This window comes from Corylus avellana, chromosome 8 (genome assembly GCF_965113065.1).
Source record: "Corylus avellana chromosome 8, dhCorAvel1.hap1.2, whole genome shotgun sequence".
NCBI lineage: Eukaryota > Viridiplantae > Streptophyta > Magnoliopsida > Fagales > Betulaceae > Corylus > Corylus avellana.
This window is the reverse complement of record NC_142497.1, coordinates 17,356,868-17,498,768: the sequence shown is the minus strand read 5'-3', so window position 1 is coordinate 17,498,768 and position 141,901 is coordinate 17,356,868. Positions and strand designations below refer to the sequence as shown.

General features: G+C 35.0%; 14 protein-coding genes and 2 pseudogenes across 23 annotated transcripts; 8 read left to right on the top strand and 8 right to left on the bottom strand.

The window, feature by feature from the left end:
• The first annotated feature begins 7,938 nt into the window (after positions 1-7,938).
• LOC132163494 (uncharacterized) lies at positions 7,939-13,953 on the top strand. Its single transcript, XM_059573802.2, has 6 exons — positions 7,939-8,475; positions 9,757-9,951; positions 10,105-10,344; positions 11,332-11,549; positions 12,337-12,591; positions 13,352-13,953. The coding sequence occupies exons 1-6, from the start codon at positions 8,151-8,153 to the stop codon at positions 13,655-13,657; spliced, it is 1,539 nt and encodes a 512-aa protein (XP_059429785.2). The 5' UTR covers positions 7,939-8,150; the 3' UTR covers positions 13,658-13,953.
• A 504-nt stretch (positions 13,954-14,457) lies between these two features.
• On the bottom strand, positions 14,458-17,007 carry LOC132163495 (Pentatricopeptide repeat (PPR) superfamily protein). Of its 2 annotated transcripts, none has more exons than XM_059573804.2 (2): positions 15,196-17,007; positions 14,458-14,989 (listed from the first exon to the last, which is right to left on the bottom strand). In XM_059573804.2, the coding sequence occupies exon 1, from the start codon at positions 16,925-16,927 to the stop codon at positions 15,539-15,541; it is 1,389 nt and encodes a 462-aa protein (XP_059429787.2). In that variant the 5' UTR covers positions 16,928-17,007; the 3' UTR covers positions 14,458-14,989; positions 15,196-15,538. The 2 variants fall into 2 exon arrangements, with proteins under 2 accessions (XP_059429787.2, XP_059429786.2); XM_059573803.2 differs by having other exon boundaries at positions 15,210-17,007.
• An 11,450-nt stretch (positions 17,008-28,457) lies between these two features.
• On the top strand, positions 28,458-53,321 carry RNL (RNAligase). 3 transcript variants are annotated; one of them, XM_059573725.2, is made up of 27 exons: positions 28,458-28,694; positions 31,017-31,403; positions 31,766-31,816; positions 32,087-32,169; positions 32,778-32,877; positions 33,217-33,295; positions 34,802-34,925; positions 35,330-35,436; positions 38,687-38,815; positions 40,118-40,182; positions 40,315-40,479; positions 40,766-40,926; positions 41,108-41,139; positions 42,101-42,267; positions 43,205-43,284; positions 43,875-43,940; positions 44,058-44,347; positions 46,141-46,248; positions 47,569-47,666; positions 49,055-49,115; positions 49,644-49,720; positions 49,827-49,898; positions 50,050-50,126; positions 50,677-50,757; positions 51,747-51,849; positions 51,983-52,141; positions 52,794-53,321. In XM_059573725.2, the coding sequence occupies exons 2-27, from the start codon at positions 31,068-31,070 to the stop codon at positions 53,184-53,186; spliced, it is 3,264 nt and encodes a 1,087-aa protein (XP_059429708.2). In that variant the 5' UTR covers positions 28,458-28,694; positions 31,017-31,067; the 3' UTR covers positions 53,187-53,321. The 3 variants fall into 3 exon arrangements, with proteins under 3 accessions (XP_059429708.2, XP_059429707.2, XP_088375054.1); XM_059573724.2 differs by lacking the exon at positions 28,458-28,694 and adding an exon at positions 29,745-30,221; XM_088518928.1 differs by lacking the exons at positions 28,458-28,694; positions 31,017-31,403; positions 32,087-32,169.
• A 722-nt stretch (positions 53,322-54,043) lies between these two features.
• Positions 54,044-56,726, bottom strand: LOC132164384 (hydroxyacyl-thioester dehydratase type-like protein). Of its 4 annotated transcripts, none has more exons than XM_059574890.2 (4): positions 56,629-56,726; positions 55,172-55,664; positions 54,485-54,600; positions 54,044-54,395 (listed from the first exon to the last, which is right to left on the bottom strand). In XM_059574890.2, the coding sequence occupies exons 2-4, from the start codon at positions 55,436-55,438 to the stop codon at positions 54,284-54,286; spliced, it is 495 nt and encodes a 164-aa protein (XP_059430873.2). In that variant the 5' UTR covers positions 55,439-55,664; positions 56,629-56,726; the 3' UTR covers positions 54,044-54,283. The 4 variants fall into 4 exon arrangements, with proteins under 4 accessions (XP_059430873.2, XP_059430872.2, XP_059430875.2 ...); XM_059574889.2 differs by having other exon boundaries at positions 55,172-55,629; XM_059574892.2 differs by having other exon boundaries at positions 55,172-55,498.
• A 3,235-nt stretch (positions 56,727-59,961) lies between these two features.
• On the top strand, positions 59,962-60,429 carry LOC148584212 (self-incompatibility protein S1-like). The gene has a single exon (XM_088518799.1). It carries the CDS (start codon positions 59,962-59,964, stop codon positions 60,427-60,429), a length of 468 nt encoding a protein of 155 aa, XP_088374925.1.
• A 4,627-nt stretch (positions 60,430-65,056) lies between these two features.
• On the top strand, positions 65,057-65,524 carry LOC132163021 (S-protein homolog 2-like). The gene has a single exon (XM_059573221.2). It carries the CDS (start codon positions 65,057-65,059, stop codon positions 65,522-65,524), a length of 468 nt encoding a protein of 155 aa, XP_059429204.2.
• Positions 65,525-66,843: 1,319 nt separating this feature from the next.
• LOC132162738 (adenylate kinase isoenzyme 6 homolog) lies at positions 66,844-68,663 on the bottom strand (annotated as a pseudogene).
• Positions 68,664-70,188: 1,525 nt separating this feature from the next.
• Positions 70,189-73,440, bottom strand: LOC148584211 (uncharacterized; annotated as a pseudogene).
• A 42-nt stretch (positions 73,441-73,482) lies between these two features.
• Positions 73,483-73,995, bottom strand: LOC148584210 (uncharacterized). Its single transcript, XM_088518798.1, has one exon. The coding sequence runs from the start codon at positions 73,993-73,995 to the stop codon at positions 73,483-73,485; it is 513 nt and encodes a 170-aa protein (XP_088374924.1).
• A 2,076-nt stretch (positions 73,996-76,071) lies between these two features.
• LOC132164596 (exonuclease V, chloroplastic-like) lies at positions 76,072-81,581 on the bottom strand. Its single transcript, XM_088519265.1, has 7 exons — positions 81,138-81,581; positions 80,208-80,309; positions 79,927-80,048; positions 78,761-78,910; positions 78,504-78,657; positions 77,493-77,569; positions 76,072-76,503 (listed from the first exon to the last, which is right to left on the bottom strand). The coding sequence occupies exons 1-7, from the start codon at positions 81,516-81,518 to the stop codon at positions 76,272-76,274; spliced, it is 1,218 nt and encodes a 405-aa protein (XP_088375391.1). The 5' UTR covers positions 81,519-81,581; the 3' UTR covers positions 76,072-76,271.
• Positions 81,582-84,507: 2,926 nt separating this feature from the next.
• On the bottom strand, positions 84,508-88,984 carry LOC132163976 (exonuclease V, chloroplastic). The gene is made up of 7 exons (XM_059574368.2): positions 88,562-88,984; positions 87,804-87,908; positions 87,184-87,305; positions 86,033-86,182; positions 85,808-85,961; positions 85,395-85,471; positions 84,508-85,060 (listed from the first exon to the last, which is right to left on the bottom strand). The coding sequence occupies exons 1-7, from the start codon at positions 88,898-88,900 to the stop codon at positions 84,835-84,837; spliced, it is 1,173 nt and encodes a 390-aa protein (XP_059430351.2). The 5' UTR covers positions 88,901-88,984; the 3' UTR covers positions 84,508-84,834.
• An 11,748-nt stretch (positions 88,985-100,732) lies between these two features.
• On the top strand, positions 100,733-120,039 carry LOC132164796 (uncharacterized). 3 transcript variants are annotated; one of them, XM_059575360.2, is made up of 2 exons: positions 100,733-103,306; positions 119,572-120,039. In XM_059575360.2, the coding sequence occupies exons 1-2, from the start codon at positions 100,744-100,746 to the stop codon at positions 119,934-119,936; spliced, it is 2,928 nt and encodes a 975-aa protein (XP_059431343.2). In that variant the 5' UTR covers positions 100,733-100,743; the 3' UTR covers positions 119,937-120,039. The 3 variants fall into 3 exon arrangements, with proteins under 3 accessions (XP_059431343.2, XP_059431344.2, XP_059431342.2); XM_059575361.2 differs by lacking the exon at positions 119,572-120,039 and adding an exon at positions 104,998-105,373; XM_059575359.2 differs by lacking the exon at positions 119,572-120,039 and adding an exon at positions 104,890-105,373.
• Positions 109,660-111,916, top strand: LOC148584209 (vicilin-like seed storage protein At2g28490). Its single transcript, XM_088519252.1, is given in 6 exon segments — positions 109,660-110,065; positions 110,187-110,368; positions 110,446-110,526; positions 110,599-110,917; positions 110,920-111,002; positions 111,395-111,916. Coding segments are annotated over 6 exon segments (1,512 nt in total). The 5' UTR covers positions 109,660-109,686; the 3' UTR covers positions 111,863-111,916.
• Positions 120,040-123,244: 3,205 nt separating the features above from the next.
• LOC132164451 (vicilin-like seed storage protein At2g28490) lies at positions 123,245-125,894 on the top strand. The gene is made up of 5 exons (XM_059574967.2): positions 123,245-123,743; positions 123,864-124,045; positions 124,123-124,203; positions 124,275-124,682; positions 125,227-125,894. Exons 1-5 carry the CDS (start codon positions 123,245-123,247, stop codon positions 125,692-125,694), a joined length of 1,638 nt encoding a protein of 545 aa, XP_059430950.2. The 3' UTR covers positions 125,695-125,894.
• Positions 125,895-129,873: 3,979 nt separating this feature from the next.
• On the top strand, positions 129,874-133,663 carry PDIL5-1 (PDI-like 5-1). 2 transcript variants are annotated; one of them, XM_059574033.2, is made up of 5 exons: positions 129,874-130,094; positions 130,389-130,447; positions 130,569-130,744; positions 133,130-133,230; positions 133,402-133,663. In XM_059574033.2, exons 1-4 carry the CDS (start codon positions 129,975-129,977, stop codon positions 133,222-133,224), a joined length of 450 nt encoding a protein of 149 aa, XP_059430016.2. In that variant the 5' UTR covers positions 129,874-129,974; the 3' UTR covers positions 133,225-133,230; positions 133,402-133,663. The 2 variants fall into 2 exon arrangements, with proteins under 2 accessions (XP_059430016.2, XP_059430015.2); XM_059574032.2 differs by having other exon boundaries at positions 133,130-133,235.
• Positions 133,664-138,289: 4,626 nt separating this feature from the next.
• On the bottom strand, positions 138,290-141,085 carry LOC132164665 (elongation factor 1-alpha). Its single transcript, XM_059575207.2, has 3 exons — positions 140,990-141,085; positions 139,558-140,037; positions 138,290-139,451 (listed from the first exon to the last, which is right to left on the bottom strand). Exons 2-3 carry the CDS (start codon positions 140,017-140,019, stop codon positions 138,570-138,572), a joined length of 1,344 nt encoding a protein of 447 aa, XP_059431190.1. The 5' UTR covers positions 140,020-140,037; positions 140,990-141,085; the 3' UTR covers positions 138,290-138,569.
• Positions 141,086-141,901: the final 816 nt, after the last annotated feature.

Genomic DNA, 141,901 nt, shown 5'->3' with positions numbered 1-141,901 from the left:
CAGATGATACCTCAATAATGGCAAAAAACGAAAATGATACTTCCGTTCAAAATTTTACGAAAAGCCACATCAGAACCATTAAAAAATTGACATGTGTCCATGTAATAATTAAAAATTAAAAATATTAAAAAGTTAGAAGAAAAAAAATAGGGTTAAATACCTTATTCAAAATTTCTTTTTTGTCCTCTTGTTTTACTTTGTATCACAGATGATACCTCAATAATGGCAAAAAACGAAAATGATACTTCCGTTCAAAATTTTACGAAAAGCCACATCAGAACCATTAAAAAATTGGCATGTGTCCATGTAATAATTAAAAATTAAAAATATTAAAAAGTTAGAAGAAAAAAAATAGGGTTAAATACCTTATTCACCCCTGTGGTCTAACTTCTTTATTTTTTTACTCTTAGGGTTTACTTTTTATCACAAGAGATCCCTCTGGTTTGCTTAAAGACAGAGATGGTCATTCCATCCAAAATCTGACGGAACGACACATTAACACCAATCACGGTTTGACATGTGTCCATATAATTAATTAAAAAAAAATAGATTTAATTTATAATAAAATAAAAAATAAAATAAAAATTGGGGGTGGCTTTTGGCCATTTGGGCCATGGGGATGGTTCGGCCACTTCCAAGGCCAATTGAAAAAAAAAAAAAAAAAAAAATTGCCAAAAGGCCCTTGGGAGTGGCCGAACCACCCCCATGGCCCTTGGGGGTGGTTCGGCCAACCACCCCCATGGCCCAAATGGCCAAAGAGCCACCCCCTTTTTTTAAAAAAAAAAAAAAAATTAATTAATTAATTAAATATAATTTTTAATATTTTTTATTTTTTAAAAAAATATTTTTTAATTAATTAATTATATGAAACACGTGTCAAACCGTGATTGGTGCTGATGTGGCGTTCCGTCAAATTTTGGACGAAGGGACTGTCTCTGTCTTTAACCAAAACAAAGGAACCTCTTATAATAAAAAAGTAAACTCTAGAGATCAAAAAATAAAGAAGTAAAACCACATGGGTGAATAGAGTACTTAACCAAAAAAAATAATACAGTGGAAAGGGGTGGCTCGATTTGGACAACATTGGGGTGGTGGTTTTACTTCTTTATTTTTTAACTGCCATTTTGCCCCCATCGAAATGGCTGGAGCCACCCCTTGCCAGTTTGGGGGTGGCCAAACCACCCCCAGGGGCCCTTGGGGTGGTTCGGCCAACCCCAAGGGCAAGTTAAAAATAAATAAAATAAAAAAATTTAGGGTTGTCCCCTAAGGGTGACGGGTCTACGGTGGCCGAAACCAAACCCAATAGACCACCCCCAACAGCATTGGGGGGGTGGTTTTGGCCACCCCCATTTTGCAAATTGAGGCTAAGAGTGGTTCAGCTGCCTCCAAACTAGGAAAGGGTGGCTTTAGCCACCCCATGGGGGCAAAATGGGGGTGGCCAACTACCCCCATGTTGTCCAAAGGGGTGGCTGGCCCGAGCCACCCCTTTCCCTTGTTTGTTTATTTTTTATTTTTTTATTTTTTTAATTTTAAAAATATTATTTTATATTTTTAATTAATATATGGACACATATCAGTTCTGACGTGGCTTTTAGTCAAATTTTGTATGGAATTTAGACGGAGGTACTATCTCCATTTTTTCCTATTATTGAGGTACCATTTTTGATACAAAATAAAACCAAAGGAGCAAAAAATAAAGTCGTTAAACCACTGAGGGCAAAAAAGTATTTAACCCTAAAATAAAATTGAAAACCAATGACATATCTTTATATATTATAAATTATTCAAACTTACTGGCTTTATCTATTATGGATATGAAATAATTTTTTATAAAGATTGTTTACATTTTAATTACAATTATGTTTTAGATGAAATTAAAGCAAAGGTAGATCTATTTTTTTTTTCTTTTTCTTTTTTTTACGATGCCTTAACCTTTAAGCAAAGATCTTAACTACTGTCTACCCAATGAAGCAGTTGAACTCTTGCTTGGTTTTTTTGAACTCTTGATTGTTGCATCGCTCAATAACTCCTTCGTAATAAAAGGAAATAAATGGCATCGCAATTTAGATGTTTATGACTACAAGTCTACAAAACCTTTTACTGAATATTTTAGGTAAAGGTTGAAAATAATTATTTTCAGTGTATAATTGTATTTTCAGAAGCATTTCTTTTTATCTATTTGAGATAATGGTCTTAAACTTAGAATGGGTTTAAAACTCATGTTTTAAATCTATTAATTAAATTGAAAACTAGGGTCGTATAAAGCCCCCCCTCCCCTCCCCTCCAGAGCCCTGTAAAACCCTAAGCCCCCCACCCTCTAGAGCGCCGCCGCCTCCTCAAGGGAGGAGGGATGCCCGTTGCCTGCATCCCTCCTCCCCTCAACCTCTCCGCTCCAGGTGCTAGTATTTTACTTGATGTCCCTAGTCCGGTGCCCCCTCTCTTCCCCCACATCCCACCTTTTGCAAGGGTTCCGTCGATCGGGCTGGGCTTGTTTCTGTCTTTGGTGTTTTATGTTCTGTTGTGCTTGTGTTCTCTCTCGGTGGGTACTGCTTTTGGGGGTTTTCACTCAAACTCTCCCCCTCCCTGTTTGTTTGTGTGTGCCGCCGATCTTCTCCGCGCCGGCTTCGCCGCTCACCGCTCGCTGTCGGGTCTTTTCACGCGCCCCTCCCGCGCCAAGCTTTTTGTGCCACCTTCCACGGCGGTTTCCAGCCAGCTCGCAATCGGCCTCCTTCAACTGCCGTGAACTACTTTGTGTGTTTTTCGCATTTATTTTCCTGTATTGTTTTTTTTTCTGTAATTTCTTTTTCTGCATTTGTTTTACTGTTCCTTTTATTTCTCTGTATAGTTTTTTCTTTTTGCTTGTAATAAGGCTCTCCCCTCCTACTTTGTTGCGCCCGGTTGCTGTCCGTTATTACTGGTCCAAACCCTTGGGTTGTAGATGTGAACTTTATCCTGGCCTTCGGGTCGAGGAGGATGAGTATCGGCTTAGGGGTTTTGCTCTCAAGGCCGAGGAATAAGTATCGGCATGGGGGTTTTGCTCTCAAAGCCAAGGAATAAGCGCTACCTATGCATTAGATGGTGTCTGTTTGATGCAGATCTGATTTTTAAACCTGATGATTAGTCATAGGTTAGTGGATGATGTGTTATGGTTGATTTGGTCTGTTGTTGATAACTGTATCTTTAACTTTAGCTATGATTTACTTCAGAACTTTTTGTTCTGTTTGTAAGAGCTTTAGGCTCGCGATTTTTATCAATGAATGAGTATGGTACGTTTCAACCAAAAAAAAAAAAAAAAAAAAAAACACAAGATCTTGAACTAATTTGCCTTTAAATTTTGAGAAAAAAAAAATGCAAAATCAATCAATGCGCATGGTTTACCTTATTTAAAATTTGCTTCTTATGTTATCAAAATAAACTCAAATATCCCTGAGATATGTAAAAAAAAAATACTTCATATAGTCAAATTTCGTCAATTGACTTAATAAATTTTATTAGTATAACACTGACTTAAATAGAATAAGTGTCACAAATTTATTGGTTTTGATGTGTCACACTATCGGAATCGGCTAAGTCAATTTGACTGTAAGGAATTTATTTTGGTACCACATGAAGCTAATTGTAAACCAAATAAACCATGTCGACTAAGTTTGCATTTTTCCGTTAAAGTTTAGTAAGTCACATGTTCTCTTCCAAAATATACAATCATAATTATAATTTTTAAGTTATAAATTTTACAAATGTGGTAAAAAAAAGAAAATGCTTGATTGTTGGATTCTAACTTTTTGCATTTGCCTAAATTAAATTGCTTTTTGGCCATGGAGTCTCTGGCTAGTACCTACCCATGTGGCTCGCAACCACAAATACTTTATCTTTTTTTCCTTTTTTTTTTTTTTTTTTTTTTTTTAATATCTATATGGGGAATAAACCCTATTGGAAACCAATTAGTTGAAGAAATCGTTAGGTGTGTGATTCTTCCAACTGCTGTTAAAAGGACCACTCAAATCATTGAGGCCTGCCAGGGAGTCATGTGCTAACTAGGATTGGGGTTCCTCTGTCTCTGTGGCTCCCTTTTGTTGTAATGTGAGATTACGGGTCTTTTTGAGATAGTAGTTTTAATAAGTCCAATTTTAAAAATTGTGTTTTTAAAATTACAAAGACGTTTGATAAAATATGTTAAAAAATACCTTTTATCGAATATTTATTATGCAAAATCGTAATTTTAGTTTAAATTCGCACTTTTTCAAATAAGCATTTCCTAGCTTGCTTATAGAAATCACAGGATTTTTTTTTAAAAAAAATTAAATTAAATTAAGTGATTTTTAAATTGCAATTCCACACGTCCTATGTTTTGTGATATCTTTTAAAAACGCAAATTATTCTTGTAAAATTGCAATCTTAAACACATCCTAAAACATTGAAAATAGAAAATGAGTCATAAAATGACCCAGTTTTCTTTATAAGGCCGCTAAAAGCAGTTTAAACACCACAATAGAATAAGCAAGTAAGGGCATGACCATCTCGAGACTCTTCAACCCTACCCAAATTTCCAAAACAGACGACTATCAAAATACCCTTCAACCCTACCAAAACACCTACAAGGTAAAAGCAACCCTAATAAAAAGTCTGCTAAATTAAAAATCCCGTTCACATTCTCAAGTACACACTTATCATTTTTGTGACAATCACAGTTGCATTTTAAATGAATTGTCATTGAATTTTAGATTTAACAGTAATTTTTACTTTCAAGTGAAAAATAAAAATAAAATTTATCCTAAAATAATGTTGGGACAACCCATGGGTTGTGGGTGATATTTCTTCCTCGCCAAAGAATTTGCTGGATCACTTTTAGTTATTTTTGGACCGTACAGTTGTTGGCTTTCCACGGCAACTTTTTCTTATCACCTTTTGCCTGCCTTTTCCTCGTAGAAATGCAGCCTTTGCTTTCTCTAATTTTATAATGGCCTCTTGGAAGAAAAAGTTTACCACTTTCTAAGCAAGGAATATCCTGCTACGTTAATAATCACATTCACTTTAGTTGTCAAATTGCTTAATGCATAATAATTATTAGGAAATAGGAAATGCTAGAATTGTACCACAAACCCATTACAATTCCAAGTGGATGGGACATAATTCTTGGCTCTCTATCTTCTAGTAGGGTTAGGCGCAAACGCTCTATTGAGTCGATCATGACGACCCGCATATGCTATGGCCTCTCTTGTTTTGAAAAGTTTTGACTTATAATCTCCATCGGTTTATACCTCATACACGAACCTCTTTAAGTTACGCTCCAATAAGTATGAAGACCGTGATCTTATTATTTATCCAAATAGAAATTATCTAAATTTCTATTAGGACAACTTACTAAGGGAAAGGTCTTCAATTTCTTGCCTTGGTTAAGGCTTTTTTGCTTCTTCTTTTTTTTCATCATATGATGTATGGCTGTAATTATATTACGAAACAATTATTCTATGTTTTTTTTTTAAAAAAAAAAAAGAAAAAAAAACTTTTCTTAACACTAAATTGATGCTAATTTTATTTTCAATCTTAATACACTTCTCATTTATACTCTAGTCCCGTCAATAAGAATTTTTGATTATGTCGCTGACCCTGTTGCAAAGGGCTCTTCTAGCATCCGTCCCCGCCAAAGTCGAAAGCTGTCAACTCCACCTATAATGGAAGTGATTTTCAATCCGACTCCCGCCTTCAAAATATTGGAGTCGGAATCAAACATAAAAATCTAAAATAACTTTCTGGGCAAGAATGATGTATAAAAAAATAATAATAAATAAATAAATAAAAAACCTTAATTGCTATATTTATATAAAGAGAAAAAAAAGAAAAAGACCTTAATTGATACCTAAACCTCTATTCCACCCTAAATTAGCTAAAAGGAAAAGGTCTTAGAAAGGTGGAAGTGAGGTTTGGGAATAATCACCAAATCAACAACATGCTTTCTTGGGGTAGCTTGTGGCCCATGGTGTTCAAGCACGCCTCTCAAGGATAACTCTACCATCACCCAAGATAAGGCAAAATTCAAAAGATGAATTATCTCCTTAATATATCTCAAATTGTATAATGATTTTGTTTGATACATAGTGAAGCTCATATAAATTTCTTGTGTAATAATGATGCATGCATGATTGTGTATATATATATATGCAACAAAGTCCTCAAAAGGAAAACTTTTTCTTGTCTTACATCAAAAGAAAGCAAAATCATGTTCATCTAACCCATCTCTGATCTTTATTAAAAGTAAGATAAAATAAAAGCAACTCAAGGAGACTCTCTCCACGTATTATATTGTGTCATTTTCACTTGAGACAAATAGATGAGGTGGAGGGAACCAATGACATGGTATATGTCCAAAAATGTCAAAATAATAATAATAATAATATTATTATTATTATTGTCGGTGTATACAAGTTGCACTTTCGTTTTCGAATGTCCATTCCTTTGCATCTTTTGTCTATGTGAAATAACGAAATTAAAAGTTTAGTATCAACACTTGTCTTTTTTTATTTATTTATTATTTTTATAGTAAATTTAGAGAGTAAGGTTAGACTTCTTAGCATTTTACAACCCTCCTCCTTACTCAATGCTAAGGAAAACAAATATATACATGCTACTCATAGTTGATATCTATTAGGCAAGAGTTGTCGAACCACTCGATTTGACGGTTGTGGCTAGGGTTGGTAATTTTGACACGACCCACGAACCCGATACGAACACGAAACAAAATTACCGGGTTTAGGTTTACCCTTAACAGGTTTGGGTCATAAACGGATTGACCTGTTTATTTTGCCATACACGTTTTTTTTTTTTTTTTTTTTAAACTCTTAATGGGTTTGGGTCATAAACTGGTCAATTGACCAGTTTATGTTGATAAACTGGTCATTTGACCCATTTATAACCCGACTCATCACTTTCATTTAAAAAAATATATATATATTCTAAGCTAAACGGGTTAAGCGGGTCGTGTCAGGTGACCTGTGAAATTGTTGTGTTGTGTCCAAATTTAGTAGGATCGACCCTAAACAAGTCATGAGTCATTACAAATCATAATCAGGTCAACCCGCCAACCCATTTTGCTACTTCTAGTTGCAGCTACATAATATGAGCCATTTAGTGATTGCAGCCAAGGACCATCCAGACCACTTAAAAGGGTTCGAATGCAACCACCGCCATTTGTTTGATAAGGTCGGCCACTTATGATATGAACTGATGTGACTATCGCATCAATAATTATGGGATTTTTTTTTTTTTTTCTTCTAATTATGGGAGATTGATGTGGCAAAGAATTGATGAACCAATTCTTTTAATTTCTAATTGTTGCACAATTATACGTAGAATGTTAGAACTTCATATTTATTGGTTAGAAATTAGAAACATTTACCTTAATTAAAAAAATTAAAGCATTTTAATTTGGGTTAAATATTTATTCCACTATATATTTTGCCGCGACTCTTAACAAGGGCGCGAAGAGTTAATTATTTGAGAGGTTTTTATTAGGAAAATATTAAGTGTTCTTTTAATATTCTTCTAATATGTTCTTAACTGTGATATAAATTTTAAAATTGTCGTTGAATTTAAAATTATTATTATTGACTTTTAATCTATTGATGATTTTAAAAATCACATCACAATTAAGAGAACACTAGGAGAACATTTGAAGAAAACTTAACATTTTCTTTTTTATTAAATTATATATTTTGAAAATTCATGACGTGGCAAACGCACGCACCCGCAAGGCAACGAGATGACAGGACAGAAAATCCAGCCCTTTACGCCCAACGATAATAGTACCAGTCTCTCACTCACTGGCATAACCGCCTCCCCACGTGACAAATCCTCACCGTCCATCAACACCCACCAACCGCATCTCCCCACGTCCACTCCATTCTCTTTCCTCACATGCAGTCCGCTCAACTCCCTCTCAGCAATTTCCACATCCATCCCCATTATTTCTCACCAGCCTTTTCGCCCCTTCCTTTGTCAATCCCTTTTGGTCCCCCCTCCGATGAAAATTCTCTTTCCACCTTTGCGTCGGAGTCAAGCTTTTTCCCAACCTTTGCCTCCGATTCTTGCTACTCATAACTGTACGCACACATGATGCGCTGTGTGAATCTGTTCTAGAACCGCGCGGAAGAAAAATGTCCTCGGGCAGTTATCGGAACGATGCCGGATGGCAGAGTTCGGCGCCGGAGGGGTTGACGGATCATGTAACGGAGTTTGTGAAGGCGGCGGCGGAGATGGCGGTGGAGTTCGGGAAGGGGTGCAGGGATATAGTGCGTCAGAGTTTAGTGAGGGAGGACTCGTACATCGGGAGGACGTTGGGGAAGGGCTCGTCGTACGTTGGGAGGAAAGTGCGGTGGGCTTCTGAGAAGCTGGGAGTGTTCAATCAGTACCTGCCGGAGGATAAGGATCCCTTGCACGCCTTGGCGGTTATATTCTTTGTCTGCGCTTTTGCATTTGCAGGTATGTTTGGGGTTTTTGGAGAAGAAGTGGGGGGATTAAGGTCATTGACATCAGGCTAAGTCTCTGGTTGGTTACCGAGAAAATTGTAAGGAAATGAGAAAATAAGTATTTTTTGGAGTTTTAGAATTTATTTTTACAATTTGGGAAAAGAAAGTATGCTCTGTTTGGTAGTTGACCAAATGCGGGAAAGTGAAAGCAACTGAGTTTTGATTTCCGGCGATTTGGAGAAAAGAAGTTCGTCTTAGTTTGTTGTTTGTATAGAGAATTATTGGGTATTTTGTTGACGATTTGCTATTGGTTGAGATTTGATTTGATTTGCTTTGGAGAATGCCATTAAATGCTCACTTAATTTCTGCTTTCTATAAATTTTGTATGCACGAATTGTTTGGGAGGATTTGCTTCAAATCCTAGTGTTGGAGAATTTTGCTTCTTGTCATTACATAAAAACCATGTTGTAGTATTTAGTTTCACCCGTTGTTTTCACTTCTTAGTTTCATGTTGTTTCTTGAAGTAGTTTCCTAGTCATTTTCATTGATTTTTTTTTTTTTTTTTGTTCTTTATTTCCTGAGCATGTTGATATAATTTCAACTCAATTTCTTTCCATGTTCTCCTGGAGTGTAGAAAAGCTGCTATTAGAGATCCTTATGATGACTAAATTGACCATTTGGTTCTCGATTGGGAAATAAGCTCCTTGAATCAATTTGATGCCCCTTGAGAATTTTTTTCCTGGGCTCTCTCTCTCTCTCTCTCTCTCTCATATGAACCAAACTTGCTCTGATTAATTTTTGTAATTGCAAGTTCATGTATTCTATAGCTTTTCGGTTCTGCCTGCCATCCGTTGGGCCCTGGAGCTTAGAAAACAATATTTCATGCCTCATGTGCACTTCTTTACTCGAGTGATTTGCGGGAACGATTCTGTGATGTAATTGGGTCTTAATTGAGTAATATAACATAGATGGTATGCAAATAATCAATTACTTCATATAATTGTTCAATGCAAGTTTGTGGAACTTCTGTTGTTCCAAAGTTATTTTTAATCCATTCTCTAGCCGTGGTGTTTTGTTTTTCTCCTGCATCTTACACTGCATCATTCTCAAGCATTACCGTGGGTTCTTTTAGAATATTTTGTTTATTCTGAAGATGTTTGTTTGTATGGATGTGTATATCAGTGAATTTGGTATTTATGCTGCAAGATATTTAATGTATGCTTTTGTATATGTCTTCTAGTACTTCTATTATGTTATCCTTCAACCCGTGATAATGTGGTTAATTAATCTGCAGCCTTGAATCTGAGTACCGAAGATGATACCTCTTCCATCCCATTGCCGAAGAAAGTGTACCTGCATCCTCCTAGTGCAAACCTCCTAGTGCTTCCGGATGGTAGGTACTTGGCTTACAAGGAGCAAGGTGTTTCAGCTGAAAGAGCTAGATTTTCTATCCTCACTCCACATACCTTCCTTTCCTCGAGGCTTGCAGGTTGTACATTTACAGTGTTTAAAACACTTTTTTTTTTTTGATAAGTCAGTGTTGAAAACATACAGCTTGCCTGTTTGTATGAGTATATTTGTTGCCATGTATACTTCCACAAATTTTGATTTTTTTCAGTTTCTGTGTGGTCTTTTTAATTAGGAATACCCGGACTTAAGGCGTCACTGCTGGAAGAGTTTGGGATTTGCTTGCTAACATATGATCTTCCTGGTTTTGGCGAGAGTGATCCTCATCCCAACAGGAACCTTGAGTCGTCAGCAATGGACATGTTACTTTTAGCAAATGGTGTTGGCATCAATGACAAGTTCTGGGTTGTGGGATACTCGAGCGGAAGCATGCATGCTTGGGCTGCACTCAGATACATTCCTGATAGAGTTGCTGGTATTATGTCTGTTATTATTTCCACAAAAAATTTATTTGCATCAGCTTTGCTTGGCTAGATTGTGGAACCTCACAAACCAACAGCCCTCTCTTTGAATGAATAAGAATCTCATATAACTTATCCTTTAGTGGTTGGAATAGAGTAACTTTTGCATTTGCCTGTATTTCTCATTGATGATATATACTCTCTTTCCTCTTCCTTTAAAAATTTATTGCTTGGATTTTGAGTTTTCTGAACGCTGGATTTTTTTGGTGATGTTGTTCCCTTTGAAATGGAATAAGACAATGTAGTGGTAATGTGCTTTTCCTGGTGCAGGGTTAAGTGGTGGAAATAAGATCTTTTTTTTCTTCTTTCTTTTTTCGAAGTTCTCCTTGGTTACACCACAGAAAAGAATATGGTCAAAGATATCTTCTTAGAACCAAAAAAAGGGTAAAATATTTGCATGAGATATATTCCAGTTGCCATGAAGAAAACTTAAAATATAGTATTATCAATCCTCAAAAAAAAAAAAAAGGTCAGTAGAATTTTGATTAGTTGAAAGGTCTGTATGAATTGTGTGATACCCGGAAAAGATGATAAAAGAGTACGGTGGAGGACATGACAAGTACTTTTAGACCATAACTGTGATTAGCATGGTATGGTGAAAAGATTATTTGCACTGCTTATTCCAACGTCTTTTTTAACTGAGTTGACAATCTTGATATTGTTGACATGGTTCCAAAGTTTGCTGCTCTTGAAGGAAGTGGACTAATAACTGCATGAAATAGGGGCAAGGTGTTGGTAAAATTTGGTAACCTATGTTGACATGCAATAGTTTGACGTGGTAAATCGCTTTACTTTTAGAACTATGTTGATGATATGAATTTACAAAGCCAATTTTTTCTAAGTTGATCAATACAACAGAACATTTTACAACACATGACCATCATCATGCATTACTCATTCTTGTTGTCGAGGAAATGAAGATTTATTCTACATTCTACCAGGTGCAGCCATGTTTGCTCCAATGGTTAATCCATATGATCCATGCATGGCCAAAGTAGAGAAACGTGGAACCTGGGATAAATGGACACGAAGGAGGAAATTTATGTACTTTTTAGCTTTGAGGTTTCCTAGCTTTCTTTCTTACTTCTACCGTCAAAGCTTCTTGTCTGGAAAGCATGGTCAGATTGATAAGTGGCTGTCATTGTCACTGGGAAAGAGGGTGAGACATTTTTTTCACTCATGATTGCTTTCAGATGATGTATCTTCGAATTAGACCACAATATCATCTCTACTCTGTGTTGTCTTCTAATGGTTGCCGATGGATTCTCTCTCTCTCTCTTAATTTTTTTTCTTCTGTCCTGCTTCCTGTATCGTGCTTTTACAATTTCAGTTGAAACAAATTAGTTTCTAGATATTGGAAGGAAAGTTGCGAGAAATCTTAGCATGTTCTTCTAAGTCAGTTCAGCCTTTGTGCTGTTTGAATAGATAAGAAGGATGCCTTGGTATAGAGCTAGGGGAATGCCATCAAGGAGTGAGTGTTTTGTTTTTTTTTTTTTAAGTAATCGAGATATCATTAAAAGCGTAAGGTGTTTTCAGGTACACAAAAAATATACAAGTAATGAGTGCTTTTAGAGGTTGATGAAAAGAAATATCTTTATAAATAAATATAAAACAAAACAAAAAACAAAAAGATTGATGAAAAAAAGAAGAAGGGGTTGGTAGAAGAGGCCTGTATGGTGCTGGTGATTTATGTTGAAAATACACAATATCTTTGATGTGCTATGGTAAAAGAGCATTTGTACTGCTGCTTCCAATTAGTTGGAGAAAATGGTGCAACAACTCGGCATATGTACTTGAATTTATCAAGAGCTCGATCACTTTATCCGACTGTTCAGTAGATTGGCTCCCTTTTTAAATGTTGACATTTTCATATTTTTTGAGATGTCCCATTGAAATTTTTGTTTACTTGTATTACTCCTTATCAAGGATATTAATAATCTTTCTAGGATAGAGCTTTGTTAGAAGACCCACTCTATGAAGAATTCTGGCAAAGGGATGTGGAAGAATCAATTAGGCAGGGAAATACAAAACCCTTTGTCGAGGAAGCTGTGTTACAGGTCTCAAATTGGGGTTTCAGCCTTGCAGATCTTAAATTACAAAAGAAACAGCGAGGGAAAGGCATGCTTAATTGGCTCAAGGCTATGCTCACTGAACCTAAAGAGGAATACACAGGCTTCTTTGGCCCAATTCACATATGGCAGGTTAGTGATGTCTCCATTCTCTCCATCTTTGTTTCAGCTGGTTTATATTTTAATGCTTTAGCACTCTTAAGATAACTTGGACATGGTCGGCTTACAGTTTGCTTATTCATTGCTGTAGACTTTCTGTTTCTAGAGATAGTTGATGGATGTAGTTTACCTTCTTTAATAAGTTGAGGAGATTAGAACAAGTTCAGTTACTTGGAAATAACTATTGTAGTTGACTTGCTCTGATGCTGATGGAACACATAAAAACAACTTTTGCGAAAATTCTAAAAGAAGAAGGCTTCTGCTAGAAGGATGTATAATCAATTTTTTTTGGGTTGAGTAAAGCAAATTGTTACAATCGAATATATTGTTGTACAAAGAGGAAAGCTAGAGGATAAACTGGTTCTTGCGGGTGAGGTCAGTTACCCGTAGGAGTTTGATTAACGGTGAGGATTGTTGTATAGTATGCGTTTGCGACATGTAATTAATCTGAATAAAGTTCTCCTACGTTAAAAAAAAAAAAAAAAAAAAAAAAAAAAAGGAAAGCTAGACATCAGTAAAAACAATTCTAGTGATAGTTTACTTAAAGAGTTAGGAAACGATTCTAAAGCCAGGAAATGATTTCAATCTCTCTTTTTTTTTTCCTATAAAATCAAGCAGTTTCTTGAATATATGTATTGTTTTTTTATGTGGAGGTATCATGTATTTGCTAGCAACACATTTTTTTGAGATCCTTTCTTGTTAATCTGGAAAAAAAAAATCCATTGTTTTACAGGGGATGGATGATAGAGTGGTCCCGCCATCAATGACTGATTTTGTGCACCGGGTTCTACCAGGAGCTGCAGTACATAAGCTCCCATACGAGGGTCATTTTACTTACATCTACTTTTGTGATGAATGCCATAGACAGATATTGACGACACTTTTTGGAACCCCACAAGGCCCACTCACTACCAACATTGAAATAGATCCAACTCTTGTTGAAGGTGATTCAGGCCCACTCACTGCCAACGTTGAAATAGATCCAACACTTGTGGAAGGTGATTCCAAAGAGCGGGAAGAGACCGCAGATCAACAGTAAGAGAAAATACTTTGTGAGCCTTACATGAAGAGGTAATACTGATTACGTAATTCTCCTAGTTTACATTGGAAATATACGATGTATAGGTTTGCTCTGTTACTCGTGGAGTGAAAGGAAAAACAAAAAGTTAAAAGAGTATATAGGTTATTTTGTTTTTGGCTGCTGGTATCTGTGGGGGTCTTAGGTGGTATTGGTCTGGGAACTTTGGAGGTGTGTGACACTAGGGAAAAATATACATGAAATGAAAATGTTCTTATTCTCAGTAGGTAAAAATGTTGCTCTGATTTGCACTTCAATTCTTCTCAACAGTGGTTCTGCATTACAAATGCAAAGATGCTCGTGGTTAGTTTCAAATAGGCTGTCATTTTGCCTATGGAATAAGTAATCCAAACGAATAATGCTATGTTTCATACTCATTTATTACACCCATGTTATACTAGCTGACATACTTTTGGGTTTTTTTAAAGTGATTGTCATTATAAGTCACTTAAAACACGTCGTGTCAGTCAATGTTATATAGGTATGATAAATAAGCGTAAATAGTAGCATTATTCAACCCATTATGATATGTAATGCCACGAATTTGGAGGGTTGCAGAGCATTAACATTTAGATTCTCTACCTAAGTACTGATCAGGATTTAGGTCGGCTAAAGACAATGATTCAATACCTCATTATCCAGAAAAAAAGAAGCGTGAATGTCCTAATTGATCCCACTTATAATATAGGTCCTAATTATTGTTAATTGTTATTTTTCATCTAACATTATCTCGAGAAAAAAAAAAAAAACGCACAAAAAAGACGAACAAATATGATTGACAAAGCAGAGATATCTGATTATGAAAATATAAAAACGAGACAACGGAAAATCTGATATCACCAAGCAAAGCCTGGCATCGAAGGTCAAACCGTCATTTTCCGTTGTACTTTGTAGTATCCCCCATGCCCATAAACTTTTTCCAGGAGCAAGCTGCAATCCCATCCCTATATGGAGCTCCTCCACCTTGGTTAATATCTCCATCAGCCTCTCTCCGACAGCAGCAACCTTAAACCTCCGCAGATTTCACGAGCCATGTAAGATAACAAACCCCAGCTTTGTATAAAATGACTGTTCTCGCTGAAACAAGAATCTACGCAACCCGAGGAAAGGTGCCAACATGCTCGGCCATTGACCATCCTTTACAACTTACGACTTACGTTGCTTGTGAGATGGCCCTTTTAAAGTTGGTACATTAACACATCTTTTAATGTACTAACTTTAAATCTCAACCCTGAAATAAATATTATCCATTTTATTTAAACATCCTTTTCCTTGTGTAGTAGCTGTTCATCCCTGGAAACAACACGGTGTAAGAATTAAATGAACAAAATGGCAGGCCCAAAAACTCCATGCTCATTATTTAATTTAAGGGCAACAGTTATTATTATTATTTTTTCTTTAACACTTGTCCAAGTCTTTTGATCCCAATAAAATAGCTCAAGGTAAAGAAATAGTGTAAATAAATATTTTAGGACACTGTTATTCATTAAGACTAATACCATTATACTCTTACCCTATCCAGGGCAGATACTGCAACTCCCCAGAGGGATATGCTTCTAAAAAAATATCCTCTATTGCGCAGAGATGTCTATCTTCAGCACACCTCTACAGTCATCACACATTTCTTTCTAGTGCTTCATCTGACCTCCAGTCCTTTGACAAGCCTCAAAACTTAGTGAAGAGTTTTCTGTAACTGATCTCTCTAAAAATAAGAGTCCAGTCGAGCATAAAACCCTTGTCTGTCATCTCATCAAACCACTGAATGTTAGAACTCGTGCCCATTGCTCCATCCTCTGAAACAGACCTTTCCCTACCACCAGAACAAATATCTTCAATATCAATTCAATTAGTGAACCTCGCAATTTCTGGGGTTGCACCCCTTTTAACCATCAAGTTCAGTAGCCTCTTTGCTTCCTCGGCCCTATTCAACTTACATAATCCACTCACTATCTTCCCACACACAGTTAAATCAGCAATTAATCCTTTCTTCTCCATCAAAACTTGCAACTCAAAAGCTTGAACCACCATCCCTGTGTTGCAAAACTCATCAATCAACGTATTAAACATGATGTTGTGTAGTTCTATCCCTTTGGTCTGCATTTCATTCACGTATGCCTTTGCCAGCCCCATTTCTTCAGCCTTGCAAAGACCACTTATCAGGGCCCAGTACGTATCAGCATTACGAAAAGCACTTCTCTGGGTCATTTCATCGAACAGGGAAACCGCACTTTCCATAGCCCCCAATCTACAATACCCATTAATGATCATATTGTACAAATACGTGTCCACTTTGAAACCTTTATCATGCATCTCCAAAACCAACCTTTTGGCTTCGTCGACCTTGCCAAAACTCGTGAGCCCATCGATCAAAATCTTGTATGTGTGATCATTGAATGCCACCCCTTCCTTCTCCATCAAAAGCAAAACCATATCCAACTCCCCAAGATTCCATCTCTTCGCACAAGCATCCACCATTACATTGAACGTAACAGCATTGGGTTTAATTCCTCTACCAATCATCTCCTCCACCAACTCCCTGCCCCTCTTGACATTTCCACTCCTGCACAGCCCATCCACCACCGCTGTCAAAGAATACACAGAAACCTCAATGCCCGACTCCACCATTCGATAAAAGAAATCTAAACCCAATTGCACATGATCAGAACTTCTAAGGGCAAGTAAATGTACGGTACACGTCTTCTCATCGATTCCAATTCCATTGTTTTTCATATAATCGAAAACTTCCGAAACTACGTCGACCATTTTGCAATCAGAATAAACCTTAAGCATAGAGTTGAAAAACTTCGCCATAACTTTTGGATCACTGCAGCAATTCCCAACTCCAGGAGCAATAACAGAGAATGGGTACCTGGAATTTTCGCCAACCGAGACAAATTTAATGGTTTTCTCGGCATCCGAGAACCTTCTCTCCCTGAGAAGCCTGCAAGTTAGGGTCAAGTGGGCTTCAAGGTCAGGCTTGAAGGATATGAGAGATTGGTTCTGAAGGAGAAACTCGAAGAAACGCAAGCATTTCGAGGATTTAAGATCTGGGTCTGTGAGAACATGGAGAAGCGTGGTGGGGTTGAGATTGGAGAGGAAGGCGTTGGGAGCTGAGAGGTTTAGGGTTTTGGAGATTATTTCTGTTATTGCTTGCTTGGGTTTAGGGGCTAGGTTTGGAGGGTGACCTCTTTTAACGGTTTTCAGGGTTTTGAGGAAGTTTTGCAGACGCATGTTTTGGTTCTAAGATTTGGAATTCTTTCCAATGACACAGAAAAAAGGTCGATTTGAAGCTTCTATGGAATTTTTTATTACTTTTTCATTGCTTGGATTGAAAGAAAGTTTGAAATCTTTATTAAGCTATGCAAGAAGGATTGAAGGCTTTGGATTACGTGGTCCCACAAACGTTGGTAATTTCTTAGGTTAAATGCTACATTTAAAAAGAAAAAAAAAAAATTATCTACTATTTGGTTAAACAAATTTTTTTTTTTTTTTTTTTAAGAACAATTGCAATAAAAACAGACGCAAACAGAATAGAAGAAAAACCAAAAAACTAAGAAGGTGGATCATGTCCACTAAAAATAGGAGAAGAAGAAATGGGACTAAAGTAAGTGGAAATGCAGTCAAAGTGAGCTATGGCCGCGGCCCAATAAGCTATATGGTGAGCACATAAGTTTGCATTTTGGTGAATTTTTCGAGCCATCCAAGAAGAGGATGCTGGTATGAGGGAGAAGGAGGCTACGATGAGGTCCGCTATTTTTAGTCTTGAACAATTGAGGGGTGTTCAAAGGCCATGATGACCACTAGAGAGTCCCCTTCAAGGGTAAAATTCTGGAGCTTCAATTTGGATGCCAAGGAGGAAGTAAGATGAGCTGTCAGAGTCTCACCGTAATTTGGATCAGTGGGAGGGTTGATTTGTGAAACAGCCTTGATTATGATACCATTTGAATCTAACAGCAGCTTGTGCAAAGAGATAGTTTCTAATTGCAGTGTCAAAATTAATTGTGAAGGAACCAGCAATTGGAGGAGACCATTTTTCTTTGACTGGAAGGGTAATTGCACGCCAAGCATTGTGATGTTCCAAGGCTGTTTTTTTGATGGAGCACCAAAACATTTGGAATCAAACCATCATGAAAAGCTTTGTTTCTGTTAAACCAAATAAGATCACAAAGAACACTAACAAAAATTTGAAATAAGTGAGACTCGGCTAGAGGAATACCAAAAGAAGAATAAGGGGAGAGGATGCTTCAATCCATTGAGAAGGAGAGAGATTGTCCCAGAGAGGCCAAAAGAGGATCACCAAGCTACTCTAGAGAAAACACACCGAAAAAAAAAAAAAAAAAAAAAAAAAAAAAAAAAGGGAAATGAAATCTGCTTCAGACTTACAAAGAAGGCAGAGGAGGTCAGAGGGGGAAAGGTTAAGAAAATGATTTAGCCTGGATTTGGTTGGGATGATATCCCCAGCTATTTTCCAAAGAAAGAGCTTCAGTCTATCATTGAGTTGAAGCTTCCATAATTTTTTCCAAGCATAAGGGTTAAGAGGGGAGAAAGCTGAATTCACTCTAGAAAACTAATTTGATTGAAGGCAGACTGGGTAGAGAAGAGACCACTAGTAGAAGGAGACCAAATAAAATTTGGGACAGAAGGAGGGCCAACCTTCAATTTTAGGATTTCTCTAATGGAAGAGGATTCAAAAATAGAGAGCATGAAGGAGATGTTCCAATTGTTATTTGGAGAGAGAAGGTCACGGATGGAAAGAAATATGGCTAAGGTTGATAGGGGAAGGAGTAAAAACAGGTAAAGAAGGAATCCAAGAAGCTGTCCAAATAGAAAAGGAAGAAGAGGAATTGATTCTGTGACAAGCGCCTTGGGCAATAAGGCTCTAAGATTTTAGAATACATTTCCAAAGCCAAGAGGCTGAAGAATGGGAGGGGGGGAGAGAGAAAGGAACCAGTTTGGAGATACTTACCTAGCAGTTAGGACACCCATAAACAGTCTGAAGAAGAGTGTAGCTTCCATCCAAGTTTAGCAATGAGAGCTAGGTTGACCTCTTTCATTCTCCTCAGACCCAAACCTCCAACTGCTCTAGGCAAACAGATAGAATCCCAAGATTTTAGGGATAAATTTTTGGCTTTGCTTGTAGGAAAGCCCCACCAGAAGTTCTTAAAGGACTTGTCCAAGCTGCTGCAAACACTAGTAGGGAGCATGAAAGAGCTCATGGCATAAGAAGGGATGGCAGCAGTAACAGATTTAATGAGAACCAATCTGCCTGCTTAAGAAAGAGTTTTTGCTCTCTACCCTTCAATTTTGCTTTGAACCTTGTCCAGAATCCCTTGGACAGCTTCTTTCTTGGAGTTGCCCATTAAAATGGGAAGACCAAGATAGATAGAGTTCAAATGGTTTGTAGCATATGGCAGAATGTTGCAAATAGAAGTAACAGAGCTAGGAAAGATGTTCCTACTAAATCGGATTGAGGATTTACTACAATTTATGGACTATCCAGACCACTTGCAATACTTGTCCAAGCAAGATTTAATACTGCAAGCCTCCTTCAAAGAATCTTTCCCAAAAATCAAAAGGTCATCAGCAAATAGAAGAGGATGAATGGCAGGGCAATGTCTTGCAATTCGTAAACCTTTCAAATTCCCAACAGATTCTTTTCTGAACAACAACCATGAAAGAACTTTGGAGCCAAGAATGAAAAGGAAAGGGGAAAGAAGATCCCCTTGTCTTAAGCCTCTCTCAAGATAGAACAAACCAAAGGGGCTGCCATTTAGTAAAATGGAAAAATAAGAAGAGGAGATGCAAAGTCAGATCCAGCTGACCCAAGTAGCATGAAACCCAAGTTTTTCCATAATGGCTAGAAGAAAATTCCATTCCAAAAGCTCATGTGCAAGGATGGTATTATCTTGGATGTTCCTGCTAGGCACAAAGGCTAATTGGAATGGGGAGATAATTTTGGGAAGGAGAAGCTTCAACCTATAAGCCAAGATTTTGGAAATGAGTTTGTAAGCAATGCTACAAAGACTAATGGGCTGAAATTTGTGCACTGTATGGGAACCACTTTGTTTAGAGACAAGAGCAATGTGAGTATGATTTTGTTCTACTAGAAGGTGGCTATTTTGGAAAAAAATTCCAGACACAATCCAACACTTCCTTTTTGAAAATTGACCAATTCTTCTTATAAAAAAGGATTGTGAAGCCATCAAGCCCTGGAGCTTTTGTAGAACCTATGCTAGAGATGGCTTTGAATACCTCCAATTCAGAGGGAATAGAGCATAGAGAAAGGTTGTCCCTTTAGAGATGGTGGGCTGAAAAAGACTAAAGAAATCATCTTCTAATGGGGGAGAAGAAGAGGTGAACAGGGAGGAAAAGTGAGATACAAACGCAACTCCAATGGAAGGCCTATCTGAAATCCAAGCCTCATAATCCACCTTAAAAAAATCCACAGCATTAGACCTTCTTCGAATGAGAGTGGAGGTATGAAAGTATTTTGTGTTGAGATCCTTGCAAGTAAGCTAAGATTCTCTAAACTTGGAACGCTAAAGAATTTCCTCTTTCAGTAGAAGATCTTCCAAAACAGCTTTCAATTTAATCTCAAGAGAAAAAGAGGAATGAGAAGGAGGGGAACATTAAACCTGATCAATGCTTTTCATAGTGGATTTGATCTTATTTTGAATATTCCCAAAGTGGAGATGATTCCATCTTTTCAGAGCAATTGTAGCATGCTTGAGTTTGCTAATCACGCAAAGAGTCGGACTGCCAAAGACAATAAGCTTCCAGGTTGCTGCAATAACATGTTCACAAGTAGGGTCTTTAGTCCAAAACTCCTCAAACCTGAACGGTCTAGGAAGGAAAAGAGAGGAGCCTGAAGTATTGAGGGAGATGGGACAGTGATCCGAAGAGAAAGCTGGAATGTGGAGAAAAGAATATTCTGGATGCAGGTGAACCCAATGAGGAGAAGCCAGGCCTCTATCCAATCTTTCCTTTATAATAGCAAAGCCACTTCTATTATTACACCAAGTATAAGGATTTCTAGAAAACCCCTAGATCAACCATACCAAAAAGATCAATGAAGTTTTTAAAAGGGCAGTTAGATGAACTAGCAACCGGTCTACCACCCAACTTCTCAGATTGATCTAAAACGTGATTCAAATCACCAATACAAAGCCAAGGGCCATTAAAACTTTCACTAACAGAGGCAAAAGACTCCCAAAAAGCAGTTTTATCTCTTCTATTTGGAGGACCATAGGTACACGAGAGAAGCCAGGTGGAGTTATGGGGGGTCAAAAGTGCACCAAGCCGAAATACTGTTTTTATTAAAGGCAAAACAATCCAACACAACACCAGGTCTCCAGGCCAACACCAAACCTCCACTAGCACCAGAAGCAGCACATTGAAATAACAAGTAAAACCCAAGTCTGTTGAGGATAGAGGAGACTTGAGGGGGAGGGGATTTAGTTTCTGATAGAAAAATAATATCCAGACTAACATTCCGGATCAAAGCCCGTAAGCTGCGGATTGTAGAGGGACGAGACAGCCCCTTACAATTCCAGGACAATAGTTTCATGGACTTGGTGGGAGCATGGCAAAGCCCACCTCCTTAGCTAAGAGATGATCTGGAGAAATTGAGTCAGATAGAGAAAACTCCACAAGACAAAAACACTCTACAAAATGAGAGAGCTCCATAGAAAGAGCTAGAGGAACAATGTTTTTTCCTTTTCGAGCAGCTTTGAAAATGGAACGGGCTGGGAGTTTGTGCCGACTCTGGTTGGAACCTTCCTCTTGAATGATATCCTGGGTTGAGCATAAGAGTGGCTATCTTGGGAATTTTCCAGAGGGGGAACACCAGGACCTTTTTTGCATGGAGCCAAGGTGTTAGAAATGCATGAATGTTTTATGGGGGACAGAGTAGTAGGGGAGGGTGTTCATTTTCTGGTATATGGTCTAAGGAGGATTTTTGTAGAAGAGGTTTTTTTGGTGGACGTGTGGGATAAGGATCAATCCTTGAAAGTTTAGAAGGAGTTTTTCTTATTTTTCTGGCGGGAGGAAGTTGGATTTCTTGTGTAGTGGTTAAGAAAGAAGAAATGGTTTCAATATGAGGCCTTTTGGGTATTAGGCCACTAGAGTAAAGAGAAGATTGGTTAAATAAGTGGGCTGGGTCAAAAGGGATAAAAGGCCCATTTTCGGAATGGAAGGGGCCTATAAGGATGGAACAATAAATGATTTGGAAAATGTTTAAGTTTAGATTGCTTTGTGAGAATTGGTTAGGTTGGTTAGAAGGCTGGTTTGTGAAAGAGGAGATTTTTTTTTTTTTTTTTTGGGGGAGGGGGGGGGGGGGGTGTAACATCCCTGCTCCAAGTGATATGATATTGTCCGCTTTGGGCCAAGCTCGCACGGTTTTATTATTGGGTTTACCCCCAAAAGGCTTCATACCATTTAGAGAGAGTATATTTCATATAAACACATCATCTTTTCTATGCCCAGGCAATGTGGGACGTCACAATCACCCCCTCTTAGGACTAAGCGTCCTCGCTGGCGACCCTTATAGGCTTGTGCACGCTTCCCCCATCTCAGGCTAGGATATGGCTCTGATACCATATGTAACATCCCTGCTCCAAGTGGTATAATATTGTCCGCTTTGGGCCAAGCCCGCACGGTTTTATTATTGGGTTTACCCCCAAAAGGCCTCATACCAATTAGAGAGAGTATATTCCATATAAACACATCTTCTTTTCTACGCCCAGGCAATATGGGACGTCACAGGGGGGGTTCAAGAACGACAGTAGGAGAAGGGTGACATGTTGCATTTAAGGAGGAGATAAGGTGTTAGGAGATTGGGGATCTGACATAGAAGTGAGACAAGAGGAAAACATAGGATGTTTCGTCCGATTTTTTAGGGCTTCAAGAGGTGATGAGGTTTGGGGGGGGGGGGGGGGGGTGGTGGGCTTGCCTCGAGACTGCCAACAAAAGTCTAAGTCAACTCAGCACCATGCAGCAGAGAAGTAGTGGAGGAAGATTGTGAAGATTCTCCCTCTGTGAATCTATTCTCACCGGAATGCGCCGCCAGGAGATTGGAGAAGATAGTAACTTCTAGAGAGATCTTGTATCTATCAGGGCATTGGAGCTTAGGGGGAGAACGACAACCATATTTTTTATGACCAATCAGACCGCAAGAGGTGCAATACTCATCCAACCTCTCATATTTCAGAAAAATCTAGGTGGAATCTCCTCCTTCTCTTTTGAACAAAAAACCAGGCTTGAGCGAGGTACTCACATCAACCTCTACCATCAATCTAAGATAACTTTTGAAAATAGCTCCAGAAGCTCCAAAATCTTCAACTTTCAAGAAGTTTCCCAAGCCCTTTTCTATGGCAATGACATTTTTTATGGTCATGTTTTCTAAAGGCAAACCATGGACTTGAATCCAGAAAGGAGACCTTTTGAAAACAATTTCTCCATCGTGGCGATAGGAGACCATATTTGGAGGACTAAGAGAGCCATTGACATTCCATGTAACCTGCTTGAAGATTTTCTCAATATGTTCTTGGTTGGAGAATTTTAGCAGGTATTTATTCGGTCCTAGAACAACAAACAAGAAAGGGACAACAAATTCCCAAGCTTTAATGAGAGCAACATTCACTGACTGGTTATTATGGGTTCTTTGAGAGATGAGTTGGCCCACCAAGGGTAGATAATTAATTTGAAGGGGTTAATTGGTAGGGTTTCAAGTTGGGAAGAAGGGTCTTCCCATGGGAGTGCTTCAGTTTGATCTATGAGAGAGTCTAAATCTATAGATGAGAGGTCCATGGTGTAGAGAAGAGGGGAAATGGGTTAAGGAAGAGAGAATGTATAATATAGGTGAAAAGGTAAGGAAGAAGACGAAAATCTTTAAAAGTAGAACAAAATGTTCTAGGAGGAGCTCTGCGGGAGAGAGCGAGATTTTTACAAAATTATATTTTAGTTAAACACATTTTTAGTACTTATGGTTTAAAGATTTTATTATTTTTTCTAGCTTATATTTCAATTCGTATACTCGATGTTATATTATTTATGGTTAAAACCAAAAATGGTATTTCATCCAAAATTTGTCCACAAAATTGACAGGAGTCTACGTCAATCCAATAAAAAAAACTGACACGTGGTGATGTGTAATATTAAAATTTTAAAAAATATAAATAACTAATAACTAAAAAATTTAAAAATATTAAAATAAACGGGAAAAGTCCACATACCCATTTCAAACTTCCACTTAATTGACAATATCCCTCCCAAACTTTCAATTCTGACAATGTCTATTCCAAACTACAAAAATTTAGAAAAGGGAGTGGAACTTTTAGTAATTTTTTTTTCTCTAATTTATAGGGGTATTTTTGTCCTTTTGACAAAAATGTAGGGTCTTTTTTTTTTATTTTTTTATTTTTTAGCATGCCTTGGGGGATACATTAATAATGTTTTGGTAGTTTTGGAGGACATTATCCCAATTAAAAATTTGGGAAATATTGTCAATTGGATAGTAAATTAAGGAAAGTATCTGGACTTTTCCTAAAATAAAATAAAATATAAAAAAAATTGGTGGTCGAGCCACCCCATGACCACTCCCAAGGACCTTGGGGTGTTTCAACCACTCCAAAAAGCAAAATGGAATGATCGAGACTATCCTAAAAAACAAAATGAGAGTGGCCGAAGCTACCTTTAAACCCTAGAGATAGCTCGGTCACCCTTGTTTGGCATTTGGTGATCTGACCATCCTCAAGAGGTCAACCCTACCTGATACATGGAGTACCAAAATGCAAAACTATTGATCCATTCCCGTGGTAGGGACCATAAATCTTTGAGAGGAGCTAAGGTTGGCTCGAAGGATCATAATACACACCCAAGCAAAAATATTCTTATTTAGCAAAGCCTCTCATCCCTTTGGTACCGTATCTTTCATAAAAAAAAATAAACATCAAAATATTTTAATCCATTTCACTTTTTATATTACAATATTACATCAATTATTTTTTAATATTATTCAAATAAAAAAAATCATTACAAAACAAAATTTTTCACTTTTTCACACAGAAAAAAAAAAAAAATCAAAACTTAATATTACACCAATCATTTTCTACTACAATGATAATAAAAAAAATCAAAAAATAAAAACCTTTTTTTTTTTTTTAATGAATAAGCAATTTCATTAAAGCTCAAAATCAAAACATCAAGGCAGCACCAAATACAGGCCTTGACAACAGGCTTAAGACAGCCTCATAGAGGCCTAACCAACGTAACTAAACCAAACAAAGCTGCAGAAACAACAAACCTGCAGGAAAAAAACCCAACATACAACGAAACCAAAAGAACAACCTCCCAACCAGAAACAACCCACATAGAAAGCATCTCAGGCAACAAACAGCACAGTAGCACAACCTACAAAAACAACTTAAAACAATAATTCTGCAGGCAAATTCCACAAACTCACTAAGACAAGATTCTCCATAGTCTTAGGAAATTTACAGTTCCCAACTATTCTAGCCCTCATTTCCCATAGAATTTTGTTCAAGATCTGCTCTTCAATGTTCAGCTGGCTAAAGTGTTTAATCTCATTCCTTGTGCGTCAAAGATGATAAATTACAGAGCTTAACCCCATGCGGCAAAGGAAACTTTTAAGAGTTTTGTTCCCCCAGTTGTTGATACCTAGCTGCATAACCTCATCCCAAATTACAAGAGGATTGTCCATACTGCATCGAGACATTAAGAACTTCCAAATTCGATAACTAAAGCTGCATTCAAAAAACAAATGCTCTCTAGTTTCAATTTGATTATGGCAGAAACGGCACTTGACATCCCCTTTATATCCCAATTTAAGCAAACGATCCCTTGTAAGGAGTCTATTCTGCATAACAAGCCATAAAATGAAATCTTGTTTAGGAATAGCTAGAAGGAACCACACTAGTTTCCACCAAGCAGTCTCCACCTTTTTCTCTTTAAGAATCTGCCAAGTTTCTGAACTAACATAGCAACCTTTCCTAGAAACTGTGACGTCCCACATCGCCTGGGTATGGAGATGAGGATGTGCTTAAATGTATACTACACCTTTACTGACAACAACGCGTTTTAAAGCCGTGATGGTTATAATCCTATCAGAACTCCGCAGTTAAGCGTGCTTTTGCTGGAGTAGTACCAGGATGGGTGACCTCTTGGGAAGTTTGGTTCGAGGGGAGCCAAAAGCGGACAATATTGTGTGTCATTGGGGTGGGATGTTACAGAAGCAGTCCATACAGGCTTATCATTAATGCCTATACTAACTTCAGGAAGCCTAGATTGAATTTCAACTAAGGCTTCAGATCTAGCTAGTCTCCAAAACTAGTCCCCATTAAGGATCACAAAAGAAAGTTTAGCCTCCACATTTCTATGAGCATCATAAACCACCCTTTGACCAAAGGTCTCCAAAAGAACACCAGAAGGGTGTCATGAATCCAACCACATATGAATATTCTCTCTATTGCCAACCTCAAACTTTAAAAACCTCTTAGCAATATCCCTCAGTTTTAAGTTCTTTTTCCAGCTCCAAGATCAGGTTTGGGGTATGCCAACACTCCAGAAACTCTTAATTTTTAGCATGTTTTGACTCATGCCACCCCAAATAGAACCAAACCTAGCCAAGAGGCTTCAAACATGCCTAAGCATAGAGGTTTGGTTCTAAACTTCCAAGCTTTTCAACCCCAAGCCTCCTTCCTTCTTAGGAAAACACACATCCTTCCAAGAAACTTTTGCCTTAGCAGTCCCTTCAGGTTTCCCATTCCAAAGGAATCTATTAAATTTAAGTTCAATAGCCTTGATGATTGCCTTAGGGAGAATAAAAATTCCAGTCCAGTACACTTGCAAATTGTACAAAACAAAGGACAGAAGTTGGAGCCTACCTGCATAGGAAAGATTCCTAGAAAGCCAAGGATCAATGTGCCCTGTAATTCTATCCAACAAAGCTTCACAGTTTACTGCAGATAGCCTAGTAGAAATGAGAGGAACTCCCAGGTACCTAACTGGAAGATGCCCTTCAATCATCTTCAACTCCCCCATCAGTAAGGACTTCACCCTATCCGAAAGCCTAGAACAAAAAAAGGATCTTAGCAGGATTAGCTTTCAAACTAGAAAGTTCTTCAAATTCAAGCAAAGCAGCTTTAATGATATTAATGGACCTCAAATTAGTCATAGAAAAAAAAAAAAATGAGGAGATCATTTGCAAAACACAAGTGAGTAAGCTTAAGCTTCAAACATTTGGGATGAAACTTAAAACCTGGACCATCATTTGTATGATCAGCCATAATCCTAGCAAACACCTCTATAGCTAGTACAAAATGATAAGGAGATAGGGGATCCCTTGCCTCAACCCCTTCCTTCCCTCAAAGTAACCAACCATTTGCTTACAAGGATATTACAAGAAACCTTAAAACATTCCTAATCTACCTAAGGTCTCCATGCTAACAAAAGTTTCCCTTTAGAGCCTGAGGGGAACCTAAGACATAATAATAATAATAATAATAATAAACTTTAGGGTTAAATACTATTCCAGTACCTGTGGCTTGCACGAAAATCAAATAGCCACCTGTGTTTTCAAAAATATCACAAATGGTACTTATAGTAAACCAATAAACACACTTGGTACCTTTGTCAAGATTCTGTTAAGTTTTTTAACGGAATGCCACGTTACCCTTACACATGGGTGCCACGTGGCGCGGTACCTGAGTTTCTGGGTGTCACGTCATATTTTATTTAAAAAAAAAAAAAGAAAAACCAAAAAAACATATTTTATTTTATAAAAAAATCCAAAAAAAAAAAAAAACATTGGAGTGGCCGAACCACCCCCAGGCTAAATGGGGTGGTTTGGCCACCCCAGCGTTTTTTTTTTTTTTGGTTTTTTGTTTTTTGTTTTTTTTGTTTTTTTTTTTTTTAGATAAAATATGTTTTTTTGGTTTTATTTATTTATAAATAAAATATGACGTGACACCCAAAACCTAGGTACCACACCACGTGGCGCCCACGTGAAACTTAACGGAATCTTGACATAAGTACCATGTGGGTTTATTAGCTAACTACAGGTACCATTTGCGATATTTTTGAAAATCCAGGTGCCTATTTGATTTTGATGCAAACTACAAGTACTAAAATAGTATTTAACCCTAAACTTTATTTGCACATTTATTTACAATATTTATACACAGAAAAATGCTACATATCTCAAATTTTCTTCTTAAAAGTTAGTCCTCAAATGATGTGTCACCATCCCATAAGTTGGTGACACACTTTCTAAAATAATAAATCTTATGAAATTGTGATACATCATTTGGAAAAAAAATTTGGGATGTGTAACACGTCTCATATACATAAACTTTTGCAGTTAAGATTGATTTATTAGTAGGGCCGACTCTATGTATTGTGAGGGTTAAGGTGATTATTTTATGTGAAGCATTTTTTATATTTAAATATTAAATAAACATTTTCTTTTTTGTTAATTTTATCTAAAAATTAATTTTCGTACTTTTGAGATTGGACATTATATTGTTTGTATGAAATTTTGTTAGAAATTTTTTAAGATTCAGTTAATTTTTTTTTCTTTTATTTTAAAGTTTTTTCATTTCAAATGCATATTTTTAACATACATTTATAAATAAAAAATTATATAAAAGAATAATTGAACCCTAATTTATCAGCGGCCCTTCACTTTATAATAAAATCATCTAACACTTTTTTTTTTTTTTTTTTTGGAAATCGTCAAACACTCTTATTCGTAGTACATGCACAATTTCGATTGCACTGTTGCTCGCCAAAATCCCACCAATGAAACTCTTGTCTTCGCTGTGAACATCTTTAGACGCGTGGTCTGACGGCGACGCCGTTTTGGGAGTTGGCGGAGGCGGCAAAGAGGGATGGACGGTGGCCCTCTCTCTCTCTCAATTTCTAATATCACCGACTCATAGAGATTGAATTCGAAGTGCTAGAATTTCCATTAAAGAAAGGCGTAAGTATTCTCTACGAATTTTGATGGGTTGATCTGTCCAAATCCAAATATCGCGGTATTGAGCGATATTGGTAATTTACTGGACATATTGATCAAAGAGACTAGTGTTTTTTTTTTTTTTAATTTTTTTTTTTTTTTTAATTTTTTTAATTTTTTTGATTTTTTTAATTTTTAATTTTTTTATTCCGGTAAAGTCGTGCACTGCACTATAATTGGGCATTTTGTTTATTTATTTATTTTACAAACGTTTTTTTTTTAATCAGCGCAGTTGTGTGAGACTTTGATTTCGAAAGAAAGTAATTTTTATAAGTTACAACGTGTAATATATATATATATATATATATATATATATATATATGAGGGATGATGAGCATAAAGGTTTTTTGAAAATTATAGCCGAAGCTACAAGATTACAAGTCATAGATACATACATAACAATTTGACATTCAAGACCTATCTATGACATCAACATTTGCTAATCCATGACTAATCTTTGGTTGTAACAACAGATCTGTTCTAGACAGACTCAACTCAATGCATAAGTAACTCATATTTTTTTGACACTGAGAGCAGAAAACCCAATGCTGAAACTCATCTTTCTTAATCTAAAAGCCAGGAAATTAGCCTGTACAATCCTTATTCAAACAAGTTACAAAGAAACTGCAAAAACAAATTAAAATACAAAAAAAAACACAAAATCAGCAGACAACAGCATCAGTGGAAGCGAAGCAACATCTGCGCATGTTTCGCACGTGTAGGAGAGTGAAGCTCCCACGTCAGCATGTGTTGGCCTTGCACTGGTGCGTGGTGGCAGTGTTGTGACGAGGAGGGCTGCAATAGGTGGCGAAGAGGCTGGACAAGGTGGGGGAAAGACGCGTCGTTGGCTTTGCAAGCCCGAAAGGAACAGATCTAACTGATCTGTTCTAGCTTTTAGATTAGACCGGATCTAAAACCCACAAGTCAACCAAAACAAATGAAAATGCGATGACCGAATGAGGTGGCGAGCCAACAAGGTGGAGGGACTGGCGTGATTGAAAGTTGAAACCGGTGATGGGACCAAAAACTAGGAGCCCACGAAGAGCTAGGCAACAGTGTCTCGAAAAGTAACTTTTGACTTTGCCACAAGTCAAAACGGTGCGTAGCATGCAGGACACTGGCCAGGTCCGTTTGTGACCGTTTCTCCGTGAACTGTAACTAGAGGAGCGACACGTAGCAGCTCTGAATAGCGCCGTGTGTTCTCCAATCTCCGTATTCAGTATTCACGCTCTCATTCTCGCCATCTCCCCCTCTGGGGCTCCTTGTATATACACATTGTTGCGAGTCTAGGCAAGCATTTGAATGTCGGCACCGCAGAGGATTCTATTCTCTCTCGCACTCACCCTTCCTTCTCGCTCTCAATCTTCCTCCACCTTCAAATCCAGAACCTTCCTCTTCATTCGCTCTCCTCCGACGTACATAACCCTAGCTCGCTCTCTCGCTTTTACCTCCTCCTTTTCTCTTTCTCGCCCAATCATGCCTTACAACCAGGTATCGACTCTACCTCATCATCACTGCTGACATAAGTTTATATCTATATTTCTTGTCATTGTTATGCGCAATAATTTTTGTTATTGCGATTGTATTGGAAGGTTAGCTAACGTTGGTTGATTTTTCGAAATCGCTGATGTTTGGATAAAATGCAGAGTGGTGCTTTTGAGTTCGTTGAGCTATTGGTTCTGTTTTCCGAAAATTTTGTAATCTGTTGATGTTTCTTCTTGTTTGTTGGATTGTATACTTTCGGTCAATTCACTATGTTTTTTTGTTGTATTTCGGATTATTGATGATTTTTCTTGATTTATTTCTTTAATATACGTGTTTCGTCGTTGGTGAATGGTTAACTGTTGTTTGATATGAAAAACAATGGATGCTTGATTGCTCGTTGTTGTATTTGATAAGTATAATAGTTTACTGAACATTTCGGGAATATATGGATGATTGCTCGTTGTTGTAGTCTGATGCTCATTTTGGTGAAGATTTGATTGTCTGTCTAATTGATTAAGCAGTTGCCAGATTGTTTTATTATTCTGAAGGGAAGAACTAATATTTATTGATTGAATAATCTTATTGTAATTTGAATTATTTTTTTGATAAGTAAAGAGTGTAAAAATTCTGTACCTTAATGTAGTTTGATTTATGATTCAGTATATGCAAAATGACATTATTAATCGAGTTAAGAGCCTTAGTGGCTTATCATGATGTGCTTAAGAAAACAATCGTGTCTTTAGAGTTGAATTTATTGGCTTAATTGACTAATATAGAGAGATTTTGCTTTTTAATTTGCAGCAAAGGGGTAAACATAGAGATCAAAGGTGGAAAGAGAAGCCAGAAACTGACATGTCTTCAGATACAGGCAGTGCGTCAGCAACTGTTGCTGAAGCTGTCATTAGTAGAATCAGTGGGCTGAGTATTGCTGAAAGCAGTGGGCTAGCCAAGTCATACGGAACAGTGAGTGGATCCACAGCAGTGGAAGTTGAAAATGCACCTATTGATGAAATGGTCCAGGGGAACGGGGCTGAAACAGCAGCAGCTCAGATAAGTAGTGCTGGTTTGAGTAAGTTGTTCCGGGGTAATCTGCTTGAAAATTTCACTGTGGATAACTCCACGTACTCACTTGCGCAAATAAGAGCTACGTTCTATCCAAAATTTGAAAATGAGAAGTCAGATCAAGAGGTACAATTTTATTGCAATTCTGTTATTCTAAATTGTGTCTATCAACTGTGTCTTCGCAAACCTAATGCAAAGTATGCTCTACATTTTGTGGACAATGACCCTATCTAGTGTTCAGAATGTGGTTTCCATATTATCGCTTTTTTTTTTAATTCTAAAATTCTCTTTTGATTGTTTGTGAGCACTAGTTCCCACTCTTGTGCCTATATGTCTTATGGCTTCTTGTCTAGCCAGTGCTAATATTTTGTAGAACTGTGTTCTTTCTTTTGCTTGTGGGTGATGACATTATCTGTTTGATTACAAATTACATCTCATTTTTTAATTTGGCAGTGTTACTTATTGATTATCTGTTTCAACATGTACAGGTTAGGACAAGGATGATAGAGATGGTATCTAAAGGCTTAGCTACCTTGGAGGTAAGGGTTTTGCAAGCACTTTTTTCTTGAAAACATTGGAGTTTCCACCGCTGTTGGCTTCATTTTATATCTGTTCTTTTCCTGTGTTGTGAGTACCGACTTAAAATAGATATTCTTCTTGTTTATTTCTACTTGAGTTTATAGTATATTCCAGTAATTGATAACCTGATTGTTATACAAGGTTTTTTTTTTTTTTTTTTTTTTTTTTTTTTTTTTTTTAAATATATATATACATCGGGTTGATTTATTAAATAATGATGCCTTTTGCAGGTTTCACTTAAACACTCTGGGTCTCTTTTTATGTATGCCGGTCATGAGGGTGGAGCATATGCGAAAAACAGCTTTGGGAATATGTATGCTTAGGACACTTATTTTTATTTTTTATTCTTGTTCCATCTCAAAAAAATAAAAATAAAAACCTTGATCCATCAATATTAGTTGTTCTATGCAAGGCACATGCAATGCACCTGACGCAACCCATTCTATGCTTTTATTATCATTGGCAGATTCTTCTGATTTAATGTCTTCATCCAAAGGGCATGCCATCTCTGTTGCATTAAAAATAAACTGACATTGGTCTATGTGATATTTCCATGTATGAGTATCACCATCAGTTGGAAGTTATACTTACAATTATGTGATAATGCAGCATGATGTGGAACCACTCTGGTGTTAAATTCTCTTATAGATAAAGATGTGCTAGAAATTTCATGGTGCTCAATCTTTTTTCTTTATACGTCACTGGATTTTTTTTTGCTCTATAGTTTTTGTGGGCTGCGTCTGGGGTTCCTCCTGTTTTTTGGGTTTTTGCGGGTGTTTTTTCTTTTTCCTGCTTTGTTGTTTTTTTTGTATACTTCTTGTATGCTTAGGGGCACCTTATGCTTTTTATGATATTCTCTTATTACCCTGGAAAAAAAATGTTTTCGCTCTATAGTTGCTGAACAGGATGTATCTGTTGCAGATACACTGCTGTAGGTGTTTTTGTTCTTGGACGGATGTTTCGTGAAGCATGGGGAACTCAAGCAGCAAAAAAGCAAGCAGAGTTCAATGATTTTCTTGAGGTAGTGTTCACCTAAATTTTTTTGTATGAGTCAGAAATACAACAAAATTGTCATTCTTGCTTTCTGCATTTTCCCGTTAATCTAGGGATGCTTAATGATAAATCTGTGTCTGTCTGTCTGTTTGTCTATCTATCTGTTTGTCTTTCTTGCTGAATTTAAGTTCTCAACCGATCCACATAATGTCTGTGTTATGTTCAATTGGTAGCTAGCAGGACATTATGGTTATTATACTAAGCCTTGTCTTTTCTTTCTTTAAAATTTAAAATTATGTTTGTTTAGTTGTTTTTCTTTTTTGGTCCCAAGTTGCTGAGAAACTGAGGTTGTTATTCATTTTTTCAGAGGAGCCGCATGTCTATATCGATGGAACTGGTAACTGCTGTTCTTGGAGACCACGGACAGCGTCCCCAAGAAGATTATGGTAACAGTGTTGTTTCCACTATTTGCTTCTTATACAAAAAAGTGTTGTTTCCACTTTGTTCAACTAACAAATTTTTGTTTTAGCTATAACATTCACAAATATTAGGCATATTCAAATTCTAATACATGACTTTTCTTAGCTTTAGACTTGGAGACAAAGTTCATTCTTTATTACGAGAATCACTACTTAAAGTTGTCCAAATATCTTGAACCGTCAGATTTAGTGTGTGGTTCTAATTAAGGAATTGGGCCTTTGGCTGCTGTTATGCTTAAGACTTCAGTCAGGTCTGTAGATTGTCTAGGAGAGTATGTTGGGCATTTGGTTGAACATCATTGGTATGATTGTTAACACTCACAATTTATTTACATATAGTATGAAATTTGCTTTATAATTCAGATAATACATCAGTAATTTTGTCAGCCACATGCGTTAGATACTGTTTCAATGAAGGCTGGGCTGTTTGCATAAGTTTCACTTAGGAATTCAAAACATAGAGTTTTTTTAAAGGCTTAGCTTCTTTCTTCTTGAGATAAAATATTCTGCATGAGGGAAGCCAAAACATGGTTCATATTTATAGAACTGTCTGATCACCTTCTACTTCCTTGTAGTATGAATGTTTACTTTCTTTTTTATTTTATACTCTTTAACGGTATTGATTCATTCTGTAAACATAGCATTATCTAGTGTGACATGAGTAATTTTCATTATTGAAGTTTTGACATGTTTGATTCAATGTTTCTAATTTATAAATAATTTCCTTTTTCTTTTTGGTGATAACTCTTGTAATCTTTCTATTTTGACAAGTAAAAAAGTTCATTAAAAGCGCGAGGGGTGCAACTCAAGTATACATGAAGTATATAAGAGAAAAACACCCAAAACTCTTGTAATCTTTCTTGTGTCACTATTGCAATATTGGCAGTTAGGATTAATTGATGACTATAGCAACTTTTTTTTGTGTCATTTCCTTAATATTGGTTATTTAGTGGGTTTCCCTTGTAGTGATAGGGTCAAGAAGAATTTGAGAAGATACAAATAAAATGTAAGAAAGATACCTAGAAGTAGGAGCGAGCCGCATAATCTTGGAACTTACCTTCAGTTTAGAGGTGCTCCTTTCTTTGATTTTCTTTGGGATTGGATATCTTTGTTGCAGATTGTAAGTTTGGGCTGTTTTGGTTGGTTGCTGGGGCTGATTGTTTTATGGAATTCTCACAGCCTCTTTGACTTTTTCTTTTAAATGAATGAGGAATATTTGGGTTCATGCTTTTTGTTTGACATGTTGATATGTATTTGAACTTCTTCTAAGGATTTAACTGATGCTCTGCAGATGGAACTATTCCTATTTTGATGTAGTTATGTTACTTCATGCCTATGCTTCCTTAAGATGTCGTTCTTTTGCTCCTTCCTTAGCTTTTTCTTTTTTCCCTCAACATCAACGTGGGTTTTTTTATTATTGTCATCATGAAACTGTTTAACTTGTGTGTGTGTGTGTGTTTTTTTTTTGTGCAGTGGTAGTAACAGCAGTCACAGAATTGGGCAATGGAAAGCCAAAGTTTTACTCTACTCCTGAAATAATTGCTTTTTGTAGAAAATGGCGCCTACCAACAAATCATGTGTGGTTGTTCACAACAAGGTAATGATCTATGATCCCTATTACTTGCATAGCTTGAAGAGTTGGTTTGAATTATCATGTGCGCTCAAAGCATGGCTCTTATGGTCCTTTAATCAAGCTGATAATTCTGCTGGAGTTAAGGTTTTCTTTTTCATGTGCCATAATTAGTGTATGATTTATTTGATCATGATTAATGGTTTTAAATATTGACAGGCATTGAGAATTCTCTAATTAAGTTAGTGTGGGGCAGTTTCTGTTTTTTTTTTTGGGGGGAATTTATGTTCAGTTTTCTTTACTCATTTCAAAAGCGATGGAAGTTTCATCTTCATCTTTGCCATGAGAATTATCAAGTGGAAATTTTTAGGCAGAAATAGTAAAATCATTGCTATATTGCTTCTGATTGATATTTATTTTTGTAATCGAAGGAAATCAGCGACTTCATTTTTTGCTACCTATGATGCCCTTTGTGAAGAAGGAACTGCGACAACTGTATGTAAGGCTCTAGATGAAGTTGCAGATATATCTGTCTCAGGTAGTGTTTTTAAGTACGATGTGCTTCTACTTAGCTTGGAATTTTGTGGGGCCTTATTTGGTTGTTTCTAATTCAAAATTGTTATCTTAAACAAACATTTTTTATTTATATAAAACTTATATTGGAAACCGTTTTGACTTCATGCCTGTTGGGAATGATCACCCTCCCCTTCTCTTATTTTTCTCAACCACTGAGCCAAAAGCAAGAAATAATATGTGCTGACTTAAGGGAAAAAAAAAAAAGAAAGTACAAAAATTCTCTTGAAACATAAATGAAAACATGGATGGTGTAAAATACAAATCAATACAATCTACTGTTCTTGAAACCACCTTAGATCCAATACAAATTGTTGCTTGGCTGAGATGTATCAAGATTCAATGTTCCTCCAGCAAACCTACACACATGTTTATTTCTGCTCAACAGAACGCCTTTTAGTCTATCCTTTCATGCAGAACTTAAGTGTTGCTTATCATCTATGAGAGGAGGAATGGGGAAATTGAGATGGTTTATTGTTGAATCCAAGTCTTTTTAGTTTGCTGTTGAGGGAGGGGGTTTCTGTTTTATGGATCTATTAAAGAAGCAGGGGAGTTTTTTTGTTCAGTCTTCTTGGGTAAAGTTGGTGTGATTTGGTTGTTGGCCACCATGGATGCTCTACCTCAAGTGGAGGGGTTGAAGGAGTTTGTGAAGTCTTCTAGGGTTGGAAATAAAGCCTTCATTGCCCAAAACTGTCAAACAAACATGGTTGTTTCTTGGCAATTGCAAAGTATGGAGGTGGTGGTTGGAGAGGACTTGTTGTCATACTGGAAGGAAAAGGTGGTAGGGGTTGGAGAGGTTTTCCTCTCGAGTTGCAACAGTTTTTAGAATCTCTCCAGTTGTCTTTCGGCGCAAATCCTCCTGGGTTATCTTAAGGTGGTTATTGGCATAGGCATGTTTCCAGTAGTGCCTGTGTTGAGATCTTGACTGAGGCTGAGGGTAAACAGTCATAAGCAGAGGCGTTGGTTGGGTCGAGGTAGATCTCGACAAAAATCATGATGCCCAGAGCTTCTTTCAATTTTTCTAGTGCTACAAAGCCAAAGGTACATAGCGTATGGGCCACTTATTAGGTTTTTTAGCGTATTGGCCACTTATCAGGTTTTTTCGGCGGGGATGAGGAATGATAAGGAGCTCATTTTGTCTCATCTCCTATATGCGGATGACAACCTGATCTTTTGTTAGGCAAACCCATGTCACCTTACTTGCATTGTATTTTCTTATGCTTTGAAGCTGTCTCAAGTTTGAAAATTAAATTGGTTAAATCAGAGTTAGTCGTTGTTGGTGTTGTAGAAGATGTTGAAGACTTGGTTTGTATCCTTGGTTGTAGGGTTTCTTCTTTGCTTATGAAGTATCTTTTTGTTGAGCGTGCATTTCAAGGCAAAGTAAAATTTTTTGACAAGTTTAAAGTGGCTTTATTTGTCCAATGTTGTAGGATCACTTTGATTAAAAGCAGCTATCTAATTTGCCACTTATTTTTTTCTCTTTTCCCCATCCCTCTTGTTATTGCTAATTGTATAGAGAAACTTCAATGGGATTTCTTGTGTGGTGGAGTTGGTGATGAATTTAAATTCCATCTAGTAAGCTAGTTAAACATTTGCGCTCCGATTTCTTCAAGTGTTTTGGGGTTAGGAACTTGCTTCTTTTTAACATTCTGTTTTTGGGGAAATGGTTACAGCGTTGTGCTACAAAGACAGAGGCTCTGTGGAGATGGATGTGGATGTTAAATATGACAACATGTGGGGAGGGTGTGTTCTAATGAGGTTATTGGGTTTTACGGGGTTGGGGTATGGAAATATATTAGGTGTGTGGAGAATTCTCTAGATTTATTAGGTTGTAGGCAGGAAATGGTGCTAAGATCAGATCTTTGGCATGATGTGTGGTGTGGGGATTAGACTTTGAAGGCAACTTTCCTGGAGTTGTTTAGTATATCTCGCTTCAAGGAGGCTTTGGTGGAAAATTATTTGCGGTTCTCTAACGACACATTACAGTGATGACCTTTACCAGATCAATGCATAATTGGGAGGTAGATTTGATTATCTTGTTCTTTAACCTTTGTTATTTTCTTAAGTTGAGCCAAGGTGGCATGGATAAGATTCGTTGGATTCCTTCCAGAAGGCTGGTTTTTGAGGTCAAATTTTTTTGTGAGAGGCTAATCCCGCTGATGGCTCTTCCTTTCCTTGGAAGAGCATTTGGAGTAATCTCAAAAGTGGCGTTCTTTGTTTGAAATGCAGCTTTAGGAAGGATCCTAACTATTGATAACTTTAGAAAGAGACTCATTATAATAGTGTTTTGTTGTTGTATATGTAAGATGAGTGGGGAAACCATTGATCATCTTTTGCTCCATTATGAAGTAGCCAGAGACATTTGGGACTCGATCTTCGTCTTTTTGGGATAGAGTGAGTCATGCCCCAATGGGTGGTGAAACTGTTGGCTTGTTGGAGAGCACAATTTGGAAGACACTGCAATTTTGAAGCTTGGAAGATGATACCTCTGTGGTAATGTGGTGTATTTGGAGTGAACACAATGCTCAAATCTCTTCACGATTGGATGGCTGCCTACAACTGTTTTCGTTTCTCTAATTTCTTAGAATTTCTTGTTTTGTGCTCTTCTTTTTCTTAATTGGGTGTCTTTCTTGTATTCTTCCTGCATACATGGGTTACTCCCCTCTACTCTTCTTAACGAGATTGGATGACTTGTCAGAAAAGAAAACATGGATGGTTCATATGCTGCACCACTACCACCTTGGTCTCTTGCCATAACTGCCTCACCATTAATGCTGCTACAGCAATGGATTGCTGCCACCACCATTCTTCTAACTTCACACCATCCTCGTCTTAAATGCTTTTGTCCAACATTACCATTGGCACAGTAAAGTGATCATGCATAATACCACAAGCTCTACCCGCATGTTTAGAGCTGGATTGCAAATGTCTGTTATAACGTCCATACCACCTCCACCAAGTTCTGCCAAACAAGGCCTTTGATATTTCTTTCAGCGTCTTTTTCCCATGTTAGGTTGTCATATTAAGTAGAGTTATTATTTTCTTTTGGTGTATCTTTTTCTGTGTCAATCTCTACTTGGAATTGATTTTTATACAAGCTTTTCTTTACCATCAAACTACTGCTGGTTAGCCGCAGTAGAAAATTTGGCTCTTTTTAAGTGAGCTATGTGTGAAAACGTTGGGTGTTAACTCAGCTTTAAGTTCTTAATATGCAGGTTCAAAAGATCATATACAGGTGCAGGGTGAAATCTTAGAGGGTCTTGTGGCTCGTATTGTAAGCCAAGAGAGCTCCAAGCATATGGAGAAAGTTTTAGAAGAATTTCCGCCTCCGCCAGCTGAGGGAGGTACACGAATTTGTTTTGTTTTGAGTTTTATATTTGGTTTGGTTACCTTAGCTAGGAATTTCTGTGGTTCCAGTTTTATTTTTCACTCTTTTGCATTGCTTGCATCTTATACTTTTTTTTTATTATTATTTTTTTTATCTGAAGTTATTTTTAGAGGGACAACCACATCCACTTGGTTTTTTTTTTTTTTAGATGGCATCTGCCCTCAAAGTGCTAGGTTGTGTTAAGACTGATAAAAGTGTGGTGTGAAATTATAATTTTAGCTTCATCAACCAATATACTAGTCAAAATATAAGGAACAGAAACAAAATCTATCAGAAAGAGATAGTAACACATCCTATGTGGAACTCTCTGAAGTTCTGTTACTTGTATATAATGAATTTTATGCAATCCAGTTTCCTCATTCTGCCTGTCTAGAAACTTTCTTGACTTATTTGAAATTATGGAGGTGGTGTGAGGAGTACTAACAACTGACGAAATAGGGAACTTATTTGTAATTGGATCTAAAGAATGGATCCAAAGGAGGAGGTTGTAGAATCTCAACATTCTCTTCTCTAAAATGTTAATGCATTTGGGAAATTTTTTAGATTTCATAAAAAGAGTACAGGAGATGCAGAACTTGTGGGAGAAAAAATAAATTCCTCACTTGATTTGTCTCTAATATAGTGTAATATCAGCTCTAATTCCATGTGTCTGATAGTTTGTAGAATTGTATCTGCGTTTAGTGCATATAGTAGTCTTTACATTTTGTTTTTCATATTTATCAAAAATAGTTACAAGTATACATTACTGTTAAATCATCAGCTATCTCAAAGGTTTAAGTTGATATAAAATGGTAAATTTAGCGCTTCAAATTAATATTTTTACACTCTTCCTCGCACATGGGCTCAAATTCTCCTTCAACAAGAATACTTGTAATACTGCCCGTGAGGTTTAACACATTTAATTGCATTGGGGGTAAGTTGCGGAGTTGGGTTCGAACTCAAACCCATGGTATGATACCAAATTAAATCACTAGTTATCCTAAAATTTTAAATTAATAGGGAAAGATGAATTTAATAATTGAAATTAATATTCTTACAATTACATCATGTCTAGATCAATGTGTACTTAGGGGTGCCTTTACACTTTTAATTATATATAAAGATCTGTTGCTTGCACTTTGTAATTCCTTTTAAGTCATTGTATAGCCGATTGCTTTTTGCCCCATGGAAGTTTACTTTCTTTACCAATGAAAATGCTAGGTGGATCAGGAATTGAGTATTGATCATTAAGTAATACCTGATTTGCTTTGTTTTTCAGCTGGCCTTGATTTGGGACCAAGCCTTAGAGAAATTTGTTCTGCAAATAGGTCAGATGAAAAGCAGGTAGCACGGAGCTACTATATATGAACTTTGGTATTCTATTGTGGCATTTGTACTTGCATTTGATTAATAAAGTCAGTGGTTAAGAATTGGTATCAAGTATACCTTTTATATTTTCTGTTAACTCAACTGCAGCAAATAAAAGCACTTCTTCAGAGTGTTGGTACCTCCTTTTGCCCCAACTATACAGACTGGTTCGTGAAGGAAGGTGGTGACGCCCATTCAAGAAATGCTGATAGATCTGTTATTTCAAAATTTTTACAATCTCATCCTGCTGATTATTCAACGACCAAATTCCAGGTCCTGCTACAATCTGCTAAAATGGTTTCTTTTGCTTGATTTTCATAGCTAAAGTAAATGTAGCTTCTTACCTTCTTACCTTGTTGTGTTGGTTTCACATATGTATATCTGTCAAGGAAAATAATGCATTGCTTGTGGACAGTACTGATAGCTTTTCACATTGCATAATGGTTTGCAAACTATGTAGCCTCTTTTGTTAAAATCACATACTGTTATAAATGCTGTTTAAGTGATTCAGACTTTTGATTTATCCTTTATTGATATTGCTATTTTTCGATTGAACCAGGAAATGATACGCTTGATGAGAGAAAAGCGGTTCCCTGCTGCCTTTAAATGTTACCATAACTTTCACAAAATTGATTCCATTTCAAGTGACAACCTTTTCTACAAAATGGTCGTTCACGTTCACAGTGACTCTGCCTTCCGGCGATACCAAAAAGAGATTAGGTCTCATTTGAACTGAATTTTCATCCTTTTTCTTCAATATAAAACTTGCCTTATGTTCCTTTTTGGAATTTTTCTAATAAAATTATTAATTATCAAAATGATAAATAATAACTGGCTTAGGCTATTCCTTATTATTTTATGTTATGCATTTGCCAAGTGATAGACATTTGATGTGTTCCAGGTACAAGCCAGAATTGTGGCCATTATATCGAGGTAAGGTCTTTCTTGCCGTACAATCATAATCTACTTCAATTCCAAACCTTATACCTGATAATTCTCGGTGCCCTGGACAATGAAGTAAGATTATTTTGTTAATACTGGTTGTGATACATATGGGCCTCTTATTCTCTGCATGCTCTTGGTGGTTGTACTATATTTTTCTGTGTAATGTATGTGTTCCTCATAGAAAAATAGAAGTAAAAATGGATCTCATGGAAAGAACCTATATAGATGTTAATAAATCTTGAACATTTTACCCACACGAGTGATGAGCAACAAAAGTTCTGCTGTATATAATAACTTTTGATTCTCATCATGGACTGAGAATTCGTATTGCGAAGTTGGAAGAATAGATAGGTATGTAGTACTTGACAACAATCGAAGACTTGTAAGGGACGTAAGCATCCAAATTTTATCAATACTATACATTCTATTTGTTTTACAGCCAATCAGCACTGGTGATTTTCAAATTGTTGAATCAGTTGATGTATGGTTTTTCCTGTTTTTATGGCATCATATGTCACGACTATGCAAACCCATATTCATAGAGACAACACAAACATCATAACTGTGCACATAGAGCTTCAGATAAGTGCCGGCAATGAGAACAGATGAGGATGTCAAATGCATCTATTGATCATATTCAATTTCTTTCTCTCTCTAGTGTCAACCTTGGTACATCAATTATTTCAATGATAATTTTAAGCAACAATGGCCTAATATAGCTTGTGTTTTGTTAGTCCCATCTAAGTTAGAGAACGAGTTTGTCTTATCTGCTGGTTAGGTATAAATCAGTATATACTTAAAGAGGCTGAGACAATGTATGGTACGATGATGTTCAAGTATCTTTTTAAATAAATGATGCTTAATTTACACAGAATGTTATTGTATCCTATCTGGTCTACTGTGAGGTGCAAATCAGTTGCTAATATAGTAATATTTCATATTTACCCAGGCTTTTTTATTGACATCAATTTATTCAAGGCAAACAAGGAGAGAGCTATCGAAATTGGTAAAATCAGTAATATGGTAGAACACAGTAGCAGTAGCGCATCGGCAAAAGATGGACTTGCTGATGAAGATGCAAATTTAATGATTAAATTGAAATTTCTTACTTATAAGGTATCTTTTCTTATACAAATCTCAATGGATATACAATCATGCTCCAGATGTTTAATGAATAAGTACGTAAAATTGTGATAGGATGGTTCTGTATCCTTCTTACCTGGAAACGTGACTCTTGTTTGGTAAATACTTAAAAGTATATGGTAGTTCATTATGCAATTAAATAATTGTGCACTTATGTTTGCTTACATTGACACAATACACAAATTTGTAATCACAAGTAGTAAAACCGTCCATAGTGTCTACCACTTTTGCCATATCCCCAACTAGGGTTACAATGAAATCCGGAAATCAATCATGGAGAGGAAAGAAATATTCTCGAATAATGCTACTCTTCACACCTATGTCACACCGGCTGATGTTGCGTGTATTAAGTGGCTATTACTCTTTTTTTTTTTTTAAGTAGCTACATGGGAAACCGCTTAAATTACACAACATCAGCCTGTGTGATGTGGTTGTGATAAATGAGTGTGAAGAGTAAAGTCCTGAAAGCATTAAATATCCCTTTTTCGAAATACTTCTATACTTTGTAGGTCTGTTTCATGAGAAGATAGGTTTCTCATATGAAAGGAAATGTTACTGATACTTTCCCTGCCTTGGAGTCTTGAGATTTACTCTCGGAGGAATCTGTAACTCTTGTCTCTCCCGAGTCTGTTTAATTTATTGACTCATGTTCTTGGGAAGTAAGTCTGAGTATAATTTCTAATTGTGGGGAAGAGATGCTGCTAGTGGAGGATCATATACTGACTAAAAAGGAGCTCCCTCTAGATACTACCGGCGCTCCAGTTGATGCCAGATCCGCTCAGTTCCAATTGTTCCTTTACAAAAGTTTTATTCTTTGTTTTAGATTAGTATTGGTTGGTGCTTCTCCAGAATTGGAGTTTTATGAGATGAGCCAATAAGTTGTACACATCATGTTTTTTTTTTTTGGCAGTTGAGAACCTTTTTAATACGTAATGGCTTGTCGATTCTTTTTAAAGAAGGTCCAGCTGCTTACAAGGCATATTACTTGAGGTAAGGTTTCTTGCGTGTTTTACTGTAAGTTGTATTTGAAATCTTAAATGAGACATTTAATGGATGAGATTAATAGATACCTTCTTCACTTGCTACCTGTTATCACACTCTGGTGATTGAAGGACCAGGGAGAAATATAAGACCAACTTAAGTTTTATATATTTTTTTAATCACTAGTTGTCATAAAAGCTTGAGCCGACAAGAAATGGTAAATTTAATTATTAAATTAATATTCTAATACTCCCTATTACGTGTGGGCGCAAACTTCTTTTCAATAAATGAGACCCAATATGTGAAATATTTAACTGAATTGAGAGATAAACTATGAAACCAGGATTCAAGCTTAAAACAAATGTTTTGATACCATGTTAATCTAGTTGTCTCACTCATCAATGGTACATAATACATTTTTCAAAATATTATGGGATACACTTGTTTGATGACATTGTTGGCTATTGTAATGGTCACATTTCTCTTAAAAGCTAAAATATTTGGCTACTATCTGAGAAGGCTCAAGTCAAAATTTATTTTAGTTGTCAAATTTTTTAATTTAGTTAACAATTTATCCTTCTTTCTTTTAAACATTATAGGCAAATGAAAACGTGGGGCACTTCAGCAGGAAAGCAGAGGGAACTCAGTAAGATGCTTGATGAATGGTAGTGCTTGAATCATTCTTCACATATCCTTACTATTTTCTAACTCTTAAATTTCTCTCAGAATTTGTTTTGATTGATTCATGGAATTGAATATTTTTCTTTTTCTTCCATATTCAGGGCTGTGTTCATACGAAGGAAGTATGGACACAAACAGCTACCGCAATCAACATTCCTTAGTGAAGCTGAGCCTTTTCTCGAACAGTATGCAAAACGGAGTCCACAGAATCAGGTTCTGATAGGATCTGCTGGTAACTTGGTAAGGGCCGAAGATTTCTTGGCCATTGTTGAGGGAGGCATGGATGAAGAAGGTGATCTTGAGAAGGAGCGGGAGTTCGCACCAGCAAGCCCCAGTCACTTGGCAAAGGATATTGTTCCCAAGAAAGAGGGGCTGATTGTATTCTTTCCAGGTAAAAGTATTTGCAAATGTTCTAATGCTTTGCCTATTTTTCTTCAATGAAGCTTTAATACTTGGATTTTAATCACTTGGTTAACCTATTCAAGAAGAGAGAGAGGATCTGAGAAGTCTTCTTGGATTTAGGATAACTTGTTTATATCTTATCAATCCATTGACGTGTGCTATACTACAGTTGAGCTGATGTGTAACATTAATCAACTTAGGTTGGTTCAGACTTGCTTTTTTGTTCTAGAAAGGACCTTATATTGAGAGAACAAATTCTGAGTGTGTGAAATCAAAATGAGCTTTGGGGATGTTATGGTCAAAAGCTAAATGCCTTAGATAAGAATGAAACTTAAATTGCAAGCTGGAGGCTTATGTGGGTGAGCTTCTAGATTTTGTTTGGATCTTCAAATCTTAGGGAGCTTAAGTTGATAAATTGATTAGGAGTTGGATGGCTATTTTACTTATCAAAAAAAAAAAAGGAGTTGGATGGCTATTTACAGAACTTCATCTATCAGTTTTGATATTATATCACGTCTTGGCCTTGTGTATGGCTTTATATTGGCAATGAATATTCTCAGGAAGAATATCTTTCTCGCCCTTTTTCAACCCTACTATTGACGCTTATAAGAACTCTAGATGATTGCATGTTTGAAGCCTATGTAGCACGTTTTTGTTCTAAAATTATATTTTAGGCCCAAACCCCTCTAGGTTTTCACCTTTCGCCAAATATGGATCTAGGATTGATGGTGTCTACCAAGTAGGTCTGCCATCCAAGTTTTAATAGGCTCTCCACTAGATGGCCTATATTACACGTCAAAACTTACAGAAAGGCGCCACATGTAATGGCTACCATGTTAGATTTCCACATCAATGAAGGTATGTGAAATCTCTCTCTCTCTCTCTCTCTCTTTTAAATGAGTAAGTTATGTGAAATCTCAATTATATTCCACTCAAATTATTATTTTTTTTTTAAAAAAAGCGAGAAAGAAAAAAGAGGGTTGTGTGGGTGGTCAGACCATCCCTAGCACAAGTTTTGGGGGTGGTCTAACGACCTTCAAAAGCCCCTTTTGGCGGTGATCGAACTAGCCTAGGGTGGTTTGGCCATCTCCAAAAACCAGTTTTGAGGGGCATGGACCACTCTTTTCTTTCAAGTTCTCTTTTTTTTGGTTCCTTCCCTTTTTTTAAAAAAAAGGTTATTGACATGACAATTTGACATGATGGCCACTACATGTGGTGCCTTTTTATTGGTTTTGACATGTAAAATTAGCCATCTGACAGACATTCCGTTAAAAATTAACTGAGAGTTGGACAGCGGACCTACTTGGTGGACGACATTAATTCTAGTCTTTATTTGGTGAAAAAAATATAAAAACTCAGCTTCCTATTTGGCGGAAGGTGAAAACTCTGGGTTTTGGATAATTTCCCTGTATTTTATATATACTTTTAAGAAGTTTATGTACTTTGTATTTTCATACAACAGAATTTGAATGTCATTTTACATGTATGTGTCGTAAAGCAATTTTTGCTCCACTTCATGCTGAAAGAAACTGCTTGTATCCTAGTTGTGTGCTCTTCTAACATCATATTCAAAACTGTTTGTGACATATTCTGCCTTTTTATAATTTGAATGTTCCGTGATGGTTCTTGGTTCAACCATCTCTTTGTATATTGTACTTGTTTTGGACTTTGAACTAGTCTGGTGCTGCACACCTATTAAGTTTTACCTCTCTCTGCCATTGGGACTACAGACATTGTTTCTATTCATTTGTCTTATATCCGCCTCTGGATTGCCATTTGCAGGAATACCTGGTTGTGCTAAGTCTGCACTTTGCAAGGAATTACTAAATGCACCTGGAGGACTCGGAGATGATCGACCCATCAATAGTCTCATGGGTGACCTTATCAAAAGTATGATACTGTCCAGAAGATGTTTTAAACTGATTCGTTTTGAATTTGAGTTTTCAATCTCCGGGATATTTTAAAACATCTCCATCATCTCCTAGTGTCTTCATATTGGCAATGCCCTCCTAATCATGGTCAATGATAAGCGGTTATATCTTTTCTTAGTATGTGAGGTCATTCTATCACTTCATTCGTCATGTTTGTTGACCAGTTTGATCAAGTTAGAGACATTGTCAAGTTTTCCTTGATACAAGTGTTACTAATGGCACATAAGTTTTGAATCTTGAATTCTTCATAATAGACATCCCTGCATACTTGCGGTTGGTTTAACATCATTGCGACAGGAAAATGGCTTTTTTCAACACCAGAAACCATTCAGAATAAAAATCTGACAATATTATGGTAACTGTGTATTGAAGTTTAATAGAGAATCAGTTGGGACAGGAGATGCATATTATAAATAGGTCATAAATTATTTTTTCATTTCAGTAAATCAATTACTTGCAAATCATATTAATTATTAGTAATCTGTTCACTATAATTGTGAAATGTTTGGATTTTATGTGAGCTATAAGTTATATCTTAGAAATCGATATGAGTAAGTGTGTTAAATAATACAACTTCCTCAATGACTAAGAGGATGTGTTGCCATATCTATCTCTATAGCCTCGTGGTGAATTCTTGAAACTTAAAAATTAGATATTAGAGCACTAGAAACCTTATTACTTCTCAATTCTGATCTTGATTTAATACTTACCAAAAAAAAAGTCTTATCTTGATTTAATATCATTGAGTTTTATTTTTAAGTGGAGGATGATATTACAATTTTAGAATTGGATATTAGGACTGTAATCCTTGCTATCACGATTAAAATAAAAGAAAATAGAAATCCAGGTCAGAGGTTTACAAACGCTATTCCAAAACAGATGGTCATGGAATAATTCATTCTAGATCTAAGCATTAAAACTTTTTATTTAATGATGCAGAAATAGATATGTTATGCATTATTCTCTGTCACTTGCTGCAGCTGTATACAAGACAATGTCTTGGTTTTTTCCATGTAAAGATACTTGAATAATTTGAATTTTTTATGAGTAATACTAGGGACCATTTTTTTATCCTCTTTTTATCCTCCTAAAGCTGATGTGGCTTTCAAAATCATCATTGAATCAAAATTCAAGTATGATTCATCTAAAATTTAATGGTGATTTTAAAAGTCACATCAATTTTAGGAGGATAAAAATATGATCCTTAGCATTATTCATTTTTTATGGGGCTCAGTTGTAACTCAAATATCTGCAAAATAATATGTTTATGTAACAACAGCAAGATATTGGCCAAAGGTTGCTGATGAGCGCAAGAGAAAACCATACTCTATAATGCTTGCAGACAAGAATGCTCCAAATATAGAAGTATGGAGACAGGTAAATTTCCTCTTTGTCTACGTCTATATCATGATTCACTGAGAAACCTTGTGCACTGCTTTGCTAAATAGACAAAAGATATGTACCCAGATCATGATCCTTCTCTTGATAGTAGTTACACTTGTGCTAGGAACAGTATGATATTACTTTTTATGGATGCTAGAGAAATCAAAATCCATTCTTAATGGGGTGAGGAACATTAGGATGCATTGAAGTTTTGATGAGTCTAACCTTTAGGTTTGAATGAGATTACAGAAAAAATTTGGCAATGTTCTAGCTAAGTTTTGAGAAAGGGTGGCGAATATACCAGCATTAATGCACCGGATCCCATTAGAACTACAGAGTAAAGCATGCTTGGGCGAGAGTAATACTAGGATAGGTGACCTCCTGGGAAGTACTTTTGTTGCACCTCTCGTTTTATTTATCAAAAAAAGTTTTTAGAAATATCTATGGACAGAGTTCCTTTAAGCAAACAGTAGAATTCAAAGGCTATCTCTCAAGTGAGTGCATGAGTGCGAAAGTGATGGTTCCACAGGCTCTGATTACATGTTTAAAGAACACTGAAATGGATTTCCTCTTTTGACGGTAAAAAGAAATGTTGATCAAAATATATTGGTTATAATGATTCAGGGCATGTGATTCTAATGATTCAGGGCATGTGATTCTAATAAAAATCTAATGGAATAAACTCTCTTAAATTTGTTTAGGAATGTTCTACTCGGTTGATTGAAATGTAATAGATCATGCTGATGTTTGTTTCACCTGATCTTCTCAAAGGCACCTAGTAGATAATTTGCACAGATTCAGTGAACGGTCAATTACATTTTTTATTTTTTTGTTTTTCCTTAATGCATGGACATTATTTACAATCCAGTATACATTTATTAGATTGTGGGCTCATCATGTTCTAGTGCCAACAAATTTTATTTAGTTATTGAAGTTTCATCACTGGATTCTTGTAGGATTGATTGCTAGTAAGATCCATGTTTAACAAAGTCTACCAAATTCTTTGGTAGATGGAACTGCTTGTTTTATGTAGAGTAAGCAATAATGTTTATACCTATGGGGTATGCATGCCTGTACCATAAATTTGCTGCATGATAACTTTGGAAATATGTGATCTGACATGGAACGAAATTAGTTATGCTTATGCGAGAAGTTTAGATATTATAGAGGTATTCAACCTAATTCTGCTGCTTTTCTCTCCCCTTTTGCTTCTTTTAGTTCAGTTAATCTATTGTAAGTACATCACGGTTGCATGCAATTACAAATCAAACTTCCTGATTTCCCTCTATAGACTTTGTATGTCTTTTTGCCCCTGATAAAGGGGAAAGAAAAGACTGTCTGTTCTCTTCTCAACTTTGTTGACATCATGGTTACTTGTGCAGATTGAAGACATGTGCCGCAGCACCAGAGCCTCTGCAGTTCCAGTTGTACCTGATTCTGAAGGTTATATCCCCTGTTACTCATGAAGCTGTTAATCTTTCTGGTGTTCTCTGTCGCTAGAAATTTATAATAGATCCTTGGTGGAATTATATTTTGGCTTTTTGATAGCTGACTCTGTACCTTTTTATCATCCTCGTTGACTAAACTCACACCAATGTGAACCTCAATCTTAACAGTTTTCTCTAAGGCGTAAAAAAGTCATCGCTGCATATTCTCATTGAATATAACACCTTGCACCTATGATCCATACTGAACGCCTAAACAGATTATGTTTTTAGTTTTTTCTTTTTACTTTTCATTAGCTTTATTTTTATTTTTTATTTTTTTTCTGAGACCTTATTTTGCAAATTGGGTCTTTAAATAGAGTTAAACTGCAGCGTAGATTACTTTGCATAGATGCTATGGAGTAAGGCCATTTATGTACTTCCTCTGTCTTTGAGAAAGAGTGATCTAACCTGCTTAGTTGATTTATCAAAAATATTAATTGTATTGCTAATTTAGAATCCAATCTGGTCTCTCATATATATGCAGGAACTGATTCAAATCCATTTTCTCTTGATGCATTAGCTGTTTTCATGTTTCGTGTGCTTCAACGAGTCAATCATCCGGTATCCTTTCAGTTCTGATTCTTCTACTATTGTAGTTAGGCGCCTTACTTATCCAAAATAAGATTACCATCTACCTTGTATTTTGTTTATTACTTTGAATCTGCAGGGAAATCTTGACAAGGCATCTCCAAATGCTGGCTATGTGCTGCTAATGTTTTATCACCTTTATGAGGGAAAGGCATGATTAGCATCCGCCTCTTTCTTTCTCTCTCTATTCCACCCTTCCCCCAAACCCCACACCCCCCCCCCCCCAACATAATGTTTCATGTTTCAAGGCATGTTCTTATTTCTGATACATTTTCTGAGGTACTTCTGTTGACATCCTATAGAGTCGCAAAGAATTTGAGGGTGAACTGGTTGAGCGATTTGGCTCACTTGTGAAGATGCCATTGCTGAAATCTGAGAGGTACTTGGCAAGTTTTCTCCTTAAATAGTTGGCTTCGAACTAAAACCAATGCTGAGGAAATAAAAATGAGAATGCAACACCCCCCCTCCCCAACAAAAAATCCTCTAGCTGGACCCTTGATACTGGCAGTGATGCCTTACTGCTGTGGCTAGTAACACTATAGTTCAGTGAGGTTGATTTTAATTTTCCAATGTGGACACCCACTCCACAATAAAGTTATGCCCCTTTTTCATCTTCAATAAATTGTGTATGGATGATTCCTCTCACTGGTACTAAACTATTAATATTTTTTACCTTTAAAGTAATAACTCTGAAATTTAATCTAATTCCTATGCCGAGTCTGCTTCCTTTTTTCCCCCACCAAAATTGAAGCTTGAGGTTTACACAGATCTGCCCCTTCTCTTACAAGTATTTCTTTTACCTACTACCCTAATAGGGAGATTTTTTTTGTGTTTTTGTGTTTTTTTTTTTTTGGGGGGCTATTACAACCTGAGATTTAAATTACTTTTGATGGATGATTCCTCTCAATTGTGCTTTTGTGCATATGCAGGAGTCCCCTACCCGATCCTGTGACGTCTATTTTGGAGGAGGGAGTAAATCTATACCAGCTTCACACTACCCGACATGGAAGGTGCATGAATTACATTACCATCATATTATGGATATGGGTTGATACTCATATAAATACAATTTTATATCAGTAATCTGTGCAGAGAAATTGAAGCCATATTCTGACAACATTTAAAAGCCATGTATCCTCATTTACCGAATTGTGCACTCTATCAAGTGTCTAGAATCTTTTAACAGTAAATAAATTTAATTGAAAAAAATGTGTGCGAGAAATGGAATAAGATCCTCTCCATTTCAAATGAAATGGATAATATCTAGTTAGCGTTTTTGAAAGGGGTAAAATTGTCATTTTAATTTTTTGGACATTTTTACCCCTCTAAAATACACTAACTGGATACTCTCCATTTCAAATGCTGCATTGTTTGGTTACAAGAAAGCTTTGCACTTCTTTCTAATTTGTTTGGACTGCATTATCTCTAAATCTTTATCAGACGTGTTAATAAGTTCATGCTCAAAATTTGGCAAAAAAAAAAAAAAAAAAGAACAAAACAAAGAGAGAAGATTGGCATGGAAAACTGTGAATCATCTAACTTTGGCACTATTGACTGGAAAAAATCAGCTGAGCTGAAAGGGTTGAGTTGCCAAGTCAAGTCTGCTTTCTTTAGAACAGTCTTTGCTTCAACCTTTTGTATGTTTCCTATTGAGGAAATGTGAAACAGAGGAAATGGAGTTATGTGAATTGACTTGTAGAGAAATACGATTGCACTGTTCTCTTTTGAGGTCCTTAAATAAACACAAAAACTAGAATGATAGTTATAATGAGATTGCGCTATTCTTGTTGCTTATGAGATGCTTTTTATTTAGGCTGCATCTGCTATTTGCTTTTGTTTTCTTCTCTGCTTCGCTTGACGTATATCAAATAAAGATTTTATATCTCTTCATTTTTCTTCTCCCCCGGTTAAGATCTTTTTGTTTTTATCTGCCATTTACTCCCAAGGGATATTTTCTGATTTGGTCTCCTATTATTGACTACTGCCATTCACTATTTAGATTGGAGTCTACGAAGGGATCCTATGCAAAGGAGTGGTCCAAATGGGAAAAACAATTGCGGGAGGTTTTAATCGGCAATGCTGAGTATCTTAACTCTATACAGGTCATTTTGTTTTTTTATAACTTAATATATTCAGCTCAGTTTAATGCCAATGGCTTTTTCTGGATCAACTTGAGCAAAAAATTATTTTCATAAATCGCTAAAAGAAACCTATTTATGATCTCAATGACCCCAGGTTCCTTTTGAGTTTGCTGTCAAGCAAGTGTTGGAACAACTAAAAAAGATTGCTAGCGGTGATTATATGACGCCAGATACTGAGAAGAGGAAGTTTGGAACCATTGTTTTTGCTGCTGTTGATCTGCCTGTTACAGAAATCCAAAGCCACCTTAATAATGTATGTAAAAGATCTGTCTTCTCATCTGTTTTTTTTGAGTCTATTTACTTGAGATAACAAACCAAAACTGAATAAGCTCATTAATTTTATTCAATTTGTTTATTAAGTGCTGAACTCCGTTAGTAAACCTTGCCCGAGGGCCTTCAACAGATCTGTGTGGCCTAGCTAGCTAGCTTTACGGGTTTACTTGTGGGCTTGCCTGGCTGTCTAGTGTCTTGGCTATCAGCATGTTGATATTGCATGATTCTTTACAAAAATATAGAGCTTGGCCTTAGGAGAAAGATCTTGGTTTTAACATCCTCTGAATGAAGCAATGTTTGACTTTCTGATACAAGGGTTTTCAAGAGTCAGGTCAAAAGTCTGCCTTCTAGGGCCAGGATCCGTTGTCTTGGAAAAATAAAAACTAAAACAAAAATTGACTGGGCTTCAGCTTTTGAGAACCTTGCATTAATTGAATTTCCTTTTTTTTTTTCGCCTGAGATGCCATTCTCCTGTTGAGGTGGTGTCTATTTTGTTTTGTTATTGTTGGTTGTCATCGGTATTACATCTTTTATTTTTCCATTTATGGATAGTCTTCATAATGTACATATCCAGGGATGATGGATATTTTATTTTCTCCCCATATTTGACTCTTTCTTATTTTCCCAAGCAGTTGGCTGAAAAAAATCCAGAGGTTAAGGCTTTCCTGAAGGACAAGGATATGATGAAAACCCTTAATAAGGCTCATGTGACTCTTGCACACAAGAGAAGTCATGGTGTTACAGCTGTAGCTAACTATGGCATCTTCCTTCATGAAAAAGTTCCAGTGGATTTGACTGCTCTGCTCTTCTCTGATCAATCGGCTGCATTTGCAGCTTGCCTCGGTTCTGTAAATGGCGAAAAAATTGTTTCCAAAAACCAGTGGCCTCATGTTACCATATGGACTGGAGAGGGAGTAGCAGCCAAGGAAGCCAACACTTTGCCACAGTTGCTTTCGGAGGGGAAGGCAACTCTCATTCAATTAAACCCACCCATCACCATATTCGGCACAATGGAATTTCACTGAGTCCTTTTTTCTTCGTCCAATTGCTTGCTGCAATATGTTCAATACACGATGGTACAGAAATTGAGAATAATTTTTGAAAGTTGATCAGTTTTTGGTGCGTACTAGGTAGAGTGAATGAGAGAGTTTTGGTAGATTTGTATTTATCAAAAAAAAAAAAAAATGGTAGATTTGTGATTTTTCTCCTTAGAAATTTTGTATATAAAGGCATGTAAGATAGAAGAGACCTATGATTGAATTCTTCATTGACTAGAGTCTTATGAGTTTCACTCAATGAGAAGTACAGACAACCTTTTATGACCAACCTTTTCCAGCACAAACTATTCAATGAAAGGTGTTTTTTTTTGTTTTTTTGTTTTTTTTTTTGCAAATAATGGAAGGTTTTCAAACCTAGGACTTTTAGGAATCAATTTTAGAGTGATTGAACTTATTAACATTGACATGGAGATAATTTATTTAATGGTTTAAATTTTATTTTATTGTATCTAAAAGTATATATGGTATTAACTTTTATTTTATTTTATTGCTATTATATTTGTAAAATCTAATATAAATCAAAATTAAAAAATAGAAAGGATCTTAATCCCGTGTTCCCGTGTAAGGAATTTAAAGTGCAAGTGGAAGTAATGCTAATAAATATGGAGTACTAGATGGACAATGATCCTCTTCATTTCATTTGAAATGAAAACTATTTATTTTACGGTCAAGATTTTATTTTGTTTTATTTAACAGTGTATATAATATTACATCATTTAAAATTTGTAAATGACGTGACAACATATTTACCATTAAAATTTGTAAATGACATGACAACATATTTACCATGTAGCATTATGCACAATACGTTCGATAAAACAAAATAAAATCTCAAACCGATTTGACTTGATTCTAATTTGCATGAAACCAATAGGCCAAGGGGTCAAAATCATGCTCAGGTTCAGATTTCAACAAGGCTCTTTGGAAGTACTACTTCCATCCAAAAACCTCTGTTCAATTTCTTTGGAACCCTCACAAGTAGAAAATTGATAAATACATGGAAGCTTAAGATGCTATGGTGCTAAGTATACCGCAGAAAGAATCAACACCTTTCAATCAGCTTCTTAGTCCAGATAAGACACTTGCTCCACAGCTAGAGAAGGTAAGATAGCCATCGCCTCTCCGTCAAGAACAAGAATCTCATCATTCCTGAAGCACTTTGTCTTCAATTTTACTCTGTATAATCAAACTTCAAATTAATCAAATGTGAAAAATCTCTCTTTAGTTTAACAGAGCAGGATAACTGCTTTGATGATGCAGCTTACATGTATCGTTTCTTGTTTTCTTTTATGCACATGGCTTGAACCTCACCAGTGACCTTGTCACCAATATAGACTGGCAACTTGAAATTCAAGTTTTGGTAAACATATACAGCTCCAGGCTGCAAATGAAGCATAACATTTCAAAACATTAGACCATCTTGGAGAGGATAAGTGTTGTGTGCTTTTTGGAACAAAAGGGACTAAACTTCTGCCCCATAAAAGAGAATTCTTTCAAAGTTGTCATCAAGTAAGCTTAAGAACTATTTCATTGAAAACGTCATAAGACAATCTTAAAATAATATCCAACATCTAATATAACAAGCCAAAATCATTTGGCCCAATATTTTTACTCCATTCATCCTGTTTGTTGCAAAAACACAAACATTGACTGCAGCTCAAATCATATCAGTACCTAAATACATTTTCCTCCTGCAAGAGAAGAATCTGAGCTCTCTACTATGTGGGGGTATTCATGAGACCCATGTGGAGTTCACATATATGGATGGTTCTGATCCTAGCACAATTTTTTTGCAGGGACAAAATAATGTAGGTGCTTTTTTCCTTGTTTTAGCTATATTTAAAATCAAACACTTCTTTTACTTGCTCTTCTTCCAACAATTGGATAATTAACTGCAACGATCTGAAAAAGAAACCTAAAACTAAAGAGATGGTAAAAAATTCGTGACTTACAAAATGGGAAGAAATGATCCGCGGAAATAGGGCAGCAACAAGCATCCCGTGAACAAGTCTACCTTCGAATCCAGCATTTCGAGCAAGCTCAGAATCAAAATGTAAAGGATTTGAGTCGTGAGTCACCTTGGAATATTCAAGGACATCTTCATTTGTAAAAACTCTTCTTTCCCTCAAGATATCTCCAGTTTTTAGAATGTTAAGTGCTGACGATGAAAAGCATCTCAAAGGGAGGACATTAACTGAAAGTAAACTCCTGATGAACATAGTTGTAGAAGCCTTGAAGAGGTGTTCCAGTATTGTCCCTCAGATTCAAATCCAAGCAGACTGCAGCTTAATATTCTCAGCAAAGCAGGCCCAAACAGGTAGTGTACACATTAAATGCCTTAACCAGTACAAGATTGCCCCTCCATAACAGTAAAAACAAAAGGCTAACAAATCTTTTCGAGTGTTTCCACCTATGACAATAAGATGTATGACCATCAATTACATTCTGAAAAGAACCAAAGAATTTAGTGAATGGTGTATCACTTCAAGCATAATATTTTGCTTTCAATTTTCGAAGTAGACACCCTGTTATCTGATATCGTGTCGTATCAACATCCTAAAAGCTTTAAAACTCTCGTTTGAAATGACTCAATCCAATCTACACCAAGAATCACAGTAAATAAGTTTTAGACTTGCTCAACGTTATAACCATTACATCTAGATGAATTTTTCTCAATCATTCAGCTCTATCTAAAACCACATCCTCTACAGTCATATCTTAGTCTGTTCTAAACACCTCAAAAACGACAGATTTTGATCTGGTTATTTAAAACCTTATAAATATCATGTATCAGATTATACTAGAGGGCAAAATTAAATTACATATAACACTTAGTTGAGCAGCAAAAGCACTATAACCTTCTGACCAAAAGTTGCACCATATAACCAGATTCATGCCCAGAAAAAAGAAAAAAGAAAAAAGAAAAAGGGGGTTGGGGGGGTGGGGGGGTGTGGGGGTGGGGGGCGGATCAATTATACAAAAACAGAAAGACCTCCCACATTTTTCTTTGATGAGTTATAAATATTAGTACTGATAAAGGAGCAGCCTCAGTAAATGCAGAAGAAAATACCCTAAATGCGATAACACTTGAATGACACAATAGAATGGGAATAGCTTTTGAAATATGGTTTTTACCCGTCTACCAAACGTCCCTTTCCAACAGGCTACCATTCAAGCTCTGCCCACGGCATCGCCCGTGAGACATCGAATAAAAGACAAGGTACCCCTATTGTTACCTGAATGACTACAAATATGACACAGAGGTTTGGTAAAATATGTAAAAGAATCAACGTTTAAGTACGTCTGATGAGCATTTTATCGAACATCTGAAGTGCAACCTATGAGTGTGCGATGATTACAGTAATAGGAGTTGGAGAGGAGAGTTTGAAACATCTCAAGCGTTAGTTACCTGAATCCCGAAAGGCTTTGTTCTTTCACGCGTATTGTTCTTTTTAGCTGGTGTGGCCCTTTGTCTCTTTTGCGTTTAGATTCAAACCCCTGCTGCTATTTTCACTCTGTTATTTATGCATCCACTTCTTATCATTTTTTATTTAAAAAAAAAAAAAAATCCTTTTTAAAGCTTGAAATTGAAGCTTTTTCTAAAAAATTCTTTCATGCTTTTTCGATAGGTAAAAGCTATATTTCCTAACACGATTCTAAACTGGCTCTAAAAATATAAATCATTTTATAGGAGTAATATTATTTTTCACAGTTCACACTCATTTTACATCGACTTACCCAACGTATTTTAAGTAACTTTCCATATTAGCTACTTAAAACACGTAATATCAGTTAGTAAGTACGATAAATGGGTGTGAAGATTAGCATTATTTTTTTTATAATAGCATATACTTTATACTTCTTAAAGTGTCATGTGTATGACTCGATTATTACGAAAAGTTTTTTTTTTTTTTTTTTTAAAAAAAAATAGAAGTAATACTAAATACTACACTCTTGTTTCATTGGGTTGATGTGATAATGCCCATCAGTCCTTGTTAAAATAAAAAATAAAAAATAAAAATCAAGGATGTGTTGTAATATTTAACATTACTCAAAGTATGGTGATTTTTCTAAAGAATAATGCTACAAACCAAAATTTTTATTTGACGAGTATCCCATAATGTTCATGTGATAGCTCCAACCAACCGTTGAATCAATTATTGTTAAAAAAATAAAAATAAATAAGGGTTAGTCGGGATTGACACGTCTAGAATGTGTGATAGTTATGAGATAAAAATATGATTTCTACCATTACTCTTTTCTAAAGCTATAAATTATTTTGAATGAGAGGTAGAATTTGTTTGACCTTACGACTTTTCCGCGCAAACTGTTCTTCTTGAGAGTGCATTTAAAAAAATGACAATTTGAAAAATGAAAAAAATAAAAAATAGTCCATGTTTTCGAATGGCAGGCGAATAGATGTGATTTTAAAAAAGCATAATTTCAAGGCCAGACCTTGATTTTAAAGGCCGAACTACGGTTTTACCAAATGCATAAGAGCATTTTCATTAACTGGAATATTGATTTTTTTTTTTTTTTTTTTTTTTTTTTTTTTTCTAAAAACCACTCTTATTCTTTTAAAAGTAAGTTAATGTAAAAATTAAAGTGACTTCTATAATCAATCACAAGACTAATAGTAATTTTAGAAATTATTTCATTATTGAAGTGACACAAAATGGACACATGAATTATTTTTAGCATTACTCCTAAAATAAGAGTTTTCTGTTTACAAAATAGACATACATCCTAAAATAAGAAAACATCGTTTGGACTCGGACCAAGAAAAAGGCAAAATTTGTTTCCCAAAGATGCTAAATTAGCTGCATGGTAGTGCCGAAAGGAAAGAAAGACTAAAAAAACAAAAAGCATCCTTAAAATAGGAAAACAACCTTGAACACCACAACTAAATGATGGAACCAAATTCCCAACCTCCACCTGAAAAAAGGAAAAAACCCAACAAGAATTACTCGAGTCCAGATAAGAAAATTCAAACTATAGAGAAGGAATTCAACAAACATACATTCTACTATGAATATGATTCTCCCTCGTCTTTCTTTTTTCCTCTGGCCTTTGGAATAATAATTGTTAACCATTATCGAAAGGTTTCCATAACTGAAATATGATGAAATAGAGAGCATCTTGTTCCTTCGTACGTAACTGATGCTGAGAAAGAGGAAAATATAAAAACTATAGCTAAGATAATTAATTGTGTAATGAAATCATATCTTCATAAGCTGTCCGCATCACACCGTATGAGCAAATCATGTCTAGATTCAAAGAAAGGAAACGTTAAATCTCAATCCAATCAAAGGAAACGTTCACACTCAATGCAAAGAAAGGAAACGTTATTTATTTATTGTTATTTTCCTCTTTAATGTAATAGTTATAATTCACTTATGAGAAAGCCTTGAACCTTTTATTAGGACCATCCTGATAACACCCATTTTACAGTTCTTAATTAATCACTAATCGACACATAAGCAAAAATATTAAAAGTACACAAAAATAACTTGGACTATAATACACTAGATTTTAAGATGATAAAATCCTTAAAGGGTTAACCTTCTACCTCTAGGTTTTAATTTTAAATCTAAAAAAGAGTTTTGAGGCATTAAAAATGAGTTTTGAGGCATTAAAAATGAGTTTTAGGGCATTTGAAACAGGTTTTGAGGCATCCAAAGAGTCACGACATCGCCGGGATCCAGGCTACCGAAGCACTGCCAGAGACCTGTCATGGGTTTGTAGATCCACTGCTGGGTCGCCGGCCCTACCCAGCATGGGTCAGGCCGGCGACCCACGCTGGGTCACCAGCTTGACCTAGCGTGGGTCTAGCCGGCGACCCAGCGTGGATCACGGCCTACCCCACACTGGGTCAGGCCGGCGACCCAACGGGTCTATGGTGGTGCTTCAGCGGCCTGGATTCCGGCAGTGCCTCGCCGGCTACGTGTTTTTTTTTTTTTCTTTGATTTGGTGTAGTTGTTCTCACTTTCATTTTTTACATTTTTATCAAATTGATGATGTGTCACACGATAATTAGATGCTATAAAAAAGGTGTTTTAAGGATGGACCTGATAGTAGAGGCTCTCCTCACTTATTCTTGCTTTTATATTTAATGTATATTTTGTGTATATAAGGGTCTCGTGCATCTGTAGCAATACAAACATAAATACATCTTGCAATATAGAATTTTATCTATAATTACCTAATTTCATCCTCCAAAGGTGACAAGCTTTCCTGCTCCACTGTTTTTTAGTACCGGTATACATATATATCAAAATTCTTTTCTATTTTTCCTTTATTTATTTATTTATTTATTTTTAGCCCTTTTTAATTTTTTTGTTTGGTTTGAAAAAAGGATAAATTTTTTCTTGAAATCGGTCTGAAGAAAATATCTTCAAACCCATTTAAAATAATGGTGAGTGTTTATAAACATTTAAAAGACACATTATATTCTTAACTTCATAGTTTACTAACTTAGACTAAATTTAATATATCTTTTAAATATTTATAGACATTTGACTTTAAATGTAATGAAAAATATTTCCTCCGGGGTCCGAGAAAATTCATGTCCTCGAAATATTGTTTGTTAATTTTATTTACCTTAAAACAGAAAACAAAAACAAAAACTTGCCTATCTTCCCGCTCATCTCCTCATTGAATTTGACCGGTTCCTGCATCCAATGGGAAGCTAGGTGATGATATCACGGCCGTCCGGCAGCAGAAACATAGGAATTTACAAAAGATGAGTCGGTTCACGAAGCTGAACTATATTCTTTTGTTGTTTCTCATCACGGTGGCTACGCCGGCCTCCGGCGGATTTTACATCGGCAGAAGATATCTACACATTCGAAATGACTTGGAAAATCGTGCGAGGCTGAGGATCCACTGCTGGTCCAAAAACAACGACGACGTGTGCAAAACGACATTGAATCCGAACCAGGAGACAAGCTGGAGCTTCATCGACAACTACTTCGGAGGCACGAGATTTGTGTGCGACATGGAGTTTCTGCTGGAAGGCGGGTTGAGGAGTGGTCGTTTTTTGGTGTACGACAATAAGCAGAGGCTCAGAATGCGGGCGTGCTACAAACGATGTAAATGGTCGGTGGGGAGATATGGGTTGTATGCATATGATGAGAAGGACAAGAGGTGGGACTATGAGACTCCATGGCCAAGCAGAAATAGCTTCCGACCTTCCATTCTTCTGGAATGAAAGGGTTAAAAATAGCCATGAACCAATAAATTAATTATGTGATCAACTTGTGTAAAGGAAGGAATTATGTGATCAAATTCTTCCTGTTGTTGGGCTTACTGTAATTAATTTTGTGATTTTGCAGCAGATGTGAGCATTGCTTGCGGAAAGCATATGTTCATGTCCATTATAGTTGGTTGTGTAATGCTGCCATACAACTTAAGATTTGGCGGTTAAAATAAAATCAACCTTTTGGATTAACACTTGTAATAAAAAAAACTAAAAACAAATTAATTATAAATTTTTATTGTTACATCGTATAGCAGTCTACTAAATAACATTACTCTGATCGAGATTCAATGCAATTACTAATTTGACTAGTATTGACTCACGGTCATAAATACATCATTGGTATCAATATATCTTACCATCAACGTATCAGAGAAACTTGAAAGCTAAATGATATAGATAAAGATTTATCAAGTCATTTTAAAATATTCATGCTAATCTAGCATGTCATAGCTAACATAAATACTAGATACTATTCTTTTTTAAAATAGATGAATCAATAGAGGGCCATCAGATATAAAATTCATGTAATTATAAAATTCTATGAGCTTTAATTCAATCAAGGAGCACCTTCATCACTTGATTTTTTTTTTTTTTTTTTTTTTTCAAATTGTATATCATGTCTTAAAAAAATTAGGGGTGCAAAGGCGGGCGGTTAAAAACCGCCCGCTAACCGCTAACCGCCTAACCGCTAACCGTTAACCGCTCTAACCGCTCTAACCGTATTAACCGCTAACCGCCTAACCGCTATAACCGCCTAGCGGTTAGCGGTTATTGGGTTTACTAACCGTAACCGCTAACCGCCTTTTTATATAATATATTTTTATAATTTTTTATAATTATAATTATAAAAATATTTATACATATAACATAATCACTTGATCATTAAATCACAATTTTTTTTAAAAATAATTAAATCACAATTTGAGTATTAATATATTATCACTATAATTTATATGATTATATCACATGAGATTGATCATTAAATCATTTGATTCATATATAATATGACATAACTCATAAGTATACCAATTCATACTAATACAACAATTAAATATCTAGAGACTTATTTCCAATGTATGTTATAAACTTATAAGTCTATATATGTTATAAGTCTATATAAGTCTACATATGCATATGAATAATATAAATGTATAATATCAATACTTAATCATATGATTCAATGACAATTCAAATACTTTATTCAAGACTTCAAGTGAATCATATTATTAATGTACAATGATGATATGATTCGTATAATATCAAATTAAGTAATTGACATTAGATTAAACAATGACCAATGTGTTACTTATAAACACAATTTAAGTATTAATGTATTATCATTATAATTTTAGTAATTTATATATTATCGCTGTAATTGATATGATTATATCACATGATGACTTGATCATTAAATCATATGATTATATAATAATAAATAATACATATATAATATGACATAAGTCATAAGTCATAAGTCATAAGTCATAAGTCTACAAGTTAATCATATGATTCATGTACAATGATAATCACAATTGATTCAATTGAATTAAACAACATATTATTTATTCATAGATGTGACTCAACCTTCAAGTTCAAGTGCTGCTTCATCTTTTGCCTAGAGGTTTGTTAGTAACAAAGGTTATTATTTTTTGAATTGTCATAGTATTTTAATTACAATACAATTATATTAAGCACGTTTTGATATGTGTACATGCTTGTGCCTTAATATTATTATGTTTAATATTACAACTTTTCTTCTTTTGATGTCCACAAGATTTGCTAGAGGATCAAATGAGAGGATTGATGAAGTTTTAATGTTTTATTTGTATTGTTTAATGTTTTATTTGAACTTATTTTATATGCTTTGTGTTAAACTTTTTTTTATATATATTTTTTTTATATGTTGTGACAGTTGTCTGAATTCTGAACTTTTTTTCGTATGTTGTGTTGAATTTTTTTTTTTTTTTTTTTTTTTTTTTTTTTTTTTAAAAAAAAAAAGTTAACTGGTTATGATTTAATATTTAAGGAATTTTTTTTAAAGTACAAGTAAATGTAAATTTTGGGTCAAATATTTTTGATTTTTCAATATGGGCTCTTTTTATAGCAATTGGGCCCAAGAAGATATTAAAAATACAAGAAAAAAAAATGAGGGTAAAAAAAAGCCCAAAAAAATAAGCCCAAAAAGCCCTAAAGAAAGCCCAAAAAGCCCAAAAAAAGCCAAATTTTAAAAAAGCGGTTAGCGGGCGGTTATCTATTTCGCTAACCGCTAACCGCTAACCGCCTAGCGGTTAGCGGTTGCGGTTAGTGAAATTTACTAACCGCTAAGGCGGTTACAGTTAGTGGTTATTGCCACTAACCGCTAACCGTGCATATAAATCAGAGTTTAATAACTCACAGCGGAGCCAACGGTTTTACTCAAGATCCTCCAAAATAGATTGTCGCCATCACACACCAACTAGGTGTCATGAGAACCGATTGACTTATTATGCACACCACATCTCTTCCTTCTACTATGTGCTTAGCTGCAAGAATATTTAGCAAAGTTGTATTCTTTGCACACAATTAACAATAACTATGTAGTTTCTCCATCACAACATGAGTAACTACTCACTTTTGTTATTATTAATCGACAAAAATATTATCCAACAAACTCAGCATATCACAATAGAAATTGCTAACGTCTAAAAATTCACAAAAGCTTAACTTTTTTTGTTGCAAGATTCTTAACTCAACAATAAAAAATTATTTGACAAATAAATTAAATTAACACAATTTGAGGTCAAATAATCAAATACTCTTCTATTCAAAATATTTTCACTTCCAATATGTACACATGAAATTAAGCTCTTCTTTTGATAAACGAATCAATTATCAGATTTTTTTTTTTTTCCCCAACAAAATATTTCCACTGAAGAATTGATTTTATCTTTCTCGTATGCGAATTCCATACCACAAACTCTTATAATATTTGACTTCTCATAAGTTTAAATACTCTTGTTATAATTTTAATAAAAATATTTGTACAACCATCGAATCAACCATTAAGAATGGTTAGAAATAATTTTGAATGGTGCACAAAATTCTTATTGAAATAAAATAATACAAATCTGAAAATTAACAATAAAATAAATACATTACAATAGATGAAAAATAAAGTATGAAAAAAATCTCACAATGATATAGAATTATGCAAGAGCTTTGTCCTTAAAGGTTGATTCGTGCCTCCCGGGGTATATTACTCGGTGCGATCGGATTCTTTGACATGCAATTTGCAACCTCCCAAAATTAGACTATAGCATTTAATTTCATTAAGGACGTATTTCTAATAACAAAGTCCAATAGAACAACCCTTTGATCATCTTGATAAAGGACCTGACCACGCAGAGAAAACAAAAGTAATAGAAAACAATAGGTGAGACATTGACACTTATTTTGAGTTTAAGAAAAATAGAGTTATTGTTGTAGGCCAAGGAAGTGGCCTTTTAAAACTCTTGTGTGAACTCAAAATATAAACACAAGTGAGCTGGTGGTTTTTAAATTGCCATGGGGAAAAAAAATTTATGACCAAACGGTCATATGATGTGAAAACCATAAAACTTATTAAAGGACAAAAATCTTTAGGCCTTGTTAATGTCAAAAGGTCGAAAACGTTTTTTCAAGCAACGGTAAAATTATAATTAGCTGGGATAGAGATCCCTAATTTTTTTAAAAAAAAATTGAAATTTTTAAATTCATAAATCTTAGTTGTTCACCTCATCTAAGTCTCTAAAGTAAGCAATGTTTTAACATTTAATGAGAAAATATGGCTTATTAAATTTCTTGAGGTAGCTTCTTCATTAAATTTCTTCATGACTTATTTTAAACATTTAAATGAAATGAATGGCTGAGATTTATAAGAATCTCAAATTTAAAGAGATGTTTTGGGGTCTGAATCTCAACTTTAATGTGTCTTTTAAATATTTACACACCGGCAGGCCTAGGTTGGCCGAAGCCACCCCATGGCCCCTGGGGGTGGTCCGGTCACCTCCAAGTGCCAAACAATTTTTTTCTTTTTTAGTTTGGGTTTAGGGGGTGGCCGGACCACCCCCAGCTAAAATGGGGTGGTCCGGCCACCTCTATGGCCAAGACAGGCCACCCCTTTTTTTATTAATTTTTTTTTTAAAAAAAAAATTAATCTAAAATATATTTATTATTATTATTATTATTATTTTATTTTATTTTTTTGTAGTGGGACATGTGTTCTATTTTTAACTCTAGGATTTCTAAGAAAAAATCTCAGCCATGAACTGAATATTCTCCGGCGAGGATCCTATTCCGAAGCTTATATGACAAACTAATAAATACATATATTTAAAGCATATGAACAAGTCTCTTCGTCAACGTATAAGACAGCCAAACGGTAAAAAGATTTAAGAGCTTGTAAATAAGAATTTAATTATTTAAACGGTTAAAAAGAAATCAATGCTTGTGCGAAGTTTTAATGATCAAATAAATGAAAATTAATGTTTGTAACACCTCTAATATTACAAATTTACAACAGATATCACGGCCGCAGAAACAAAGGAATTTACAAAAGATGAGTCGGTTCACGAAGCTGAACTATATTCTTTTGTTCTTTCTCATCACGGTGGCTAAGCCGGCATCCGGCGGATTTTACATCGGCAGAAGATATGTACACATTCGAAACGACTTGGAAAACCGTGCAAGGCTGAGGATCCACTGCTGGTCCAAAAACGACGACGTGTTTCAAACGACTTTGGATCCGAACCAGGAGACAAGCTGGAGCTTCATCGACAACTACTTCGGAGGCACGAGATTTGTGTGCGACATGGAGTTTCTGCTGGAAGGCCGGATGAGGAGTGGTCGTTTTTTGGTGTACGACAATAAGAAGAGGTTCAGAAAGCGGGAGTGCTACAAACGGTGTAAATGGTCGGTAAGGAGATATGGGTTGTATGCATATGATGAGAAGGACAAGAGGTGGGACTATGAGACTCCATGGCCAACCAGAAATAGCTTCCGATCTTCCATTGATCTTCCGGAATGAATGATTAAAAATAGCCATGACTGGAATAAATTATTATGTGATCAACTTGTGGACAAATCTGTGTTGCTAGCTCTGTATCAAGGCAGGAATTATGTGATCAAATTCTTCCTGCTGTTAAGCTTACTGTAATTTTGTGAGTAAATGCTTGGGAAAGCATGTTCAAGTCTAGTTGGTTATGTAATGCTGCCATACAACTTAAGATTTGGCAGTTAAAATAAAATTAGCGCTTGTAATAAGAAAAAAAAAAAGAAATTATTTATAAATTTTCATTGTTACGTCTACTAAATAGTATTACTAATTTGATTGATTACATTGCATGTATGAAAGTAAGCTTAGCAGATAAAGAATAAGCCGAACAAATTTGACACTTTGGCTCGTTAGTTTCCGCGTAAAATATTTTTGTCAAAATGAAAACATTTTTCAAGAAAGAGTTATGTTCCGCTAATTTGTTTACAACTTTAAAAATGGTTGGAAAAATATATTCTAGCGTTTGGCCCTTATGAAAAATTGCCAAATATTTCTTATTTTTTCAAATAATTTGTGGAGTTGCAAAGAAGAGAGACGGTGAAAATGAGATGCAGAGAAAGACAGTCTTTGAGAATAGAAAGCTTACCGGAATGAAATTGAGATTAATGCAATTGCATGTCATATTGCTTACAATTTAGGCACAATTGTTAAAGGATCCATGTAATGCCCACTTACTCAAACAAGAACACTTACTCAAACAAGTATTCGGACATCCCAAGTTGTGCTTGGACAAGTAGGCCTATAAGGGGCCCTTTCACAATTGTCTGTCCAAGCGTGTAAAAGAGTGGCACAAAATGATTTACTCATAATTAAGAATCATAAACTATTTTACTACCGTATAAATGTTATTTTCTTTGGTCAACTAAAACATATTCGAGATGAGCAATGTTTTACATCGCACCAACCACTCAAAAATAGAAATAACCTTTTTCAAAAAATATTTTACGCTGAAACATCTATGATACACAATCTAACAAGCTGTTACTATAAATAAAACAAGGGATAAAGAATATAAAATCTAAATTCTATACATACAGCTCCCCCTAACATTTTTTTTTTCCACCGGCCAGCTATCTCATGTACAAGAGAATGAACTATCCTGTAAGTTAATCTTCATGGAAAGAGGAGAAACCAACTCATTATTCACTACAATGAAATAAAAAACTCTAAAACATTTAGCATAGGAAAGAAAAATCCTTATACGTACAGAAACCTACTCAAGCAAGGACTAGTGCCCTTAAATACGACAATTACATGGTAAAGGAACACAAGACAGAGAGGAGATGCTCTGATTAGAAAGCAGGGTGCCAACTCCTCACCCATTCTGTTAAACTCTCAACATTTCTGGTAATGTCTTCAATGGTATCGCTCTTCAATGCCACCACAATGTCCTCTGGATAGCTTTCTTCTGCCTCCTGAAGCAGAACTTGAAAGATTTCACACTCAATATTGTTTGTAAGCTTCGACCCTGTGTAACCGCTGTCACATAAATGGTTTTTGAAGGTCAAGGGACCAAACAACACAAACACAAAGATCTAGTGACAAGGAAAAAAGTAAAGATGGCGCTACCTCCTACTCAAGCGATCATACAACACCGAGTTGTCAGTTTGAAGCAAAACAACTCGATCAAACCATCGCTTGGGAAAGAAATCACAACCATGGTAGTCCACTATGTTCCCTCCTCCTTCCATCAAATCCTCAACTCAAGCTTATCACAAACCTGCAAAATCAGCACTCTGTAATTGGACATCTCACCAATACAATGCACATATCATATACATTATGATTTTTTTCCTTGAAATCACACACATAAAGGATAGTCAGCCAAACCTCAAACTCCACCCCTTATTTTTGGGGAAGATATGCACCATTTGGTCCAGAAGACCATTGGCTAATCATACATTATGAGTTGTCAATTACATATTCCTGTTTCATTCAAAGAACCCATGGAGACTCACATAATGATGTCCATTCTTCATAACGATAATGGCTGGAGAGATTTTAATGCACTCCTTGCCAATTTATGGTTTTGAAGAATAGAAGTTATTTTTTTATACTTTGTATCTTTGAACAGTAACTCTCGTTACTCGTTTAGTGATTAGTTATCATAATTTACTTGTTATCTTTTCTCCTTCTAGTAAGTTATTTTCTCATGTATACATGCATTCTGCGTAGCTACGACGCCTTACACTTTTATTGATATCTTCAATTACTTATAAAAAAAATAAAATAAAATCCCTCCAACCAGTACAACAGCATAAACCATGCAGAAGGTAAATTCAAACATTTACGGAAGGATGACAAAAGCAAATGTATTACTTCATTTCATTTAAATGAAATCCATGCTCTCTGTACTATTACAAAACAAGATATAGAATTTCTAGATGTTCCATTTGATTAAATCATCAAGCACATGAACATATACCTCCATCAAACGAACAGCAATGTCAGTGTAGTTCCAAAAATTTCACAAAGATTAGTTGTTTTTACCCACAACATGTTAACCAAACAACCTTAACATACAAAACCCACCAATTTCTTGACTCACCAAGACATTCTGAATAAGGTGGTCGCAAACTATGCTTCTTAAGTACCTCCAACTCGAACCCAACAATTCATTTTAATTTTATAATTCATTACAAATAAAACCCAAACCTATCTTATTAATGCATTTATTCCACGACCATTTCTTCAACTACAGTATCAAACCCCCAACATTGAAATTTCTTTTCTTTTTATTTTTTCGATTCAATAAGAAAAATGAACTGCCATTCATGTATCTACATACTTATATATATGTATGACAACATATGAACATAAAGAACAGAATTTAAACGTAGCGAATACTGAAAAAGTATAATTGAATAGAAAGAGGGATGGGTTTGTGGGGAAGTACGAGGTCTTCAATTCGTTGATGAGGTAGGACTCGAATTCGCTATCCCAGCCATCAAGCAGGTTCTTCTCCCACACCAAATCTCCGATGCATATGTGGCGGAGCTGGGTGGCCTCTCCCAGAGCAGACGACGTCTTTGTCTTGCCCGTCCCGGGTGTTCCGGCCTGTCACCAGTATGTTCGGCTGCCTTCTACCTCTTATGCTACCGTTTTGCGCCATGGAACCCTTCTTCTTCTTCTTCTTCTTCTCCTCCTCATCCTATGTCTGATGGGCATAACTTCAATGCGTTCTATACACAAATAAAGGGTTTTGTGACCACCATTCAGAAGCTGACACATCAGCTTGGAACAAAAAAACCGCATGTTAACAAAACTGTAACATGAAAGTTACTGCCAAACTAGATATAGAAAAGATAAAGAAGAGAAAGAATGAAATTGAGAGACTTTGAGAGTGAAATAGACTACTACTTCTTCTTGAATCAACTTTGCCAATTCGAGATGGCTAATCTCCATACAATGTTTTTACACTTCTCAAAGATACCTCCTTGAACTTAACCAGCCCTATATAGGCTTAATAATTAAGGCTATATATTAGGCTTACAACTGTTTACAACTAACTATAATAGCTCTACAACTAAGTGTAACAACTTCCATCAACTACTATAACACCTTGCATTATACACGTGCAACAATGCTTCCTAACAGAATTAACTGTCATGCTCATGCTCCCTTTCCTCCAGCTTCCCGTCTCTTCTGTAGCAGTTTCTGATCCCTTGTGCAGCTCCCGTGACAAAAACAAAGGATTTAACCTACCATATTTTATCCTTAAAAATAAAACCCTCCTAACACAATCACTGTCAGCTGCCGCTGGCCAACTCCCGCTGCAAGCCCGCCCATTTTTGTCGCTACCCGCAGAACCATGTCGCCACCGGCCAATATCTCTCTCGCTCTCTCTCTCCGGTAGCTCTGAGTGGCGGGGTTGGCTTGGACGGAAGCGGGATTGGGCTTTTTGGCCTTGTGGGTTTTCTCAGAGTCTTCTCAATCGCCATGTCGGATCTTCTCGACTAGCACTGCCCTTCTTGGCCTTGTGGGTTTTCTTTCCCTCTCTCAGTCTTTCTCTCTCTCTCTCTCTCTCTCTCTCTCTCTCTCTTCAGTAGCTCTAAGCGGTGACGCTCAAAGATGCCGGGCATGGGTGGGCTGTGCTTGGTGTTTGTGGTGGGATCAGATCTACGGTGAGAGAGAGAGAGAGAGAGAGAGAGAGAGATCCGGCATAGTGGCTTGGTTTTTCTCAAAGTATGGGTGGCAGTGGCAGTTGGGGCTATGTGGCGGCGTCGCAATCTGAGATGAGCGGCGCTTTGTTGAAAATTGGAAATAACACTCATTAAGAGATAACACAAAATAGGAAGAGGAATATTCAACTTTTTTCAACTTAATAAAATAATTTGCTTACATGGGTATTTATAGGATACAAATGACCCTTCTAACTTCTTCACAATAACTTCATTCATTTACATCTCATATAACTCCCATGTAACTCCTATGTAAAATAACTCTTGAAAAACTAAAAGACACAACCTTTTCAACTCACTTAGTAACATATGAGAATATGAAATGAAAAGACACTTAGTAACATATGAAAATATGAAATGAAAAGACTCAACTAAATGTTAAAATTAAGTTTATTATTCAACACCCCCTTTTAAACTTAATTTCTTTTAGCCTCCTTGAAATAACGAAGAATTCTTTTAGACGCCTTGAAATGAGGTAGGTGACTCCATATAGCGACTAATAAGCCCAGCTCCATAGAGAATATCCGGTCTTGTGCATGTCAAGTATCTCAAACTTCTAACTAAACTTTTGAAGATTGTTGGATCCACTCTTTCTCCTTCTTCATTCTTCTTTGCCTTGACCACCCATTTCACTCCAATGAGTTTTTGTTCTTTTGGAATATTCGCCAACTCCCATGTGTTCTTTTCAATTGCTTTGATTTCCTCATCCATGGCATTTCTCAATTTTTCATCTTTTATTGCTTCTTCAAAACCTATTGGCTCACATTCCGCAAAATGGCAAAATAGATTTAGATCATCATTTAAATTCTCTGGTACTTGAAGACTACTCATGTGTGGTGGCTTTTCACTAGAACTTTCACTTGATGATGACGACGATGGTGTACTAAGACTTGTTGGAGATGGAGAAGGTGTAGTGGTCTCTTCGTTTCTTGACTCTTCTTCTTCAAGAAAAGAAAAGAAATCATATTTTTCTTTCTCTTGAATGCTCCAATCCCAAAAGTCTTCTTCATCAAATTTCACATCTCTACAAATTACAACTTTGCCGGAATTTGGATTGTAAAACTTGTAGCCTTTAGAACTTGAGTCATAGCCAATGAAAATGTACCTTTTGCTTTTATCATTAAGCTTGGACCTCTCTTGATCCGGTACGTGTATATAGACAATGCTTCCAAAAACTCACAAATAAGAAACACTTGGCTTTCTTCCGCTCCATGCTTCTTATGGTGTTTTATTCCATAGGCTTCTTGTAGGACAACGATTTGATAGATATATGGCACAAATAGGGGTGGCAAAATGGGCACCTGACACGACCCGATTACGACCCGCGGGTACCTGTTACACGATTAGCCTATACCCAGACACGACCTGTTTAGCTAAATGAGTAATCAGGTCTGACACGATTATAACACAAAAATAGCCGGGTAATCCGACATGACCCGTTTTACCCGTTTAAAATAATCGGGTCTAATCGGGTAGACACGACCCGTTAAAACTTAAAACCCTAAACTATAAAATTAAAAAATAAAAATAAAAATTATAATATATGAAGAGAACCCATTTATGGAAATGAGGGAAGAGAAAGGAACAAGAGGGCAATTGCTGCTATGGCTCGTAAGAGCAAGAGGATTAAGGATCTTGGTTTTGGTTTGGGTTTTGTGGGTCTGTGACTCTGTGAAACGCCATTGCAGTTGCAGAGACCGAGAAAGAAGGTCTCTTTCCTTCCTTTTTCCTCCTTTATTTTATTTTATTTTTTTGGCCAGAGCGAGAAAATTTAGTTCAGTGCTCATCCTTACTATGCTTATAAACTAGTAGAAAATCCCCATACCAGTAATCTCTAAAGCTTTGTTTGTTTGGCAGGAAATATCGGTGAGGACGGCGACGGTGAGGAGGGAGACCCGAGAGAGAGAGAGCCGAGACTCGAGACTCGAGAGGGAGAGTCGAGATACGCCGAGACGGAGGGAGAGTTAGAGTCTAAGAGACCGAGACTGTCACTTGAGAGAGAGAGAGTGAGCAGAGATCGAGTGAGAGAGGCAGAGATCTGCTCTGCCTTATCCTGAAGAAGAAAAAAAAAAAAAAAAAAACCCGGGTCTAGCGGGTTGACCCGCTAGACCTGGATACTGTGCAGGTCGACCCGCCAGACACGAAATTACCGAGTCTTAATCGGGTAGACCCGATTACAACCCGAACCCGATAAGCCCAAACCCAATACCTGTTTTTTCATGTCGTATTCGTTTCGGGTTCGCGGGTCTTGTCAAAATTGCCGGCCCTAGGCACAATCAACAACTTTCGCCCAAAATTCTTTAGGCATTCTTTTTGTCTTCAACATGCTTCGAGCCATATTGAGAATTGTCCTATTCTTTCTTTCAACAACACCATTTTGTTGTGGTGATCTCAGAACCGTTAAAGGGCGATGAATTTCATTTTCTTCACAAAATTCTTTAAATTCATTAGTTCTTCATTCGCCTCATCTATCAGATCTCAAGGATTTAATACAATAGCCATTTTGTTTTTCCACAAAGGCTTTGAATTTTTTGAAAACCTCAAACACTTGAGATTGTTTCTTTAAAAAATAAACCCAAGTCCTTCGACTAAAATCATCAATGAAAAGAAGGAAGTAACGATTTTTACCGAATGAAGATGGCTTAATTGGACCACAAACATCCGCATGAACAAGTTGAAGCGGCTCATTTGCTTTTGTAGTAGATTCTTTCGGAAAGCTTTTCCGGAACTATTTGCCGACAAGACATCCTTCACAAAGTTGATCCGGTTGATTGATAAGAGGCAAGCCATTTACCATCCTCTTTTGTGCCAACAATTTTAATCCGCCAAAATTTACATGCCCAAATCTCAAATGCCAAAGCTAAAATGAATCTTTCAAGCAAGTCTTGAGATATTTAGCCACATCCGTTTGAATATTTAATAAAAACATTCTATTGCTTGTCATGGGAACTTTGGCTATCAAATTCTTCTTGTCATCTCTTAGTAAAAGACTACGATTTTTCATATGAATTTCATAGTCTTTTTCCAAGAGTTGTCCCAAGCTCAAAATATTACTTTTCATACGTGGAACAAAATAAACATTTGTAATAAATTGTTGTCCTCCATTTTTCAAGCGAATTGAGATTGTACCTTTCCCTTTTATTGGAACTTTTGACAAGTCTCCAAAAGTAACATTCCCGCTTACCGATTCATCAAGCTCGAGAACTTGCTTTTGTCAACACATATACGGTTGCTTGCCGCATTGTCAAGATACCATGAGTTCTTCTCTCCTCTTTCTTCTCCTTTATAAGCAAGCAACAAAGTGGGCTCCGCTTCCTCGTTTTCAACATAATTGGCTTCCTCTTCAACATTGTTAGCATCACTTCTACACTCCCAAGCATAATGACCATATTTTTGGCAATTATAACATTTAACTTGAAATTTATCATACCTTCTTCCATATTGCTTCCAATTATTTTCTCATCCTTGTCCTCTTGATGCTTGACCTCTTTCTTCGTAATTGTTCCAATTAAGTGGGCTTCTTCCTCTTCCTCTACCACGGCCACGATCGCGTCCTTGTCCTTGTCCTCTTTGACTCATTTCTTGCTTTTCTTCCTTCTCTTTGAAAAAGAGTTTTGTAGCTAGAACTTGCTCCAATGGCTCTTCCTTCTTCTTGTTGAGCCTTTCTTCATGGGCTTGAAGAGATCCCATAAATTGATCAATACTCATGGTTTCTAAATCTTTTGACTCTTCAATAGCTAGCTACAACAATTAGTCAAATTTTTGTTGCAAGGAATGGAGGATCTTCTGAATAACTCGAACATCTTCCAATTTTTCTGTATATCTCTTCATTTGGTTTACTATGGCCAACACCCTTGAATAATAATCCGCAATCAACTCGGATTCTTTCATTCGCAAAACTTCAAATTCGCCTCTTAATGTTTGAAGGCGAACTTTCTTCATTTTATCAACTCCTTGAAAGGAGTTTAGAAGAATCTCCCACGGTTGCTTGGAGGTTGTTGCATTCGCCACCTTCTCGAACATAGCTTCATCCAAACATTGATGAATAAGAGTGAGAGCTTGTTGATCCTTCTTTCGAAGTCTTTGAAAAGACTCTCTTTGATTAGGACTCAAAGAAGCTTCATCTCTAGGCTCATCGTAGCCTTTTTCTACAATCTCCCAAGCATCTTGCGATCCAAGCAATGCCTTCATGCGAATGCACCAATTATCAAAATTGTCTTTGGAAAGGTGAGGGAATTGAAATGTGAAGGTTGAATTGGCCATTTCTCTAGGATCAAGAAACTATGGCTCTGATACCACTTTGTTGAAAATTGGAAATAACACTCACTAAGAGATAACACAAAATAGGAAGAGGAATATTCAACTTTTTTCATCTTAATAAAATAGCTTGCTTGCATGGGTACTTAGAGGATATAAATGACCTTCTAACTTCTTCATAATAACTTCATTCATTTACATCTCATATAACTCCGATGTAACTCCTATGTAAAATAACTTTTGAAAAACTAAAGAGACAACCTCTTCAACTTACTTAGTAACATATGAGGATATAAAATGAAAAGACACTTAGTAACATATGAAAATATGAAATGAAAAGACTCAACTAAATGTTAAAATTAAGTTTATTATTCAACATGCCGGTGGGCTCCGGTGGGGGCAGCCAAGCAGGTGGTGCAATCTGAAGGTGCTGTCTATGTCCTCATGCGGGTGAGAGGTTTGATTATTAGGAGGAAATAATCTGGTGTGTTGCATAAATGTTCTTACTTTGTTCCAAGCAGATTTGGCCATTTTTTAGTGGTGGACACAAAGAGGGGGTTTTGTGCAATGACCGCATAGAAGAATGTCTGATTTCCAACTTTCCAGGGTTTTAAGGTTTGGGGAAGTGAAGAGCACTGGTCATCTACGGCGAGTTGTGCTGAACCCAGTCTCCGGTCCAATGGATTATTGCCTTGTCAGCTTAAAAAAAGTAATCGAACCCACTCTCTTTGTCTGATATTTTTTCTTTAAAAAAGAAGTGTTACAATTTAAATAGGTTAACAATATTAACTGTTTGATTTAAAAATATAATTACACATCAAGAGTTTTTTTTAAAAAAAAATATTTTGTGAGTCCTACATTCTTCTTCATACAAAATGCCTTAAGACCATTCATATCTGGCATAGCAAATGTTTAGCTAAATGATTATATTTTTTTATTTTATATCTATTCATTTTTTTAAAACATTTACTTTCGACTCAGCATTTTAGTTATCAATTTTTACTTTTTTATTGTAATTATTATTTATTTATCTACTTTCTTTATTCTCAAAGAGAGAGAGCAATATTAGAGTTTTATTATTATTATTATTAGCTATGGATTGTTGAATTACAGTGCTCAACAAATTTGTTAAGTACTATAGTGACTCCATAAACTTTTAGCTACTTTGGCTAGCCATACGTAGAGTTTTTTTGGCTATTTTTGTTGAGCCAAATGTGAGTGCTTATATAGTCAAAACATTATTTTGAGGAGCCATGAAGTAGTTTTACAAACTTGCTCCCTTCATTTCATAAGGAGGTGAAGGGTGAGGTCACGGTTCAAGTTTTACAAGGTGTGTAACTTACTAAAAATAGGGACACAATATACATACATTCTCAAACTATAAAAGATGTCACCCAGGAGCCATTTGAGACCCAAAAGGCCCAATTTCTTGGCAGAGGCGGAACTAGAACTTTTAGCCCAGCCAACCAAAACCAAAAGGATCCTCTCAATTTCCTTGAACCGGTTAGGCAAAAATAAGAGGGCAAAATGGACTTTTCAATTGAAAAGTCCATTTTTCCTCCTAAATTGTACTAACCCGATCCTCTCCATTTCAAAGGAAATGGAGAGGATTTCATTCCCCAAGCCAATGGGTGGTTCCGCCCTGGTTCCTTGAATTGATTAATCATCGACCTTGAGGACAAGGTTGTCTTTAAAAGTATGAGATGTTAGGAACCCTTCAATTATTATTATTATTATTATTATTATTATTATTATTAAATAATAAGTCATTTCCTTACTATGGTAGGATTCCTCTTGCTACCAGGATTATGATTACTCATTCATCTTTGTACTTTTTTTTTTTTTTTTTGAAAGGAAAAACATTCTATACTCATTCATTCATCGTTGTACTAGGATTACACTTATTTTCTATTCTATAAAAGTAATGTAATTTCCCTAAGGCTAATCATCAAATAACAATTTTTATAAGCAATATGTAGAGGCTAGACCCCTTGAGCTTGAAGTCCTCGTATCTTGCAATTAGCTATAAATTGTAAGAGAAATGTAATAATCTTTAAAAAAAAAAAAATTACAATTTGCTAATAAATTTTACAACAATAAATCATCTTTACCCCTCATTCCTATATAACGAATATAAAATGGTAAGAGATACATTTGGTGCACAAATAATAGATATAGATATAATACACTATTGACTATTGTACCATATCCCAGAAAAAAGGACCAATGGCATATGGCTCTGGTCAGCGTAGACCAACAGCATAGGAGCTCAGTGCTTTCTCCTATCTCGGTGTACTATTTGGATTGGCTTCTGTAGAGCTTGCAGGCTTGGGTTGAGAGGGACAGAACTTAGCAAATTGACAAAACCTGCATTTCCAACGCTCTGGTGTGCAATGCCCTTCCCGCCCTCCCACCCAAAACTCAAGACAACGATGAATTTCACTCTTGACCCAATCATAATCATATGGACAATGATCTTCACCAAGCACTCTGTTATCCTTTTGGAATTCATATCTGCTCCAAGTTTACCAAATCAATGTTAGAATATATGATATCTTTGTTTCTTTCTAATAAAATCATTTTGATTTATCTTTACCTACCCTAATTCTCCTATAAATAAGAATATAGTGTAGCTCTATTGTGTTCTTCCTCCAACACCCAAAAATTATTTGTCTCCATTTTGTTTTCTTCTGCTATTTTCTTTATTTTCCATTTCATTATGAAATTCTTCAATGAAGAAACATTCGTTGAGATTATACAATTAAATCCTTAGTATGGTTAGTGAGTTTTGCTAGTGTGGATCATCATGGTTCGTCTAATCACAAACAATATGGCAATAATTGCAGCCATAGTTTCAAAAGTGTCATTGCCACTTCAGTCATGATGGAAATGTGGAAATCTTGAAGAGTTTCTCTTTTTCTAAAACCATTTAATGGAAAACTAACCAGACAGACTAGATTACATGAGAATCATAACTCATTCAGTTTCATGAAAAATTTGAAATTAAATCAGGACCGTTAAAAAAATTACAAAATTTTTTTATAGTTTTTTTAAGGCACGTAAGCCAAATTTGATGGTCAAAAGTATCATATTGGATTAACTCCGATCCCTCATATCGTCCCATCAAAATCTTTTAAAGTGTATTTCCAAGTCCAACTAATATATATGCATAGGTAGTTTCATGAGCTAAATCATCCTTCATTTTTAAGCTTTTATCAAAAGTGTGTTTTGGCTAGTTATGGATTTTTTGAACTCTTAAAAGCGCTTTTAATTTATTTACCAAATGGGTACTTTTTCTTCAAACGGATTTTTTAGGTGTTAAAAGCAGCACTTTTAGGCCCCTCAAACGCAGACCTAAACAGACCCTTAATGTGGCCGTGAAAATCACTATTAGATGCTACATGTACTTTGCAAGTGAGCATTTGTACCTAAACATTTAAGAGTACTATGTATAACACTCTTCTATAAAGAAATCTCCGACATTTGTTGTGTACTTATATTACCTCAATAACAGCTGGTCATGGGCAGGGGGCAGCATGCTGCATGTTTGTCTAAAATGTCTCAACACTTCATCAAGGGTCTGCACAGCCAAAGCAAAAAAAGAACAAACAATGAATGCATGACTTGGTGCAGTAATTATCCAAAACCCTTTACCTTTGACTCTTGTATTGCTCACCAATTTTCTGTTGTGTATAGATTCATCCCATTTTCTTGGTATATATATATATATATATATATTAAAATAAGGATAATGCTAGACAGCCCAATATTTTTTCCCAAATTCTCTGATCCATTCAATATATAAATAGATTTATATTGTTTTTTTTTTTTTTTTCTTAAATGAATGTGGCATTCAGATCATTTGAGAAAAAGAATTTGAGAAAAAGTGTTGGGATACCTTACAGGCCTCTATAAAGTAAAGGGGTAAACTTTAAACCCATGAATTACCACCCGATTTGAAAAACCCCCCAAATTTTAAAATCTTTCAATTTAAACACTTGAACTTTCAATTACAGTCAATTTGAACCTCTCCATCAGATTTTAAACGTTAAAAGTGAGACAATGACGTTTATACCCCTGACTTTTTTTATAAAATTTCAAATTTACCCTTAATTTCAAATTAAAATTTTTTTAAAAAGTATATTATAAAAAAAATAAATAAATATAAAAAAAAAAAAAAAAAGCACAAGGTGACCCACAGGCCACCTTGTGACCTTTTTTTTTCAATTTGTTTTTAATAAAAAGAAAATTAAAGGGTAATTTTGTCTTTTTAAGGGTTTTAACAACAAAAATTGATGGAAAAGTTCAAATTGATTGTAATTAAAAGTTCGAGGGTTCAAATTGAGAGGTTTTAAAGTTTAAAAGAAGGTTTCTCAAATAGGGTAGTAATTCAGAGGCATAAAGTGAAGTTACCAATAAAGTAAATGATCAATCAATAACAATAAACCAAATAAAGGGAAACCCTACTTTCTAGACTGGGGTAACTAGAAATTGAAGACAGAGAGGATCTATACCTTTCCAGGAAACCCTGACTTTGTATTGTTCTTCCAGATTTCTTCGGACAAGATATAATAACGATTCAAGGAAAAGAAATTGAAAAACTGTGTAGAGGGGAACTTATCAGCTACTAAATTGTCCCACAAATACTTGTAGCACATCAATTGAAGCCTGCCAATAGAAAAATGTTCATGTAATGATTTTGTTGATGCATTAGCTAACAGTTGCTCATCTCAATCACTTTGAAAGGGGAAAGCCACTGTAATTTGCATACCTTCCATTTCTTTGCTGTGGTTCAGCAGGAGGTGTTTCACTCCAACGAGTCTTTGTCTCTACTAAGATTGCACTTCTATCAGCTTCATTTAAAAGCATCCGAACCTCATCAATCATTCCCACCATCCATACACCTTCCACAAAGCCTATCCTGATGTATAGTCCATTGGCAAGGGAAAGAGAGGTAATAAAGAAAAATGTACAAAAAAGAAAACACTATAAGCTTTGCCAAAGGCAAGAATATATTTGATTTTATAGTAACTTCACTTTACACCCTGAATTACCACGCGATTTGACAAGCCCCCCAGAACTTCAAAACCTCTCAATTTGAACCCATGAACTTTCAATTGTAGTCAATTTGAACCTCTCCGTCAGATTTTAAACATTAAAAGTGAGATAATGATGTTTATACCCCTGACTTTTTTATAAAATTCCAAATTTACCCTTAATTTCAAATAAATTTTTTTTTAAAAAAAAAAAAAAAAAATCACAAGGTGGCCCCTAAACCCTAAACAAAAAAAAATCACAAGGTGGCACCCACGTTGGGCCACCTTGTGACCCTTTTTTTTCAATTTTTTTTTTCCTATTTTTTTTTAATAAAAAGAAAATTGAAGGGTAATTTTGTCTTTTTAGGAGTTTTAATGGAAAGAATTGACGGAGGGGGTAAATTGACTACAATTAAAAGTTCAAGGGTTCAAATTGAGATATTTTGAAGTTCGGAAGGGGGGCTTGTCAAATCGCGTAGTAATTCAGGAATTTAAAGTGAAGTTACCCATATAAATTTTTATAGATGTATAAAGGTCGTTCCACCCATTTGCCGTCGGATTTAACCCCAAAACCTAACGGGAATGGTAACATTGCAAACTTTTTAAAAAGTTTAATATACTAAATTGGGATATTTTAAACTTTAGAGGGGTTGATTGCAAAAACAATAAAGCTCGGGATTAACTATTTCAACGTTTGTTTACTTACCGGTTTTACATATCAAAGCACTAATTGATTAGGACTATTCTAATGACACTTTCAAAACAACTTCTCTTACATTAAAACTTTAATCTACTTTTATGACTTGTAAATGAATTGGTACATAGTAAAATGTAAGCTAATGCCTAAACCACGAGGAGCTAGAAATGGAATTAGGAGACAGCCGCAAATGATTGAACTTACAATGGCAGCTCGCGAGTTAATCCTTCAAATAATAATTGATTTGCTTGAATTATGAAATTCATAAGCCTCACAGCCCATACGTCCTCAGCTGATCTGACTTGAAGTTCCACTTTTTTCACAACCTGCCCAGAAACAGATCGAAACAGGATCAGGATCAGTTTGCTGACCAAAATGGGAAATATTGAGCTTTTGTATGTTGTATTTGGTTGAATATTACAGCAATTTTTTTTTCCAGGGAAAATAAAGTAAGAAAATGTGAAATATTGAGCTTAAATGCATACCTCTTCTTCAAGTATTGCATGGCGAGCTCTGCCTCTTCTCATAGCATCAGTCTTTTGCTTTTGAAACTGAAGAGCAAACTCCTTTTGTTTCTCGCACCATTCCTATTGTAAGCATGAAATGAGAATGAATGTGAGAAAACTAAATCGCTTGATGTTTTCAAATTCGACGAGTTGAACGGACTAAATCGCTTGATAATGAAATTCACATTAGAGAATTTCCTATAACAAAATGCAACATATTAAGCTTGACATTAACTTTGTACCTGGATCCGAATCATTTCCAATCCATTTTGGACCGGAAAGTATTCAGTTCATGGTTAGGATTTTTAAAAAAAAATTTTAAAGTTATAAATGGGATACCTGTCTCACTAATAAAAAAAATAAAAAATAAATTAATAAAAAAAAAAATGGTGACTGCTCACCCCATTTTAGCCAATAGGGGGTGGCCGGACCACTCCCGTTGGCCCTTGGAGGTGCATACAACCCAAGACTATCACCATTAATGGCAACTTAATTATGATAATTTCATAGTGCTCAGCTTTTTTCTTTTTCTTTTTGGGCACATAACAAGTAACCTCTCCAGCAAGAAACTAGAGAGAGCACGGTGTCAGTGAACATGAATTTCACACTATAGCAAAGAAAAAGCAACCATTTGAAAGCAATATTAATTTTGGGCCTTCTCCAAGTTATCTTATGCTAACATTTTACCAAAAACAGTCACAACGTTGAGATTGTTATGGCTCTTAATCAGCGTTAACAAGCAAAGTCATAAATTAATACATATTCATCAGTCTCGATCTCTGAGTCTATGTAGTGTTCATCACCATTTCTGAAAACTTCAAACCACATTCAAACATGGAAATCTTCAACTAAATCACACCCATTTGCCAAAACCCAAAAAGAAAGCAAAAAAAAAAAAAAAAATCGTACCGTGGAGGTAACATCACTGACATATAATCCAGTCTTGCTCCGAAATCGATGAAAAAACGACTCTGTCACTCTACTCTTCTTCTGGGCACTCCTAAGACAGCCTAGATCTTCTATGTCGGATTCCGCACAAAACGACAACCTCCTCTTGGCCTTGGAAGGGAGGGAAATGATTGAATGGGTAGACCTCGCTTTTCTCTGGAACTGAGAGGGTGAACGAGTTGCCGGAGTAGTCGCAGAGGAAGAGGGAGTGGCCGTGGCGGCCGCTAAGGCAGCTTCATTGGAAGCCATTTCTTCCTCGCTCATGAACTCCGTTTGAATGTCGACACCACAATTGTTGAGGGATAACTTGGAGAATGACTTGCGGAGAGTTGACTCGTTCATTTTCGGGTAATCAGGTAAGACTCGCGCATGGAGAAATGACCGTTACAATTTACAGTCGCCTCGCCAAACCCCAACCTTAAGGAACGAACCATTGCTGAATCTTTTGTTTGGAATCTTTTTAACATTTAGCTTTTGATCCAAGCTTTCTGACCTGTAGACCGTTGCAGCGTGGGTTGTCTTGTGATACGATTGCATTCAATTTAAAATTAAAAAAATAAAAAATTGTAAATTTAAAAATTATTATTTATATTAAACAACCTAAAAAATAAAATAAATATGTGATGTTACTTAAATACGAGTTAAAAAGAATTATTTTTTTCAAAAAATTAAAAAGACGGGTTTTGGCTCAAAACTCTTTTATAACATAAAGTGCAAAGAACCGAATGAAAATATACTCGGTTCTTATTAATAATCTATCACATTTTTAATAGATAGTATTATTCAAATGTTACATAATTTTAAAAAATTGACCTACTTTTAAGTAGGATGTATAAAAGTCATAGTTAAGATAATTTGTCTATAGGTTTGAAACGGTCATTTCTACAAAAGTCATAGATAAGATAATTTGTCTATAAAAATCTAATCTATTCTACTAGAGTCTTACTATGCGGCTGCCAAAAGACAGCCTAGCGTAGGACATATATTAAAAAAAATAAAAAATAAATTTTGTCAATTTTTTTTTATTTTTTTGTTAGTTAAATTTTTATGAGTTAATATTTAATTTTTAATGTCTTAAAACTTGTTTTTAGATTCAAAACTAAAATTTAGGGGTGAAAAATTAACCCTTTAGGGATTGTATCATCCGGGATTCGATCATCCTAAATTTGGTGCTAATACCTCAAATTTAGTGCTAATACTTCAAATTTAAATTTTCTTTTAATATCTTTCTTCAAAAAAAAAAAAAAAAAATTAGCCACGTCAGATTTGGCATACGTTGGGATGAACCCCAGGCTGCCAAAAATTTCTACTCATTCTACAAATGTTACTTTTGTAGATTCCTGCTACTTTAGGAACAACATGGTTCCTTCCGAACCTGCTTTAGTCCTAACATGCCATCTTTTTTTTTTTTTTTAAGTTTTTCTTTTTTTTCTTTTTTTTTTTTAACAAAAATCTGTAACTTTCATTGATGAAATATCAAGAGCATAAAGCTCTTATAACACAAACTGAAAATTCATAAGCAAATGGTATGAGGTTACAAAGTCATATAAATGACTCTATATACAATTAGAGTTAAGGAACATATGTGTTTCGTGCAAACTAAATCTATGATATAGGTATCTCAAATACAAAAACCAAAATTCAAAGCAACAAAAAAATTAAAAATTCGGCCGTGAGAGATAAACCCCCACACCAAGCTACTCCTCCTCGACCTAAATGTCAGGAGACAATTCCATCATCAACCCGCAGGTCAGGATAAAAAGAATAAAAACTCAACAAACAAAAAAATTCCCACAAGCAGTAGCCAGTAGCGCAGGAGCACCGCAACGTAGACATCTCTAGGAAGACATGCCTTGGCTGATGAAGACGATCAAATCTATGGTAGAAGAAACTAGATATAGATCTAGAAACTAGATCTAAAGCAAACCTGCCAGAAACGGAGACCGAAAAAAACTACAAAAAAGACACCGAGCACTACTACTGGGGAAGGGGAGAAAGGAAGATCTTCTTTGTGATTTCTTTCTTGGTGTTACTTGGAAGAAAAGAAAAGGAGAGTTCTACAGAGAAAGCAAGGCCTCTCTCTCTAGACTTTTTCTTACTCTCTTTTTCTTTTTTATCATCTTTAAAGCAAAGATGTCACCTTCACCAAAGTAGGAAATAAAGCGAGTCTTCCCCCTTAAGAAAACACCAACAGACTACTACTCTCCATTGAGAATTCTTCTCCTTACACAGTTTGGCTTTCCTTTTAATTCAGTGAGAACAAGACGTATTGATGACATACACATTGTCAATATAATTCATCTTATACAATATCATGATAGGGATTTTCTAGGTTCCGGCAATTTTTCCTATCTCTGCAATCGAACAAGGCAGTTAGAGGTTTTTGATAGGGTTTTTGTTCAAATAGGATTTCTCCTAAATACTTGTCCCAACAAATAAACCACATCGAAGAGGCCTCTCACAACTTCCTACAATCGGATTGAAGGGGATTATCATCTAGCAAAAATCTTTTTATAAGAGATTGATGTGAAAATTTCAAAGGAGAAACTAATAAGTTTTTAATTTTAACAATCAAGTTCTTACGTTTCTTATGATATATAATTTTAAATAGGTCCTTCCTTTAACTTATTGTCAAATTAATTAAAGACATGTCACATTGGACTAATCAATTAATGCCACATGACTCACTTGACACATCATATGCTAATTATATGCGACACATGACACAATTACTTTAAATTAAAAAATATACTCTAAACAAACAATTAAAATAAGCCGGCCTGCAACTTTGGCGCACGGCACTTGACATAAGCTAAAGATCAATGATGGAGTTTCTTCGACCGTTCAAATTTAATTTATTTATCGTTCTTATGAAAAATTTAAAATTAAAGAGAAACTTCACTGAAGACCCCCGAACTTTCACCCGTTTTGAAATATCCCCCCTAAACTTTAACATCTCTCAATTTAGTCCACTGAACTTTCAATTGTTCTCAATTTGGACTCCTCCGTCAATTTTAGCAATTAAAAAATACAAAAAAGACCAAAATATCCCTAATTTTTTTAAAAATAAAAAATAAAAAAATGTTTTGAAAGTTGAAATTTTATACAAAAGTCAGGAGAATAAACGTCATGTAATGTTTAAAATCTGACGGAGGAGTTCAAATTGAGAGCAGTTGAAAGTTTAAGGGAGTAAATTGAGAGATTTTGAAATTTATGAGAGATTTATTAAATTGGGTGGAAGTTCAGGGGTCTTCGGTGAAGTTTCTCCTAAAATTAAATATAATCCATTGAAAAACTACCGCACATATTTACAACACCAATGCCAAACCTCATATTTGTAGAGGTTGTCCAAGTACTTGCCAAACTTTTAGCAACACAAACGCACACCAACAAGAACACATATTCCAGGGTTGATATACATATTTCTACAGAATGAATTTAGTATGACAACAAATCAAATTTACAGCAAAGAATCATCATAGCCTACAGCAAATGCAATTTGTGCGTAGATGATACATATATAATCATTGCACATCCCCAACGACAAATCCACTCATGTTCTTCAGGTCAGCAACACACCGCAAAGAAAGCTTCAACAAAAAATATATGCTTCTTTGCAGGAAGGTGGGATGTTTTGCTCACTGAGTTTACTATTTTCCTAAGTGTTTGTATGGTTTGGAGTCATATCAGGATCAGTGTTTGCAGGACAGATAGAAGCAAACTGACAGAACCTGCATTTCCAACGCTCTTCTTCTGGAGTGTAACGGGCTTCTCGATCCCCTAGCCAGAACTCAAGACAACCCTGAAGTTGATTCTTGAGCAAATCTGAGTCAAATGCAAATTGATCTTCGCCAAGCAATGAATTATCTTTTTGGAACTCATACCTGCTTGAAAAGCAACCGGGTAAATGTCTTGCTAGAAGCAACTGATTAATATTGTCACCAAATATATTCCAGAAAAGAAGGAAATTTTCATAATGCTCAACAACCCACTTCCCAGTAGGAGTTTGCTAATAGTGGCTCCACCTTTATTCATGAAGAAGATAGCTATAGTTGAGGCACGAACATACCAATATCAGCCAGAGTGGAGTAAACTTTTTTTTTTTTTTCAAGTAATCAAAATTTATTAAAAAGCGAAAGGGTGAAACCAAAGTACACAGGAAATACCTAACAAGCAACCAATTTACATAGGGAAGAAAAGTATAAATTTTCTTCTCACCTCAACAAAAGCTGGTCATGAGCAGGGGGCAGCATGCTAAATGTATTTCGGTATAATCTCACCATGTCATCAAGGGTCTGCACGGCCAAAGTAAAAAAGATATAATATAAAAGCATGGATGGAGTTCTTAATTATCTGAAAACTCTCTAATGCTATATTATTCACGTTTTCACAACTATGTAGAGATTCATGCAAATTATAAAAAACAAGTCAAACCACTGATGAAAAGAAGCTCCTCTCACATTGTTAAAAGTATTATCAATAACACGTACAACTATCGCCAAAAAAATTTAAGGAGGACTTGTTTTTCTTACTTGGAGAACCAAGGAAACGAGCATTATGATGATGGGAACATCTCACACTATGTCTCAAACTATTTAATTAATGATTTAAGAGAGAAATAGAGTCCTTACCTCTACCGGGAACCCTGAGTCAGCGATTCTTTCCCTGATATCTTCAGATAAGACAGAATGAGGATTCAAGGTAAAAAAATCAAAAAACTGTTGGGAGGGGAAATGGTCAGCAACTAAATTGTCCCACATATACTTGTAGCACATTAGTTGAAGCCTGCCAAAATATAAGTGGATGTCAAAACTTTATTCTGATGCATTAGTTAACAATTCTTCATCTATGCATACCTTCCATTCCTTCTTTGTGGTTCAGCAGGAAGAGTGTCTCGAACACGAGTCTTTGTGTCAACTAACATTGGGTTTCTATCAGTTTCAGTTGCAGGCATTCGGATCTCATCAATCACTCCCACCATCCATATACCTTCTGCGAAGCCTATTCTGATTTCATAAGCAACTATAGTCCATCAGCAAGGGGGAAAAAAATATTAAGATCAGTTGTCCGAATTCCATCCATATATGAGAGAGACAGATGCAAAAATATAAAGGAACAAGATACCCTCTGACAGAAACACCAATATATATTATTTCTTATCAATTTTTAGAAAAGCATTCTATTGCATGTGTAGAGGCACTTTCTCTATACTAAGCATTTTATAAACTTTCCATGTTTTGTTATTCATACTGATTTCAGTATATCCAACACATTATACAATTGGGACAATACAAATGACTTTGGTAAAACGCTAAGTACTAAATAATCAAATCTATTGCACAGCACACTCTTTTCAAGCTGGGACTGGGACTCATTTCCAACCCATATAAACTGTTCTCAAGGTATCTGCTCATCATTCACATAGAACTATGATGTAGTTATCGTATGCTATGCAATAACTTATCTATTTAAGAAGCTATAAATTGCTTAATCAGGATATGATAACCAGTAATATGGAAAAAGCTAAATTCTAAATCCAACTAATTTTTCCAAACTAAATCCTGCACCAAGAACAAAGTAACATTTAACTGAAATAAAACACAATGTACTTCAAAATTATACAATGAGCCACTAGCAAGTGCATAAAAATCATTGCCATGTGGTCATTAAGAGCTAGCCAAAACCATGACAAGCCAGAATTGAGTTAGGAGATAGCCAAATCCCAAATATGATTGAACTTGCTATTAAATCATCAATTATTGCAAAAGGTTAAGCTAATAGGAGAGAGTGAATTTAATCATTAATTTAATATTTTAACACTCTTCCTCGCGTGTGGGACTAGAAAACACATGGAATATTTTAATTAAAATGGGGGGTAAACTATGGAGTCATAGTTCAAACTCAGGATTTATGCTCTAAAACTATATTAAATCACTAGTTATTCCAAAAATTTAAACGGACAGAAGAAAATGAATTTAATAATTCAATTTAATATTCTAACGCTTACAGTGGCAGCTCACGAGTCAATCCTTCAAACAGTAATTGATTAGCACCAATTATAAAATTCAGAAGCTTCAGAGCCCATGCGTCTTCTTTAGATTTGACACAAACTTTTACTTTTCTCACAACCTGCCAAATATACAATTGAGATGGATTGTACACAGTGAGCATAAGAAAGACATGGAAGGTGACTAATCAAAACATTTGTTTGCAGTTACAAATATGCACAGAAAACATAGAGGTAAGTAAGTATAATGACCTTCAAGGGATTATATGTAGAATGTGTACCAAAAAATGATTTCCAAACACCAAATTGATGAAATTATAAGAATGAATACAGTATGCATGGAGACTATTTTAGTACTATACAGTGTGCATGTATACGTATTGTAGCTAATATTATTTCTATTTCTTTCACTTCATTTCAACGGTTTCTTAATTTCATGCAACGGCATTTAAGCCAAATATGTCTGCCACATTATTTAAGTTCGAGAAGTTGATGAATTATACCAAATTTACCAGAAAAACAATCCATTTTGGACTTGGGGAGTTATGAGTTCATGGAAACAAGAGGCATGCATGTAAAATGCGGCATTAGTTATATATATCATGAGTTTAAAAGTGTACCTCTTCTTCAAGTTTTGTGTGCCGAGCACTACCTGCTTTCATAGCTTTATTAGTTTTACGCTTGCCACGGAGGAGAACAAACTCCATTTGTTTTTCGCACCATTCCTATTGTTAACATGCAATAAGAACCAATGTGAGATGATATGTTTTGGTTTCAATAAGTTACAAAACATCTGTTCGCAGTTACAAAAGGGGCAACATAGAAGTAAGTTGAATGACCTTCAAGGTATTTTATATGTAGAATGTGTCCGAACAAATGATTTACAAACACCAAATTGATAAAATTATAAGAATATTCATCCAAAAAAAAAAAATCATAAGAATGAATACAATATGCATGTATACTATTTTAGTCCAATACACTCTACATGTATACGTACTGTAGCTAATATTATTTCTATTTCATTCATTTAATTTCAAAAGTTTCTTAATTTCAGCCTTTGGACATACAAGAATTTGTAAAAAAGCCAAATCAAAAACTAATTTTTACTTCACTTTATCCAGTTGTATACCAGTCGTTTGCAGAGTACTAAATATCATTTGTCTGTAAATAAACGAACCTACGTGCACACACATTCCAATCTCTAGCATTCATCACCACAAAATCTTCAAAAGAAAACAGTTAAACTTAAAATTCTAGCACAAACCATTCCAACCCATTTCACAGACCGGAAAATCTCTCACATTCAAAGCAAAACTTAAAACTTCAACAAAAAGCAACAAACAACCCAGTCCCATTATGAGAAAATATTCAATACCGTGCCAGTGATATCAGTGACAGACAAGCCCTTCTTCCTCCTAAACTGATGCAACAAGGGCTCAGCCTCTTTGCCCTTCTTCTGGGTGCTCGCAAAATCGCCCGAATCCTCGATGTCCAGGACGGTCCGACCCGAGCAGCTCCTCTTGGACAGGACAGTGATTGACTGAATAGACCTCGCGTTCCTGTGAAAATCAAAAGGTGAACGAATTGCAGGGATGAAAGTTCGAGCGGCGGATAACGCAGCTTCAATGAGAGCCATTTCTTCTTCGCTCACGATTTCGATTGGGATCTCGCCAACGCTTTTGTTAAGGGGTGGCTCGGAGAGCGACCCGCTCATCCTTGGCGTCGTGGGCGATCGGGTGAGTTTCGTGGAGAAATGACCGTTGGCTTCAGGGGCGACTCATCCGCACATTGTTCTGTAATTTACGTTTCCAAGTTCGGACCCAATTTGCGAGTAAAATCAAACAATTATTATTATTATTATTATTATTTTAAACAAATTACTATTATTTTTTGTAAATTAATCAAACAATTATTAAATCACATGATTCAAAAAAATTATTGGATAAATTAAATTTTAAACTCTCCACTTTCATTTATTGAGATTTGGCTTTCCATTTTAAATTATCTATCTTTTGTATAGAAATTGATCTATCTATAATACTTTTTATTCTCGTGTAAAAATGGATCAACTTCTATAAATAAAATTTATGTGAAGATATATTTTTTATATTAAAGTGAGAAAAAGAAAATTCTAAGAATAATGTTAGATATACGCTTATTTTCTTACACTTATTTTTATATTGCCTTAACTCGTTTTTAAAATTATTACTAAATTTGAGATAGATTTTTATTGAATTTTAATTCAATATTAATTTTAAAAGTCACCTAAAAATTATAGAAATTGGTGTGAAAAAGTAGAAAGTAAATATAACATTACTCTTTTATGTATTAGTGTGAGCAATTTGACGGAAGAGTTTATGAAAGCAATCATAATCCCTTTTTTTTCTTCTTTTTTTGAGATGTCTAAAAAAAAAAAAATACAAGATATTCAAACTAATTACCTCTGTTTGATAAGACGTTATCCGAAATGTAGTGTTTATGTATTAGTGTAAGCAATTAGATGGAAGAGTTTATGAAAGCAATCATAATCCCTTTTTTGTTTTATTCTTTTTTTGATATGTCTAAAAAAAAAGTAATTGTACAATAAGTCCCTGAGTCAACTCATTAAAATTTAAAAATTCTTTTTAAGTTTTTTTTTTTTAAAAAAAAAAAAATTTACTTCCTAGATTAATCGAAATGACAATAAAATTCCTACCGTCAAAAAAGCGAATTCCATTGTAGAGTTTTTTTTTAAAAAAAAAATTTAGATTTAAATTTTAAAATTAAATTAATAAAAAAAAAACTGTTATTTTAATGAGGTGAAATGATGCATTTTGGTTGGGATTAACGGCTGTTAAAAACTTTTGACGGTAGAAATTTTATTGTCATTTCGATTGGCCTAGAGAATAAATTTTCGAAAAAAAAAATTAAAAAATTAAAATTAAAATTAAAAATTTTTAGAGAATTGACTCAAAGTCTTATTATACAATTACTTAAAAAAAAAAAAAAAAAATCCGAGATACTCGAATTAATAACCTCGGTTTGATAAGAGGTGGTCTGAACTACCATAGTAGATTCTGTGGACAAAGCAATGATAATCCTCAAGGGACAAGGCAAGTACAAGAAGAGTCTTACGGGACAAGCAAGTAGAAGAAATAAAAGACGCAATGTTCTTTGTCACTTGAAAATTGTTGAGTGCGTTGGCCCAAGCTCAATGTCCAACTTTGTCCCTTTTCTTTCATCTCCTTTTTGTCCAATTTGGTTGTACATCTCAGGCCCAAAACAGGTTGTTTATCAACTTTTGCTCTGATGAAGTAAAGTATATTCTTTATTATTACATCTTGTGTTGGCTTAATTCAGTTTTAAAACGCAGAGACTATTGTTCATAGGCTCAAACACTGATATAAAATGCTCAGAACCCAATCTTCACCGTTCATAATGTAGACTCATGTGTCATGAACGTCCCTGCAAAATTTCAGCTCAATCGGACCACAAACGCCTATCGATCGAAGCTATTGATCAAGACTCGACAGTATTTCCAAAATGCTGTTTTTCCCCACTGCAGGCCATGTCCGAACACGGTGCTAGGCTATCCGGACAGGCTTTCCAGAAACTCTATTTTTGCTCTGTAAGGCCCTGTCCAGACAACCCATTAACCTGTTCGAACACTCCGTACCTATTATGCCCAAAAACGTGTTTTTAGTGGGCCTAGGTCTAAGATTTGATGTACTGATATATATACATTATTATAGAAAAGAGAGGCACGAATTTTCACCCAGAGAGTTCGTCGGAGGCTGTGCTAAGAGAGATCATATGTGGTGAGCTTTAAATTGAATCTCTTAGAGTTTTAGTTTTTTGTTTGATAAATCTATAGTTAATAAGTCTATCAGAAGGGTCTGGTAAAGGAGAATCACGTTGAAGAAGATTGTGAGCAAGGAGACGAGTTGTAGGCTTGTCGATCTTATAAAGCCAAAGTCTTGCAAAGGGTTGTAAGTGTTCCTAGTGTCTGTAATCTCTGGATAATCTTTTGATAGTAATTTCTTGGGTTTAGCTACCTCGGAGAAGTTTTACTTTTAGATCGGTTTCTAAAAGGTTTCCTTTTTGGAACCAAAATATCTATGTCTGCCTCTTTATTGCTTTATATATTTTGGGTGATTGAAATTTTTATTGCTTCATAGTATTAATTCTGCATAAATTGTGATAAACAAATTTTTAGAGTCGGCATAGCGTTTTTCATTTATTGTACCGTTCAAAATGCTTTTCCTTTTAACAGACAATTAAATTAATAAAATATATTAAGCTCACAAAATATTTTTTTTAAAAAAAAAAATTTCTTATAAATGATGTGACATAACTTGATTGAATTTCTCAAAATTTAGATTCATCTCGTTGTCAATCATGTTAAGTTACATCACTTTGTAAGCGTTTTTTTTTTTTTTTTTATAAAATATTTTGTAGGCCTAGTATTCCTCTAAATTAACATCATGTAGTCATACGTTCCTTTTTTGGGGGGGAGGTTGAACGGATTCGCGAGTAAGTTTTATAAAGTTTAAGAGGTGATATAAAATTTCATTCGGGGGGGGGGGCAAAAGTGACAAATAACTCTCTACTTTAAACTTTTATTTGTAATTTTGATGGAAACTATTAATGCGCAACATCAATAACAATAAGATATGTCTCTTATTTGATAAAAAAAAAATAATAAATAAATAAATAAATTATAAAATAAAAATTAAAAAAAAAAAAAAAAAAAAAAGCTTAAATTTTTGGCGTAGTTCAACAATCCCCATATTGGCCAAAGAGGGTGGCTGCGTAACGCTCTGAATTTTATTTCCTAAATTAATAAATTTTAGATTGATGGTATTGTAGGGATAGAGGTTAGTTGGATTTCTTTTTTTAATCAGCACCAAAAAAAAAAAAAAAAAAAAAAAAAGGCTGGCTTTGATGAAAGTTTAGACTTTAATAAGTGAGGTAATGAAGCTATGCTTTTGGGTGATCAGGCGAGGCCTTCAATTTGACACACAAGGAAAACCAAAACAAATAGATCAACAAATTGTCTGAAAAAAAAAAAAAAAAAAAAAAAAAAAAAAAAAAAAGACAAATCCTCATTAAACATTAATTTGACCGTGGGACATTTCTTTTTCTTATTCTTTTTCTTTTTCTTTTTTCTTTTTGGGAAAGTCTATGTATGTCCTGAAATTACTACTCAATTCATAATGTCCTTAAAACTTTCAATTACGATAATATTCCTCTAAATTATCAAAAATTGTTAATGTCTCCCCTAATAATGAAAATATCCTTAATAAAATAAAAATTTTAAAAAATATATATAACTAAAATTTTTTTTTTAAAAAAAAAAAAAAAAAAAGGAGTGTAATTTGTTTTTTTAAAAAAAAAAAAAATCTTTTTGTATATTTTTTTAAAAAAATTTATAAGGGTATTTTTGTTTTATTGACAAAAATTTAAGGTCATTTTTGTCTTTTTTCTAGCTTAGAGCGGGACATTGTCAATTTTTTAATAATTTGAGTGAGACATTATCAATTGATTGATAGTTTGAGAGGAGTATATAAATTTTTCCATATTTTTTTTCTTTGGGTGACAATAATAAGATGGTGATAAGAATCATGCATCAGGAAATGAGAAGAATTAAAATTATATCACGGTATAGTAGAACTACTGAAATCCATTTTGCTCACAATTAAAATTTAAGAATCAAAGCTTCATTTCTTTTTTTCGTCTGTTTACTTAATTTACAGAAGAAGAAAAAAAAAATTAGAGAAATTTTCTCAAATTCTTTGAAAATAACGCGCACGTGGCCCGTGGGAGCTTTTATTTTTTTATTTTTTTTATTTTTTTATAATTGAATAAGGAAAATGGTTATAGAGGAGGATCTTTCACATTTCTGATCCGAATGGAAGAGAGAATGGGAGATCATGTGGGAATGCTTCCAAAAATAAGATTGGAAGCAGCCCATTAAGGTAAAGCATGTGCCCTAAAATTGACACATCGAGGCACTTTCAAAGCATTCCAACTTTGAAAGGAAAAAATAGCTAAACTAATATCATAAATACAGTTTGCAAAAGACTAAGAAGAAAAAGAGCAGGGCTATTAATAGATAAAATCACAAGGAGAGCATCCCCTTCCATCGAGATAGAACTCAATCCCAAAGAAGCAGCCAAACGAACTACCAAAAGGGCTGCATGAACTTCACCTTTCAAAACATCCGTGGAACCAAATTTCTGAGTAGCAGCTAGAAAAATGAAACCATTTTCATCACTGATTACCGTTGCAGCAACTACAAAAGAACCTCTTACCGCAACATCAAAATTCCCTTTTATCCAACCTGCTACCGGAGGCGTCCAAACGGAAGGAAAAGCAAGATCCCTCCAAGCATTATTATGATGATTGAAAGTATTGGAGATGAGAAGAATCGCTGAACTCGGAGAAGGCTGAGTACCTTCGTGAATCAACAGATTCCTAGCTCTCCAAATAAAATCCATAGTAAGGAAAGCAAAAAGCTGAAATTTGCGCACATCAACCTTAGGAATACCTAGAGCAGCCACTGGACAAACGAGAGCAATCACGCAATCCAAAATAGATCTAAAAGAAAAAACTGACAATGAGAGAGGCCAGGGGGAGCTTGCTGGCCATTCCAAAGGTTTGACCCTGAATGCTTATGACAAGTTTTCTTTTTTTAGGTAATTCTTCTTATAATCTATTCCTTCCTCGGTAGAAATGAATATATATATATATATATATATATATATGGAAAATTATAGTTTACTCCCTTAAAGTTGATAGTATTTTTTAATTTGAACACCGAAATTTCAATTTTTGCAATTCAGCCCCACAAAGTTTCAATTTTTTTTTTCAATTCGACCAATATTATCCCAAAATTCTCATACTGCCCATAATTTTTATTTTTTTATAAAAAAAAAAACAAAATAAAACAAATTTGGGGGTGCAAAAATGGCTAGATGGCCACCCCGAATTTTTTTTTTAAAAAAATTAAACAAATAAACAAATAAAAATTATGGGCAATATGAGAAGTTTTGAATATAATTGGTCAAATTGCAAAAATTTAAAACTTTGGGAGGTTGAATTGCAAAAATTAAAATTTTGATGTTCGAATTAAAAAATGCTATCAACTTTGAAAGGTAAACTGTAATTTTCTCATATATATATTTAATTCTACCAACCTCATGATGTGGTAGAACTAAACTAAGTTTCAAATATATATATATATATATATATATATATATATTTGAAACTTAGTTTAGTTCTACCAGAGGTTGGTAGAATTAAATTTTTTTAAAAATGACTTTATAATTTGTACTTTTTTTGTAATTTTATAATTTGTCTTTTGGCTCTCAAGACCAGATCTACTTTCATACAATTACTAAAGTCAACCTCTTCACCAATCATTTTTTAGGAATTAAACATACAAAGAAAAGTAAGAACACTTCCGAAAAAGAAAAAGATTAATCAAGTATATTTTATGAACATATTATAAATAAATTTGTCATTTTTCCGTGCCCTCGTACCATTAAAATATTTAATTAGACCTACAAAAGATCGGACTGGACTAATGACATACTGCTAGTGAGGAGACTTCAGAAGCCTAGTATAGGATTCCACAGCTGAAAGGGATAGTGAGGAAAAGTCGACCAACCCGAATTTTGCGTTAAAAAGTTGAAAAAATATTTTTAAAATATAAAAATTGTGTCAAATAGAAGTTGGTCCATTTGATAAAAAGCTTAAAAAAATATGACGTTTCGCTCTAAGAAGAATATCAAATGGCAATTTTAACTTTAAAAACTCTTTGGGTTTATTTGAAATTACGGTTTTAATATATGCGATTTTAAAATTTTTATTTTTGAAATCGCTACTTTTTAAAATTACAAAGACTTTGGTAAAACATATTAAAAAAAAAAAAACTTTTTTATCAAAAATTTGTTATGCAAAATGGTAATTTTGATTTAAATTTACGCTTTTTCAAATAAGCATTTATAGCCTGCTTATAGAAATCGCATTTTTTTTTTTTTTTCGAAAAATGCTTGGTATTCTTTTAGTGTTCTCCTAACTGTAATGTGGCTTTTAAAATCACTAATAGATTAAAAGTCAATAATGATTCAACAGTAATTTTAAAAATCACGTCACAGTTGAGAGAACACTAAAAAAAAACTTAGCATTTTCCTTTTTTTTCTTCCTATTTTAGATTAATTACTTTTTAAATTGCAATGTCAGATGCCTTATATTTTAAAATATCTTTTAAAAACACAAATTATTCTGACGAAATCGTAATCTTAAATGCACTTCTGTCATTAGCGTTTGAGATTTGGATCCATTGAATGTGGCCAAGTGAGATGGACTCCACGAAATGGTGGGGAGGCGGAAAAAGAAGGATGGACTTCACCTATGATATTCACCTAGAATTATTGTCTTCTGATGATTACTGTAAAATTAGTGCAAAATCCCATCAGCTAGGATTATTGTCTTATGATGATGAATGACCAGACCACCCACTTAAACGACAAATTCATAAACAAGTGTTATTCAATATCTTTAGTATATATATATATATCAGCAAGTAACTCGCAAGGACAACTCCAAATTGGTTTGAAGAAAATTTTCTTCAACTTATTGTAATAAGTGACAAGTGTTATTCAATATCTTTGAATTTCTCAAAAATTAATGTTTGAATTCCTAAGTTAGTAGAATGACAATAAATGACTGTTAAGAATATTAAAAAAGAGAGGTGCTGCCATTCGGTCGTGGCAAAAATGAGGGTTTTTTGCCACCAATGAGAAGTTGCCACCTAACCCAATCCTATCAAACTTAAGTTTACAAAATAGACACAACTACACCTGATTATTGATTTAAAATATTAATTAATCTTTTAAAAAATAAAAAATAAAAATTGAAGAGCCCAAAGTCAGGGGAAGCAACCACCCCGCGAGCCACCCCTTCGCTTAGGGGTGGCTCTCTGGCCACCCTCAGGCCATGGGAGTGGCCATCTAGGGGTGGCCGGCGAGCCACCCCTGGCCATGGGGTGGCCTGCGCCACCCCAGATGTTGCTGGGGGTGGCCGGCGTCTGGGGGTGGCGCGGACCACCCATGGCCAAGGCGAGCCACCCCCAGCAATTCTGGGGTGTCTCGCGCCACCCTACGTGACCGACGAAGAGAGAGAGGAAGAGAGGCAGCGGCGGATTTGGTAGCGGTTGGTGGAGGCAGGGTGACTGAGGACTGTGAGGGGGATAAAAATCAAGTGCTTTGTTCTCATTTTTGTTTTTTTTTTTTTTTTTGAAAGACTCATTTTAGTTTTTTGGTTGTACATCTCAGGCCGAAAACCGGTTGTTTATCAACTTTTGCTCTGATGAAGTAAAGTATATTCTTTATTGTACCGTTCAAAATGCTTTTCCTTTTAACAGACAATTAAATTAATAAAATATATTAAGCTTACAAAATATATATATATTTTTTTTTAAAAAAAAAAAAAAATTCTTATAAATGATGTGGCATAACTTGATTGAATTTCTTAAAATTTGGATTCATCTCGCTGCCAATCATGTTATGTTACATCACTTTGTAAGCGTTTTTTTTTTTATAAAATATTTTGTAAGCCTAATATTCCTCTAAATTAATATCATTTAGTCATGCTTTCCTTTTTTTGGGGGGAGGTTGAACGGAATCCCGATTAAGTTTCATAAAGTTTAAGAGGTGATTTAAAATTTCATGTGGGGGGCATAAGTGACAAATAACTCTCTACTTTAAACTTTGGTTTCTAATTTTGATGGAAACTATTAATGCACCACATCAACATCAATAACAATGAGATGTATCTCATTTGATTAATATATATATATAAACTTAAATTTTTTGGGTAGTTCAACCATCCCAATTTGGCCAAAAAGGGTGGGTACGTAACACTCCGAATTTTATTTTCTAAATTAATAAATTTTAGATTGATAGTATTGTAGGGATGGAGGTTAGTTGGTTTTCTTTTTTTAATCAGAACAAAATAAAGAGCTGGCATTGATGAAAGTTTAGACTTTAATAAGTGAGGTAATGAAGCTATGCTTTTGGGTGAGGCCTCCCCTACGATTTGACACACACAAGGAAAACCAAAACAAATAGATCAACGAATTGTCTGGAAAAAGGAAAAAAAACAAAAATCCTCATTAAACATTAATTAAGGCTTCGTTTGTTTTGATGTTAGTGGAAAATATTTTCTTAAAAAATAATTTTCGGTGTTTGACGCATACAAACAATCACAATATATATATATATATATATATATATATATATATAATGTCCCAACCGAGTCCTCGCGAGTCTCAATCGGGTTCCAGCAGGGTCTCGATAATGTCCCAACCGAGTCCTGGCGAGTCTCAATCGGGTTCTAGCAGGGTCTTGGCTTATGTCTCAATCGGGTCTCGACGATGGCCTATTTGAGTCCCGGTCAATCTCAATCTAGTCCTGACGATGTCTTAATCGGGTTTTAGAGGGGTTCTGACGAGTCCCATCGGAGTCTCTGCAGTGTCCCGACCAGGTCCCAATGAGTTTCGGTGACGTTCAAACTGGTTTGTCGATTTGAGAATGAAAAGCTCAAACTTGAAAAATTATTTATGGTTTTAAAAAAGGAAAACCATTTTACAGAAATTAAATAATATCTTCGGTAAAATTGAAAATATTTTTCATTACAAGAAATATTAAAAAAAAAATTGTAAAAATCATTTTACACGGAAAGAAACAAAATCAACGACAACGAAAGCACAAAAAAGGGGATCTGGATCCCCTCATATTAGAAGAAAAATATGACTCTCATATTGTTCATCCTAGCCGTCCATCTTTATCTAACAGCCCACAACAAATCATGTGTGCCACTCAAACTTATATAATAAAATATTAATTAATTTTTAAAAAAATTTAAAATTAAAATCAAATAAACGGAATCAACAGCTCATAAAAGGAAGTACTGCTATGTGACTTTCGTGGCCCCTGATTGTTGTTTTCATCCGCAAATACAAATACATGGCCATAAAAGTCTTGCTAAATAAATAGACCGTGGGACATTCCTCATCTTTTCGTTTATTTATTTATTTTTTATTTTCATCGGCAGACAATAATAAGATGGTGATAAGAATTAATCATGCATCAGGCAAGGAGAAGAATTCAAATTTATATCACAGTATACTAGAACTACTGAAATCCATTTTGCTCACAATCAAAATTTATATCAAGATGGATTGTTGGTCATATATAAAGTTAATATGTTTAGGAGGGTATAGTGTCATTTTGTTGGTCTGAAGTAAGGGTAAAAATGGAAAAAAAAAATTTAAAATGGCACATGACTTACACATGACCGTTGACCGTCAATTTTAATCTCTTTGACTAACCGAATGGAGCTTTTTGTCATAAGATAGTTTGATGGGATCAGATGTCATAGTTAGTAGTTCATAGGAGAAAGTGCTAATGCGCCGTAGTTTATAGAGACAAAAGTTAATCACCCCAAATTTATATCAAGATGGATTGTTGGTCATATATTAAAATTATCTGGCCAATTATCTATTCCTTTCTCGGTATAAATGAATTTATTTGTATATATATGAAACATAGTTTAGTTCTACCACATCATGAGGTTGGTAGAATTAATTTTTTTAAATAAACTCTTTATAATTTGTAATTTTTTTTTTCGGTAATTTTATAATTTGTATTTTGGCTCTCAAGACCATATCTACTTTCATAGAAAGACTAAAGTCAACATCTTCACCAATCATCTGAAAAAAGAAAAGATTAATTAAGTATATTTGATGAACATATTATAAATAAATTTTGTCATTTTTCTTTGCCCTCGTACCATTAAAATATTTAATTAAACCTACAAAGGATCAGACTGGACTAATCACAGAATGCTAGTGGAGGACACTTTAATAGTCTGGTATAGGATTCCACGTACAGCTGAAAGGGATAGTGAGGAAATGTCGAGATATATCTTCAAACTACAGCAGAGCTTTAGATGCCTTTACAATTAACAAGTTTCGTGGCTCTCTTTGGTGCAGATCAGTGGAATTGCATTAAAAAGTTTAAAAAATATTTTTAAAATATTAAAATTGTGTCAAATAAAAGTTGGTCCGTTTGATAAAAACCTTTTTAAAAATACGACTTTTTGCTCTAAAAAGAATATCAAAGCGCACTTTCAACTTTAAAAATTATTTGGGTCTATTTAAAATTGCAGTTTCAATAAACGCGATTTTAAAAATTGTATTTTTAAAATCGTAAAAACGTCTGATAAAATATGTTAAAAATTATTTATTTATTTATTTTTTTCAAATATTTGCTATGCAAAACGGTAATTTTTGTTTAAATTTGCACTTTTTCAAATAAGCACTTATAGTCTACTTATAGAAATCACATTTTTTTTTTATCCTATTTTAGATTAATTACTTTTAAATCGTAATGCCAAATGTCTTATATTTTAAAATATCTTTTAAAAACACAAATTATTCAGTCAAAATCAGAATCTCAAATACACTTCCATCATTAGCGTGTGAGATTTGGATCCATTGAATGTGGCCATGTGAGGTGGACTCCACGAAATGGTGGGGAGGCGGAGAAAGAAGGATGCACTGCACCTACGATATTCACCTAGAATTATTGTCTTCTGATGATTACTGTAAAATTAGTGCAAAATCTCTTTAGTATATATACTAAAATTGTCCAAGGTCATTGCCTCGGAGACTGACGAACCCACACGGCTCACTAGTAATTACAGCAAGTAACTCAAAACGACACAACTCTAAATTAGTTTAAAGAAAAAATTTTAAACTTATTTTAGTAAGTGATAAATTTTATTTAACATTTTTGAATTTCTAAAAGGTTAATGTTTAAATTCTTAAATTAATAAGTAGAATGATAATAAATGACTATAAAAAATATTAAAAAAACATGTGAGATATGAGACTTTGTATTTATTAGAAGTAGGTTGGAAAAAATTTCCTCCTAATTAGGAGGAAATTTTGGTCCACCCCACAATGCATGGAGTATAGGATTGCCTTTTTAAAATTTTTTAGAACTTTTTATAAGAAAAAAAAAAAAAGAAAGCTGATGAGACAATTCTCTTTAGCTTTCCATCACAATGCGAACAACTGTCTACGAGGAAACTTCCAAGTAACGTTGCAAAATATCTATGAAGAATTTCCAAGTGCATGCGTGGCCAATTATTTCCAATTCACACTAATTGCTAACTATTTCCAGTCATGGAAGAAGACTAGACTAAAAAAAAAGAAAGAAAGCTGATAAGTCAATTCCCTTTAGCTTTCCATCACAATGCCGACAACTGTCTACGAGGAAACTTCCAAGTAACGTTGCAAAATATCTATGAGGAATTTCTAAGTGCATGCATGGCCAATTATTTCCAATTCACACTTATTGCTAACTATTTCCAGTCATGGAAGAAGACTAGACTCAAGTCTTCTGCAGACTACAAACCAAGAGAGTCAAAAAGTCTGTCAGTGCCATCCAAGTTACCAAAATATTGTGCTTCACTTCCACCTCAAGCCCTCTAGCGCACTCAACCATGGTAATAGAAAGGCCATCCCTTCTCTTCCTCTTGGGTTTTCTGTTGGTGCAGTCATGCATGCATCAGTTGTACTCCCAATCTTTAAGTAATTCTACTGATCAATTAGCTCTCATTGCCTTCAAATCTAACATCACCTCCAGTCCAAACCAAACTCTCTTGGCAGCTAACTGGACCACAACAACAAACATGTGCAACTGGGTTGGGGTCTCTTGTAGCCGGCGCAGGCAAAGAGTGACCGCTTTGAACCTTTCCTACATGGGTCTCGAAGGCACCATTTCTCCTCATATTGGTAATCTCTCATTCCTTGTCTCTCTTGATCTAAGCAACAACTACTTCTTCAGCTTTCTGCCTCATGAGATCAGCCGCCTACACCGCTTGAGAATACTCCGATTGTCATCCAACCTGTTGGAAGGTAATATCCCTCCCACTTTGCATTATTGTCGGAAGCTTCAAGTACTTAGTCTTGCGGAGAATAAATTCAGCGGCGGGCTCCCTTCACAAGTGAGTTATTGTAGAGAGCTTGTAGTGTTATCGCTATCATATAATAAGTTTATTGGAAGCATTCCAAAAGGCTATGGGAGTTTGGAAAAGCTTCAAAAGCTATATCTTGGAGACAACAACTTAAATGGGTCAATCCCCCGAAGCCTTTTCAACAATTCATCTCTTAAAGAAATCTCCTTGACCAACAATTCCTTTTATGGAAATATTCCATTTGATATAGGGCTTTCTTGCCCGAATCTTGAATATGTGGTTTTTGGTATGAACAAATTTAGTGGTCGTATCTCATCTTATCTTTCAAATTGTTCAAAGCTCCTCGTAGTAGATTTTCATACAAACTTACTCTCTGGGCCAATACCCACGAGTCTTGGACGCTTGAAATACCTTCAAGAACTTTATTTGAATAACAATCAGCTTACAGGAGAGTCTTCTGAAGGTCAAGAGCTTAATTTCCTTTCATCTTTATCTAATTGTAGATTTTTGAAAATGCTGTCAATATCTAGGAATCCATTGGATATTACTCTTCCTAATTCCATTGGAAACTTTTCTGTTTATCTTGAATCCATTGTTGCATCCCAAACCCAAATAAGGGGTCATATTCCTATGGAAATCGGTTCCTTGAAAGGCTTGACCTGGCTTCATTTGAGCAGTAACAATTTGAGTGGAAACATACCATCCACGATTGGGGGACTGGAGAGTTTGCAAAAATTGTTTCTTGACCATAATAAGATTGAAGGATCTACTCCCGAAGACATATGTCAGTTAAAGAACTTAGGCGACTTAGATCTCTCAGATAACAAAATCTTTGGATCCATCCCAAATTGCATTGCAAATCTCAGTTATTTGCAATATCTAAACCTTAGTTCTAATAGATTGGAATCATCAATACCATTAAATTTATGGAGCCTTGGAAATCTACAGGTTTTGGACCTATCATTGAATGCCTTTGGTGGATATTTGTCTCCAAACATGAAAAAATCGGATGTTATTGAACACATAGATTTATCTCGAAACCAAATTACTAGAAATATTCCAAGCATCATTGGATCTTTTGAAAGCCTACGTTTTCTTGACTTATCAAAGAACTCATTTCGTGGAGAGATTCCACAATCTTTTGGAGACTTAAAGGGATTGGATATGTTAAACCTCTCATATAATAATCTCAATGGTTCAATTCCCAAGTCTCTTGAGGCACTTTCATATCTCAAGAACTTGAATGTATCTTTCAACGAACTATCTGGAGAGATCCCATCAGGTGGGCCTTTTGCGAACTTCACAGCTGAATCATTTTTAGGAAATAAAGCACTTTGTGGGAATCAATTTTTCGATGTTCCACCTTGTCCAAGTCCGAGCTCCAAAGGATTAAGGGTGAAAGAAATTTTGCTTAAATATGTTCTTCCTGGAATTAGTTCAATTATAATCATTCTAGCACTGGTTTACATGTTGAGAAGACATCGAGAAAGTAATAAGCAAGTTCCAAGTTTACCTAATACATTGTCTGTGTTGGAACATAGAATGATATCATATCAAGAGCTTTGTCGAGGAACAAACAATTTCTGTGAAAGTAACTTGCTTGGAACTGGAGGTTTTGGTTCTGTTTACAAAGGAGTGCTATTTGACGGGACAATTGTTGCTGTCAAAGTTCTAAATTTGCAATTGGTTGGTGCTTTCAAAAGTTTTGATGCAGAATGCAAGGTGTTACAGACAATTAGACATAGGAATCTTGTTAAAGTCATAAGTACATGTTCCAACCTCGAGTTTCGAGCTTTGGTGCTGCAATACATACCGAACGGCAACCTTGAAAGATGGTTATACTCTCACAACTACTGCTTAAATCTGCTTCAAAGAGTAAACATTATGATTGATATCGCATTAGTGTTAGACTATCTCCACCATGGTCAATCAGAACCTGTCGTTCATTGTGACTTGAAGCCTACCAATATCTTGCTGGATGATGACATGGTTGCACATGTTGCTGATTTTGGCATTGCAAAAATTTTAGCCGAAAACAAGGATTTCATATATACCAAAACTCTTGGTACACTCGGCTACATCGCACCAGGTACATGAATTTACTTTTGTTTATTTCATTGCTAAAGGGCTTAATTACTAATAGTGGCTAACATGATGAATGACAAAACTGGGAAATTTCAAGAATAAAGCTAATTAGTAACAGTTCGTAGTGGCTATTTCAAAAAAAAAATGTACATGTCAATTTTTCCGTTTTATATAATCGTTACATTCATATCTGCACTAATAATAAACATTGCACAAATGATTCTTAGTCGATGGATAATTATCTATTTATTTCTTTATGTATTGATTGCTAATTATTCTACAATATGTCAAAAAAGTTTGTATTAAGGAAAATTGTGTTATATACTTTTTGCTAGTTAGGTTAATATAAAGTAATTCAATAAAATCAACGTAGTGTAAGTTTCAATGATGGTCTACAGTTTTGGTTTGACTTGTCTTATGCTCACTTTATACGCATGGATTAGGATCTTCTATTCTCAAATTACAGAATTTAGGTCATTTTTAAGCGTCAAAATGTTTAAAAAATGTCACATGTTATTGAGGCAACCAGAAAGAATTTTTCTCCCAAAAAGCTTCTTCTTCACTTTTGAGAAAACTCTTATTTTGCATAAAACCAAAATACAGTCTTTGGCTCAAACTTTTTTTATAACATAAAAAGCAAGTACTTGATGAAAATATGCTCAATTATTAGCCGTAATATACCACATTTTTAATAGATAAAATTTTCTAAGCCTTTCAATACTTAAAAATAGTTTAAATTTTATAATTTGAGAATCTACATTTTTTTAAAAAAACAATTTAATGGAATCTTGATCCGATTAGCATCTAAGACCAATACCAATTAGGGAAAAATACACTTTACAATCCTGAACTATCCACTCAATTGCACTTTTAACCTCTAATGTTTAAAAAGAGACATTTTACCCCCCCCCCCCCCCAAAGTATTCGACATAATTGACACTTGATCTCTATGAAGTACACTTTACTCCTCCCAAGTATTTTGAGTTGACACTTTACCCCTCCCCTCCCCCAAAAAAAAAAAAAAAAACTAGTTACTTCGGAAGGAAATGTCAACTTAAGGGGATAAAGTGTACTTCATAAGGTCAAGTGTCAATGTTAGATACTTTGGAGGGAGTAAAATGTCACTTTTTAAACATTATGGTTAAAAGTACAAATAGATGGATAGTTTAGGGAGTAAAATATATTTCCCCTACAAATTAATTCAAAGTCAGACAAACACGTGTAACAACAATATATGCACGTATAAAGGTCTATTTATATTTGGGTTGAAACAGTCTATTTTTGCCATGTAAATCTATTTTTACTTCTATAAATAATTACCAAAAAGGGAACATTGTCATTGTGATGCATTAAGCATAACAATTATTCCCAACAGTAAAATTCAGCACATAAAGCATATGGATTCACCAAAAGTTGTTCATGGCATAATTATAATTCTTTTTCAAGGAATCTGGTACGTAGTATTGTGTTTGTGTATAATAAAAGCTTATATTTGCAAAATACTTTTTTTTTAAAAGATATGTGGATTACTTTTTTATTTTTTTATTACTAACTTAAGGCCTGCTTGAAAATTGCGAGTGTTGACAGAGTATGGTTCTGAAGGAAAAGTGCTCATCAAATGCGATGTTTATAGTTATGGTATAATATTGTTGGAGATGATAACAAGGAAGAAACCTACTGACGACATGTTTGTAGGAGGATTGACTTTGAGACAATGGATAAATGAATCATTTCATGGCAGAATAATGGAAGTTGTGGATGACAGTTTATTAAGAATAGAACATGGAAGAGACATAATTGCCATTGAGAGTATTTTTTCGTCCATAATAGAATTAGGCTTAAAGTGTTCTGAAGAATTACCTGATGAGAGAATCAACATCAAGGACGTGCTTCTCAAGCTTAACAAAATCAAATTGGCACTTTCTGAAAACAGAAACAACAGGGGTGTTTGATATCTTTGATATGGGTATTGCATGGTTTATCTTTTTGCTTTTATAAGTACTTACAAGTGGCATGTAATAACTTTATATGACTTTTCATGTTTATGCAAATGGTTTGGGATTTTCTAGCATCTTCTTTCTCCCTATGCTACTTCATTGAGATTATTACCTATTTCGTTCCACATATATAGAACACTAAAGAGCTGCATACTAACATTCATTTACTTTAAGGGATATGGGTACAAGAGAACATTCAATCAGGGTCGACTCCTTGGTTAGGCCAATTAGGTCACCGCCTAAGAAGGCATTTTATGGCCTCTGCAAAATTTGAAATAAAAAAATTTGATGGTTAGAATAATTTCAGTCTTTGGCGTATTGATAAGCGCTGAATGTTGCACATTCAAGCCCCTTAATTTGCATATGTTACTTCCTTAGCGTTGTTATTTGTTTGATTTTGTTTTGTTTTTGTGTTTTCAGGTGTTTAATAAAAATACAAGAAAATCGTTGATTTTGGGTTCAAAATGTAATTTAAGCACTGTAGCGACACTGTAGCAATTTTACTGTAGCTACAGTGCGCCAGAGGCAAAACAGACTCCGAAATTGAGAAGGAAAGTTTTTCTAGGTCTCCCAATCCGACTGGGAGACTGAATTACGATTTTTTTGGGATTCCTAGGGCTTTTAGGGTTTTCCTAATCCCTATAAATAGGCCTCTAAACATTTAGAAAAAACACACCACTTCCTAGAGTTAGAAATCAAAAAATTGTCTTTGGAGCTTAGAAGATCATGAGCGGCTAAACCCCTTCGTGGGGTGTTGATGTAACCCTATCCAAACACAATGGTTTGATTGTATTTAATTTCTAGATTTTCAATTTATGTATGTTGATTGTATAACTATGAGGATTGCTACAATTGATTTCTATTCTTCATATTAAATGCAATTGTTCTTAAATTCCAAAATCAATATTTGTGAAATTCTTCTCTTGTCTTAGAAAGTATTTTACTTTTATTGATTTCAAATCATTCTTATTTTCTGTGATTATGAGGATGATGGTTATACAATGGGTTTAATTGACATATGATCAATAGGATTTGATAGGCCATGCCTAGGGAAGACGGATTATACTACACCCTAGTTTAGTGTAATTTAGGTAGACAGTCCGTGCCAACCGAAGATGGGTTACACTTATTCATTGATTGTATGTATCTTGTTAAAGAATTTGATAATTTATACCTAGGGAAGACGGGTCGTACCACATCTTAGTGGTTAGGTGGACAATCCGTGCTAACCGAAGATAGATTATGCTTATTCTTTAATAAGGTAGTTTCTTGTTTATTTATAACATCCATAGAATGAATTTCTGGGATTGATTATGATTAACCTTTGTTGTGCGGATAGAGGTGAAGTCAATACCCTACGCTCTCTCTTATTTTAAATCTCTTTTATTTTCATGCACTTTAGTTTTAAAGAAAATCAAATCAAATATCTTTTTAATTAAGTTAATTTTAATCTTTTGAATTTGATAACAAAACCCCTGCAGTCCTTGAGGTTCGACACCCTCTTTATAGCCGTATCCTACAAAGATTCGTCTTACTGCGAGTGGTTATTTTTATAATTGATATTTTTGGTCACAAAAATACCACATCACGTATCAAGACGCGTTCTTTAATGGGGCAACAAGGTTTGGGGAAGATTTTGGATGGCAAGGTGCCATCATCAAGGGAGGAGTGTTTCCTGTCGCATCTATATTATTTTAGTGCTTTTGGAAGCATCATGTATATTATAGAGTGCATCTGTCCAGATGTTTCACATGCAGTTAGTGTTGTCAATCTTAGAAAGGTTTACTGGCCAGCAATAAATTTGATATTCTATTATTTACATGGTGCTACAGATGTTGCAAGAGACGTCATGAGGAGATTCGCATTGAGGACTTGATGAAATTCAACTCAAGGTGAAGTTTGTTGTGGTGTGACTTGATTTCTCAAGTCAATTCGATGGGGCCATGCACTATCTCTTTTTTTTTTTTCTCTTGGTTTGGTTTTACATGATTTGCTGACTTAGAGCTCCTATTCCATATTGGTGTTAGACTCCTAATACAAGTGGGATTCAGTGCTGTCCTACTCCTACCCATGTTTGGCTTCTCTACAACCGACTTTGATCCTTACAAAATGAGTTTTGCCCAACGTGAAGAGGTGTGACAAGGAGAAAAATTAGAAGCCACCTATCTCATTAGGGTTTTTTCACTTTGTTGTGCCTTGGCACTTAGAGAAGAAAAGAATTTTCTTTTTCAATTTTTCTTTTTTGTGTGAGAGTGAGATTTAGGTGTATTGTGATTTGAGTTTCGAGTGATTTTCTCCCCGTTATCTTTATACTCCATCTCTTATTAGTGAATTTCCTCCGGATTGTCTCCACCAATGGATGTAGGTTTGTTAAGCCGAACTACTTAAATCTCGATGTTGTGTGTGATTGATCTATTTTCTATTCTGCTCTTTTTTGCTTCTTTAGGATCCTGTATTTTTAATTCCGTGCACAACAATTTAAAAAGAATTAAAAATAAATAAAAATAAAAAGCTAAAAGGCCTCAAGAAAAAGTCTAAAAGAAGGTAATGTAACATCTTAAAACACCCACTTTCTTTCTATATTTCTTTGTTTGTTTGTTTGTTTGTTTGTTTTTTTTTTTTTTTTTTCTTTCATCACTTCTAATATTTTGCTTCTTGCTTCTATCATTCTTGGTTGCTTTAGTATTTTATCATTCTCTAAATGGATCTAATTAGAATCCATGTCATACATTTGGTTTTTATTATATAACCTCAAATAATCTATTACTCTAAACCAAAATGTTAAAAGAATATAATAACAACAAACATAATTTTTTTTTTTAAAAAAAAAAATTGTTAGAAATTTCAAAAACTCGTTTTGACACTACTATCTGTTTAAAAACTTTCAAGTAAGGATATTGAACTTTCGATTTCTTTTAATTATTCTATTTCATTAAGATTTTTCGTTTAATCTTATCAAAATGCTCAAAATACCAATTTTTATAGAAAAAAAAAATTGCAAAGATGTTGCAATTTTTTTTTTTTTTTTATGAAAAAAATAAACTTCTAAATCCTTACAATTTTTTATTTTATTTTTTTATAATAAAAAAACATAAGTATTTTAAGAATTTTGACAAAATTTAATGAAAAAAATTTAACATAATAAGGTAATTGAAAGAAATTGAAAGTTAAATACTCTTAATTGAGAGTTTTTGAACTTTAATGATACTTTCAAAAAGCGTAGAAGTTTTGAAGGTTTCGTGTAATTTTTTCAAAATTTTTTCAATCTAATTTATAAATTTATTATATATCCTTTAGCATTTAAAAAACATAATTTTTTAATTAGTATTGTTAAATATATTAGAGAGCGAAAGAATGAGAAAAAGAAGAAAGAGAGCATAAGCATATAATGGATTACATTGTATATTATCTTTTATGTGATGATATGTTTACATAGCTGTCTATTTATAGAGAAAAAAGAAGTAGTGAACAAAAAATCCTATACTTTAATCCTAGAAACATATAAGATAACATAATAAAATAGAATAATATCAAACATTCTAACCGTATATCAGAGGAACATGATTTTTAATACAACTATTAAAAGTCTATTAGAAACAATTAGAGTAGACTGCCACGTTAGGGTGCAAGGGTGGGGCAGTGGGAGTCAAACGTGAAGCACAGGTAGCATTTCTCTATCAAAAAACCATTTCACCTCCTACTATTTCCTTTTTCTTTTTCTTTTTCTTTTTTTGTTTTCTTTTTAATAAAATTTCACCCCCTACTTGATAAATCATAGTCCTTAAAAAAAAAAAAAATTAATCTCAATTTAAATTATAATTTTATGAGCTAATTGTAACTCCATTAATCCACATGGACGCTTATGTGTCAATATATATATATATATATATATATATATATATATATATAAAAGAGATAATTTATGTCATTATTTTTTTATTTTATTTTATAAATTTAATAAATCGATCATTAAATTTGTGTATCAGTTAAATTTTCTGCGAAGACGGTTTAAAAATAGTTGAAATAAGAATGAATTATATATATATATATATATATATAACAAAGTAATTAACTGAAAAAAACAAAAAAACAAAAACAAAGTAATTAAGGAAGCGAAGAATTAGTAGTAACTAGACCTGATAAAATGATGTTTCGTTTGAGATATTCAAGCAAGACTTTGTCTCCCAGTGATCGGATGCATCTTGCCGGATCTCAACTGTGTCGAAACGAAAACCCGCCAGCGAACCCACAAACTCTGCATGCACGACACGCGCCCCCCTCACTTCTCTCCCTCACCTCTTCTTAAACCCCTCTACGGCTCTACCCATCACAGAAACCGCCACAGAGAAAGTCTGCGAGAGTTTGAGAGAAGAAGCGGAGGAGAAAAATGGGAAGCAGAGCAGCCCTTTTCGTCTTAATACTTTTACTGTGCTATGGATTGGCAATGGCTGTAAGTTTTGTTGAAGACGAACACTGGAGGCGTGAGAAGGAAGGGGTGGAGGAAGACTGGAGGCGGAAGAGGGAAGAGAGGGAAAGGGGGAGGGAGAGGGAAGAAACAGAGGAGGAGGAGGAAACAGAGGATTGGTTCTTGCTTCAAGACTCGAAGGATGTGGTGAAGACCGATGCAGGGGAGATGAGAGTGGTGAGGCGCCTTGGAGGAAGGATTCTGGATAGGCCCATGCATATTGGATTTATCACCATGGAGCCCAAGTCTCTGTTCATCCCTCAGTACTTAGACTCCAGTTTGATTCTCTTCATCCGCAGAGGTACTATTTGATGTCTCTCTGTTTCTCCTGACATGTTTTTCTTTTTAATTTTTTGGTATTTAAATATTAATCAAATAATAAACTCGTGATTTCATATCAAATTAATCTTGATTTGTTGCAGGGGAAGCGAAGATTGGATATATATACAAAGATGCTCTGGCGGAGAGGCGATTGAAAACAGGGGACGTTTACCGGATTCCAGCCGGTTCGGCTTTCTACTTGGTGAACACAGGGGAGGGGCAGAGGCTTCACATTATCTGCAGCATTGACACTTCTGAGAGCTTGGGCCTTCGCACTTTCCAGGTTACCTTCAATTTTCCAGTTTCTCTTTCTTTCAATCTATCTTATGATTTTTGAAAATGGAGTTTTCGCCTTTGCAGTCTTTCTTCATTGGTGGAGGATCCTACCCAACATCTGTTCTTGCTGGATTTGATCGGGAAACGCTTTCGCATGCATTTAACGTAAGAAATCAAAACTTCTTTAGCCGAAATGATTAGATTGTAATACTAAAATACATGCAACTTCCATGGCAGGTTTCATACTCACAACTCAGAGAGATCTTGAGCAGGCAACGGGAGGGTCCCATCGTGTACGTGGAAAATTCTCGTTCGCCAAGCGTGTGGGCGAAGTTCTTGCAAATGAAACAGCAAGACAGACTGCAACAGCTCAAGAAAATGGTGCCGGACGACTTCCAGGAAGAACCTGTTCATCGTCAAGAAGAGCTAACCTGGTCGTGGAGAAAGCTCTTGAATTCGATGTTGGGAAAGGAAACCAAGAGAAGCGACGACAAGGGCACCGAAAAATCGCCGGACTCCTACAACCTCTACGACAGACGCCCCGATTTCAGCAACAACTATGGAGCGTTGCTCTCGATGAATCTGATTATGACCCTCTCAAACACTCCGGAATTGGCGTTTATCTCGTCAATCTCACTGCGGTAATCCATTTTTCTACTTTTTTACTTCATTATATTACTTGATTCAAAAACCCAACATGAAATCCAAAATGGTTCAAATAAGGGGCAGACCAAATTTAACCTATATTACGTTTATATTCTTTTTCTATTAGCCATTTTCCTCGCATCTCGTTTTGGAATATGATGAAAATATATGCTTTTATATATATTTTTAGTGATTATTTTACAGTTATTTAGGTTTATAATATTTATTTGTAATACTATATTTCTTTAACTTTATAGACAGTGTTTAGTTTATTTTGCTAATGGTTTATATTATTGTGCTTGTGAAGAGATTAAATTTAAAAATTCATCCCCGGCACCTAAAATCCTGGTTCACCCCAGGTCAAATTATAATAGTCTTTGTATTACAGGGAGCAATGATGGCGCCGCATGTGAATCCTACTGCAACAGAGTACGGCATTGTGTTAAGAGGATCTGGAACGATACAGGTTTTGTATCCGAATGGAACATCTGCCATGAACGCTAAGATAACGGAAGGGGACGTGTTCTGGGTGCCAAAATATTTCCCCTTCTGCCAAATCGCATCAAGAACTGGTCCATTTGAGTTCTTTGGATTCACGACGTCGGCAAGGAAGAACCGACCGCAGTTTTTGGTGGGTGCGAGCTCGGTTCTCCAGACCATGCTAGGCCCCGAGCTCGCCGCCGCATTCGGTGTCGACGAGGAAAGACTACGGGAGGTCGTTGATGCTCAGCAAGAGGCTGTTATACTGCCGTCGACTTGGGCGGCGCCACCGGACGACAGGAAGAAGAAGATGTTTGCGAGGATGCCAAGGATCATCAAGAGCTTTAGGAATGATATGATTTTGGGTTTTGATTAGAATGCTACGTAAGAAATTCCATTTAAAGTATGTCTCTTATGTCACATATATTACGGTACGGTGTTTAGTAATTTATTCCAATTAAAGTTTATTGTGTAAAATCAAATATTCTGAATTAAATTACTGATTTAATTCTTGTGGAACAAGTATTTGATTTTATTACGGATTTTATTTTGTGGAATCAATTAGCTATATTGATTTGATTTTTATTCCTTGATGGGAGGAATAATTAAGGTAATAGCTCTAATTGAGGGTCCCCTGACCTACCTATAAATAAGACCTGTGTATTCCATCAATTGACACTCACTGGTAGGCATAGGTCAGAAGAACCTCTCAATATTTTTTGTTTTCCAGATTTGTTTCTGTGAAGCTGTTCTTCAATTGGCTTGAGCAAAAGCATGGCTAGAAGTATTTATATAATTATTCATTCCGCTGCTAATTTTATTGTCAATTAGCATTTAATTATATATTGAATTCTTACATGTGGTATCAGAGCCTCCTCTATGCCATATTTGCTCAGTTTAATTTTTGAGATGTGTCTGCTATAAAATTATAATTTTGTTTCAACAATATTTTATTTTGTTTATTGATTATTGAAACAAAAATATGGTGAGGAGCATAAAGTATGGAACCCACGGCCATGTTGATATATATTTTGTTTTGTTTTATTTCTATTGAAATTAAATGAAAGGCCATAACCACTTACTATTTTGTTTATGACCAAATTGCCCCCTCTCTTGTTTCTGTGAAACTTGGAACAAAACGTGGAGATAGCCGAAAGAGAAGCCAGCCAAAAGAATATCCACCACCCACCGGAACCAGAACTTACCGGTTTCCCCACAGCAGCGGCGTTGGCCGCATAAAGTGAGTGCTGGCTGCCCGATGAGGACCGCCGGAGGCTCAAAGCAGCGGCAGCCCTGTACGGGCTGCCTGTGGGTAACAGCCGATCGTCTGCTGCCGTCAGTGGCGCTTTGCAGAATACAGCCGTGGAGGAAACCCCATACAGGGCCGCTGTGATGGAAAGAAACGGCAGCCCTATACGGCTGCCGAACTTCTGGCCGGAACGGTGGCTGTTCACCGGGCTTTTCCCCAAAAAAAAAAAAAAGAGGGCGGCGGCAGCCCACGCGGCGGCTAAGGAACCGGGTTGGACTTAAGGTTTTCGGGTAGGGTTTTTTAACCCATAAGGAAACCGGATCAAGTAAGCCCAATTCAGTTAAAAAAAAAAAAAAAAAAGGCATGGGTAATTAATTGGGCTGACCCTTAACCCAATAAGGTGGCCCAACCCGATAAAGAAAGCAGATCCAATCCAATGGCCCATTCGGATTTAAAAAAAAAAAAAAAAAAAGGGGGAAGGAAAATGATTTGGGCTTATAGGGTTTAGAACTTCGGTTCTTAAGGTATAAAAGGCCTAAGGCTACTTTTAAGACCAGTAGGCTATGCAGATTATTATGTGCTATTGTTACATTTTTTATTTTTGTTATGATTTAAAGTGTTCAGTATTAAATTATTGTTTATTTAATACATGAACTTAAGGATATATTTATTCTTTTAATTGTTTAAATATAAATTGCTTGATGCCTGGACCTGAGAATAATTAACTAAGCCACATATGTTGGTAAATGTTTATGGTACTATCCAAAATTGTAATCGAAAAGCTCTGGCAAGGCAAGTCTTAGGACTTAAGTGTGCCATTGTGCGCCCCCTCACTTATCTGGGACACTATCCGGTTGTACTTTGAAAAAATACTGTTTACCCACTAACATGATGGTTTTGTCTTTTATTCTTGGGAACTTTATTTGTGGCATCTATACAGTTATTGGATGTTAATGAAGTAGTGATTATCATAATAATTTTGGGAGAGCCACAGCATCCCAATTTTATAATGATAATTACATCAAGATCATATATGTGAACTTCATAAGGAAAATTAACATCCTGTTGTAATTAATTCATAAATTTAATTACTAATCCCCACAGGGACGTTATTATTTTTATGATTTAATTAGAATAAGATAATAAATTTAACTTTAAAAATAAAATTTCTCTTAGGCCCACAGGTACAAAGAATTTTATTTATTAATGTTAAATTTATTAGTTCTATTAAAGAGTAAATTTCATGCGTGATGCAACCTTTGCCCATAGGTAGGTTGAAATTTACTATTAAATTAGCATTGGTTGATTTAAATAAATTCGATGTTAATGAAGTCATAATTGTCATAATAATTTTTTGGGAGAGCCACAGCATCCCGATTTTATAATGATAATTGTATCAAGATTATATACATGAACTTCATAAAGAAAATTAACATCGTGTTGTAATTAATTCATAAATTTAATTTGCCAATCCCCACAGGGACGTTTTTATTTTTATGAGTTAATTAGAATAAGATAGTAAATTTAACATTGAAAATAAAATTTCTCTTAGGCCCACAAGTACGGAAAATTTTATTTATTAATGCTAAATTTATTAGTCTTATTAATAAAGAGTAAATTTCATGCGTGATGCACCTTTGCCCACAGGTAGGTTGAAATTTACTATTAAATTAACATTAGTTAATTTAAATAAGGTTATTTCATAGCATTAAAGTATATAATTTTTCTTGGTTACTGGATGTATTCCTACTGCTTTAATTATTAGTATTTTATGTTCCAATAATTCCTAGTGGTAATTTTTCCTGACTAAAAAGAAAAATGTGCTTTTCACTTTGAGGTGTTTGGAGACTGAATTGGCGTTTCGTGTGGACGAATCACCTTCTCCCACGGAATCAAGTACGCCACATGAGATTATTAAACATGAACGATTGTAGTGATTTAAATCACTTAAGTTTCAACGTTCATGAAATCTCATATCAAGGAAAGCATTAGGGTTTTATTTCTTAGTGTTTTAGGGCCAAAGAAAGGTCATTGAGGAACATTTAGTGAGTTCCAATAAGGCTTTGGCCTGCACCCTAATAGAAAAGCTTTAAAGTAAAACCTTTTACAGTTTCAAAATGTGCTTAAGCACATTATGAAAATGAAGGACATAACAGCTCATAATAAAGTCCCTAAAGGTTGAGTTTTTGAGTCATTATGGTCAATTTTATTCTCTCATCTAAATATGATGTTTTTTCAAATATCTTGTGGCACACATAAGGATAACTGATCAATTAAGGAACTTCTGATCATGTGTGTTCAAGAAGATGAGAGATTAAGACATGAGAATCCAAAAAGTTACTCATGTTAAGGGAAAGACCTTTATAGGCAATCATGTCCAATAGTTGATGAATGAAAACAATGTGCCAACAAAGTATTATGGCAATTAAGATACTTGTTTCTCTTACACTAAGGAAAATTATGGGCATATAAAGAATGATTGCTTAAAGTATCATAAATGACTTGAAATAAAGGTAATCTCATACACCTAGTGTGTCATGAATCTCTTTTATTGACTCCCCTAAGGACTATGTGGATTGAATTTGGTTTAGCGGTCCACGTTGTCAACATAATGCAAGGTTTTCTAAATAATACTTGTTTACAATTGGAGGTTGTTGGGATCTATAGATTAATTTTAAAAATTCAGTTATGTCATTTTGACCTTAATAATGTTTTTTATATATTCCACAATTCTTTTAGAAATTTAATTTCTATTTTAGTTTGTTAAAATCAAGTTTGAATATTGTTAAAATTTTTGGGTGAAATATTAAATTAATGGTCTATTTAAAATTGATCTAGATCCCAATTTGTTTTTTGGAAAATTAATCCCTGCATATAAATGTTGACATAAAACAGAGTCTTATGAATGAGAAAATCTTCTATGTTATGGCATTGGAGATTGGAATATATCTCTATAAAGAATAAAATGTCGATAAATGATAGAGTTTTATGACTCTTGAATTTTACTACCTTTGGTATTTATGTGGACTGCATTAAAGAAAAGTAGACCAACTATACCAATAAAGGTGCCAACAAAAGGATTTTTGAAATTTTTAAGATCATGTACAAGTGTAACCTTTTTTATACTTCTTGCCTAAATGGTTAGAGATATTATATCTCTTTCGGTAATAACCATATAAGGTTTATGTATCTCTATCTTCTAAATCATAAGGTTGAGGCATTAAATGCTTTCAATACTTATAAGGTAGAAGTAGAGAAACAGAACAAAACAAAAGTCAAGATCGTAAGATCTGATAGAGGCAGATAGTATTATGGTAGGTACACGAAAAGGGGACATGAAATGTAATGTTCTATTCTCCTAATGGAGTGAAGCCTTGAAAACCGCTGTGTATACATTTAACTCGATTCCATTCAGAGTTGTCCATAAGACACCTAAATTAAGGAATGAATGAAATCAAGTTCAAATTGTTTACACATATGGGGTTGTCTTGCTATAGTGAGGATTTATAATCCACACCTAAGGTAATTAGCTTCAAAGACAACTAGCAGAATTTTATAGGTTATACAGTAAACTCCAAGGGGTTTAGGCTTTATTGTTCTTCATTTAGTCCTAGAATTGTTGAGTCTAATATTCAAAATTTCTAGAGGACACTGAACTTAGTAGGAGTGCTTATCCTCAAGGGATTGAATTAGAGGAAGCACAAGAGTTGACTGAAGCCCTTCACATGAAGGGTGTTTGATTGTGCTTAAGAAAAATCAAATTGATTATCTTCAAGCACAATCGGTTTTAGAACAGCCAACTCATAAGGAACAAGTTCAGAATGAACCTACTCAGACTTTGTCAAAAGTAAATGAAGTAGGATTAAGAAGATTCTCTAGAATAAGGAGACCAACAATCTCTAGTGATTATGTTGTATACTTCCAGGAGTCTGATTTTTATGTCGGACCTAAGGACGATCCAAAATTTGCTTTCACATCTTTTTGGGTGGAGATAACTTCACATTGTGTTTCAATGCCATGAAGGAGGAGATGAAATCTTTGGCTAAAATTCAAGTCTGCAATTTTGTTGACTTACCAAAGGGAGTTGTAGCCATAGGCTGCAAATGGGTTTATAAAACCTAAAAGGATGCTTCCGGGTAATGTTGAACGATATAAAGCTAGACTTGTAGCCAATGATCTCATTCAAAAGGAGAGCATTGATTATCATGATATGAGTATCTCATTTTGTTTTAGAGCTATATCAAAAGGATGTAAAAAACAATTTTCCTAAATAAGGATCTTAAGGAAGAAATGTACATAAGACAACTTAAGGGGTTTTATTAATAACAGTCAGAAAGCTTGCAAATTAAGGATATCTATTAATGGACTAAGATAGGCCTCTCACTAGTGGTATATAACACAAGGTTGTTACCTCATATAGGTTTATTAAGAACCTTGTTAATCATTGAATATACCTTAAGGTTAGTGGGAGTAAAGTTACATTTCTTTTAGTCCTGTATATAGATAATATTTTGCTTGCAAGCATTAATTTAGGTTTGCTACATAAAGTTCCTCTCACTAAAGTTTTGGGAGAGATTCAGAATGAAGAACTATGAATCGTCAGTAGCACCTATTATTAAAGGGGATAATGTCCCAAAATGTATTGGAACAAAGGCAAATGAAAAATATTTCATATGTATGCACAGGTCTAACATTGAAATAGCAGTTGGACTATTGGGTCAATATAGTATTATGGAATATGCAATGAACCAATAACTACAATTTAACCTAAAAATACACTTACCATTTGGTAGTGTTTATTCAGGTTTGATTTTTGCTAAATGTGTAGATAGTAGAGAATCAACTTCAATATATATATACTGAAGATGCAGTAAGCAGACTATAGTTGCTACATCTACCATGAAAGCAAAGGTCATTACATGCTGTGAATTAATTACACAGGCATTATGGTTGAGACATTTTTGTCAAGGTCTCAAAATTGTCGATTTTATAGTTAGACCCATAAAGATCTTCTGAGTTAATTCTACTATAGTTATTTTTCTAAGAATAAACTGAGTAGAAGCAGAAGTATGTATATCGACATAAAGTATCACTATGAAAGAGAACATTAAGTGACAATAAGTGTCTATTAAGCATATAAGTGTTGAATTAACGATTGCGGATCCCATGACTAAAGGTTTACCGGTAAAAGAAAGTATAAAGTCATGTGGAATATATGAGATTCATTAATTCATTTGTACTTAGTTTCTCTTTAATTGGTCTATAGACATAAAGGTTATGTTATAAAGATTTTTGTGCGCATATATATCATTCTTATCCGTGGGGATAAAATTAAAGTTGGACCCGAATGACTTATAGGAAGTTCATTCATAAAGTACATTATCCATAAGGTACTCATTTAGGGAAGTATTGCACATTGTGATACATGGAAGGGACAGCTTATCATATAAAAGCTTTACCGCCATGATTCGTGTGTGGTATTCCTTGAATGAGTGGGAGAATTCCATGAATGGTTGGAATAAATAAAGTATTGGCCATACCATAGAATTGAACACCATAAGGAATTTATGTGTCATAAGGGCCAAGTGGGAGAATGTAAGAAATTTCATTTAAAGTATGTCCCTTATGTCACATATATTATTGTAATTATAAAATATATATAATTACGGTGTTTAGTAATTTATTCCAATTAAAGTTTACTGTGTAAAATCAAATATTTTGAATTAAATTACTGATTTAATTCTTGTGGAACAAGTATTTGATTTTATTACGGATTTTATTTTGTGGAATCAATTAGCTGTATTGATTTGATTTTTATTCCTTGATGGGAGGAATAATTAAGGTAACAGCTCTAATTGAGGGTCCTCTGACCTACCTATAAATAAGGCCTGTGTATTCCATCAATTGGCACTCACTGGTAGGCATAGGTCAGAAGAACCTCTCAATATTTTTTGTTTTCCAGATTTGTTTCTGTGAAGCTGTTCTTCAATTAGCTTGAGCAAAAGCATGGCTAGAGGTATTTATATAATTATTCATTTTGCTGCTAATTTTATTGTCAATTAGCATTTAATTATATATTGAATTCTTACATGCTAGTGTTAGTTAAAGCTATTCTATCTATTCAGCTTTTTTTTTTTTTGGTGGCTTTTCTTCTCACTCTGGTTCTTCTTCCTCTTCGTTTATGTTAGAGTTTGTTCATGACCTTCATGAAGTACACTTTACTCTCCTCAAGTATTTTGAGTTGACACTTTATCTCCAAAAAAAAAAAAAAAAAACTAGTTACTTCGGAGGGGTAAAGTGTCAACTGAAGGGGGGTAAAGTGTATTTCATGGGGTCAAGTGTCAATGTCAAATATTTTGGGGAGTAAAGTGTCACTTTTTAAACATTGAGGTTAAAAGTGCAAATTGGTGAATAGTTCAGGGGGTAAAATATATTTATCCTACAAATTAATTCAAAGTCAAACAAACACGTGTAGCAACAATATATGCACGTTTATATTTGGGTTGAAACAGTCTATTTTTGCCATGTAAATCTATTTTTATTTCTATAAATAATTACCAAAAAGGGAACATTGTCATTGTGATGCATTAAGCATAACAATTATTCCCAACAGTAAAATTCAGCACATAAAGCATGTGGATTCACCAAAAGTTGTTCATAGCATAATTATAATTCTTTTTCAAGGAATCTGGTACGTAGTATTGTGTTTGTGTATAATAAAAGCTTATATTTGCAAAATACCTTTTCTTTTCTTTTTTTGTTAAGATATGTGGATTGCTTTTTTATTTTTTTTATTACTAACTTAAGGCCTGCTTGAAAATTGCGAGTGTTGACAGAGTACGGTTTTGAAGGAAAAGTACTCATCAAATGCGATGTTTATAGTTATGGTATAATATTGTTGGAGATGATAACAAGGAAGAAACCTACCAACGACATGTTTGTAGGAAGATTGACTTTGAGACAATGGATAAATAAATTACTTCCTGGCAGAATGATGAAAGTTGTGGATGACAGTTTATTAAGAATAGAACATGGAAGAGACATAATTGCCATCGAGAGTATTTTTTCGTCCATAATAGAATTAGGCTTAAAGTGTTCTGAAGAATTACCTGATGAGAGAATCAACATCAAGGACGTGGTTCTCAAGCTTAACAAAATCAAATTGGCACTTTCTGGAAACAAAAACAACAGGAGTGTTTGATATCTTTGATATGGGTTTTGCATGGTTTATCTTTTTGCTTTTATAAGTACTTACAAGTGGCATGTAATAACTTTATATGACTTTTCATGTTTATGCAAATGGTTTAGGATTTTCTAGCTTCTTCTTCCTTAGCCTTTTATCATCTTCTTTCTCCCTATGCTACTTCATTGAGATTATTACCTATTTCGTTCCACATATATTGAACACTAAAGAGCAGCATATTAACATTCATTTACTTTAAGAATATGTGATTGGATATGGGTACAAGAGAACATTTCAGGGTCGACTCCTTGGTTAGGCCAATTAGGTCACAGCTTAAGGCATTTTATGGCTTATGTAAAATTTATATTAAAGTTTGGGTTCTTTATTTTGTGGGATGGCTTCTGCAAAATTTGAAATAGAAAAGTCTAATGGTTAGAATAGTTTCAGTCTTTAGCATATCAAGACGCGTTCTTTAATGGGGCAACAAGGTTTGGAGAAGATTTTGGATGGCAAGGTGCCATCATCAAGGGAGGAGTGTTTCATGTCGCATCTATATTATTTTAGTGCGTTTTGGAGCATCATGTATGCTATGGAGTGCATCCGTCCAGATGTTTCACATGCAATCAGTGTTGTTAATCCTAGCAAGGTTTACTGGCCGGCAGTGAATTTGATATTCCGTTATTTACAGGGTGCTACAGATGTTGGCTCGGTTTTTGACAAAGACAATGGTATCGGTTCCAATCTCATTGGGTATGTCAATTCAGATTATGCTGGTAATCTGGTTGTGACACGAGGAGATATCATATTGAAGAAAATTGCCTTTGAGGAAAATTCAGTGGATATGTTGACTAAGCCAATTCCGGTTCTCAAGTTCAAAAGGTGCTTGGACTTAATTGTTGTTTGGAGCTTGTGATTGCCCATGTGGGTGTTGGAGGAACGTCATGAGGAGATTCGCGTTTGAGGACTTGATGCAATTCAAGTCAAGGTGGAGTTGTTGTGGTGTGACTTAATTTCTCAAGTCAATTCGGTGGGGACAATGCACCATCTCTTTTTTTCTCTTGGTTTGGTTTTACATGATTCGCCGACTTAGAGCTCTTATTCCATATTGGTGTTGGACTCCGAATACAAGTGGGATTCAGTGTTGTCCTACCGCTACCCAAGTTTGGCTTCTCTGCAACCGACTTTGATCCTTACAAAAGGAGTTTTGCCCATTTGAAGAGGTGTGACGAGGAGAAAAATTAGAACCCACATATCTCATTAGGGTTTTCTCACTTTGTTGTGCCTTGTGGCACTTAGAGAATAAGAGAATTTTATTTGTCAATTTTTCTCTCTTTTGTATTTTTCTTTTTTGTGTGAGAGTGAGATTTAGGTGTATTGGGCTTTGAGTTTTGAGTGATTTTCTCCCCGTTATCTTTGTACTCCATCTTTTATTAGTGATTTTTTTCCGGATCGTCTCCGCTAGTGGATGTAGGCTTGTTAAGCCGAACTACTTAAATCTTGGTGTCGTGTGTGATTAATCTATTTTCTATTCTGCTCTTTTCTGTTTCTTTAGGATCCTGTATTTTTAATTCCGTACACAACAGTTTAAAAAAAATAAAAATAAATAAAAATAAAAAGCTAAAAGGCCTCAAGAAAAAGTCAAAAAGAAGGTAATGTAACATCTTAAAACTCCATTTTCTTTCGATATATATATATATATATATATATATATATATATATATATATATATATATATATATATTCTTTCATCACTTCTAATATTTTGCTTCTTGCTTCTATCATTCTTGGTTGCTTCAGTATTTTATCATTCCCTAAATGGATCTAATTAGAATCCATGTCATACATTTGGTTTTTATTATATAACCTCAAATAATCTATTACTCTAAACCAAAATGTTAAAAGAATATAATAACAACAAACATAATTTAAAAAAAAAATTGTTAGAAATTTCAAAAACTCATTTTGACACTACTATCTGTTTAAAAACTTTCAAGTAAGGGTATTGAACTTTCAATTTCTTTTAATTATTCTATTTCATTAAGATTTTTCATTTAATCTTGTCAAAATGCTCAAAATACCCATTTTTATAGAAGAAAAAAAATAAACTTCTAAATCCTTACAATTTTTTATTTTATTTTTTTATAATAAAAAAACATAAGTATTTTAAGAATTTTGACAAAATTTAACGAAAAACATTTAACATAATAAGGTAATTGAAACTTCAATACCCTTAATTGAGAGTTTTTGAAATTCAATGATGCTTTCAAAAAGCGTTGAAGTTTTGAAGGTTTCGTGTAATTTTTTCAATCTTATTTATAAATTTGCTATATATCCTTTAGCATTTAAAAAACATAATTTTTTAATTAGTATTGTTAAATATATTAGAGAGCGAAAGAAGGAGAAAAAGAAGAAAGAGAGCAGAAGCATATAATGGATTACATTTTATATTATCTTCTATGCGATGATATGTTTACATAACTCTCTATTTATAGAGAAAAAAAAAAGTAATGGACAAGAAACCCTAGACTTTAACTCTAGAACATATAAGATAACATAATAAAATAGAATAATATCAAATATTCTAACCGTATATTAGAGGAACATGATTTTTAATACAACTATTAAAAGTCTATTAGAAACAATTAGAGTAGACTGCCACGTTAGGGTGCAAGGGTGAGGCAGTGGGAGTCAAGCGTGAAGCACAGGTAGCATTTCTCTATCAAAGAACCATTTCACAATTTTCACCCCCTACTTTTTTCTTTTTCTTTTTCTTTTTCTTTTTTTATTAAAATTCCACCCCCTACTTGATAAATGATAATCCTTATTAATAATAATAATAATAATAATCTCAATTTAAATTATAATTCTATGAGCTAATTGTAACTCCATTAATTCACGTGGACGCTTATATGTCAATGTTGGGTTTAAGTTATGCCTTTATCATTTTTCATATATATATATATATATATATATATATATATAAAAGAGATTATTTATGTCAATATTTTTTTATTTTATTTTATAAATTTAATAAATTGACCATTAAATTTGTGTACCAATTAAATTTCCTGTGAAGACAGTTAAAAAATAGTTGAAATAAGAATGAATTTTATATATATATATATATATATATATAACAAAATAATTAACTAAAAAACAAAAACAAAGTAATTAAGGAAGCGAAGAATTAGTAGTAAGTAGACCTGATAAAATGATGTTTCGTTTGAGATATTCAAGCAAGACTTTGTCTCCCAGTGATCGGATACATCTTGCCGGATCTCAACTGTGTCTAAACGAAAACCCGCCAGCGAACCCACAAACTCTGCATGCACGACACGCGCCCCCCTCACTTCTCTCCCTCCCCTCTTCTTAAACCCCTCTGCCCATCACAGAAATCGCCACAGAGAAAGTCTGCGAGAGTTCGAGAGAAGAAGCAGAGGAGAAAAATGGGAAGCAGAGCAGCCCTTTTCGTCTTAGTACTTTTACTGTGCTATGGATTGGCAATGGCTGTAAGTTTTGTTGAAGACGAAGACTGGAGGCGTGAGAAGGAAGGGGGGGAGGAAGACTGGAGGCGGGAGAGGGAAGAGAGGGAAAGGGGGAGGGAGAGGGAAGAAACAGAGGAGGAGGAGGAAACAGAGGATTGGTTCTTGCTTCAAGACTCGAAGGATGTGGTGAAGACCGATGCAGGGGAGATGAGAGTGGTGAGGCGCCTTGGAGGAAGGATTCTGGATAGGCCCATGCATATTGGATTTATCACCATGGAGCCCAAGTCTCTGTTCATTCCTCAGTACTTAGACTCCAGTTTGATTCTCTTCATCCGCAGAGGTACTATTTGATATCTCTTTGTTTCTCCTGACAGTTTTTCTTTTTAATTTTTTGGTATTAAAATATTAATCAAATAATAAACTCGTGATTTCATATCAAATTAATCTTGATTTGTTGCAGGGGAAGCGAAGATTGGATATATATACAAAGATGCTCTGGCGGAGAGGCGATTGAAAACGGGGGACGTTTACCGGATTCCAGCCGGCTCGGCTTTCTACTTGGTGAACACAGGGGAGGGGCAGAGGCTTCACATTATCTGCAGCATTGACACTTCTGAGAGCTTGGGCCTTCGCACTTACCAGGTTACATTCAATTTTCCAATTTCTCTTTCTTTCAATCTATCTTATGATTTTTGAAAATGGAGTTTTCGCCTTTGCAGTCTTTCTTCATTGGTGGAGGATCCTACCCAACATCTGTTCTTGCTGGATTTGATCGGGAAACGCTTTCGCATGCATTTAACGTAAGAAATCAAAACTTCTTTAGCCGCAATGATTAGATTGTAATACTAAAGTACATGCAACTTACATGCAGGTTTCATACTCACAACTCAGAGAGATCTTGAGCAGGCAACGGGAGGGTCCCATCGTTTACGTGGAAGATTCTCGTTCCCCAAGCGTGTGGGCGAAGTTCTTGCAAATGAAACAGCAAGACAGACTGCAACAGCTAAAGAAAATGGTGCCGGACGACTTCCAGGAAGAACCTGTTCATCGTCAAGAAGAGCTAACCTGGTCGTGGAGGAAGCTCTTGAATTCGATGTTGGGAAAGGAAACCAAGAGAAGCGACGATAAGGGCACCGGAAAATCGCCGGACTCCTACAACCTCTACGACAGACGCCCCGATTTCAGCAACAACTATGGATGGAGCGTTGCTCTCGATGAATCTGATTATGACCCTCTCAAACACTCCGGAATTGGCGTTTATCTCGTCAATCTCACTGCGGTAATCCATTTTTCTACTTTTTTACTTCATTATAATACTTGATTCAAAAACCCAACATGAAATCCAAAATGTTTCAAATAAGGGCAGACCAAATTTAACCAATATTACGTTTATATTCTTTTTCTATTAGCCATTTTTCTCGCATCTCTTTTTTTAATATTTATTTGTGCAAAAGTGTGGAATATGATGAAAATATATGCTTTTATTTATATTTTTAGTAATTATTTTATAGTTATTTGGGTTTACAATATTTATTTTTAATACTATTTTTCTTTAACTTATTTTACTAATTGTTTTTACTAATTGTTTATATTATTGTGCTTATGATGCTATGAGATTAAATTTAAAAATTCTATATTTTTATTTATTTTATATAAACAAGCACAAAAACACATATACATAAAATATACATAAATTATATTTATATAAGTCAATGTTACTAACTTATAAAAAAAAATAATAAAAAATAATAATAATAATTCATCCCCGGCACCTTAAATCCTGGTTCACCCCAGGTCAAATAATAATGGTCTTTGTATTACAGGGAGCAATGATGGCGCCGCATGTGAATCCTACTGCAACAGAGTACGGCATTGTGTTAAGAGGATCTGGAACGATACAGGTTGTGTATCCGAATGGAACATCTGCCATGAACGCTAAGATAACGGAAGGGGACGTGTTCTGGGTGCCAAAATATTTCCCCTTCTGCCAAATCGCATCAAGATCTGGTCCATTTGAGTTCTTTGGATTCACGACGTCGGCAAGGAAGAACCGGCCGCAGTTTTTGGTGGGTGCGAGCTCGGTTCTCCAGACCATGCTAGGCCCCGAGCTCGCCGCCGCATTCGGTGTCGACGAGGAAAGACTACGAGAGGTCGTTGATGCTCAGCAAGAGGCTGTTATACTGCCGTCGGCGTGGGCGGCGCCACCGGACGACAGGAAGAAGAAGATGTTTGCGAGGATGCCGAGGATCATCAAGAGCTTTAGGAATGATATGATTATGGGTTTTGATTAGAATGCTACTGTTAGTTAAGCTATTCTATCTATTCAGCTTGTTTTTTTTTTTTTGGTTGGCTTTTCTTCTCACTCTGGTTCTTCTTCCTCTTCGTTTATGTTAGAGTTTGTTCATGAGTTTCCAGAGTTGTGAATAAGATCGACTTGTGTTTTTTTTGGTTTTAACTTTGATTTACATAAATCTTTATCCGCTTTGCTTAAGATTGGTTTCTTCAATCTGTGGGAAGATTGTAAAGAAGAAACTGGTTGCCTTCCAAGTAAAATTTTGACCTTCTATGATGTTTGAATCAGAAAAAGGCTTCATTTACGCAAATCATTCTTATGGCAATGCCCAAAATAGCGTAACTCTTGAGCAAAAGGCTAAAAAACCAAGGAAAAAATCGTGCAGTAGTTTCCTTGGACAGCTGAGATGGTCCACGGGTAATAAAATATTAATTTTTAAAAGAAATAATATAAAATTTATTAATTATTAAAAAAATTAAATATTAAAAAATTAAAAAATTAAAACTAATTTAAAAAATAAAATAAAATAAAAATTAAAGAGGTGGCCTTGGCCAAATTGGCCAAAGGGGTGGCTCATGGCCGGTTTGGGGGTTGACGAATCACCTCATGGCCAAGGGGATGGTCTGCCCACCCCCAAATGGCCAAAAAAACTAAAAGAAAATAAAAACAAAAAACAAAAATTGGGTTTTCAGGGTGGCCGGATCACCCCCAAAGGCTTTGGGGGTGGTTCAACCACCCCGTTTGGCCTAGAGTGGTCCGACCATCCCCAAAACCCAATTTTTTTTTTTTTTTTTTTTTTTTTGGTCTTTGGCCATTTGGGGGTGGTCGGACCACCCCCTTGGCCATGAGGTGGTCCGGTATGGGGGTGACCAAAACCACCCTCATGGCCAAGGGGGTGGTCCAACCACCCCCAAAACCCAAAAAAAAATTTTGTTGTTGTCGTTGTTTTTTTTTTTTTCTTTTAGTCTTTTGGCCATTTGGGGGTGGCCAGACCACCCCTTAGCCATGGGGGTGGCTCAATTGGTTAAATTTTTTATACCAGTATGCTTATCGGTTCGGTTCGGCTCGGTTAGAAATTTTATATCGATTAACCGTTTAACCGATATAAACCGTTAAATAGGGATGCCAAAACGACGTAGTTTTGGGATTATATATATACCTATGTAACCTTATCTTAATTTGGGTTTGGGTAGGTTTGATTTTATTTATTTTTTTTTTTTTGTGATGGCATTGGATGGAATTTCTTTGCCTTTGGTGAAAGCATTTTTCATTAACTAATTTTGTTAGTCTAATTAGCATTCATTATGTTAATTAGTCCATTTGCTTTGGAAAAATGTATTTTATAATATAAAAAAAGTTGTGGTGGATCAATATAAAAAAGCTTCAATTTTTATCCCAAAAAACAAATATTTGGATCCCAACAAAAAGTATTTGGGCCCTAAAACAACTAATTTTTAATAAGTTATTTTAGCCCAACAAAAAGTATTTGGCCTCTCAAAAGTAAAAAAAACTCATTTTTGGCCCAACAAAATAAATCAATATAAAGTCCACGGTTAAATCGGTTAACCCGTTTAACCGAACCATTTAACTGTGTACCGTTATAACCGATAATTCCGGTTAAAATTCTTATTGGTTCGGTATCGGTTAATAAACCGTGTAACCGATAAGAGCCAAAACCAGACTGTTTCGACCGATACCCAAGCCTACTCAAGGCCACCCCTTTCATTTTTTATTTTCTTTTTATTTTATTTTTTTTAATAGTTTAAGTTTTTTAATATTTTTATTTTTGATTTTTTTAATAATTAATAAAATTTATATTATTTCTTTTTAAAAAAATTAATATTTTATTACCCTTGGACGATCTCAACCGTCCAAGGAAACTACCGCAGATTACGATAGTTTCAAACTAGCGCATGTAAGCCTCTCCCTTTTCTTTTTAGGGCACATAAGTAGGGGTGAAAAGGCGGTTAACCAGTGGTTAGCGGTTAATAACTACTAACCGTATTTTAAATAAAAAATTAAAAAATTTAAAAAAAAAAAAAAAACTAAAATGACGTCGCATGCGGCATCATTTCTATATTTTTTTATATATAAATATAATATATATTATATAATATACATAAAGGCAATTAGCAATTTTTTATAACCGTCTTTAAAAGTAATTGGTTATCTTAGTTAGCGGTGGTCCACCTTTTGACCCCTACACCTAAGCCAAATGCTCTAATAATCCCCTTAACCGCCTAGATGATGGTCAAAGTGCTAGATTCTTTTGGTGAAGCGGAGCTCAATACCGCGTTTGCAATTTCTCTTTTAGCCCCAAGAGTAATGGAAATTTTTTTTGTTCTCTTGTTTGCTTTACCTTCTTGCTCTCTTTAACAGTGTTCTCTTGATGCTTATCAATAACAAAAAGAAGGTTTTAATAGTTGGGGGAAGAAATTCTTTAATTGTTTGATATGTCGATTGGTTCTTGATTCTATGGTTTATAACTTTTGGCGCACAAGAAATAAGCTTAGACATGATGGTATTTCAAGTACTGAAGAGCAGTTGTTGAAACAAGTTTTCTGGAGAGTCAGGACTAGACTTGTTGTGAAAAGAGGGTTTCCTAGAATTAGGGAAAATCTTTTGTTGTGCTCTTTGTGAAATTTACCTACTGCTATACTAAGTAATGTTGGCTTGTAGGTTTGTTTTTCCCTTTTTTGGTTTTCCTTTGTAAGGGTTTGTAATTGTGCTGAAGAGTTGCTCTGTATTGAGCTTTGCTTTTTAATGAAATTCTTATTCATCAAACAAAAGAAGGTTTTAACTTGAAAAATGATGTTCTCTACAGACTCTACCCCCATAATAGCGTCAAGTTACAGCTAATAGTTCAAACGTTTAACATGTAGTAAAAACAAGGACGTTGAACCAAAATTAAATATTTATATTAATAAACTATTAAATAAAACATCCAAAACCAAGCCGTTTTAGAGGGAGAATAAGATGAAACCCTACTCATTGCCTCTCAATCTCTCATTCTCTTATTCCACGGCACCCGCCTACCATTCTCTCATTTCTCTGAATCCCTCCATGCCTCTCAATCTCTCATTCTCTGAATCCCCCTACCTCTCAATCCCTCATTCTCAATTCTCTATCCTTTATGTTTGGTCTTAAACCCTTAAAATAAGACAAAAAATAGGTAAATTAAAGCCTTAAAACACGTAAAAAGCCCATTTAAAAAAAAAAAAAAAAAAAACGGTTATAACTGACAGTTATTGAATTGAATAATCGCTAACCGCCTAATAACTGCCAAAATTGGTTGTTGTTAGCGGTTATAGCCAATAACCGAGGGTTATAACTGTTTGAACATCCCTACTTGAAGGGTTGGGACCCCAAGCCCAATAGTAGTTCTGCCCATTGTCCTAGTATAATAAATAGCAAAAATCATGATTTAAAGAGGGATATTCGTTTGTTATAGATTATGTTTTTTATTTTTATATTTAAAAATATACTTTGATACGAGATAAAAGTAAAAATAATTTTAAAATATTTTGTGAGCCTTATATATTTTGAATTATTGGTTAATATTTTTGTTTTAAAAAGAAATAATAAAAAAGAAGGCTACACTCAAGAAACAAAAACAAGCCTAAACAAAAGCTAACACGAATCGAAATGTGAAACCAAAATATTATACAATTTTTCCTTTATTAACTTTTGCTGACAGTTAAAAAAAAAATGACTTCATCAAGTTTTGGGATTTTCCGTAGGCGTCAAATACCCTAAATTGTTTTTTAGGGTAAAAAATATTTTACGTCGAAACAAACAGAGTCTTAGGCACTACTTTTTTACAATTTATTAATATAACATTTTTTTAAAATTTTAGTTTTTTTTTGCTTTAGAAGAAAAGTATGACTTAAGATTTTCAAAATATTTTTCTTTAAAAAAATATATACTTTTCTCAAACACGTTAACAAATAATTTAAAACACAAAATACTTTTTAAATATAATCCCACCAAAAAGCATTTCTCACATTTCTTTTACTTCAAAATAATTTTTCAAACCAAAATTGAAATTTATGTTTTAAAACAATTATCAAAATTTATTTTTTTTAAAGAAAATAAAAATGTGGGATATATCTCACGTGCAAAGCGCATGTTACTTTAACTCCCTAGTACTCCTTGCATGTTCACATGGGCTAGCATACATTACATATTCTGAACCGGGCAGTGTTCTCAGAGTGTTGCCGATCTATTACACCGGAAAAGAAAAGGAAACGCTTCAGACTCCGGTCAGAATCATCAGCGATGAAAGCGAGCCCTCGTTCTCTCACTCTCCTATCATTTCTCCTTCTCCTTCTTCTGCGTCTAGCAATTCACACCAGAGCCGAAGTCATAACCCTAACTGTCGACACCTTCTCCGACAAGGTAACAAACCCCAAACTAAAATCCCTAATTTATCTTTTAACCCCCTTCAATCTCCTTATTTGCACTCAATATCACATATCAAATGAGCACCAGCATTTTTGATCGGTTGAAAACGATCAATTTCCGAGCCCTAGCAACTTTGTAGCTGTCCGATCTAGAGCTTAGTATGCAATTTCTTGATATTTTCCTATCAATAGACGAAAAAAACATTACAAAGATTTCAGTTTTTGTTATATCTGTAATTTCTGAAGCCACTACTGTTCAGACCGATATTCGATTGTTTGTTTTGTTTAGGTGAAGGAGAAAGACACGGCATGGTTTGTGAAATTCTGTGTTCCGTGGTGTAAACATTGGTAACTATGGAATTTATATATTTACTTTTTTTTTTTTTTTTTGGTGGAATAAGCTAGAATTAAATTGTGGAATTTTATATATTTTTTTTGATCTTTATGTTTTTGTCAAATTGGGTTTCAGTAAGAACTTGGGGACATTGTGGGAGGACCTTGGGAAGGTAATGGAGGGAGAGGATGAGATAGAAATTGGAGAGGTCGATTGTGCTGTGAGTAAACCAGTGTGTACCAAAGTTGATATCCATTCGTATCCTAAGTTTAAGGTCTTTTATGATGGAGAAGAAGTTGCTAAATATCAAGGTAAAGTTCACATTTTTATCTCTTTACTAGACGAATATAGCATGTTATTTTCATTTTTCAGTTGCATCGCTGTCATAAAGTTTGTCGATATTAGTCGATTATGCTATTCAAGTGCTTTTGAAATTCCTACTTAAGAAGCAAAGTATTTGAAACATCAACCAAGACACTATTGGTGTGGTTCCTAGTGTATATTTAGGTTTCAAAATAACTAATAAATGGTCAAGACGAGGAAAGCCAAGAGTGTTAAATGGGCTGAAAACTCTGAAGGCCAGCGTGCAAATATGTCATGCAAATTTTTATTTGCCCTGACATGGCTTCACATTGGAAATAGCAATTTTGTGGGAATGGGCAAGTCTGGAAATGTTCTCACAAATGAGACGCACATGTCAGCCCATGCTCATGTAAGCTATAAAAATGAGTAATATAGGGAAATCGAACTTCATCCTTTTGTTAGGTTTGTGAATTATGAGGAAATTCCAAGTAGACAGGGCTTGTGCACTTAGTTTACCTTCTGTGAAAGACCGTTTTTGAAAAGCTTTTATAAGGAAGCTTTAAAAGTGCTTTATATTTTCATATTGATTTCTTCAAAATTCAGTCTGAAAAGTTTCATATCTCAGCCATAATTCTCAAGCATTTCAAAGAAACAATACATATTCTACCTGTTGGTCTTACATATTGTCCAGCAGCTTAAATTGCCTTCTAGATAGTTGTGAAGTTGGGGCAAGATCATTACTTGGAGACTTTTAACAAGATGAAAGGCTCAATTTTATCTAACAAGGCCCAAAACTACAAAAACATATTCTACTCCTTCGTTTTTCATGTCGCATGAGCATGCCATTTTTGAGTGACATGCAGCACAAACATTCACATGTTATTCATAAACCCAGGGCTTAACAATTTGTGTGGATGCTTATATATCTATACCTGTTGATCAGATATTGGAGCTATCAATTATTATTGTAGTCCAATGGTGCTGGAATTTGTATGTTTTTAATCTATGGTTGAGTTTATTGGTCGAAGGATGCCAATAATTAAATTGCTTGTCTTTACATAATTGAAATACCTTAAGTAAGCAAAGTTTTATCAATGCTTGGCTAGTCCTCAATATTTTGAAGCACCAATTCTATATGTGTTTTTGACATCTTCGTTTTATATATATATATATATATATAAGTAATGTTGTATATATCAAAAAGCATATAGAAGCGCAACTCTAGTACACATGAAGTATACAAAAGAACACCTAAGTAGACTTACATCTTACGTTACGTAAACAACAGTTTCATATCAATTGACATGATAACCAAAGTGGTGGTGATGGTGCTCATGCATTGGCATCAAAAGATGCAGGGTTGAGAATAATGGTGCTGGTTGTTGCAATTAGAATGGCATGAGTTATGGCTCATGAGTGATAATAATGATATCCAAATGGTTGTGAAAATGATGCATGATTGTACTGACATGATATGATGTTCTAATAGAAAATTGTGATAGATTATGATATTGATGACTGGTAGTGATGATGCTGTAATGTTCTAAAAGAAAATTCTTGATATTTGAAAAAGATAGTGATGGTATTGATCGATGTTGCAGTGGAATTGATTAATATATCATAGAGACTGATGGATGTGGAATAATTCTTGTGATATGAGGACATTGAGAGCAAGCTTTAAAATGAAATGGTGGCGGTAATGTTGATAGCGTAGGTTATGTTAACAGTTGTGTTAGCAGCGGAATAGGTTATGATATGTTACTTCAATTCTTGGCCAGCTACTTGGGTTCCACAAATAGGTTCAGGTTTCCAGATTTCTACATATAAAAATTTTCTTCTTTTGCTTGGCCACTAATCATGCATCCAACGGGATTTGAACGTTTGATTTCACCTACCATCCTATACTTGTGGGAGATGAAATTGCCATTAGGTCTAAAGTCCATTGGCTAAATATGGCTATTTTATGACTTGTATCTTGTGATTTGTACCACTAAAAGAAAATCAAATTGAGGAAAATGTTTGTCTAAAGTAGCTCTGAATGTTAGCAAATTATTGTCTGACATTTATAAGAATATAAAAAAAGTTTAGGCTTCCAAATTTCTAGTCAGTAATTTATCGTCTTGTCTTTCCATTTTTTTTTTTCCTTTTCTTTTGGGTCATCATGCTCACACAATGAAAGAAATTGAATTGTTATGTTGAAGCCCGGTAGATAATAGATATAAGCTCCTTCTGCTGTGTACATTATTTGTTTGGTTGATTTGACCCGAGCCAAGTGGAGGTATCTAGTGCTATGTAGTAAATTTTAGGCTGATGCTTTGAGCCTTGTCCAAGCAAAAGTTATTCTTGTACCCAGGAGATCTGACTTTCCTTTTGCATATTGTACAAATTATCAGGACCAAGGGACGTCGAATCACTTAAAAATTTTGTTTTAGAAGAAGCTGAAAAAGCAGCAGCAAAAGCACATCTTGGCATTGATAAAGAATTGTAATGACGTGTAAGGTAGAAACCTTATATCCTCTTTATTAGCTTTTCTTGTAGTACCGTGTAAGAGGGGTCCCTGGAAAGGTTGAGTATGGAAAACCACTCTTGATAAACAAAATTTCTTTTTGAGATCTTTTGTAAATATTATTTGGAGAATAATTTTAAATAATTTCTTGTGGTGCAGTTGTGGAACTTCCTAGTTGAACAAGGAGCGCTATAGCTCTTTACACAGCACATTTATGGACGCCCCAACTCAGAGATCATCTTGTTGTGGGTTTTAACAGTTATTATAGAAAATGAACTCCACTTTTGTTCTTGTGATCAGAATTTGTTTAATCACGAAGAGACCAACCTAGAATTAATATTTGAGACAAAGAGAATTAGTTTGTGTTAATGAACTTTGAATCTCATGAAATCATGTTTATGAGAAATTTTTGTTTTGTTTATTTATAATTTTGGAATTAAATGAAGAAAAAAAAATTTGAATTGAAGTTGCCATATTATCAAGCCTTTGTATTTGGATGTGGAATCTTACAAATTTATTCCAGCTGTTTCAGATTTATCTGCTGAACTATACTTTGTATTACCAATTTATCATCAATCTTTCATATTTCAATCTCCTAGCCATCATATCTGAATGTTGAAAGGGGAAATCGTCATCTGATGCATTTTCCTTATTTTTTGGTAAGTAATAGTCATATTATACTTTCACTATAAAAAATGACCTGTCCATGTAATTTTTTTTTTTTGTTTTTAGGGGAAATCATTTCAGTCTCATTAATTGATGAAAGATCACGAGTATAAAGCTCTTTATTACAGAGCAAAAGCTTTGAGAAAATCATAGTCGAAGCTACAAGGTTTTAAGTCATATATATATATATATATAACAATTTGACATTCAAGACCTATCTATGATATCAAAATTTGTCAACCTATGACTAATCTCTAGTTATAACAACAGGTCTATTCTAGACAGATTCAATCTAAATACATAGGTAGCAAATATCTTCTTGCCGAAACTCATCCTCTTTGACTCGTAAGTCAAAAAATTATTCACATCCTTAACCCAACAGGCCAAGACCACAAAATATAGGGAAAACGGAAAAACACGGAAAAATAAAAAAGCACAAAAGCCCACAAACACCATCGGAGAAAGGTTGCGGATGATTCTAGCCAGAAAGCGAAAAAACTACGCCCAGGCACTTGCGAGTCACAATCCGTCGTGGAGTTGCTGGAATTACAAGCAACAGGTGCCGTTGGTAGTGGGCCGGGTCGGTGCGCGTGGTGGAGTGGCACATGTCGAGGTGGGTTTGACGAAGGGACGTAGATCGAGCTTTGAACAATCCAATCCAAGAATCCCATCAACCCCAGAAAAAAGACATGGCAGAAATGGTGAACGGCACACTCGGTGAGGTGGGGCTTGAGCCTGTAACAAAAGAAAAATAAGCAAAAAGAAAGGGGTAAGAGTTGGGGAAGGGAGGAGGAGGGGGAGGGAAAGACTCTGATAGGGATAAGGTTATGATTAGATAGGATAATAGTTGAATTGGAATGCAATCCAATTCATTAGGATTAGATTATTTAAATTAGTATTAGTTTATTTAATATTATGATTATGTTATTAGAATTAGAATTTATTTGAATTTGAATATTAGAACTTTAGGTGTTATCACTTTAAGCTTTATCTACTTATATTCTATTTAAAGACTATTTGGCTGTTAATGAGGAGGAGAATGAATTAAACGTATGTCTTTGTGGTTTGTCTCCAGCCTTAATTGTTATTAATATCATTTCTACGTTCATCCACTATTCATCCATTTCATTAGAAATTACCTATCAGACTCCCCCTCCCCCAACTGTGTGGCTAGGGTTCTAAATCTTGTACTCTCATGTCCTCGGTAAATTGCAATGCTGTATTTAGAAAGTGAAATTGTTCCATAATTCCCTGATTTTTGGCCTTGTGACATGTAAGTACAAAAAGTTTTTAGGGGTAATTACCTTTTTCCTCATCAATTACAACGCATTGTCAATTTTCCCCCATAAACTACCAACCTTACTGCCCGACCCTATCAGACTACCATTTTTTTTTCTTCCAAAATTCCCATCAATCAAACTTGTTAAATTAGATGGAATATTTTTTTTTAGATGTTAAATTTCATTAAAAGACAGAAATACCCTCAAATAAAAAAATTCAAGTCAAAATATAAATATATAAAATATATAAATTAATTTTTGCCGGAACATGTTTGTGACTTCGTGAGAAATATCAATCAAAGGTTTGCGCTTTTCAGATCAAACATCCATTAGGGGCCGATTTGATATATCTACAAGAACCCTAGATGTGATTCTAAGAGCATCTCCAGCAGGGTTTTTAAACTTACTTTTAAGTTAAATTTAGTAATTTTGGTACTCCAGAAAAAGTTATAGAATAGCAATTTTCCTAAAATTTGCTACAGTGAACTTTCATATTTGAAATTTTGTAGCACCTTCTAAACATTTTTTATTCTTTCTTTTCTCTCTCCTCTCTCTCTCTCTCCCTCTCCCTCTCCCTCTCTCCTCTATCTATAATAAAAAAATAGATTAAAAAATAATATTTAAATAAAATAGATTGTAAAATAGATAGTTTGCTAGAGTTTATTGTGAAAAAGTAGTAGCTAAACTAAAAAAAAAAAGTTAATTTTGAGTGGCTAAATAGCCATTAAATGCAAGAGATGCTCTAATGAAGCTATGAGATCCCCACGTTGTGAAAGATTGGGGGCGGTGCGGAAACTCTTTTTTGAGACTGCATTGGGCATTGGTGAAACACCAGATCTTGAACGTGCGGGGACGCGGTTCCGGCGAAAATTGATTCTAAGTTTCCCGCACAAATAGCAAAAGTAGAAAGTTTTCAAGATCTCAAGCTTCTTATTCTTCCAATAAAATTAGAGAGCGAAAGGGAAAGTAAAAAAAAACAAAACAAAACAAAACAAAACAGATAGAAATAGAGGCGATGGAGATCTAAAAAGCATGTAATGGTTGTTTGATCTCCATGAAAAGAATGGACGAAGTTCCTGGTTTTCTTTTTTTCCCTCAGTTGATGTAAAAATTGTGACATTTTCAGTGGGAGTTTAGTAAGTTTACTGGGGTCAGCCACCCCAGATCGGCCGGCCTGCGGTGGCTGAAACCCCTGGGGTCGCGATCAAATGGCAGGGGTGCCCGGACAACACATTGAAGCGACAACACATAATTTGATTACAATGACTAAATTGTTATTTTGGCCTATCTCGATAATCTCTCAATTATTTTTGTTTTTATATCACAGATGAATTTTTAATTTAGATAACCACATTGACTGATTGTGCATTTATATATATTTTTTAGTTCAAGTATTTTTAACTGCTTTTTAGTTTTTTATATTGACTTTTTTATTTTTATAAATTAATTTATAGAGGTTTTTTAGAAGAAAATGATAGTATGATAGGGTTGGACAGTAAAATTAGCAGTTTATTAGAAAAAATTGACAATATATTATAATTTATGAGGAAAAAAAGTAATTACCCTAGTTTTTAATTTAAACAATTAACGATATGAGGTTTTTTTTATTATTATTATTATTATTATTTTCTTTAAGAACAATCTGAGTTTTGACAATGTAACAAACAGGTCATTCTATCAACTTTTTAATTATAGAAATGCCAGTTGACGTCTTCTCCACGTATGACAATGGAATTATGCCACGTATTAAAAAAATCAAGCCACATTTTAAAAATATCATGCCATTATGTCACCATATGCTCAAAAAAAAAAAAAAAAAAGTGGAGGGGAAACGATAAGGACTCGGGCTAGTGAACAGTAGTGCTTCTGTGATAAGGGCAAGTACGTTGATAAGAAGGGATCTAATATGTCAGGTTACCATAGAAGCAAACCTAGGAATTTATTGTTACAAAAAAAAAAAAAAAAACCCTAGGAATTTATCAATCCAATGCCCAATCCCAATCCAATGAACCACTGTGCACAGTTTAGTCTTCCACCACCCCCCCCCCCCCCCCCCCCCCATAGCTGAGGTATGAAGTGGCTCTACCTCCACTATGGGTGAATGGCTACACAAACTCCTTCCACAAAATCACAGGCGCACAGTCATATCTTAACCGTCCACCCCACCAGGGCATCAATAGGAACCAAAGTGGTTTATGTGATTTATACTAATCAAGCACGAGGATTCTTTATTGCGAAAATTTGAACCCAAACCCTAATACTCATCTAACCAGTTGAGAATTTGCTTAGGCCATTGAACAATTACCCTTGATGGTATGCACTCTTAAGTTTACGGTCCTTTATGTAACATGTAATTACACTCCTTTATGTAACATGTAAATCACTATTGAATCTTGAATGGATCACCATTAAATTATTAAGGACAATTTGCATGTCTCATCAAGAGTGTAAATTTGAGAGCCTAGCATTGCTCATTGGTTTTTTATGCCCCAAATATGACATAGGTAGGCTGTTTATTTTATTAATAATAATTATAGTTATATTAAGATTATCGGAGAGTATATCGAACTTAATTTTAAAAGTCGCTTCAAAAATAAAGTAACTTTTAAAATCACCATTCCATCAAAATTTAATAATAATCAATCTCAAACTCAATAACAGTTTTAACAGTTACATCATTCTTATAATGACACAAGAGAGACTTGTAGCATTATTCAGGTTATCATGCTTTAGAGGAATGAATTTTACTATTTTAAAACAATTTCCCTTCTCTCAAGGGTGGTTTTTCTTGGAATGCATTTTGATTCTGAAAATGGGGGATAAAGGCGAGAACATAAACAAGAACACATTATAATCAAAAGCACCGACCACCAACGAAATGCTAAAGTGACAACAAAAATAAGAAGCAAGAAAACCAACAAGTACATCAAAAAACAAGCACTTTGAAATAGTTCTTTTGAAGTGTACATTTGCAGACCTCTCAACCTCCCAACCTCCTTGCTCTCTTAAATTTACCAAGGAAAAAGTTTAATATCAAACGACATACTCGAGATATACAACAGAACATAAAAGTAGTTTTAAAAGAAGAATATGACAGGAGATATGCTGATTTAACAGCTAAAAAACCATGTAGTTGACATCAAAATGAAGTTGTTCATCGACAATAAGTTCACTACATACACAACTCATCTCAATGCTATAAAACAAAATACATGAAATGGAAACCAAAGCTTCCACCGCAGCTTTGGGGCTGTGATGGAAACTTTATGTAACTGTCCTCAAAACTGCAAAAGTACGACCAAAACAAAATTGAAATTGATTAACAGCAAAGATTGGGAAAACATGTCTAACTACCATAGATATGAAGAAAAAAAAAACACTTCACTTCTTCTTTACTGCAGACTTGGTAAGCTTGGCACCAGAGGGATCCTTCTTCTCAACACTCTTGATGACACCAACAGCGACAGTCTGGCGCATGTCCCTCACGGCAAAACGACCAAGTGGCGGGTAATCAGAGAAAGTCTCAACAACCATGGGCTTGGTGGGAATCATCTTCACGAACCCTGCATCACCATTCTTCAAAAACTTGGGCTCCTTCTCGAGCTCCTTACCAGATCGCCTGTCAATCTTGGTCACAATCTCAGCAAACTTCACGGCAATGTGGCAGGTGTGGCAATCAAGCACTGGAGCATAACCGTTACCAATCTGACCAGGATGGTTCATGATGATGACCTGGGAGGTGAAGTTAGCAGCCTCCTTGGCAGGATCATCCTTGGAGTTAGAAGCAACAAAACCACGCTTCAGATCCTTGACAGCAACATTCTTCACATTGAAGCCAACGTTGTCACCGGGAAGGGCCTCCAGGAGGGCCTCATGGTGCATCTCAACGGACTTGACTTCGGTTGTCAGTCCAGTAGGCCCAAAGGTCACAACCATACCAGGCTTGATTATACCAGTCTCAACACGTCCGACCGGGACAGTTCCAATACCGCCAATCTTGTAGACATCCTGGAGAGGGAGACGTAGGGGCTTGTCTGTGGGCCTCTTGGGCTCCGATATCAAGTCAAGAGCATCAAGGAGGGTGGGGCCCTTGTACCAGTCCAGGTTGGTTGACCTCTCAATCATGTTGTCACCCTCAAAACCAGAGATTGGGACAAAGGGGATTTTGTCAGGGTTGTACCCAACCTTCTTCAGGTAGGATGAGACTTCCTTAACGATTTCCTCATACCTTGCCTTCGAGTATTTTGGGGTTGTGGCATCCATCTACATACAAGAGTTTGCAAGAGCAATATAAGTCATTCAATATTAAACTATAATGCAATAATCATAATCAAATTGATGCCATCTCCATAGTATGTACAAAGCTCACCTTGTTGCAGCAGCAAATCATCTGCTTGACACCGAGAGTAAAGGCAAGCAAGGCATGCTCACGGGTCTGACCATCCTTGGAAATACCAGCTTCAAAACCTCCGGTTGTAGAGTCAATAATGAGGACAGCACAGTCAGCCTGTGAGGTACCGGTGATCATGTTCTTAATAAAGTCACGATGTCCGGGAGCATCAATGACAGTGCAGTAATACTTGGTGGTTTCGAACTTCCACAAGGCAATATCAATGGTAATACCACGCTCACGCTCAGCCTTGAGCTTGTCCAACACCCAGGCATACTTGAATGACCTCTTGTTCATCTCAGCAGCCTCCTTCTCAAACCTCTCAATGACACGCTTGTCAATACCCCCAAGCTTGTAGATCAAGTGCCCAGTGGTGGTCGACTTTCCAGAGTCGACATGGCCAATGACCACAATGTTGATGTGAACCTTCTCCTTACCCATTATGAACTTCTAAAAAGCCTGAAACAAACAGATTGCACAGATTACATTAGTCAATGTTCACCATTAACTCCAACAAGTTTTGTTATAATCAGAATCTTAATAATCAGTACACACTAAATCAGAAAGGGAATTTGACGAAAGATCATAACAAGGTCTCAATCAAAATCTATTTTTTTTTTCCAAACACGAACAGAGTCCTTTAATTTGCAAGCAAATGCATTTGCATATGTATGGGACAAAACAGAGAGAATCAAACCCACAACCAAAAGTTGACAAACCATTTACACAACTTTTTGGTAAATCCACCTACAAAACCCCGACACTTGCACGTGCATACAGGTTTAGGTAAGAAAATAACATTGCTCCATTTAGAAATAGTAGCCACATAAACTTGCCACGATCGCTACCAAACACCTTACAACTCCATCATTGCTTCAAACAAGAGTACCCAAACTTAACCCTTCAAATAATTCCACTACTAAAACAGAAACAATTAGAATCACTAGACCCACAACTGAAAGTTCAAATCTAAACCTCTTATGTCGTAATCAGGCTGAAACAGATCTCAGCAATCAACATAATCAAAGCAGTGAAAAAATATAATTCAATAAACAATAAGACCACAAATAAGAAAACAAACCCATAAATCTGTATCTCTAAAACAAACAAACCAAACAAAATAGTAACGAATGTTATCATAATCATCAACAGCATGCACTTCAAAAAGATAATATATTTACATATACCGACCATCGAAACAAAACCCAGAACCCAAATCTAAGAACACTAACAGTAAATCGGATCTAAACCCAAAATAGTTCATTAAAAAATTCAGATCAAAACACGTACATATCAGTGAAAAAAAATTTAATTCCCATCAGGTAATAGCAAACAAAATCTTGAGTTACAAACAAATACACAACCTTAGAATTAGAAAATCTGCAAGAGACAGACTGACAGAGATCCAAACCTGCGGCAGACGAAGAAGGAAGATAAGAAATAGCTGAAGAGACTCTCTCGCCGTCTTCTTTGTGAATAGCGAGAGAGATGAGGATATGAGAATCGAGGGATATTGTGGTTTTAAAGTGACGCACTGAGGCTTCAGTGTGCTTAGGGTTTCTCTCTCTGCCGTCCGATTGGGACTCGGCGAATCTGACGGTTGAAAATCGCGCTTGCCACGTTGGACTCATAATGTGCTCATGAGTCATGATAAACTAGGATACTGTGAAGCTCTATGAAGATTGATGAGATATTACCAATTAGGGATTTTGATATAATTATTTTTCGAAACATTATCTTTAAAATAAATTATTCAAAATATTGCCATCTAAGTATTTCCCACCTTTAGAAGATTTTCTTCTTTTTTTTTTTCTTTTTTTTTTCTCAATTCATTAAATCTCAAATATGATAAATACTTATTAGGATTTTTACCAATTAGGATTTTTATATTCTTTGATATAATTTATTGAGAAATAATATTTAACATACTCATACAACAATCATACAATTATGATAATGAGATAGTGAATATTAACCATTAATTTTTGTTTTTATAAACGGCCACATCATCATGATTTTATGCTGTTATATTAGAGTCTACTAAATAATATTATTTAATTTTATTAGATATTTTTTGAAACATTATCTTTAAAATAAATTATTCTAATCTTACCATCTAAGTATTTACCACCTTTAGAAAATTTTATTTTATTTTTCTCAATTCACTACATCTCAAATATGATAAATACTGCTTAGAAAGGAAAATGATAAATACTTAGTTGTCAAAATTTGGATCTTTTGGTTTAAACTTAATGTTTTATAATTTTATCCTAAGAAATCTATTTATCCTAATCTAAATATTGCTAATTTTTGTTTTTATCAA

Bases quoted from the DNA above. Each gene is read 5' to 3' on its own strand.
- LOC132163495 (XM_059573804.2), bottom strand. From the start codon at position 16,927: ATGCGTCTGCAAAACTTCCTCAAAACCCTGAAAACCGTTAAAAGAGGT.
- LOC132163494 (XM_059573802.2), top strand. From the start codon at position 8,151: ATGTCCTCGGGCAGTTATCGGAACGATGCCGGATGGCAGAGTTCGGCG. The intron at 8,476-9,756 runs GTATGTTTGGGG...ATTAATCTGCAG, and splicing joins CTGCGCTTTTGCATTTGCAG to CCTTGAATCTGAGTACCGAA. The intron at 10,345-11,331 runs GTATTATGTCTG...ACATTCTACCAG, and splicing joins CATTCCTGATAGAGTTGCTG to GTGCAGCCATGTTTGCTCCA.
- LOC148584210 (XM_088518798.1), bottom strand. From the start codon at position 73,995: ATGGCCAATTCAACCTTCACATTTCAATTCCCTCACCTTTCCAAAGAC.
- LOC132164665 (XM_059575207.2), bottom strand. From the start codon at position 140,019: ATGGGTAAGGAGAAGGTTCACATCAACATTGTGGTCATTGGCCATGTC. The intron at 139,452-139,557 runs GTGAGCTTTGTA...TCTTGTATGTAG, and splicing joins TGATTTGCTGCTGCAACAAG to ATGGATGCCACAACCCCAAA.
- LOC132164796 (XM_059575360.2), top strand. From the start codon at position 100,744: ATGGTAATAGAAAGGCCATCCCTTCTCTTCCTCTTGGGTTTTCTGTTG. The intron at 103,307-119,571 runs GTACATGAATTT...GAGTGTTGACAG, and splicing joins ACTCGGCTACATCGCACCAG to AGTACGGTTTTGAAGGAAAA.
- RNL (XM_059573724.2), top strand. From the start codon at position 30,033: ATGTCGGCACCGCAGAGGATTCTATTCTCTCTCGCACTCACCCTTCCT. The intron at 32,170-32,777 runs GTATGCTTAGGA...TATCTGTTGCAG, and splicing joins AAAAACAGCTTTGGGAATAT to ATACACTGCTGTAGGTGTTT. The intron at 52,142-52,793 runs GTATGTAAAAGA...TTTCCCAAGCAG, and splicing joins TCCAAAGCCACCTTAATAAT to TTGGCTGAAAAAAATCCAGA.
- LOC132164451 (XM_059574967.2), top strand. From the start codon at position 123,245: ATGCACGACACGCGCCCCCCTCACTTCTCTCCCTCCCCTCTTCTTAAA. The intron at 123,744-123,863 runs GTACTATTTGAT...GATTTGTTGCAG, and splicing joins GATTCTCTTCATCCGCAGAG to GGGAAGCGAAGATTGGATAT. The intron at 124,204-124,274 runs GTAAGAAATCAA...ACTTACATGCAG, and splicing joins CGCTTTCGCATGCATTTAAC to GTTTCATACTCACAACTCAG.
- LOC132164596 (XM_088519265.1), bottom strand. From the start codon at position 81,518: ATGAACGAGTCAACTCTCCGCAAGTCATTCTCCAAGTTATCCCTCAAC. The intron at 80,049-80,207 runs GTATGCATTTAA...GTTTCTGGGCAG, and splicing joins ATGCAATACTTGAAGAAGAG to GTTGTGAAAAAAGTGGAACT. The intron at 78,658-78,760 runs GTATGCAAATTA...TTCTATTGGCAG, and splicing joins CCACAGCAAAGAAATGGAAG to GCTTCAATTGATGTGCTACA.
- LOC132163021 (XM_059573221.2), top strand. From the start codon at position 65,057: ATGAGTCGGTTCACGAAGCTGAACTATATTCTTTTGTTCTTTCTCATC.
- LOC148584212 (XM_088518799.1), top strand. From the start codon at position 59,962: ATGAGTCGGTTCACGAAGCTGAACTATATTCTTTTGTTGTTTCTCATC.
- LOC132163976 (XM_059574368.2), bottom strand. From the start codon at position 88,900: ATGAGCGGGTCGCTCTCCGAGCCACCCCTTAACAAAAGCGTTGGCGAG. The intron at 85,962-86,032 runs GTATGCATAGAT...ATATTTTGGCAG, and splicing joins CCACAAAGAAGGAATGGAAG to GCTTCAACTAATGTGCTACA. The intron at 85,061-85,394 runs GTGAGAAGAAAA...CTTTTCAAGCAG, and splicing joins CATGACCAGCTTTTGTTGAG to GTATGAGTTCCAAAAAGATA.
- PDIL5-1 (XM_059574033.2), top strand. From the start codon at position 129,975: ATGAAAGCGAGCCCTCGTTCTCTCACTCTCCTATCATTTCTCCTTCTC. The intron at 130,448-130,568 runs GTAACTATGGAA...ATTGGGTTTCAG, and splicing joins GTTCCGTGGTGTAAACATTG to TAAGAACTTGGGGACATTGT. The intron at 130,745-133,129 runs GTAAAGTTCACA...ACAAATTATCAG, and splicing joins AGAAGTTGCTAAATATCAAG to GACCAAGGGACGTCGAATCA.
- LOC132164384 (XM_059574890.2), bottom strand. From the start codon at position 55,438: ATGTTCATCAGGAGTTTACTTTCAGTTAATGTCCTCCCTTTGAGATGC. The intron at 54,601-55,171 runs GTAAGTCACGAA...CTTCATTTGCAG, and splicing joins GGATCATTTCTTCCCATTTT to CCTGGAGCTGTATATGTTTA. The intron at 54,396-54,484 runs GTAAGCTGCATC...TTGATTATACAG, and splicing joins GAAAACAAGAAACGATACAT to AGTAAAATTGAAGACAAAGT.